This window comes from Akebia trifoliata, chromosome 3 (genome assembly GCF_017979445.1).
Source record: "Akebia trifoliata isolate Shusen 1 chromosome 3, ASM1797944v1, whole genome shotgun sequence".
NCBI classification, from domain to species: Eukaryota; Viridiplantae; Streptophyta; class Magnoliopsida; order Ranunculales; family Lardizabalaceae; genus Akebia; species Akebia trifoliata.
The window spans coordinates 56,415,516-56,529,409 of NC_141377.1; the positions used below are offsets into that span (position 1 = coordinate 56,415,516).

The 113,894-nt window shown below is 34.0% G+C and overlaps 8 protein-coding genes and 1 pseudogene across 14 annotated transcripts; 5 read left to right on the forward strand and 4 right to left on the reverse strand.

Annotated features, from left to right (window-relative positions):
• Positions 1-589: 589 nt before the first annotated feature.
• On the forward strand, positions 590-5,501 carry MAMYB (Duplicated homeodomain-like superfamily protein). 2 transcript variants are annotated; one of them, XM_086437115.1, is made up of 2 exons: positions 590-1,650; positions 5,267-5,501. In XM_086437115.1, the coding sequence occupies exon 1, from the start codon at positions 642-644 to the stop codon at positions 1,599-1,601; it is 960 nt and encodes a 319-aa protein (XP_086293241.1). In that variant the 5' UTR covers positions 590-641; the 3' UTR covers positions 1,602-1,650; positions 5,267-5,501. The 2 variants fall into 2 exon arrangements, with proteins under 2 accessions (XP_086293241.1, XP_086293242.1); XM_086437116.1 differs by lacking the exon at positions 5,267-5,501 and adding an exon at positions 4,098-4,418.
• A 1,078-nt stretch (positions 5,502-6,579) lies between these two features.
• On the reverse strand, positions 6,580-14,615 carry DRT101 (phosphoglucosamine mutase-like protein). The gene is given in 11 exon segments (XM_086437114.1): positions 6,580-7,105; positions 7,307-7,403; positions 9,491-9,660; positions 9,769-10,187; positions 10,988-11,239; positions 11,339-11,378; positions 11,381-11,480; positions 11,568-11,687; positions 12,106-12,368; positions 12,453-12,560; positions 14,422-14,615. Coding segments are annotated over 10 exon segments (1,677 nt in total). The 5' UTR covers positions 12,514-12,560; positions 14,422-14,615; the 3' UTR covers positions 6,580-6,950.
• Positions 14,616-16,746: 2,131 nt separating this feature from the next.
• On the forward strand, positions 16,747-26,685 carry LOC147408216 (putative methyltransferase PMT14). Of its 2 annotated transcripts, none has more exons than XM_086437118.1 (7): positions 16,747-17,009; positions 19,850-20,536; positions 21,528-21,738; positions 23,267-23,549; positions 24,584-24,973; positions 25,567-25,644; positions 26,137-26,685. In XM_086437118.1, exons 2-7 carry the CDS (start codon positions 19,892-19,894, stop codon positions 26,366-26,368), a joined length of 1,839 nt encoding a protein of 612 aa, XP_086293244.1. In that variant the 5' UTR covers positions 16,747-17,009; positions 19,850-19,891; the 3' UTR covers positions 26,369-26,685. The 2 variants fall into 2 exon arrangements, with proteins under 2 accessions (XP_086293244.1, XP_086293245.1); XM_086437119.1 differs by lacking the exon at positions 16,747-17,009 and adding an exon at positions 17,315-17,445.
• A 4,949-nt stretch (positions 26,686-31,634) lies between these two features.
• LOC147408217 (tobamovirus multiplication protein 2A-like) lies at positions 31,635-41,169 on the forward strand. Of its 2 annotated transcripts, XM_086437120.1 has the most exons (7): positions 31,635-31,784; positions 32,055-32,367; positions 36,893-36,992; positions 37,858-37,938; positions 38,021-38,125; positions 40,344-40,538; positions 40,735-41,169. In XM_086437120.1, the coding sequence occupies exons 2-7, from the start codon at positions 32,132-32,134 to the stop codon at positions 40,846-40,848; spliced, it is 831 nt and encodes a 276-aa protein (XP_086293246.1). In that variant the 5' UTR covers positions 31,635-31,784; positions 32,055-32,131; the 3' UTR covers positions 40,849-41,169. The 2 variants fall into 2 exon arrangements, with proteins under 2 accessions (XP_086293246.1, XP_086293247.1); XM_086437121.1 differs by lacking the exon at positions 31,635-31,784 and having other exon boundaries at positions 31,844-32,367.
• A 1,702-nt stretch (positions 41,170-42,871) lies between these two features.
• Positions 42,872-44,659, forward strand: LOC147408218 (pentatricopeptide repeat-containing protein At5g66520 pseudogene; annotated as a pseudogene).
• Positions 44,660-45,311: 652 nt separating this feature from the next.
• ENA (DnaJ/Hsp40 cysteine-rich domain superfamily protein) lies at positions 45,312-68,689 on the forward strand. Of its 3 annotated transcripts, none has more exons than XM_086437124.1 (4): positions 45,334-45,906; positions 47,831-47,927; positions 50,001-50,055; positions 68,158-68,689. In XM_086437124.1, the coding sequence occupies exons 1-4, from the start codon at positions 45,775-45,777 to the stop codon at positions 68,300-68,302; spliced, it is 429 nt and encodes a 142-aa protein (XP_086293250.1). In that variant the 5' UTR covers positions 45,334-45,774; the 3' UTR covers positions 68,303-68,689. The 3 variants fall into 3 exon arrangements, with proteins under 3 accessions (XP_086293251.1, XP_086293250.1, XP_086293249.1); XM_086437123.1 differs by lacking the exon at positions 68,158-68,689 and adding an exon at positions 50,584-51,000 and having other exon boundaries at positions 45,478-45,906; XM_086437125.1 differs by lacking the exons at positions 47,831-47,927; positions 50,001-50,055; positions 68,158-68,689 and adding exons at positions 64,893-64,989; positions 67,243-67,713 and having other exon boundaries at positions 45,312-45,906.
• On the reverse strand, positions 53,210-57,065 carry LOC147408220 (protein neprosin-like). The gene is made up of 7 exons (XM_086432888.1): positions 56,875-57,065; positions 55,575-55,661; positions 54,889-55,107; positions 54,589-54,756; positions 54,447-54,500; positions 54,195-54,335; positions 53,210-53,724 (listed from the first exon to the last, which is right to left on the reverse strand). Exons 1-7 carry the CDS (start codon positions 57,025-57,027, stop codon positions 53,353-53,355), a joined length of 1,194 nt encoding a protein of 397 aa, XP_086289014.1. The 5' UTR covers positions 57,028-57,065; the 3' UTR covers positions 53,210-53,352.
• A 2,208-nt stretch (positions 68,690-70,897) lies between the features above and the next one.
• On the reverse strand, positions 70,898-74,707 carry LOC147408221 (protein neprosin-like). 2 transcript variants are annotated; one of them, XM_086437126.1, is made up of 7 exons: positions 74,526-74,707; positions 73,255-73,341; positions 72,569-72,787; positions 72,275-72,442; positions 72,133-72,186; positions 71,883-72,023; positions 70,898-71,412 (listed from the first exon to the last, which is right to left on the reverse strand). In XM_086437126.1, exons 1-7 carry the CDS (start codon positions 74,685-74,687, stop codon positions 71,041-71,043), a joined length of 1,203 nt encoding a protein of 400 aa, XP_086293252.1. In that variant the 5' UTR covers positions 74,688-74,707; the 3' UTR covers positions 70,898-71,040. The 2 variants fall into 2 exon arrangements, with proteins under 2 accessions (XP_086293252.1, XP_086293253.1); XM_086437127.1 differs by lacking the exon at positions 73,255-73,341.
• A 7,112-nt stretch (positions 74,708-81,819) lies between these two features.
• LOC147408222 (Phosphoribosyltransferase family protein) lies at positions 81,820-95,764 on the reverse strand. The gene is made up of 9 exons (XM_086437128.1): positions 95,477-95,764; positions 95,121-95,294; positions 91,075-91,323; positions 89,651-89,794; positions 89,328-89,495; positions 85,634-85,703; positions 84,336-84,417; positions 82,731-82,890; positions 81,820-82,261 (listed from the first exon to the last, which is right to left on the reverse strand). The coding sequence occupies exons 1-9, from the start codon at positions 95,609-95,611 to the stop codon at positions 82,223-82,225; spliced, it is 1,221 nt and encodes a 406-aa protein (XP_086293254.1). The 5' UTR covers positions 95,612-95,764; the 3' UTR covers positions 81,820-82,222.
• Positions 95,765-113,894: the final 18,130 nt, after the last annotated feature.

Here is a 113,894-nt window from a genome sequence, read left to right on the forward strand (position 1 = left end):
GGATTACCACGTTGGCAATCCAACACTACATTCTTCTAGATTCCATGGAAAAATTCATATTATAAATAAAACTGTTTTGAACTTTATTTAAGGTGTTGAAATTTAACAACCACCAAACACTCTTAATTTTATTTTTGAGCCTCTCTTTTCAAAGATCTTAAAATTTTGTCTATTACAACTGCATGGCTTCAGATTTTTTATTTTATTTTATACCACAATGTGAGAACAAGACCCTTAGATAATTTTACTAAGTTAATCAAGCTAGTTTAATTCAAACGACAATGATTGAAGGAGGGAGAAGAAAAGGTAAAGAGGGGTGCCCTTACAAGCAAGTAAAGTCAAGTTAAAAATAAAATTTTGGGGTGCCATTGAAAGTTGGGGGGGGGGGGGGGGCCTATAACACTAGTGGCAAAAGTCTTCAAGCACGTTCTTACAATGTCTATGAATCCATTTCATCAACCTAAAAATAATTAATGTTTTAGTTTATTTAAAACAATATTACGAGATGACTCATTCGAGTCAACTCAGTTAACATGGCTGGGTCAAGACAAAACGAGTTTGAAAACCATGGTTTATTAGGCGAGAGCAAGACCGTGTGGTGGCTTTCCTTCTCTCTGCATTTCCTTGGACAACGCAGAGAAATGGAATTCTTGGAAGAAGAAAGCAGGCCAAGATTTCTCTTCCAATCCAGGGTTTCTTCATCTCCAATCTCTGAACCCGAATCCCCAAAAATCAACAAACCCCTTGCCTTCATCTGCATCTCTATCTCTTCTCTCCTCGCTTTCCTCTCCATCTTCTTCTTCCAATCCGAAACCCTAAAATTTTTCCTTCAATGGATCTCAATCTCTCTCCTCGTAGGCCCATTTGCTCCAATCTCCATCACTGGAGGTGACATTCGTGTCGGCCATGGCGAGCTCTTACAACCAATAGATCTCGATCAAACAATCCAGATCGATGAACCAAAGAAACGAACAACCAATCGAAGACAGAAAACTCGAAGATCTGAAGATCATCCACCATTGGATTCAAATTCAGGGGTGATGAATATGATGGTTGGAACAGTTCAAAATTCGGAGAAATCCGAGAAAAAAACATTGAATTCGAACTGTAACGGAAACGGATTGGCGAATTTGGAAGAGAAGGAGTGGACTGATGAGGATTTTGATTTGCTCAAGAAGCAAATATCAAAGCATCCTGTCGGAGAGCCGAGTCGATGGGATTTGATTGCAGAAGCTTTTCGAGGGCGGCATGGATTGGAGAGTGTGATCAAGACGGCAAAATCATTGTCAGAAAGGAAACCGGGTGGAGGCGATTCGTTTTCGCAGTTTTTGAAGCAGCGAAAAACGGTGGACAAGCGAGTCGAGGATGAATTGGCTGGTAATAATGAGATCAAGAAAGAGATTATTGGTGATGAGAGTTTGAATTGGAGCTCTGGAGAAGATATCGCTCTCCTTAACGCATTGAAGGCCTTTCCGAAGGATGCTCCGATGAGGTGGGAGAAGATTGCAGTTGCAGTTCCGGGTAAATCGAAGGCGTGTTGTATGAAAAGAGTTGCTGAATTAAAGAGGGATTTTCGAAGCTCGAAATCTTCTGCTGAGTAGTATCTAGGGTTTGGGTTTTATTACAATTTTCTTCAGAGGCATTCATGAGGTAAGAACATAAAATTTGTTGTTTTTTAAGTTAGTTATAGAGTGAATGATTATGGGTGAATCTACACCTACCCTTAGTTAATGATAACAAATAGATCCACTATAATTTCTTGATCGATGACTACAAATAAATGCGACTGTGCGCAGAAATGTAATTTTTTTTCTTTACTTAATTTGATTCTACATTTGTGCTAATGTTGAAGAATTTTTTAGACTCCTTATGATGGAACTATGATAGCTTGTCTACAATGAACCCTAGATATTTTGTTTTTCTGTGTTCAATCACTGGATTTGTTGTTCTGGTCGGGGATTATTGTGTTACGCAATATATGAAATCAATTGAGGCATGAAGATCTTAAGATCTCGGTCTTGAGATAACAAAATGTTTGTTCTTCAAAAGCAATAGGACATAAAAGGAATTATTTTTATGTGAACAATAAGAACTAGAAGTTTATTGATAATGGAACTCGAAGGGAGGAAATGGGTTTGTGGATGGAAGCAAATATGCAATATTTACAGTCAGTAGAAGTAGAACACAAAGTAAGCATGATATCCCAAGAGTTCACATTGATGGGATGGTTTGGCATCTTGATTTTTGCTCTTGGCCACTGGGGCTGTAGTACATTCTGAGGGTTGGGTTGTTCACCATTCTTGACAATATTTAGATAGGAATCGTTCATGGGGAATGGGGACCTACTATAAGCTTGGAAGGCCATGTACTGAGCGGGGTTTTTTTTAGTTAAATTTTGGTTTCAACATCAATTTACTGATTGAAATTGAAATGAAACACCAAAATTTGAAATTTGACATCTTTGTAAGGGTTGCTGAAATTAGTCAATATTTTGAAATGCCAGAACCTGAAATTTCAGCAGCACTTCCTTTAAAAATTGAACTTGTGAAAAATTTTACCTGATGGAAGAAGAGTTGCATAATTCAAATCATATATCCAATTCATCCATTCATACATCCAATCGTTCATATCCCATCATACATACTCCACTACTACTTACTAAATAATTTGACAAATCCACTCTTTTAACTCACCTACCTTACACAATCAGAAACCTGGCTATAAAGCCAATTTCATGCTACCTTGTGCTAACTGATTGATCCAATATCCATGACATACAGTGTGCTTATTGCAATCACTCTGCAATAGTAACGGTAGGGGTGTGGGGGTGGGTGAGCTTGGAAGCCCAGTAAGTAATCGATCTCATCTTAATAGGTTGAAAAAGCTGTTAAATACTAAATATTTAAGCATAAAGTATATGTCATTATCCTAGAATATCTATACTTTTATACTCATAATTTTAAACTACAATTACCAAAACAAAAGAAACTGAAACAGTTAAATCAAGGGTCTGAAATCAAATTTTATTATTTCAAACCGAAATCACATTTCAGATTCGGATTAAGAATTAAAACACATAAAAATATCTCAACTCATATAAAACTGAAATTTGAATCTTCACCAAAATATTATCAAATGTAGAAATCCATGACAATACAGTCGGTTGAACTTATATAGCTACTTTATAATAATATTTAGAACTGATCAAATATAGCTACTTTATAATAATAACTAGTCAAAGCTACCTATCAAAAAATAATAATAACGAAACAAAGCTGACACTGAGGACAGACCTTGGATCAATCATATATATATATATATATATATATATATATATATATATATATATATATATATATATATATATATATATATATCTTTATTGATGTTTTTCATTGTTCTTCAGTATTTATGATGGTGCTTTCCTCACTCACTATTATCACTGGGGCATGATTAGCTCAGCCTTCTTTTGATTTGGCTTCACCTATTGTAGCTCTGTTGTGGTTAAATCACGAAAATTGGTTCAACCACATTGACACAGTGAAATTCCTAGTAACTTGTTTTTTCAGTCTTGTTTCCAACCACAACTTGTTTTGCCCTTTCGGCTACTGTTGGTTAGAGGCCCTCAAATTACCTCTATTTTGATTGTGTCTAAAGCAATCATCTCTGATTTACATTGTTGTGAACTAAAATTGACATAAAAATGTAATTTATAAGGACAGTACCATTTTCACTGGCCCATATTTTCTTCAATTTCTCAGGTATTGATGACACACTTTGAGTTTGTCATCGTCACATAGGCCCACTTTTCCCGCCTTCATCATATAGGAGTCGAGAGTTCCATCTTGGGTGGTATTTAAAAAATAAATAAAATTGGATCACTGTTTAAACAAGGTATATAAATCATCTAATCTCAACGGGAAAATCGATTGATCATGTTCTTCTTCAGTACGGTTATACTAGAGCCATTTGGTTGGTTATCAAAAAAAATTACTAGAGTCATTTGGTCAAACTTCAGTCTTCTTATGTGCATTGAGTGGATCTTTCCTAAATCAGTTTTCCTAAGTTTTTTCAAAAATGGTGTGCACATCCTTCAGATTGTGGACGAGAACCTTGTGGAGTTTCTTTCCTTGCAATTTGTTAAGGGAATTTGGAAGGAAATGGACAGGCGGGCCTTCAGGTAAAGGAAAAGAGGCTCATGAAGTCATTATCAGTATTTTGGGATTGTTGTTTTATTGGTGCAAGTTGTACAAGGAATTCAAGGTTTTCTTCTTTTTTGAGGATTAAATGCTTAAGTGGGATTCCTGTTTGTAATGACTAGTGAGGTGTAGAGGATGGGGATTAATTATGTTTTGTTATGGTAAGACAACTGCTGTACAACTGTGGAGTCAATAATGAGGAGTTTTGTTTTATCAAAATGTTGCTTGACCATTTGGTGAATAATAAGAAAAGATTAGGAAAGTAAGCATTTTTTTTATTATTGGTGAGCAGAAAATAACTAGGTTGTCGTAACTCATTTTTATCTTCTTTATGAAGCAAGTGAGTGAGTGGTTAATAATTAGTAGGTCAAGGCGGGTTTTGAACCCAGGTCACGGTGTCAACACTCGAGAGACTTTAACCAACTTAGCGAGCTGGCACCAACAAGCTTATTTTAATTTTGTTTTGAGGCACTGAGATGCATCTTTTATTTATCAGTTTACCTATCAAATTGATTCTAACATAACCCTTGGAGCTCTGGTATTGTAGGGATCTCTTCAAGGGTGGTTCATGATGGAACATTTATCATAATTTGTTATTGCAATAATGCGTTCAGTGCTCCAATTAGTTTTTCTTTGTTATCTGTCTTAGGATTCCAGTTCATCTTGAATTTGATTCCTTTCATATCCATCATTGAACATGACTAAGCATCTCAATAAAAGTTATCTGGAGCTGTTGTCTTTCACTTTTTTAATCCATGATATTCCTTCAAAATTGCTTCAGATTGAAAAAACAGAACCCTTGTCAGATCTCTAAGAGAACCTGCTTTAGAATTGAAATGTGAAATAAATTTACATAATTCACCTTGTACCTCCTTTTTTTTTTTTTGAGATTTTATTTTATTAAATTCAAAATTCAAACAATGAGTAACAGAGCTTCCGTATTTTAGGTGGTATTGATGCCAATGAAAGTCTATTATGCCATTGTTCTCATTTTTGGCGGTTGTAATTGTAATTCTAACCTTGTTATTGAACTTCTGATTATCGGTATTGTTGTTATTTTTCAATAGATGAACATGGGATGTCAGATTGAATACGCTCTTCGAGATGAAGTTTTAAACCCAGTCTGCCTGGTTCATTGATCCTCATAAGGCTCGAGACATTATCTTCCACTGCACCTTACTTGCACATCATGGGCACATACATGATCAACAATGTGCACTTCATGCTCTATGATTCTGTATTGTCAAAACGTCAACTATATTTTTTCCAGATTCAATACCTATATCATGCAAAATTTCTGAATTGTGGTTCATGGGCACAATCAAATGCTTAGGATGGGATTCATGGCCTTCTGTCCCATGCACCAAGGGATGACTTTAGGAGCAGAGAAACCAGAAACTAAGAGGCATAGAAAAACAGGATTTTCTAAAACTTTTAGATTCTGAATTTCTATCTTCATAGTGGTCAATTCTTTCTGGGGAAATCCATCATTTTTCAGGGTTAAGTAAGAAAATGATTATCACCAATCATGTAAAAATCATGAATTTCCACAAAATGAATTTATGAATGACAAATCAAACATGGACAAAATAGCTTTTCTTGGGAAATTAAATCTTGCGTGAAAATTTCCAGCAATCAAACACACTCAAAATGAGCAATGAGCAAATCACTAAATGATCCCCACAAACTAAAAAATCTGCTTTGGTGCAAAGCCATTTTCATCAACCCCTTCACAGTTTTGGCGAATATTTGGCCTACCCTGTTTTCAAACTGATGTCATGCCCCCCAAGTCCACATCTTCAACATTTGGCCTAATCCCCTTGATTTTCTTCTCAAAACTGATCATATTTAACTAAGCGGGTAAAATGTTTTTTACCTCCATCTTCAACCTCAAGATTGTACTAATCTCAAGAACAAGATTGGATAATCAAGTTTCAGATAGAAAAATAAATGATTTTCTAGGAGAGGGGAGGGGACTGAAAACGATAGATTGAAGATGAGATTGAATAATTAAAAATAATTTCTCGCATATGTCGAATAGCTTGAAGAAGACAGATTTTGGCTAGAGGTTAGCTTATATTAGAATGCAAAGGGGGCATGTCTTCAGTTTTGAAAAGAAAAAAAACCGGATGGGGGTATCTCAATTACTCACAAAAACGAGCATGATAAATCATCAATGGTTTGAGATTGGGTCCTTATTGGATCCCAAAACCTCAATCCAGCCCACAAATTATCAGATTGGATCTTAGGTTGGATCAGATTCATTGACTGCGACTCCATGATTTGGTTAGAAGTCCACCACGCATGCCCCTAAGCACTTGACCCCACAATCAGCTCATGCCAGTACAAACGCAGGAAAAAAAAAAATTGGAATTCAATGTGAAAGAAATCAGGACAAAAGATAATATTAAAGTAGGAAAATCAGGAATTATCAATTACCAGTAAGTCTTAACTATACCAAGCTAACACACTCCTTCCCTATTGAAATTACTGATATTTTTTTTCGAAAAAAATAAATTATAGTTCCAAAAGGGATTGATAATTGAGGCCATATCCTATAAGGTGTCCCATTTCTATAGATATGACTGATGTCTACGAGGCACAATTTGATTAGGAAATAAACACATTGGGCTGCGTGAACGGCTTGATTAGGAGCCCAGTATGTCTTAAACACCAACTAATGCATGCCACGTAGACATCTAACCTATTTTATAGAAACAAGACACCGTATTGGATCCCGAGTCTTGATAATTAGGAGCTGCCAGACCCAAGGAAGCAATCCACATGTTGCGCCACTGACTTGGCTAGGCTATCTGCTGCTTCTTGTGTGGATGCCTCAGCATATACACGTATTACATCCTCTGTACCTGATGGCCGTATAAAAGATCGGCCCTGAGGATACTTTGCTGCATACAAAAATAAAAAGTGCCAAAAATTAAAACGTGTCTACAAGCAGAGGAAAATATTCGTAAAAATAGCAGTCCCAAAAAACTTTGGACAGACCAGATGATGACCATCAACATCTTAGAATATCCCACATATTAGAAGTAAACTAAACCTGGACAGTTGGTTTAAGAAAAGTGGGCATAAATTAAATTTGTGGTTACCAGTTTCAGAATTGATTGAGTCCTGAAGACCAGGGGGCTTCACCACCACAGTTTCTGCATTTGTTGTAATAACAGCATTTCTGTCTCCAACTTTTACCTGAAACGAAAAAAAAAAAAGGGGGAAAAGGAGGTGAAACTTCGTTCTCCACTCTATTTTACTAGGTTGTTTTGAGTATAGAATTAAAAGTAGTCGGAAAATAAACCTACTTTAATTGGATAATGTGAATCAGGCCATCTATTTTGAAGTTCAGGTTTAAAGAAGTCGGTCCCTTACTGACCAGTTCAAAATTGAACCCCCTCAATCTTATGCTTCAAGCACTCTTTCCAAAACTTTAACTTAAAAACACCAAAATAGATTTATTTTTAAACTTTCCCTCCTTCACTTTTCCTCCTAGTTTCACCCAACTCTCAAATTACAGGCAAATGAGTGATGAAAAATTTAGTGTCCTTTTCAATTAATATCAATGGAGCTTGAGAAAATTTTCATCAAAATTATATTATTTCTTTACTCACAAATGCCCCACAAGATAGCATGCAGAGTTGACTTTAAAGAAACGCCACCAAATCTTCCTAGCTACCTCGCAAAACGAGTAAAGGGATGCTGACCAACCCATATGTCTCACACTTGTGTGAGAAAGACAAAGCATTGCCTTAGATAAAGCTTTGAAAAAAGAGCTGGAAGAGAAAAGACTATTAGATGAAAGGGTCCAAACCCTTGCAATGGAATGGTAGAACTACAAACTTTTTCCAACATATCATGACGCAAAAACATTCCTCTATGAAGACCTCTAAAGGCCTCCAAAGTCAAATTAATAACAGCATGCATATTGTACCACTTGCTTCTCATGATGGAGGTGTGCCGTACATTCTTCTCTCTCCAGTATGCGTTGTGTCATGCCTAGAACCACGGTGGGCTTTCTAGCCTGTATGAGATTGAGACCCTCTACCTCTAGAGGGCAGGTTATACAGTCCATTCTTCCATATATTGTATTTTGGGGCATTTGTAAAGAAGAAATGCTTTTTTTAAACAAAAAAATTACTAGGAAGGGGGAAGAGACAAAGTTAATCTTGAAGATCATTGATCAGTTCTCCAAAGTGGGAGAGAGTATAGGAGAGACCCGGGAAGCGAGATTGTTCAAGTATGTGATAGCTTCAAGGCATGATATTTTGTTGGACGTTCTTGGGTTGCCTTTTTTTTGTGTAAGCTTTGTCCTGAATTCAAAGGTGTATTTTTTGAGGACTTTGTCTTTAGATGGGACTCATTGTGTGAGGGTTAGTGGTGTTGTTTCTCCCTGTTGGTCATCTCGACCAACTTTGTATATTCTCTTTTTCTTCTTCTTGAATAAATTTATACTTGTCCAAAAAAAAAAAAAAACTTAATTATTTTTAGAAAACAGGAGCTCTTATTTTCATGATTTTGCATTTGGGTGGGAAAGCATCATATGTGGTTCCTTTATAGTTTTTTTTTTCATTTTTTAGATGTGTTGTCACTTTGGACCGTGTTGACCTTTAGGTTGTATTTCCCTTTGGTGGGGTTAATCTCATTAATACAATACTCAATTAATTACCCACCAAAAAATAAGATCTAATGTCCCCATTCCACTGAATCATGGTATGGGATATATGCATATTTTCCAGATAATACGCACAAATATCAACCAATACTATGACAACAGAAGTTTTATTTTGATTCATCTAACACCCTAAAATTTGAATATACATGCGTGTGTGTGTGTACGTGGATTGATCAGCTACGTTATGAAGATTTTGATATTCTTCGGCTCTTTTGTTTGGTATATGGTTCTCTTCTGATATTGGAAACAGTTGTACAATCAATGATGATCAAGAAAGTAAAAGAAACCAATAACAAGTTCAGGTGAAGAGTTTTTTCTATGACTAAAAAGAGTCATCATATCCGATTTCTGCTATGATATTCATTCTGGGAAGTTTGTTGTGGTCCCATTTTGACAAATGTTGCAGAAAAAGAGTCCTTGATAGAAATTAAGAAGTCAAAATTCACGAGGTTCTAGATTGAAACTATCTCAGATGCCGGCAAAAATGTCAAACTTGCTGTTTTGGGAACTTGTGTGGGCGGCTGCGCATACGTGCATGCATGTGTGAGCAATGTAGGTACATACGTACATAGCAAACAATCCATAACATGTAATCAACAAAGGGACTGACCTTGAGTTGCCTACTTGGGAGATCCTGATAAAGTTCATTCCATCTCTGGATTGACCATCCCATATGTTGCAAGATGACCTCCACCAAAAGCAACCCACTGAGTGCATCTCCCACAGCCTGATTGATCAACTTACTGACTGCTAACAATCTCAAAGCAGCCTTTTGTTGTTCTGAACATTAAAAAAATCAAGATTTAAAAAAAAAACAAAAATTCATTAATGTCTAAACCTGACAGTAAAACACTAGTAAGATAGTTGGAAACTATATCATAAGTAAACCTTTAGTTACAGAAGCAAGTTCATTATTTCTCGCCTCCAGCCAACATATGAAATTTTCTGCAAACAATATGGTTCCATGCCCATTAGCTTCAAAATAGATCCCAATATCATATTCGGCAGCTTTCTCATGCAGGTATTTCACTCCTGTAGAAGTAAACACGACTTCGAGGCCGAGCTTTTTAAGGAAATCTGTGGATGCCCCATTCGCATAGGCCGTCTGTACAACACCTAACCTTACTGAGTAATCATTTCTTGTTTCTTCGTTTTCCTTCTTGTTAAGAATATTCAATTGTTCCTTGATAAATAGAGCAAACAGAGATAATATCTTGTCTCCGTCAATGAGATCAATCTTGTCACTACAATTTGATTGCACACGAAAGTACACAAGCCGATCGGCATCCCCATCCAAACTTGCACACCTGAAACACTAGATACACCATCAAGTTAGCACCCATGGACTAGGATCCTCATTCTCAACGTCAAATGTTCATCATAGTATTCAAAAACTTCGCAAATTGATTTGAGAATTGGCACATTCAACTCTGTTTTGATCCAGAAAAAGATACCTAACGGTTGGAGAGCTAATTATCGACTCAACCAAGTGTTCAGTCAATTAGCCAAGCCAGACTTAATTTTTTTATGATAAACCTGTCTAGTGTTCAAAGAAATTGGACAAGTTTTAAAAAGGGGGGGGGGGGGGTTTCTACTACTATTTAGGGCCAATGTAAGACAGACATGTGTTGGCATCAAAGACAAATGTAAGTAGCAAAAACAACAAACCAGAAGTACTGATACAGTGACACATTCATACTACTATTCCATATATTATGGAATACGTACTTTTAAAAAAGATTAGTTCATGTAGGTACACAACAGAAACTGATGTACATGAAATTATATAAACAATAAACAAAAACAGCAAAAATAAATTGACAAATTATGATTTGCTTGAATGAGAGAATCTGATTTGATCAACACGTGACCACAACAGGGGTATCTGACTAAAACTTGTCAGATTTCAACATGTGACCACAACACAAGTATATCGGACTCAAAAAAAATAAATGAATGATTAATATCTGACTCAAAATTTCAAATCATGGAGTTTCATTGTTACATAGTTTGTAGCAATACCATGGGTGGTTTAACTCGATGGATTTGACTCAGCCACTCAAATCCATAATGTTGATATAGATAGAATGGTAAAAAGATAGCTAACCTTATTCCAACATCATTCAGACCAAACCCACATGGAAAAACTTTCTCCTTCTGTACAAAATCAGCACCAACTCCTTCATTCAGAACACCTTCTCCTTCTTTGCCTGAATTACGGACCTCAATCACCAGACCCTTCAACCATTTCTTCAACTCTTCAAGCTTTTCTCCACCGACACCATTAGCTCCATCTACTATCAAATTTTGATCCATCTCATATGTGGTGATTTCCTTGGGAATCAAATCCATTATGCACCTATATAAATAAGTGAAACATGTTAAGAATCCAATGAGGGTTTTATTAAGAAAAGTTCATGAAACACTCATATTTTCAGCATGACTCTTTCAAACTAACCTAAAGGAATTTGAGAGTTGCTCGAAGTAATCGGATTCAATGCCTTTTTACCCTTATTTCTTTGACGAACCATCCAATGGAGTTGTGGGGTTGTGAGAATCCCCATGTCAATGGAAACTGCACCAACTATGGAATTGATTCCCTGTACATCGACAGAGGATAAGTAAATTGTATTCAAAAAAAAAAAACTAAACTAAAATACAATGATGATGGATAAGAAAGTGCATACTTGTTTTGCAGCTTCAAGAAGGGATGCTCCACTAGGCCTTGTGTCTCTTCCCAACAAGATCTTTGCAGACGGCTCACCTCCAAATGGGATGTTTTCCTTCTTTGCAAACTCGATTATCAACTGTTTAAGAAACCGGAAGCAAGAACAATTTATTTGTCATTTTTCCATGACATTAGAAATGAAAGAAAAAAAAGATATTCCTGAATCTGTTGCAAAGACCAAACAAGATTAGTGCCTATAGCCAGCAGTATGTGTTATCAATTAAATGTCCATATAGTCAAGTTTTGAATTTAGTTGCATAAGTCAACTATGAAATTTTTCCATCAATTTCACAGATCAACCAAAAACAACGCATAATCTAATTAAATACAGAAATGGGTATGTCTAATATATCTATGGCATCTAGTAACCAATGAAACACAACAGAAAACACGAATTTGATCAATGAAAATAAACAACAGGAAAACTAAAATGAAAAACGACTGAAACAACAAAGATCAATGAACTGAGAATTAAACAAGAAAAAAAAAAAAAAAACCTGAACAAGATCTTTGGTATCGACAACATTCGCAAGAGTGTCAGCAAAGGGCTCCCATTCCTGGGTCAACATGCTACCACTGGGGTCAGAAATTTTGACCCCATTATCAGAAATTCGATTGTGTGAAGCTGTGATCATCAATCCAACAACGGATTGAGTTTTCAGAGATCTCAAAGCTGCCAAAATTCCAACTCTGAAAACTGTTGAAGATAATATTGAAGCATCTGCCCTGAATCCAGCAGTCCCATACGAAAGCTTCACCCCTAGAATTAAAAGTAAGTTATGGCAAAATGGGAAAAAAAAAATGAAATGAGAGAGAGAGAGAGAGAGATGAAAATTTTACAGACCTTGAGGAGGTGGAAAACGTGAGACTGATTCAAGGAGGATCGTTTGTTGTTGTTCATCCATTTGACCAATCTGAGAGGCGATTTTCTGACTTGAGTTCAGATTTTCTTCTGAAAAAGCATGGTTTTAAGTTAAAACAAACAATACAATCAACCATTAATGCAATATAGGGAATATTACTTAATAGTCCTTAACATATGGTTTTGTTTCTAAATGCCTCCCAATTTAGCAGAGAGCTTTGGGCTCCAAGAAAGAGCTAGATTGTGAAGCATCTTGAATTCTTAAAAATAATTTAAAAAAATGAAAATACCAGAATGCCCTTCTATACAAGAAAAGATACAGATCACTGAATTAAAAAAGTGCAAATCAAACATCCTTTCAAAAAAACAGATCATGTATCTTGTTTTTATACTCATAAGAAATCTCAATAGATCATATTCTTTTTTATTTAAAGATCAACCATCCTTTCCAAAATACTGAAAAGATCAATCATCCTTTCTGAACTACAGATCAAAAACCCCTCCCAAAATACATATCATACATTTTTTTAAATTCAAAAAGGTGTCTTATCTGATCAACTTCAAACCTTGGATAATATATGATAGACAATCCAATCAAGTTCAACTGAAACTTTTATGAAAAATTAAAAAAGCACAATACATCCAATTTAAACCATTCCTCTTCATTTATTTTCAATAGGTAAAAAAAACTAGAAAATAGCAGTCCACTTCAAATACCCGAAGTGGATACAACACAGAATTCCAACAACCCATTTTAGAATAACATATCAAGATTCCATCTTTTCGATTTTCTCGTCTCATTTTGAAAGAAACGCAGAAGAAGGTAATTCTGAAGTAGATACATGAGTTTTAATAGAGAAAAAAAAATTAACAAATTCGGATGAATAACAAGAGAAGAACAGAACTTCAAAAAATCAAAACGAGACATCCCTCACCAAAATTGAGCAAATAAATTTAACCCAAAAAAAAAAAAAAAAGATCAAACAGATCTGCTTATAACGTTCAAGCAGGATTCAGAAAGTTCAAATTCAGATTTAAAAACCAAATTTGGATGTTAATGTTGGACTTTTAACGCCATTCAACGGATCATCAGAAACGAATTGGATATCTGGAGAACTACTATTTACCCTTAAAAAAGGGTAACCTCTTACCGATGAGGGCGAAGGCTGTACAGCCAATGGAAGTGACGGCGGCAATGAAGGGGAAGATAGCTAGAAGTGCTCCGAAAAGCCAATCCAAATAAAAAGAAACGAGAAAATCTTACACCCTCAGTTGTTTCTCAGACTTCAATACAAAATCTTACAAAATAAGATCTCAGTTTTCTTTATAGCTTCTTTGAGACGTTACTTCAATATGGAATCTCATTCAAAGTGTAATTAACAATTCTCTCTTTTTATACAAGTAGGACAGTCATCATGTTAAGATGATTTAGAGTTGAATGTAGACGAGAACACTGCATCTACATTCTAAGTATCATAGAAGCAAGTTCAATGATCTCGCATTGAGCGAGCAATTCAACAATTTAAAACCCCATCTTCACTAAATCCTGAAATTGTCTTATAAACCTAATGTCTCTGATCTTGATCTCTAGATATCCCAACTAATAACACCCTAAAAGCTTGTTACATGGAATAAAAATCATAACTTTTTGAACTTATTATACTAAATAGATCTGCACTACTCTTCCATCAGAAATACAAATCAGTATCGAAGATGTCAATACCAAATACATGAAACCTACTAAAAAAAAAATTAAAACATGTGATTTGGGAGAAATCTTTAAATAAAATTAAATCGTAAGCAACCAGGGAGAATTGAAATTTAGGGATTGAAAAAAAAAAAAGGATTTTTCTCAACTGGTAAGAGAGTTAGGGTTTTGAGATAAGGAACAGAAGAATAGAAATGCTGTGTTGTTTTGGGTTCTCTGATGGAGAGAAAGAGAGAGACTGACCAATCTTCAATGGAGTCGATGGAGGCAAGTATTGACTGTTGGGGCGATGGCCGGATGAGACGAGAACAGAACAGATGGATCAGGGGATAGGATATGAACTTGGAATTTCACAATTTAGAAAATGGTAGTTTTGTCTTTTGAACGTTACTCTGACCATGAAATTCAGGGACCGGGTTGCAGGGTAAACCCAAGTGGCAGAATCGGATTGTCCACAACAAAATTTCACAATCTACCTTGAGATATGATTAATAAAATAACTAATAATTTTTGATTGATTTAATGAAAGAGTATGTACAGATCTTGATAGACTCATTCACAAAGAATTTTCTTTTGATTAACATTAAAATACAAAAGGATGATGGTGTGTATAGATTTTCTTCTCTCTAGATTCTGTGCTTGATCGATTAAAAATATGATTCTTGATTTATATATATTGGCTTGATGTTTGATCTTCTGCGGGATTTTTGTGTAAAATTCTTCTATTCGAGTTTCATATTTTATTGGATGAGCATGATTTCTTGAATTTTAAATAACGACTTTTAGATTAGATATTATTTTTAATCGAAGTCCAAGTGTTTTTTTTTAAGAACTTTACTTAATCTCTGATGATGGCTTCAAAGCTTCTTCTTCACTAAAGAAATATCTTATGTCTTCTACGAGAAAGTGATCTAAGGGCCATTAATCAATTTATCTTTCCAACTACGCCCTCGACTTAATGAATTTTCATTAATTAGTTTAAAGGTTAAGTTCATCCAATACAATTTTGAGGACTCTGAATTTTTTTGGTGGGTGAAACTCGTTTATTTGAGTGAAGGCCTCATATTTAATGTTGTTCACTTGAATCACGAGCTTTATCTATGGAAACCCAATTCCAAATTGTAAGAGGCTTGTTCCCAAATCAATGAGCCTCAATTTAGATGTGTAGGACCAACTTTTAGTGACTTTTCAATAATTTATAAACTTGTAGGATTCCTTTAAATTTTGATGCCTACAAATGCCCACTCAATGATATATTGTTAAAAAATAAGTAAAGATAATGTTTCTTGATTGTAATGCTTTGGGTGAGGATGAGTAATTTTTTCGACTTTTCAACCATCAACTTGTTTTTTTAGTCTTTGACTACTTCAGGATTATTTCATGAAGACCTGAATTTATGAATGTATGTCTTTCCTTGCAATCATTTCTCTATTTTATTTTTGACCAAAACCTTAATTTACATACTTTCATTGGAAACTTTGTTTATTGGAAAGTATTCTCATTGGAAACTTATCACAAATTTTTAGATTTTTTTTTTTTTGAAAAGTTGATTAATCAAACGATCAGACCATTGGTCAAAAAAAAACCAATGATGTTAAATTTAAGAACAATTTTAATCAATTGAATCGATTATCTTAAAATTTCTGGCGGATCGTCTATTTGGCTCGATTTTTGAAACATTGTATGAAACGAAGGAATTTAAATTGCAATTTCATGTGATTATTTTAAAATGGCCACGTAGCTCATTAATAACAAAAATGCAAGAGGAGATAGGATGAAGATGGAAACTAGACAAACCAACCTTTAGATTTAACATGACAGAGATATTTCCAATGTTCATATATAATATTGAAAGGCTTTTGGACAACGTAGAAGGGACGTACATGATTCATCTAATAGGCCCTAAATTTTTTGGATAAGTCTTTACTTCTCACACATGATTCATCTAATTGACTCTAAATCTTCGAGATAAGCTTTTATTAGAGTATTTTAAAAATACCCTATTGAATTGGTGATATTTGATTTACCTCCTTACAAGAAGCAAAATTAGGTTTATTGATTTACATCCTTACAATATTTGTTGTTGTTGTCGTCGTCTTCAAAAACTTGAAAGTTACTAAAATAAAATTTTGGAAAATCAAAATTTTACGGTTAAATTATCAAAAGAAAGTAACTTTGACTTACAGTCAAGGGGGTAAATGTAATCTTCATTTTGCAAGTGGTAAACCTAATATCACCAATTTAACAGGGGTGTTTCTAAAATACCATTTTTATTATTGCACGTGCAATAATGACAATTTGGTGGTAACTGTTAACGATCCTTACAATCTTTTGCCACGTTTTCTTTGAAAACTCGGTAAAAGTTTTAACTGAATCTATGTATTATCGAGTTGACTCGTCCGAGTTCCAAAAGTATGGTTAACGCCAAAACAGTTGGTTCCGACACCGACACTCACGAGAAAAGTCAATAGTATACAACATCGTTAAACAACGAATGTGAAATGAACGGATGAGATTGGACAATAAACTATACAAACCAATCTGTAGGAATTCTGTATTTCAGGACCCGATCATTGTCAGTAGTTGGACACCAAAGTGTTCACAGATAATTACTTCCCCTCGTTCTCACCAAAACGATAAAGTAAACTGTAGAGAGTAGACTATTCCACTGCTCTCAAGTCGCAACGACATCATTAAAAGCTCTCACTGTCACGCGCACTCGCACTCGCGCTGAGCCTTGAAGAGAGATGGAGAGATTAAGAAACTAAGAACCAAAACCCTAGAAATCGGAGGCTTTTCGTCTTAAAAGAGAGCTCTTTCTCTTTGCGCAGGTGAGCATTCGATCGATCTGTTTCGATCCACATAACTTTCTAATTCTATCGAAATAATTCTAGTAGACTTTTGATGATTAATGTTGTTTTATTTTGCTGAAATCTTCAGATCTTTATGAGATTTCTTTGTTTTTATCTCTATGCATGGCTGTTTGATTTGTTTTGCTTTATTTGCATCTTTGTCTGCTAGATTTGTTTGTCATTAAAGGATAAGAAGTTGAGTTTTTTCCTTCTTTCATTTTTGGCGAATTCTTAGTGTCACACTCCTCGAGATCCGTATAGAGAGCTAACTTACATCTTGTTATGGTGCCAAGCAAACTCCACCAATCAAGTTACTATGGAGTATCTACGGATTCTATCGACAGATATTCAAAATTTTAAATTCAAATTTATTTTGTACTCAAATTATTGACCTTGGATCTATGGTTCAGCCAAGGTATGAGATCTTGTTCTTTGGATTTAATTATTGATTTTGGCGACAAAATGGATGCTTATCTCTGAGTTAATGGAGTCTTAGCTCATGACCATATATGACTTTAATTGGAATTTTACATTATTATTTATGCTTATCTCGAGAAACACACGCTGGATGCTATATTGAGGCAACATGTGATGTTGGACGGTGTGTGTTGAATTTTGATACCCATAACTTTAATTGGAGTTTGACGAATAGATTTGTAGGTTTTTGAGATGTGGACCTATTTTATTATTTTGTGGTAAATAATCTTGTAGCTCATTTTGATGGTGCTCCGTGTTGGAAGTTTTATTAGGAGGGCTTGATACCTAATTAGTTACCCAATACAGAATAAAACAAAAGAAAGTATCACAACTTCTGTATTTTCGCTTAATGCTAAAGGTAGTGTTTCTGATCAATGCATAAAGAATGGGGTCTGGTGTATAGTTTTGAAACAATGAATGATGATAGGTTTGGTGGGAAAAGGGGAGACATTTTAAAATTGGAGATTTAGGAAAAATTAGAATGCCACCATAAACTTGTTAAATTGTATATTATTAGTGCTCTTAAAGATTGCACCAAGCCCGAATGTCAAAGTTGCCTTTTTTTTTTTTGCTTGCTTGTCATGGGTATCCCCATCCTTTGGTTGAGACTAATCAACGGTCACACGCACCACCCCCTCGGAAAGTCCTACATGCAACTGGTTGAGTTGAGGGTCAACCGGACCTTGGAGGGTGGCCTCAAGGAATTCATTGCTTTGTTGGGTTTCGAACACTTGACCTACCCTTCCTGAGGAGCTGATAGGCTTGGCTTGACTTGGTTTACTTTTTTATTTGTTTATCCTATTCTGTCTTCAACAAACATGGTACACAGACATGCTTATCTCAGGTTTCAGATCTTGATACATCCAAAATTGTGCTTGTTATATTTGCGGTGAAAGTCATTGCAATGAGTTCTTTTTAGTTAATCAGTTTTGATAAGGGAGTTACTCGGGAAATAATTTGGTACTCAGTTGAATATTGAGAAGATTTAGTGTCTGCGTAATAATGCTAAAAAAAAAGATGTACACATATTTTCTATTATTCAGTCATCATGCTCACATGGCCATTACTACACTTGAACAACTTTTAGAGGAATTAGTCGTTAAACTTAAACATGAATGAATCCAGGATCAATTGGATTGCTTACCATTAACAAACATATTATCTATCAAGTATCAACTAATTAGAGTGAATCATTACATACCTGGAAATGATGTCATTGCCATGAATCCAACTTGAATAAGATTATAACAACCACCTTTTGGTGAATAACCTTTACTTCTAGACTCACCTTCTCCTTCTTGTTCTTCTTTCTATGGATCGGTAATAGCCTAAGCGATGGAATTTGGATTCTCAATGAACTCCTTTTCTCTATGCCGATTTCTAGAGAAAAACCTTTGAGGCCTTTTCTTGCTTCTAAATTCTTGAGAATACCTCTTGATTTTCCAGGGAAAATATGTGCATAATTGGGGATCCGATTTTTACATTTTATATATAGGAGTAGAGGGCCTAGATCCTCTTAGAATAGAATCCAACCATCAACGATTATAATCCTTCTAAAACAGAGGTTTTCCAAAACAAATTTACTCTTATTAGAATCTTTATATTATTGACTTATAACTTCCTTTTCAAGAAAAGCCACAAGGAAAACTCTTAGAGAAGATTGGGATGGTCTCATAGGCTTAATGGGCCACCAAAATAGAAGTCTGAGAAACCTCATTATAAGTTGGATGGCTTTTATCCCTCGTGCTCTTTAAATTTTTTTGTATTTCCTCCAAAAAACACTAGTCTCTTCTCTATCTTCCTAGTATAGGCCACAGCTTGATGCACTCTGCTACAGATATCCTATTGATGTACATTCAAAAACCTTTATGTTAGAATCTATCCCCTCTATTGTGGTTGTATTTTTCTCCCCGCAGTTATAACAAGAAATTCAGTGTGGATTTCACGGTCTAGATTCTACATCACAAAGTTCTCACATGATTACAACCTGAGGATTTATTTGGGGTGAAAAATATTTTAGAAGTAAACCCGTATAAGCTTACCTCTTATCCTCAATTCTTTCATTGATGAGAAAATAAAAGTTCATTTATGTCCTTTGATTGATTTACATTGTATCCATAGCCCTTCTGTGCTTTATTTCTTTAGTCTCCATTGTTCATTAACTTATAATGTGCTTGCACCCGCTCCAACACTTTTATACCTTTCTGTTTACTAATATATGCTAATAACATTAGTCAATGCTGTCTTTTTTCCCAAGATAAGATGCATCTTTCTTTGCTTGAACCTATCTCTATTAGTGATCTGTTTTGTCTATTACCTTCTAATTTTCTTGCTAATTGCAGGATCTGAAAACTGCTCCAAGCATATATAACAAGAAGCATATCATGGGCTCAAAATTGAACTCGTCAGGCAGTAGAACTCGGAGCTCAGTGTCTATATTCGTTGTGATCGGTCTCTGCTGTTTCTTCTATGTATTGGGGGCATGGCAGAAGAGTGGTTTTGGAAAGGGAGATAGTATAGCCTTGGAGATCACCAAACAAACGGACTGCAGTATCTTGTCCAATTTGAATTTCGAGACACATCACAATGATGACAATGGGATTGTTAATCCATCGGAACCAAAAGCTAAAGTCTTCAAGCCATGTGATGATCAATACACTGATTATACTCCTTGCCAGGACCAGGACCGAGCAATGAAGTTCGAAAGAGAAAATATGATCTACAGAGAAAGACATTGTCCTGCTGATGATGAAAAGTTTTATTGTCTTATTCCAGCACCTAAAGGGTACAAGACTCCATTTTCTTGGCCGAAGAGCCGTGACTATGTACACTATGCAAATGTTCCTTATAAGAGTCTGACGGTTGAGAAGGCTGTCCAAAATTGGGTACAGTTTCAGGGTAATGTCTTCAAATTTCCAGGTGGAGGGACGATGTTTCCTCAAGGAGCAGATGCATATATTGATGAACTTGCATCAGTGATTCCAATTGCAGATGGCACTGTTAGAACTGCTCTGGATACGGGTTGCGGAGTATGTCGTCTATTGATTGCATTTTAACTTTGTTCTTCATTGAAAATCTAGAATCAAATTCTTTTGCTTCCAATGATAGCTTAAAATTCGTCTTCTTTCAATTCATTTGAACCTGCCTTCTATTTTTGACCTTGCCCTTCTTTCCATGTTTGGCCATAGTCTTTCAAGTTGATTGGAGTGTGGAGGCCTTAGAGCTAGTCCAAGGAAAGTATTTTTGAAAACTGAATTGTGAATCAAACCAACCGAGTGTCTGGGGTCTGGGCCAGGTCAACCCTTTTCTAGTGTGAAATCATGACATCATAAAATTTTAAAATAAAGATAAAATGTACTGGTATGAGGTTTTAACTTCTTGGGTTGAACATTGTTCTTGTTTAATAAGTTGGTTTGAACAGTTTTAATGATTTACCAGTTTTTTGTTTAAATTCTGGATCAATTTCTCCCAGACTGAGTCATTGATTTGAACTGGTTAGTTGGGTCCGGTCTGATTTGAGAACACAGACTTCAAAACTTGACACTAGTGAAGGCTTTGGAAAGTAAAAAAAGATGCTCCAATTGTTTCTTATTTTGAGGAAACCATACTTGTGTGTATTGGTGGTGATGTGCACACAATTGTTAGTTGTAAATATGGTGCAAAGGCAGGTTCAAGATCCACTATTTAATGGGTCCTACCTAGAGACCCCCTGTCATTAGAGAACCAGAAGATGGTCTTAACCATCCAATCTAATCCTTTCTTTACATAATTTGCCGTTTTACTTTTGACCATCTACTTTCATGGTTATGTTTTTGACTTTCTGATTCAGGGTATCATTTAGGACCCATCTAATAGTGGGACGTACCGATGTTCATGTCATCATATTTATGCAGTAACAACAAAACTCATGTGCATCTTTTTATTTTATTTTGGATTGGTAATTCATGGGCAACTTTTTGGTTTGGATTGCGTCAGTGCATTTGCATGGTTTTTGGACTGACAACTATAATCCTGATGTAGGTTGCAAGTTGGGGTGCCTACCTGTTGAAGAGAAATGTATTGGCTATGTCGTTTGCACCACGGGATAATCACGAAGCACAGGTACAATTTGCTTTGGAGCGAGGAGTGCCTGCTGTTATTGGTGTGCTTGGATCTATTCATCTTCCATATCCATCAAGAGCCTTCGATATGGCTCAGTGCTCCCGGTGTTTAATACCATGGACATCAAATGGTATGTACCACTTGTGGACCATATGAAAATTGAAAGGGCATGTAATGCCTTTTTCACCAGTAAAAATAGTGAATGCAATGTATAAGATCTTAGCAGTGTTACCTTGACACTTGGCACGGGAGCTAAGTGCCAAAGTGTTCAAAGGGTCTATTATGAAAACATCCATAAAATCCAATATGGTGGTATGACTGTACAAATTGGTGCCCCAGATCTCATAGATATTACTCTAATAACTTATGCCACATGGAGGGAACTTTTGGAGGTGTGTAATTACCCAACTTTCTGGAGTACAATATTTATACTCTTGACATTAATTCATTTTAGAAAAATAAAGTGGGCAAGGTTAGTTCCACCATATTTATAGTAGTATACGGTCCTTACATGCATAGTTGTACTGATCTGAGCAATTGGATCAATAAGACCGCATGGAAAAGAAGACATTGACCAAAAATTAGCTTGATCAGGTGACCCTAAACATCCTACAAGTATGCCTTCCTTTGAGATTCTTTTCAATTTATTTCAGGCCGTCCAAAATGAATTAAATTGCTTGGTCATTTATGATCATGACTTGGCTTTGGACTAAGTGGAATGGAGGAACAAGTTTTGTTTAGCAGACCCCAAATCTTTAGGATTATGGTCATCTATATAGCTGAATTATGGTTTGAATAGTCATCCAGATAGGGTCTTTATTGGAACAATTAGGATCCGAATAATCATCCAAATGGGGTCTTTATTGGAGCAATTAGGAGGATCTACAAAGATGTTTCCCTCATGAATGGAAATATGGCTATCAAAATGCAATATGGCACCACTATATTGAACCCAAAGACTCTGAATAAGAACCCGGTGGTTTGATACACCAAAAATGTGTCTAGAAATCATGAATCAGTCTATTTTAGGTGTGAAGGTCCAACGAGGGATGGTTCAAAATCCATAAGCCTAATTGGCCGAAAATATGTTTATCTAGAAAGCATGTTCCACCAATGTGGCATCTGATTGTTGTGTTGATGTTACTGATTTGGATTTTCAATGGCATGTTTACTATGAAAAAAAATATATTTCTTGTTCTATAAAAATATGCAAATCTTTCTTGTTCTATGTGTCATGGCACTATGATGGCATGTTCCTAGGCATGCCAACATGACAAAAACTTGGAAATTGGAAGTGCCAATGTAGCACTGGATTTTAGTGATGAGTCTGTTTAATTTATTGTATGGATATAAACTGGTGTGTTTAGGATAAAGCAAATTCTGTCATAATATCTTTAATATTTTTGAGATAATTATTTTTTAGCATTTAATTATTGTTTTTTTTCTTTTTTTTGATAAGTATGTAAAATATTATTTGTGCAAGATATTTGATATTTTTTTCTATATCACAGAAAATGTTAAAAAAAAAAAAAAAAAACAGTTCTGCACGAAAACATTGCAAGAACATTACAAGATTTTTCTGATTTTATTAGTACAACTTCTTTAGTACCTGGGGGAAGTAGATCTAGTTTTCTTACTTGAACCTCTTCTGTTTGCAGATGGGATGTATATGATGGAAGTAGACAGAGTTCTCAGACCTGGTGGGTACTGGATCCTGTCTGGACCTCCCATTAATTGGAAGACTTATTACAAGACCTGGAAGCGATCTAAAGAGGAACTCCAGAAGGAGCAAAATGAGATCGAACAGTTGGCAGAGCGTCTCTGCTGGGAGAAGAAGTATGAAAAGGGGGATATGGCCATTTGGAGAAAAAAAGTGAACCCCGAATCCTGCAGCAAGAGATCTGCTAATTTTTGTGAGCGCAAAGACTTTGATGATGTCTGGTAAGTTTTATACACATTTCCATTATTTATGAAGAATCTGTTGCTTTTGCTCTCCATATAATTGGTGCATTGTTCACTTTCACCACAAATATGGGAAAGGTCTTTGTTGCGCGGAAGTGTAACGAGTGTAAAGATAAAATAATAAAACGAACACATAAAATTTACGTGGTTCGGCAAATTGCCTACGTTCACGGAGGAGAGGGAGGAAAATCCACTATCTACGATAAAGATTACAGACTCTCTGTCCACAGCCGCAAGGGACCTCATAGAGCAAAAACATCAAGAAATTCTACTCGAAAATACAATATATACCCAAAAAAATTCACCTCGGGGGCACTGACCCCAAACCCCGCGTGGGCCCAGTCAAGTAACCTGACCTTTTGGGCCGAGTCTCGGAGCGAGAGGGAAAGGTCCCTTTTGATACTGCCTTGCCTCTCTCGGCCTCTTTGTTTCTTGTCTTTCCTCTCTGATCAATATATTATACTTTTCAAAAAAAAAAAAATACTAGACGTCTCACAACAGTCTTGTACATGATCACTAAACACATGTTTTGGTATTTTGCTTTAAAATTAATCCGGTGTATTGATTTGATGCTGAAGAGAAGTTGTAGATTTGATGAATATGCTGAATGGTGTCATACAAGTTGCACTGATATGCTAAATACATTAATTTACATGTTCAGCAAATTAACAAATTCGTTGATGAAAGCTATGAGTCCCACCAAGTTACTTTGAACTGGCCATGGATTTCATTGGGAACATTGTTATCTAGTAATCATAGTGGTTTGAAAAAGTGTTAGACAGATGACTGGAATATTCAGAAAGGCCCAAACTTTTGGTTTTCGCTGCTGGCTAAATGGTTGTGAGATTCCTGAGTTAGCAAGGTTTATGGTTAGATTCTTTCTTTATATGGGCAGCAGTTTGGGGAAAAATCCTAACATCTCATTTTTTCGTTTTCTTTATTTGTTTCTACTTTTTCTTCCTTCTCTTTCTTCTATTTTGCTCTCCTAATTTTTTTCTTCTTCTTATTTTTAGGTACAAGAAAATGGATACATGTGTAACCCCTTACCCGAAGGTTGGCAATCCTAATGAAGTTGCTGGAGGAGAGTTGAAGAAGTTTCCAGCTAGGCTTTTGGCAGTCCCACCCAGAATAGCCAAGGGATTTGTTCCAGGGGTCACAGTGGAATCTTATCAAGAGGACAATAAACTCTGGAAAAAGCATGTAAATTCTTATAAAAGGATCAATAAATTAATTGGCTCGGGGAGGTATCGAAACATGATGGATATGAATGCAGGCCTTGGAGGTTTTGCAGCAGCGCTTGAATCACCAAAATCATGGGTGATGAATGTTGTGCCCACTATTGCTGAGAAAAGCAAGTTGGGTGTTATTTATGAGAGAGGTTTGATAGGCATATATCATGACTGGTATGTTCCTCTAGCCAAATTAAAGTCATTTTGTAGCACGTATTTCAATCTGACTATTGATATTGCATTCTGATGAGGTTCTTTTAGCATCCTTTAAATTGGAGAGCTGTTATTGGCACCCTGACCTTTTCTTATTACACCCCCAATTTCTTAAATTATTTATCACACCCCAATTAAAGATTAAAACACACTCTTCAAACGTTACAAAGGTTTGGCTTGGCTCAAATTGTAGTCTCAACATTACAAAACATTATAACACTTGTTCAAATAATTTCATTTGTTGTTTACAATTATGATTGCCTCATATCAAATTTGAAGCCCCAAAACTAGAAATCCTAACCAAAAAAAAAATGAGAGAAATTCTCTTAAATTATTGTGTGGAGAATTGGGGATTACTTTGAAATATTTAGTTAAGGTGTTAGAAATGATAGTCAACTCCTAGTTATGTTACTGCTTCCAATCCAAGATGCTCGAGGATCAATCAAAAGAGCCTCATTCGACTATATGGGGTTGGCACTAGGCATTGCTTGATGGATCAATGAAAATATTTCCATTTTTCGGATTCTCATTAAAATCTGTTAATCTTGTTTCAGGTGTGAAGCCTTCTCAACCTACCCAAGAACATACGACCTCATTCATGCTAGTGGTGTTTTTAGCTTGTACAAGGACAAGTAAGCCTTTTCTTTCTCTTGTTGAATGTGGAAAAGAAATCATGAATTACTTATTATGGGCTTATTTAGCTTTGTAAAGATTATGATTCTATTGATAAATGGATTGCATTACATTGAACCTTAATAGGATTTATATAGAGAATAAAGAAAAACAAATTATACCTAAAGACACCTAATTTAATCAGCTCATATTCTATCTTAATTTTCATCCTAACCTTCAGAGAAGATGATTTGATGTATCTTAATACACATTAGTTCAATGTATCTCATAATACTCTTACAAGCTCCAAGACAATGTTACTCAGATACTCCAAGTGTACAACGGTGACATGGGCATGGATATGTCAGTTGCACTTTAAATTGAAGTATTGAGAAGGGCAATATCTGGGATAGACCATAAGCCTAGAAAATGCATTTGGAGCAATCCAATCCTTCTGTTTGGTTCTTCTCTGTTTGTTGGCTATATTTGTTTCTAATCAAATAAATGAACAGGTGTAAGGTGGAAGATATTCTCCTGGAGATGGACAGAATCTTGCGTCCCGAAGGGGCAGTAATATTCCGAGATGGTGTTGATGTCCTGAACAAGGTGAGGAAGATTGTCAACGGCATGAGATGGGAAACGAAAATGCAGGACCATGAAGATGGACCACTAGTGCCAGAAAAGATACTGGTTGCTGTCAAACAGTATTGGGTTGGTGGAAGCAACAGCACGTCTGCATCATGAATGAGATAATCTTATTATTTCGGGTGAAAGAGGAAACTGGGATACAACATTTAGCGGTGAAGGTTCAATTGCTCTTGAGGATCGGCTTAAGCATTATGTTCATCACCAGCTCTCTTGCTTGGTAAGTCGTAAATTAATTTTATTGTTGTTGTTGGTGTAATATGATCTATATATCTATATGAATGATAATCTAATTTAAAATTGTTTTAGAAACAGTGCAACTAAAATGTGAATTTGAATTACGACAGAAGCCTAATAATTTGATTGCCTTCTAGTTTGGGGATTCGGGTTTTATAAAGTTGGAACTTTTGCATGCATCCTGTGAAATACCCAAAAAAATGTGCCATTTTGGAAGAACACTGGAACCATGCCTCAATAATCTGTCTGGACAACCGAACAAGTGAATTGCTGTTATGGTTCCTAAAGTTATTAAAAGAAAATGCTAAACTAACTTCCCACAGCACTGCGTACAAAAATGCGCTGATGTGGTAGGGTACACGAATCATATATGCTTTCCTTGAGATACGAGTTAAGCATATATGGTTCTGTGCACACCACCACATCAGCGCAGTGTTGCAGGAAATCCGTGTAGAATGGCTTTGATCAAAATTAGGTAATTGTCATTTGTCACAACTGCATGAGTAATAATTGTTTAGGTTATCTATGAATCCAAAGAATGAAGTTTTATTTTTTAGAAGACAAAATAAATAAAAGAATTAAAGCTAAAATTCTTATAGGGTGTTGATTTCAATGGAGTGTAACAAGTCTAGTTTTTGTTAGATAATAAAAACTAAAATCTCTTAACAATTTACTGACAAATGGCTGCCTAAAAAATTAATATTTTTTTCCACAATAGCAATTTCAAACTGATAAGCGGTGAAAGTCCATAGGTTGTGAGTTCATACCCAATATGAGCAATAATTCCAAGGGGCCACCCTTGAGGGCACACCATCACTTATCCGATGCGTGTGATTTGTGGGCATTGCATGGGCCCAGGGGGATGGGACCCAAGCGACTTTTGCTTGGGAGCACTTTTGAAATGAAACGACCAAATCAACAACACTCTTAGTTTGTTCCAAGGCCCTCCCATCGAAACCATGTGGGACAAAAGCAGAAGGCAACAGCTTCCACTAAATAGCCAATCTATCTAAATCCTTAAAACCCAATAATAGGAATTTTGATATCCTCAATTGTACCAAACGCTTGATATCACTCCCTTCCCCTTGAAAATGCCAATCACATGCTTTTTAGGTATCCCGTCGATGGCTTGATGGATGCACCTTTTAGTCATTAGATTTGAACATGTTTCATGCCTGTTTCGAACTGTGATATATGATCAGATGGGGAACTCAAATCTAATGGCTATAAATTTTCAATGTTTTTAAAATTTTTGTGAGTAGGTTCCACAAACAATGGGCCCAAGAAATATGATACAAGACATCAAAAGAGTGGCATTAAGCTTCGTTTTTTTTTTTTTTTTCCGTAAATCACCATTTAAAATATGCTTTTAATGGTATAAAGTCGACAGAATGAAGAAGGTGAGCAAAAAGATTTGCATAGGATAGAAAAAAGAAACAGCTATTGGTCACCTAATAACAGATTATAACCGTTGCAAGTAACCTTAAAGATCTACGGTTTAGGATGAATGGTTTAGAAATTCTTGTGTTCTTGGGGAGATATAATTTGACCCACCTTGTTTGAAACAAGAGCTAAAGTTTTGCGCGATGTTTCATGTTGCTTTGCATTAGCGAGCGGAAGCATCTAATAATTGCGTGTGTAGAGGATTCGAGTGCTATCGTCTTCACTTTCTTTAAGGGAAAAGTGATTCGACCAGGCACTTTATTTATTTATTTATTTATTTTCATTTTTAATATTATGGATCCTATGCATCTGGAGTTTGATTAACTACCTTACTCCCAATCTACTTTGTACAGGGAGAAGTTTTACTGATTGCCAAGATGGGTGGATTTACAGTGGAGGCACTTGCCCCCACAATAATTTTCAAAGTCTATAAATTAGTGATAATTGCGATAGATTTTAGTGGTGGATAAAAAAAATCTGTCGACTATCCCCCCCACAATTTTTGTTTTCACTCTCAATCATTCTCACAAATTTTTTTCTACTCTTGGTTGCTCCCACATGGGAAAAATCTTGGCTCCTCCCCTAGCGATAGAAAGTAGAAGTGGGATGAGCAAAAAGAGGTAATGGAAGAAGAATAATGATTTTCTAACATAAGCCCCTATCACAGAATCGTAGATCATTTGCCTCGTGATAAGCAAAATCATAATTATTTTTCTTGTGTATCTTGAGGCCAATGATCTACCTGTTTTGTGATGGGGTGTATGGCAAAGGGGGGTGTCAGATTATCATGACTCAATGGAAGAAATGTGTTTGAACTTCCATTTATAGGGTATTGGTGCTTATTGGGATACCTCGAATGACTAGAACATCATTTAAAAAAAAAATATTAACTTGAGATGTTCATATTGATAAATTATTTGGAGATGCAAGTATTATAACATACAATGCATTTATAATAAACTAGATAATACATCTTGTTTGAAAGTATCCATTGGAAAAATTTGCAGAATTTTGTGATCAAGTGGGTCTCTTTGAGATATGATTTAAGTGGGTACCCCACTTTGAGGCGGGACCATTTGGAAACTTATTATTCTCTTTGAGAAAATAGTTTCATTTATTAAGTTGTCGAAAATCCCTTTTGGGTAAATAGGAAATTAGTTATAAACAACCCTATAAACCATGATTAGTTAATATGTGGTTTGAAGAACTATTGAGTTTATTAGTGAAACTCTTTAGCTCTACATCGGATAGGAATAAAAAATTTGTTTAGTTCTTATATAGAATTTCTTATATCACTTAAATGAATATGAGAGAAAGACTTGGGTAAGCCTACACACGCGTAAGGGGCTCATAGGCTCAAAGAAGAATTTAAATCATTGGTCCAAAAAATACGTCTCATGGGTTCGTCCAGAAAGGTTATCTAGAAACCTTTTATATTTTAAGAAACAACATGTCTCTTCCTTTTCTTTAAATAGGTCATTTCAACTTTAGTTTTATTATTCATTTTTTTTTCTCTTATCTCTTGTTTTGTTTGCATTCTGAATTTCTTATCTGTATTCCTTGAGAGTACAAACTTAACGTTCGGTTCGCTAGACGTGTAGATTGAAGTGTTACTTTTGCACATGTGATCGTTGTATCCTGAGAGATAATTGTTCATAGATCCGTGGGCACCAAATTACGGGAACAAAATTGTCTTAAGGACATCGTGTTCAACACAAATCTCGATCAATTATCAATTTCTTCGATTCTTGGGTATCTACCATATAACAATATCACGTGTTGATGACATACTACAGAGTGCGAGAAAGCGGCGTACAAAGTCTCATGAAAACTTGAGATATATTGCCTCTCCTCTTCTCTACTTTTTCAATAATACTTGGTTTACTTTATTGTCTTTCCTCATCTCCCCTCTTTTTTTTACTCATTTTTTCTTTCTTCTTCTAACCCTTTAAATCCACTTAAATCCAAAGAGAATGCTATACGGCATAAGCAAACTCAATTTAGTTTATAAGAGGGAACCTTAAGTCAAATATTTACCAAATTAAGGAAGGATAAGTGGAAAGAGAAGATCTACTTCAATAATTCATTAGGTTAGTCAAGTTTTCTACCCAATTAGTCGAGTTGGATGGATCAAATTTTTTATTTTTTTTCAAAAATGAATTTTTAGAACCTTACAATAACCAAGCTCTAACATGAAACAAGTCAGTTTTGTCAAAAAGGACCTTTGATGGACTTAGGGAGCTTAGGTAGTAAAGAGAATTCCTTATTGTCTTTGATCAGTTGATTGGTTCAAGTTTTAAAACAATGGATAAAAATGTTATCTTATTACGAAGGCACCGTTAACTTGTGCCCAAGTGCCGTAAGGGCACAAGTTATGCTGCATGAAATACGCTTCCTATTTTTTTTTTTACCATGTAAAATGCCTTAAAAATTATTTTTTCTACCAAAATATCTTCAAATGCTTATTTTGGAGATGCTTTAAATGCATTTTAACATGTACCCTTACCCACACACGGGTGAATTTATAGTGGGAGCATTTGCCCCTATAAGAATTTTCAAAGTCTATGGATTAATGAGCTGTTACGACAGATTTTAGTGGATGATAAAAAAATCTGTTGCTATTACCTTCACAATTTTTTTTCCACTCTCAATTACCCCTCAACTATTTTTTTCCACTCTTAGTTTTCCCCATATATATATATATATATATTTATACTATTGGTTGCCCTCACATGGGCAAAATCCTGACTTTGCCCTTAGTACACGTTAACAAAAATAAGTCGTGATAATATGTCTTGTCAAATGGCATACTCAACTAACTCCATGATGTGAACACATTTGAAAATTATAGATCTCTACACCTCGGGATGCATAGTTCCCTTAGATGTACTAATCTACGACTCCCAAACTTGTCCACATCATGGAATCGGTTGAGAATTCTATTTGACGAGTCATATTATCACGACTTTTTCTGTTAATGTGTAACTAGGGGGTGGAGTCGGGATCTTGCCCATGTGGGGGTAATCATACATTTCTCTATGGGAAAGTGCAATCATGTATCTCGAGACATACAAATCTACTATTCTCGAAGTTGTCACCTCACAGAGTCGATTGAGTATGCCACTTGGCGAGTCGTAGTATCATGACTCTTACCAAAAATCCTATTATGAGAAAATTTTCCCCCATATTTTACACTCCAAAGGCACTTGGATTTCGTTGGTTATACATAATTAGATGGTTTTATCACCTTTAAATTGACCTTACACTTACACTTGACGGGTAGCTGTTGTCCCCAACGACAGCCGGTTCCATCAAATCATCTTTCCAGCGAAGAGAAATTCCCGCCTATTTAATGTGGGACCCACTTTCCTAATATCTAATTTCAAGCTATGAGTTCAGATAAAAACTAGTTATTTTGTGCATCGCGACCCACCAAATTAAATGACCCTTCTATTTCTGACAAAATCATCCCACGTGTCACGGAACATGCAAGAGAGGGTAGTTTCGTAAATACGAACTTTCAGACCGACATAAATATTTCTATATAACCAAAATAACCCTCCAAAGATAACCATATTACCCTAAGACGCTCGATATTTTAAAAGAGTAGTTAGGGTATTTTGGTAGACTTTGCAATGAGAAGATATTTCTCCTTCCACGTGTCAAAACAAAACTGTCTGTCTGCCGTCTTGCAATTATTATTAATTATTAAAGAAAAAAAATGAAATCTTTTTCCCTCTCTTCTTATTAGGTTTCAAGATTATAACTTTCGTTGTAGCAGTTCTCTTGATTTCGGTTTTAGCTCACAATCCCACGAATTTCGATAATTTCTACTGTAAGTTTCTCGATATTGTAATTTCTGAGCAAACCTAATCGAAAACTCCTTTTTTTAACGATAGTTAATCGAGATCAGGTCATCGAGATTGTTAAACTTTTTTCCCCAAAAGTTCCTCGAAAGTAAAAACTCTAGAATAATCATGCATGAAACCCTAGAAAAACTTCAAAAAGTTCCAATTTTTTTGATGCGTTTTGGTTCATAATCCGACGATCAGAAGAAAGATTTTGATTTTTTATTAAGTTTCGTTGGATTTTGGGATAAATGCAGGTTTTTTTATTTTAATTCGACGAGGTTATGTATTAGAGAAGAAATTTAGATCGGATAGATTTGTGGAATTCGAAGAGATGACTTGCAGAGGGTGCCTCGAATGCTTATTGAAACTTCTTAACTTCTTGTTGACTTTGGTTGGATTGGCTATGGTGGGTTACGGGATCTACCTGTTCGTTGAATGGAAAAGAGTTTCTGATGTACCAGATATCTCTCCAGCGAGCGATAATCATGAATTCGTAGAGCTCGGTCGGCCTCTGTTGATGGTTGTCTCTCTATCGGCCAACATTTTCGAGAAATTGCCGAAAGCTTGGTAACCCTATTTCTTATTTTTTGGAGTTTCGGAGAGATCATTTATTGTGTTTTGGATATTTCTTTAGAAGCAGAGCAATCTGAAGAAATCCTTGGGCACCGATGGAGTTTTATTTTTTTATTTTTATATTTTATATTTTGATAAGTGAAGAATTTATTAAATTAATAAAGGGAGGACGAATGGCCTACAAGAAGAACAAAACACGACTTACTAGAACCTTTACAAATCAAAACCCATCTAAAGCGGACACTTCTATTGGTATTTTGTTAAGCTCAGTCATTATTTGTTTTGTGCAACATGTGGTTTCAAATTTTCCCATCATTTAGCATTACTAAGTGAAATTTTTGATGTATTATAATCTCAACTACAAGAAATTTATCAATCTGTAGCGCTTAGTTGTTATTCCTAATATAATTTTAGTTTCAAAACTTGTTCAAATGGGAAAAACGAATATAGTGATGCAAGCGGCATGTGATTGTGATGCCAATGGTGTGATGAAAATGCACAGAATCCTTGATATTGTTAATGCCTTGTTATAATGAAGTTTTGAGTAATGTGATTTGTGAGAGGAAGAGAAAGAGAAAGAATATGGGAGAAGAAAACTCTCAATTGAAAAACAATGGTCGTCCCTTAGGTATGCTTCATCATATGTTACTATCTTACACTATAATGATATTACATAACTATCCTTCAAGTTTAGGGTCATACGTGTAGAACATAAAATTTTGTAACATCTAACAACAATTACCCTAGTTCTTTACTCCTCAACATTTTCTATTCTTTTATTTATTTTTGTTATCTATTTTTTGGTATTTTTCCTACTAAGTGTGCAAGAGTTTTCCTGGTATGTGCCAAAGTGGTCTAAGGGAAAGTTCCGGGTGGATTCTTGTTGAAGAGGTTAACAATGCTTCATTGTGAAGGGCATTCACACCCCACAAAATTGTTTCCAGAACCCTTATTTTCAGCAAAAAGTCACTTTTTTTCCATTGGAAAATGCCCTAATATGTTGTCTTTGTCATTGAATTGTTGTTAGTTAGCCATCAAAAAATAGCCGATCATACTCTCCATGTATGGATTTGTTAGCTATTATGCCACCATTGCAAAAACTTCAATTAGTTACGATTTTTAGAAGTTTTGCCGCATTATTACATTTGCTAGACCTAATAGCTTTGTTGGCATTATTGCTGCTTTCTGGCAACCCCTTGCCACCAAGTAATGGTGTCACTGTGTCAGCATTAATGTTAGTTGTTTTTTTGATAGGTTAAAGGATTTGTTAATGCCAAAAAGCCTAAAAATAAAACGAAGGTATGAGGAGATAAAAGCAACCTACTAGAGGAGCAACACCTCAAAAGAAAACATAGCACAAACCATACCCAACCCAATTTTGCACCACTAGCCGCCCAATTACACGATCAAAGCATCCAACCTAAAAACAAAATAAACAAAAAAGACCTATTTGAACGCCTGAAACATTTTAGACAACATGAACACAATAGCCTTTTTTCCTGATCGATAAGCCTGTTTTTAATGAGTTTAGTAACTCGGTGCTGGTAGGATTTGAACCCAGGTATCTGGTGTCATCACCTAAAGATTTTACCAACTAAGCTAGTTGGCACCTGCATGAAACACAGTAGCCTTAATATCACTAATGATGTCATTTACATTCTTTTCCTTACTCGCTAGGGGCTTGGTCTTCCTCTCCTTCCAAATACCCTTTAGCGTTGAAAGCGTATGAGAACCAACTTCCATAGAAGGTATAAGTAGACCATATTAAAAGATGTGAAGAATTGTGTAGAACGCCTACTGGTTGGGTTGGATAATCAAGTTAAGGCTCCACCCTTTGGTACCCCCATGTGGTTCAATGATTTTAGACCACAATAATGGAGAGTCCAAATGGGACTCTACCACCTTAAACCTCAAAAACGTTTGAACAAGGTCCAACTTTGGTCTTGGTATAGCTATTTGCTTAATTGGTGAAAAGTGATCTTTACCGGCTGCTAGAAATCAAGAATCTATCTAACTTGCTTAACATCAAATTATCTTGATTATTAGATCCAATAAACAAACTTCCTTCAAGGGGATCTATCAACTGTTGTACGTTGGGAAACTTCTGTGGGGTTGAGATGTGCAACTGTGGGAGGCTAGTCACATCCCAAAAGGGATGTGGGATACCTTGTGTTATCAACAAAAAAAATAAAAAAAAGAAGAAGATTCATGAAGGAATTTCACTTGATGAATTCACCAAATTCTTTTATACTTTTGACTTTGCTCTCCCCTTTCTTTTCATGCAACCTGATGACATTAAATCCCCAACCAAGCACTGGGGAGCCATTCCAAATACCTATAATATCCTCAAGCTCATTCCAGAATGCCTCTTGTGAGATTTTTTTGAAGGACTATAACCCCTAACAACACCTAATGGAAATTCTCGTTATAATGCTTACACAAACTAAATACAGAGAGAGCTTTAAATGGGGAGTCAATCACCTTAATCTTTTTTTTCCTCCCATGCACAATGCCTTTGTTAATCCCATAATGGGAAGAAAGCACCACACAAGATCTCATGCCCCATAATTCTTTGATTGTGTTCTACTTCAATATCTATACTATCCAATTTAGTAGTGGACTGTGAGTTTGTTCAAATCTATTGCCTCCAAGAATGCAATTATCGAGATGAAGAGTCGCTTACAACCAAGTGCTTGTTTATGAAGAAGTTAGCCATCAAAGTCTAGTTGAATAATTTGCCAAATGCTTGTTAATGAAGAAGTTTTCCATCAAAATCCACTTTAATTTGCCAAATGGAGAGTGTCTGCCCAAGAACAAAGATGCATCCAAATGTGTAGTAGAGAATGAGGAACAAATAGCTCAACTCTAATGGGCCTTGATCGATCCACAATCGGTTTGACCGAAACCTGTCGGATTATAATCTGAAAATGTGAATGGGCCTCGATGGGCCAAGATGAGCTTGATCAAGAAGGATTCAGAGGCTCAAAAATTGGTAAAATGAACTTGATCGATGAAAGATTCAAAGGTTCAAAATAGATGTGTAGCTTGGTCACTATGGATTCAGGGGCTCTTTGGGATAAAAAGGAACTTGATTACCTTGGATTCAAGGGATTTGTTGGTCAATGATGTTTGGGCTACATAAAATCCACAAGCATTTATATATTTCTTTACAAAGCATAGAACTAATCAGGGTTTTGGAAAAGAATGGGATCTAAACATATTGGCAAGTAGACAAGGTCAATAGAAATGGATAGGTTTATAGGGGCATTGAGTGGGTTGGCTTCGAGCATATAGGTATCTTGGATGGTTGAAGAAGTTGATCGAAACTCTGTAAAAATGAAGCTCAAAGTAGTCTTTTTTTTGGCTCAATAGGCAACTTTAAAACGTTTCCCACAAAATATTTGTGGTTGTCTTTAACCTCACAACCGAAACAGAGGGTTGGGGTTTTGACACAAGGAAAAAAAATTGATATTCAAGAAAAGCATACTAAGAGGCAGCAATCGTGGATTCCTACAATTAAATAGCATCGAGCAAAGTGGTTTCTTTTTTTATTGATGTACTCCACCAATGGCAGAAGGACTGAAACAACAAAGAGGGCTAGGTGATGAACTCGAACGCTGATGCAGCTTTTTTTTTCGATTTCAAATCTCCCGATGTAAGATAAGCATTCTAACATCTACTGGACAGGAGATGCTTGAAGAAAAACCTGAATGAGAATCAGTAGTGGAAAATACAATGATGAAAATAACGTAGAATGGAAGGCTGATGATAACATGATGTGATGTAGAGATGGCATCATAGAGGGATAGAGATGGATGTGAACACTTCTGATCTTGAGGATGACTCTTGTTCTTGCATGCAGGGTGTTTAGTGAAGGATGGATTTTAAGGTGTAGAATTGACGGTAGCAAAAAGAAGATGGAGGTTTACGATGGTTGAAATTGATGCTTGGTGAGTGGCAGGGCGCCGACCACTAAATATAACAGGACCTTGAGCTCGATCAGAAGATCAAGTCTTTGATACCATGTGAAATAATGAGATCTAATTTATTCTGGATGATTAATTACATAACCTGAAAGGGGTTTATATAGAAATAAATGAAATCCTAACTAAACAAGGAACATAATCAAATAGGATCTTATCTAAATCTCTAACTAACTAATCCTATCTAAATTCCTATCAATATGATTCGGTGTAGCGCAGTACACCTTATTACACTACTTCAGATCAATACTCTCAACACTAATTTCATAGTGACGCCTGATTTTTGCATATATACTTTACACATATTTGTGGATCGGGTCTGATAATTACTTGAAATTTGAAGTCTTTCTCAAAAACAAAAACATATATTTTGCTGGGGTGATCAAATTTTGAATTTCTGTATTTGTTCATAACATTTTTTAATCAGATTTTCTAAGGGCAAAAGGATCTACAATTTGAGTGGATTTTATAAACTCCTTCCACCTTGTCCAGTGCAGCAGCTAACATTACCACAATACAATTATGTGTGGTTGCAGGTTCATATACTTGTTCATTGCCATTGGAGTAATACTCTTCATCATATCTTGTTTTGGTTGTATTGGAGTGGTAACCAGGACTGGATGCTGCCTGATTTGTGTATCCTGTTTTCTAACATGTCTATTAAATTATTAATTTTAGTTTTATATTGTTCTCTGTGTGTGTGTGTGTGTTTCTTTTTTCATGACAAATTGACTCCAGTTTTGTGTCTTCGGAAGTTGAGTTTATTTTGTTCTGTTGGTTTCCCTATTATTTTGTTGGTTAAGAAACCTCTCTCTTTTTCATGATCTATTTGCAACTTAAACTGTGCAAGCATCAAATGTGTGCCATGCAGTGTTGTCAAATGCAGTTGCATATGCGAATATGCGATCGCATATGCCATTTCCAAACTGAATTTCGCATATGCTAGCATTGCATATATAAAATTATGCTATCTGCACAATATGCGATGTCATACTGTCCAACGGTCATATTTGGACACAGATTTTCTTTTCTTCTTTAGCTTAAATTCATTTCTCTCTTATAAATATGCTACTTCTTCCCCTCATACACCTTCTAATCTCTGTCTTACTCTCATAAAGCCACCAACTATTAAATCTCATTACATTTTCTAATACATTCTCACATAATTATAAATTTTCTCTGATCTCTACTCTACACTATTACTCACAAAGTTCAAGTCTGAACTTAAGTCACTCTCAACTCTCAACTTTCAACTCTCAACTCTCAACTCTCAACTCTCAAGACTTAAAAGAAAAATAAAACTACTCAAGAATTGAGATTTAAACATTTTCTACATTTTTTCCTGTCCTTTTTTTCCCCCTTGCAGCATATGCGATGTGTGAAATGGCGTATGCGAACGGCATGTGCTAGTCGCATATGGTCGCATATGCTATTTAGCAACATTGGTGCCATGTGATATTCTTTAGTTTGATGCTTGAATGGTTTCCTTAAACCAACCCAGTATTCAGTATTGGTGATTCTGTTGATCTTAGCCGAACTGGGATGTGCAGCTTTCATATTCTTTGACAAGAGCTGGAGGGATGTAAGTTTTACATTATCAGATGACCTCCTTTCTTAGCTGGGTTACATACTTAACTAATTATTGGTATAAATGGCCTTTACAGGCACTACCAACTGACAGAACTGGAGAGTTTGACTCGATCTATAGTTTCTTAAAGGACAACTGGAAAATTGCAAAGTGGGTTGCCCTAGGAGCTGTTATTTTTGAGGTAAACATAATCATGACACTGTTTCCTATTTTTAGGATTTTTTTATAATTTCCTTTTTGGAATACTTGGAAGATGTATTAGTAGAGCACTACATGATTAGATACTTTAAAACACATATTATTCTTCTCATTTTTTATGCAATTTTTCTGAACCATGATTTATTGCCTACTGGATTGTGTTGTTTATGTCAAAAGAAGAAAAGGGAAAAGTTTCGCGAGTTTATGCATAGGAAATGTTGAAGCTAGTTTCAATTATTTAGTTTATCTTCATTACAATCTATGATGTTGAGCAGAACATTCTATGATATTATAAAGCTTTTCTATCCCAGTTCTTGATTGGTTCTCCCTGATGGAAACAATGCTCGTCTCCATTAGGGTCTGTTTGGTTAGAACCATGGTTCATTAATACTGTTTTAGAATGTTTTGGTCAAGACATCTTGATACTTGGAGACACCAGAATAAAATTATATCTTTTGAGTTGTATTGCTGTCTTAGGATATGCTTTTCAGAAAAAGCCAACAGAATCTGCTCATACTTTCCCATGTCATGCCTTATCTATGGTTAAAAAAAGTAAATTTTTGAAAAGAATCATTCACAGTGTTTCAAAACATTCCTAATGTTTCTGTATTAATTAATAATTAAGTGCTACATTATTTTTTACTAATTTATAAATTTCCATAAATTATAAGCAGGCATTATTATTATTTTTAAATACAATAGAGAAGTTAGAAAATAGTTTGTAGAAGATGTTCCAATAATGTTTCCTTCAGTTCTACCTGGAAATGAAAATATCTTGGTACATTTCATGAAATTGCATTGAATTTAATATAGTTGACTCCATTTCCTCCTCACTCCTCTCTTGTTTTATGTGCCACACAATTAAAGTTCCAAGTGATTCTTTTTCCTGGTTTGGGAGCTACTTCTAAATATTTCTGGTGGGACTTTACCAATGAACACAGATTAGCATTTATAAATTTATAAGCTTTTCATCTGTACATTGTATGATGGTTGGGAGATGAATGAAGGGGAATGATGGGTGGTGTATTTCTTTTTTTTGCTTGTACTGTAAAATCCCACACATTTGACACTTACAAGCATAGAAGGGGGATTATAACCATCCAACCAATGGTTTGCGTCTAGATTTCTAAATATTGTTCCGATAAGATGATCCAAATCTCCTAATGATACCTTTTTATTAGGCTATTGCAATATATTCATCAGAATTGTTAAAAACAGTGCAGTTGGATGGATGAGTTGGGATTAATCATCTTGATTTTTGTTCTGCATAGGTCCCTTGAGTTAGTTCCTTTGATTTATTGTCATGTCAGGTAGAAGTGAACATGCACCTAATTTGAAACCTTTTCCTCCCTTTCTTATCTTTTTAAGTTTAGGGTACTAGTACTGGAGATTACGTAGGGAATTACAGCTGAGTACCTTCACCAAAGCATGACCGAATTATAGAGATTTAGACCCATGATCTTCCATAAAGGTTGATACTCCTTGCCTCCTGCACTAGGCTGGTGTGTTAACTAGAATCTATTGTAAGTGATGTTTACACACTAGACCACAGATTGAATATGGTAAAGGGGATCTCCAGTGTTTTCAAAGTTAAACTTAAACCATCATCATCATACCCTTATACCAAGGGGTCAGCTAGAATGAATGTTGTTCATTCAATTCTTTAAATTTCATTTTTTTGTCAATTCAAATATGTTTGTATTCCCACTCTTATTGCCTCGATTCACGTTCTTCTTGATTTTATTCTCTTTGAATCCTCATCTTGCATGTTCCTCATGGGGTCTCTATCGATCTTCATTGCACATGACCAAAATTTCTTACTTGACTTTTCCTTAGCTTATCACCTATTGCGCTTTGAATGCTTTCTTTTCTAATTTTATCTGTCTTTGTCTTTCCACTCAAATATCTCTGCAATTCAGCCCCTTAGTGTAAAGTCGGTCTTACTGCCATTTAATATATCTACTCCCAAAATATTTTGGAATTTCTTCACGCAGATCAAGAGTGTGTAAATGAATTATATTGTTTGAACAGTTAAAAGCACTGGACAGTCCGATTCTTTATTTCTCAAAGATTGACTTTGGGTTATGTTTGTCTGCCGGTCAAAAATCAATCATGCATGATATGTTTGAATAGAATAGAGAGAATGCTGATGTCGTTGAATCCTATTATTGGTATTATCATTATTATTGGTGTAAGTGCAGGCACTGTTGTTCTTCTTAGCACTGATAGTCCGGGCAGTAAACAGCCCTCCAGATTATGACAGCGATGAAGAGTACTTGGCCCAAAGGTCTGCAATCCGGCAGCAATTGATTCCTTCAGCAGGGGCGCCTGTAGCTGGCACCCTTGATCAGCGCCCAATCAGGAATGATTCTTGGAGCACACGGATGAGGGAAAAGGTGCGATCCATTTTAGTAGAATCTCCATATTTTATTCTAAAACTTGAGGGATTATGTGGTAGGTCCATCTGCTAGATCATCTTTCCCTGGTCTTCTTGAGGGTTTTTTACATTTTCCCGAGTCATCAAATTATTGCATACTATTGATCTCTAATACTTCCATTTCTACTCTCTGTGTCTTTGTTCCCTGTAATCAGTATGGGCTTGATACAGCCGAGTTCCCATACAATCCCTCTCAATCAAACAGATTCCAACCAACGGCAGCCCAGCCAGAAGAAGAGCGAGGACGGCGCTGTTGCACCATCCTGTGATACTGAAATAATTAATCATCTGGGTTTTTGCTCAGATTCAAGGAGCATGGATTTCGGATTTTAGATTATGCTGGACACTCGTGTGCTAACTTCGGATTTTAGACTCATGTGCAAACTTCGGATTTCATGAGAGGTGATCTTTGTGTGTTTGTGTTGTGCTGTGTAGAGTACAAATCCAGGAGCTTTATTTATCCCCTTTTATTTTCTTTTAGAAATCAGTGGCAGGAGAGTAGTCCCCTGACAGACAATTACATAATAATATGTATAACTAAGGTTCTAAATTTGAACTTTGCATGAAAATGATTAAACTTCAAGGTTCAATTCGATGTGTTTAAGTTATGTAAAAATTGAAAACATGGCGAAGACTAAAAAAAATATTTGCAAAATGTTCGAAAACTTCATTGATGTTTTAGGAAGTAATAGGTAAAGTATAATAGTAACACGTTTTTAAAGTTACATAAGACAGATGAATTTAGAGGGAATTTGATTGGATGTTAATAATTATCCATTAGGGATAAAATCATTTAAGCAAATGAAATGCTTCTTTGATTCTTGAGTTAAATTGATGTGCCACACCAGCAAAAGTTGGGGACTTGGGGCTTTCCCCTTAAATTGTGGTATTTTCATCTAAAAATAAAAATTTAAAATAATGTAACAAATAAGTATTGTATGCATGTTTGGATAATGCATTTGGTTTTCCTAGAAATTAGTCAGTCAATTTCTGTTTGATGGCAAAAAGGAAAATCTGTGTAGGATAATATCATCTCAGCTATGGATTTTTCTTTTTCTTTGGTGTAACCTCTTGGAGCTTTCGATGATTTCTACGGTAGATGGGCCTGGGTGTGCTGTATTTCTGGTATGTAATGGGATTTTTTTAAAAGGTTTTTGTATTCTTGACTGCCCATTTGATTAGTCTTTTTTCTATTATAATATATTTTTATTTTATTTTTTGAACCCTTCTAATTTGTTTGAAAGTTCTGATCCATTGTAATACTTTTTATCAAAAGGCGATAGGTGGATTTCACTTCTTCAGACAGTAAATCCATGGAATTTGATAAAATTCACCACGATGGGGACCTATATCCACTCTTCTTCAAAAAAATAAAAATTAAAAGAAACAGATGGTTAGGATTTCAAAGTAAAAAATGTATCCCTAGGAAAAAAGCTCTACTCATCCCTATAAAAGTGATTTTGATCTCAAGGAAATCTGTCTTTCCGTTCATCCTAATCGTCAATTGATGGTGCATTCAACCCAAAAAGTCCCTTGTTTTCCCATAATACCTGTCTTCAAATGTAAACAGGGGAACAGGCAAAAGCATTTGCTTTGCATCTTTCGCCCTTGAAGCCTATGATGTAAGAGTCATGATGTAGAACAGTGTCCGTTCTTATAACAACGTTAGGTGGTTTATGTGACTTAATTTTGTTGGAATTCAAAGACATTGGACTGCGTGCACAGCTTGGTTAAGAGCCTAAGGTGTTATGAACTCAAATAAAAGCATGCCATGTAAACACCTTATCTTTATTATAAGAACCTAGAACTTTCATGACTAAATCTTCTTATCAGTTACCATTACACTATCATGCTATGACCCCTATTTGGTAGAATAATATATATATTTTTCTCATAGGAGTATCAATCTGGGAATTCATAGAATCCCGAATAACCAATAGCACGAAATGTAGGGTAGTTTTGTAATTGCCTTTAATACATGTCGGTTTGGGTTCGAGCTCTTGTGATCGGTGAATCTGAGATTATGTGAATTTTCATATTATTTTTTGTGAGAAAGTTTTTTTTTGAGATATATTCTCAAATGACTCGCACAAATCATTCCTCAACAAAAATCTTGTAGGCCATCACTTGATTCAAACGTAATTTATTAACTAACGGCCTTAAAAAGAGTATTACGTACCATCACCTCTTACTTATGCACGGGAATTCTCCACAGGGGCAAAACAGTCTTTTGGCTCCACTTATATTATCTATCTTCACTTGTCAATCTCCTTTCCAACGTTGGGAATAGGGATGCTTCAACGGTTACTTGCCTTTAAGTGCCGTTGGTATTTAAATTCAAATATTTCCCCATCACCTAACAAAAATTTCTCTTCTTCTTCCAACATAAAACATCTTAAGCAAATCCACGCGAATTTGATCAGAAGCGGCAGCATTGAAGACATTCTAACTGTTGGCAAGTTAGTTGCCGACATCGCCTTATCGAATCCTTTGAACCTCGATTATGCCAGATCAGTTTTCGTCGGACTCAGTTACCCTCCCAATGTATTCATGTGGAATTCCATGATAAGGGGTTATGCACATAGCTCTAAACCTGAAGAGGCGATCGTCTTGTATTGTAAGATGCTAAAGGAAGGCTTTTCGCCTAATAATTACACATTCCCCTTCATTTTCAAGGCATGTTCTCAACTCATGGACCTCAATCTAGGTTAGGGTTACATGGGTCCCTAATCAAACTTGGCTTCGAAGATTGCGACACTTTCATACAAACTTCGCTAGTTAATTTTTATGCTTTGTGTGGGTCAATAGAGGATCGCTCGTCAATTGTTTGATAGATGTCCTCAAAGAGATGTTACTTCATGGAATTCTCTTATAAAGGGATATGTCAGAAGCAGTCGATACATGGATGTGATTCGAGTCTTTAGAGTGATGCAAAACAGGGAAGACGTTAGAGCCGATGAGATTACTCTACTTGGTGTAGTTTTGGCTTGCTCGCAATTAGGAGCATTGGATATGGGTAGATGGGTTCATGCTTATATCGACAAGAATCAAATTAGGTTAAGTACCAACCTTGCGACTGCACTTGTCAATATGTATGCGAGGTGTGGGACTATTGATGTTGCGTTTGCTTTATTTAAGGGAATGCCTGAGAGGGATGTGAGAACATGGAGTGTGATGATTGGTGGACTTGCCATTCATGGGTTTGCAAAAGAGGCGCTTGCTCTCTTCTTGGAGATGCAGACAGTTGGGATCCGCCCGGATTCCGTGACCTTTACTAGTGTTTTGTGCGCGTGTAGTCATGTGGGGATGGTGATGGAGGGTTTACAAATTCTAGATAGGATGAGTGAAGTGTACAATGTGGAGCCAACGATCGAGCATTATGGTTGTATAGTGGATCTTTTGGGTCGGGCTGGGCGGTTGGAAGAAGCATTGGATTTGATTCGGAGGATTCCATTGAAACTAGACATAGTTTTATGGGGTGCTCTCCTTGTTGCTTGTAGGGCTCATAAAAATGTTGATATGGGAGAAATGGTTGCAAAGGAGATGCTCAAGTTGGATCCCCGACATTGCGGGGCTCTTGTATTCTTGTCCAATGTATATGCCTCCACCGGTCAGTGGTCCCAAGTCGACAAAGTGAGGACCTCGATGAAAGAACAAAGAATTCAGAAGCCACCTGGGTCTAGTTTGATCGAGGTTGAGGGAGATGTTCATGAATTTATAGCTGGAGATCGTTCACACCATCAAACAAGTCAAATAAATATGATGTTGGACGAGATTGGGAGACTTTTGACACTTGAAGGACATGTACCGACTACTAGGGGAATTCCCTATGACATAGATGAGGAAGAAAAAGAGCAATCTTTATCTCAGCATAGTGAGAAGTTAGCAGTTGCTTTTGGATTAATTAACACAAGGCAAGGGGCTCCACTTCGTATAGTGAAGAATCTTAGAGTTTGTGAAGATTGTCACTCTGCAATGAAGTTGATATCGAAGGTTTTTAATCGACTTATAGTAATTAGGGATCGTAGTCGTTTTCATCACTTCAAGGATGGTTCATGTTCTTGTAAGGACTACTGGTGAATACATGAAGCGATAACAAGATCCATTTGTTTATTTTTTCATCTATGAAAAAAGCTTATTAAAAATGTGGATTAAGATGGTGAAAGTGGATATGACGACACTTTCAATAATAGAATACATGGCTTTGAACAAAATGACATGGCAGAACAAGATTGATTTAACTCAACCCCAAATATTTGGGATAAGGCTATGATGAAGATGATTAATATTTGATAAATGTAGTAGGAAGTTAGAACACACTCTTTGTTTTATTCTCACAATTTCGAGCTCATTCTATTCTTAAAGGCATTGATAGATTGGAGGAAAATCATCATCAATGGATGAATTTAGTTTGGTTCAATAATCAAATGGTCTTTTGTGAGTTTCAATTGCCTCATTGTAAGAAATGATCTAAGCCATCTAGTTCAAGAATGTATTAACGATTTACATCCTCTTGTGAATGATGATGTTACATCCTCCATATCTTTTGTTTGCTTGCAGGGAAAACTCATGGGAAAATCAAAATTTAAAACAAATGTGATACACCGAGAATTGGTTTGCAAGGAAATATGATTTACTCGCAATTGTGGGAAAGTCAATTTTTTTTCTCTTTAGGAAAATGATTTTCTGAAGGGGATAAAATTTGAGATGGTGCCCAATTCTGATTTCAGAGTTTATAGTAATAATCTCATCAATTTGACTTTCTTTATACAATTGTGATAATAATGAATATTACACTAACTAGTGCACAAAGACCTCTCTAGTACCCAAAGAATACAAAAAATAGATTTAAGAACTTTCGATTCTAGAATAAGAATATAAGCAAGAAGTGAATTTTAGTATAAGAGCAAACACGCCCTTAAAAAAACATTATTCAGTAATTCTGTGGGCGTTTTGGTCATTTCAAATACAGTTCGCACGTACTATAGATTCTTGAAGGGTTGTAATGCTCCCTACAGTGAATCCAATGAGAAGACCAATATCTACTCTAAATCAAAGCAGCGTCTACGGCTCCACCCACCAGACTCATCTGGCGGAGAGTGGACGAGGTTACTCCGGAATTCAAGGGCCCACACTCAATTTCCTTGGGAAATCAACGGTATAGATTCTCGGAAAGCAGAATAAAACCTTGATTGATGGCAGTGAGTACTGCAAGTCTGATAACGGCCGTTAAATTGGAAGCAGTTTCATGTGACGCTTTTCCCAGAAAACCAAACCCTTTGCCTCCTTTCTCCGTCTCCAAACCGTCTTGGGTCGTTAGAACTGAGGTAAGCCCTCCTCCCGCCCGTGCTCAAGTTAGCGGATTTACTTTCTTAGTAACACGGCGAGATTTCACATTGACTCGTCAGATGTCTAAGATGACTCATGATATTTTGAAAATATCGGTAGTGTTCATGAAAACTCTGCCCAGACAAAAATTGGGTTTTGTGAATTTTATATGAAACAATCAATTCTTAATAATTTAAATGTTTGTGTTTTTATATAAAATTTTGATTATGTAACTAAATAGCTATTATTTAATCTTATCATAGAAAAACAATTAAAAAAAACCGATTTTAATGAGGTGACTCATCCGAGATGAGTTGACTCGTCTGTTTTTGTGGGGGATTAGATGAGACAAGATAGTTTGTGGAGTGGTTAAGCTTTTTAGGAGAGTCCAAACAACAAAGCCTAACTGTATAATACAAACTTTTGATATGTGATTATCATGTATATGTGGATGTGGGTGTTGAAGAAAGCTATTTTGATTATAAAAAAAATAAAAATGAAAACTATCTTAATTTCATCAAATAATGAAATTCTGGATGTTATTTGAATTTCTTTAGTTATTGTGAATTTAATAGCTGAAAGTAATAATCCTAGTGAACCCTCCTCGGCTGTTTCTTTGGTGACTTGGACTATACTGCTTGTAATATGTGGAGAATGAAGATGTAACGCCCAGGCCCACAACAATACATTTTGTCCGCTTTGGGCTGAATCACGTAACTCTTTAAAACACGAAGTACCATATAGGGTCTGATTTGTCTTTATAGCCCAAGTTCTAAACGTTCCTTTATTCAATGTGGGACTAATCACACACTTCCTTGTTATTCTATCCCGCAACGTGACGACTCCAGCCCTTTCCATGTCTAGCCAGTGGAGCATCGACGAGGCTGTGAGAACCTCCCTACCAAAAAGGAAGTGCCGTCCTTGATTTTGATACCATTTGTAACGCCCCAAGCCCACAACAATGCGATATTTGTCTGCTTTGAATCGAAGTCTACACGAACTTTAAACTGCGTTATATCATATAGGGTCTGGTTTGTCCTTATGACTTAGGCTTTGAATGTTCTCCTATCTTGAATAATTAAAGTGGAGGTGCGGCTTAGAATAGGGATTGCAATGGGTAGATTGTGTCATGTTCGTGTTTGTGTTGAGGTAAGGGTATCCGTATTATGAAAATTTACCCAACTTGAACCCAACCTGTTCATTCAAGTAGCCCGTTCAATAAACACATTGGGTCGTGTTATATTTAGGTTTTACATGCATAACTTGTGGACACGACTTGATTATGACCTGAACACAAACATAAACACAATTATAACCTATACCTACCAACCTACCATTAACATAATTACGTATTTCAAAACATAAATCAAGTTCCACCCCCCAAAAAATATACCAAAACCATTAAATGGGTTATATACAGGTCAGGTTATACGCAAGTCAATACGATGCGTTGGTGACATGATAATTAAACGTGTCAAACGAGTTAGATTGGTTGATGTCCCTAACCCGAGCATGACCCATTTAAGAAGTATCTTTAAGGCTCTCTCACTTATGTGAAAAAATAACACATGTTAAAAAACACTGTTCTTGTTCTCTTATAGGCCTTGACACATCCCAATCAACTTAAAGAAATATATAATAATAATATCGGTTATGTCTTATGGAACTGAACTGTTGGACGATCAAGAAGGAACACATTAATAGATTTAACGTAGCGAAGATGAGGAGACTAAGATGGATAAGTTGAAAAAAAAAACAAAGATAAAATTAGAAATGACTGCATTCGTGAAATTAAGGGATAGCCCAAATCCTTGATGACGATGGCACTTATAATAGGCAAAATTTATTGTGTTATATTGGTCATCCTTGAAAACCTTCATAGTTCCTACTAATGTTTTGTTTATGGTTTTTTTATTGTTTCAGTCAAATGTTTGGAAAGAAGAAAAAAGGACACCGCATCCTCCTTGTGTGGTCTGTGGTGGAAGCGGGAGAGTGGATTGCCTCTACTGTCAAGGAAGAGGTCTCTCTGTCTAGCTATTTATCTTTTACACAAACGCATACCTCTGGCGCATTGTTATGGTTATGCATGTGAAAATCTTACATAGTTATAGTATTTGATTCAAGAATAAAAAAGCATAGGTTTTGTGGGCTACTTAAATGTTAACTAACATTTTTATATTAATGTTCAACATTCATAATCATAACCGTTGGAAAGGACTATGTTCTCCAATGTTGAAAATTTATTTGTGGACAGAAGGCCAACACATTGGCCAATGTCTAGATATATAATTAATTCAATAAGATATCATAGGTGTAAAATCGAGTGCCAAAATGTAATGTTGCCAAACTCTTACATTTTATTTAACATATTTATAACACACCACAGTTACGTACCCATCCTAGATGGGCTATCTTTTGATAGGTTGTCCATGATCAAATCTCTTTACTGTAGAGGCCTTTCGATGAGGATCTGTAAAGTGTTCAATGAGCTTTTTGGTGAGGTGATGGAGACAGAATCCCTGGTCCTAGCTAATGGTTTTCTTGTTGCCTTCCCTAAAAAATATTGGAACTTGATAAGGATAGGTTTCATGAAGGGGATGGATGAGTTTTATTAAGAGGTCTTTTTGGTTTGTAGAAATAATAATACTTCTTCTAATTATCCCTAAGATAGAAGGGGTTGAATCTTTAGGCCGATTATCTTGGCAGGGAAAATTTATTAGATCACCTTCAAGGCCTCGTCTTTGAGAATTAATGAGGTGTTGGAGTTGGGGATTTTTCCCTCCCAAGGGGCTTATTATTACAAGTAGAAAAATTATGGATGGAGTTCTTATTGCAAATTAAGCATCGATTCTAGATCTCTGAGTGGCTACCTTGGAATCCCTGTAAGATCAATGAAAAAGCCTATAACCACGTCAATTTGAAATTTCCCAAACTATCTTTTGAAGAGAATGTGTTTCGGCCTAGTGGTGGAAATGGACTAATGTGTGTTTCAATTGCCATTTTCTCATTGTGTTGTTAACTGATTATCCCATTGGTTTCTTCATTAATGGGTTTAAGATGAGGTGATCTATTCCTTTTCATAGTGGCGGTGAAAGCATTAGATAAAATGATTTGTTGGGTTATGAATGAGGTTTGGGGAGGGGAGGTTGTGTGGTTTCAAGTTAAGAGCAAATTGACCAATCTCATTAATGCTTTCTTGACTACCGATATATGAGATAAAGAAAGAAAGAGTTACACAGCAATAGATAAGGGAAGCCACGGGTTTTTAAGAGTTTCAATACCCATGTTTCTCGAAGCGACACTTCGTTCCACTCCTTTCGGCGAGCAGTTCTCATCTGGCGTTTTATGGCCAAGGTTCACAAAATTTGCGTATGATGCAGCGCATTTGGGGATCTGCCTTCTTCTTTCCTTGGGTTGCCTTTGGGGCTTCATGCAGGTCAAAATCGATTTGAGGGACCCTATTAGCAAGATATGGTTAAAGAAAAGTTGGCCTCAGAGAAAAAAAAAAAGTTCCTCCATTAAACACGGGGAGAAGAAGTTTAAATGTCGATACATTTCCATGAAATTTACTGAATATTCCCATTTCCATAGGAACTGGAAGGAAACGCCACTGACATATTTTCATTTCCATGAGGTATGTTTTTTGATTTTAAAATTATGTATAGTGATCACAGGTGGCTTGCAAACTCTCGCATGTCTTACGAGATTGGTTTATGGAAATGGATTTACAATTAGTATTGAGGGGGTATACATTTCAGGCCTTAGGTTGGTTCTTCTATGGTTCTATTGAGATCTTGGAGGACTTGTGGTGTGGTGATAGTCTCTTATCCTTGTATTTCCATTTCATATATGTTTCATCCACCCATGTAAGAAAGCTATTAAGATTCAGATTTTCGACCTTGGGCACAATTAGTTCCTTACTTCCACTGAGACATGCCTATAAAAAGCTAATAAATACATTATCATTATTTAATACTAGAAAAATATATCTTGGTAGGTTAACTCTTAGATTGTGGGATTGTTTGAGTTTCATGAAAGAGATAATAAGTTTCCAACCTTCAATACATCTCATTCTTGTTTGTTACTATTTCAGGCAGGACAAACTGTGTACATCTAGCTATGCTTCCAAAAGGGGAATGGCCTAAATGGTGAGATATTTCATTCTGATGTGTTTTCGTGTATAATACGCCCACATTATGTTTTTTAGTGAAATGCTGGTTCTATGCACCAATTAACAACCTCAGCTCTCCTATTGATTCTGCACATTCTTAGGGTTTGTATGATGACATGGGAAAATGATTTTCATTGGGAAATGTGATTGTAGGTGTATGGTTGTGCATTTTCATGGGAAATTATTTTCTTTGAGAGAATGATTTTTCTATTTTGGTGGGAAAATATTCTCTTGCTTGACCCCCACAGGAAAATGACATTTTCCTAGATGATCTCAAACATCAGCTACCGTTTCCTTACCAATGTATTTTCTCGGGACCATTTTTACGAGAAATTGATTTTCATAGAATTCTTTTTCTCTGTACTCATATAAATACTTAAATGTTGACAGCCATGGGATTACATGGGAACATGAGCATGAGTGTGTGATATTGCAACTGGGGCTCACTCTTTCTTTCACCCTTTTAATACGTTCGTTGGATAAAGTTCCCCAACCTCTTTGGCAGGTGCAAGACTTGTGGTGGAAGCGGGCTCGACTATTGCTCCCGTTGTAATGGTACGGGAGAATACAGGGATAGAATGGGCTTCCATTTTATGAAGTTGGATTCTCATCAAGAGAAGGTGGCGAAAAGTGACAACAATCACTCTGTTCCAATTGAGTGAGGATTTTTATTTTTCAATTTTTTTATTTTTAAATCATCATCAATGTGATTGATATCCAAATACTTCTTCTTACACATTGTTTTGACCCCTTAAGTTGGACCAGCACCCAATGGCATGATGATGCCAAAAGTAGAATCCAATATTAGTTATCAAAAAGAAAAAAAGAATCCAATATTTCTTATAGAGAATCACCTAACTATGATCGTTATGTTTATTTATTATTTATTATTAAGTGGGGAAGATGTGGTGTTGCAAATGCATTCAAGATTCTATACATTTGTGTTTTTCTAATTTTCTAATTTTCAGGTTTCACGCACACACCGCAAAATCGTAGATCATTTGCCTCAGGATATGCATTACCATAAATCTTTTTCTTGTGTATCCTGAGGCAAATGATATACAATTCTGTGATGGGGGTGTGTGCCAGAGGGGGGCATCATATTATCACAACTCTTATTATTAATGGGAACAATGTATTTTTGATTTTTTTTTCTTCGTCTGGTTTTCTTGAACCTTAGTCTTTCTGTTTTATTTCACTTGATATTCATGATTTGAAAATCGTCCAAGACCAAGATGACTTGTCGAAGTCATCTCAGTATTGTTAGTGAACAATACGCAACAATTGAGATTGGATTTTCATCTTTTTGGTTCAAAGATTTGAAGAAAAGATTTCGACTCATTTGAGTTATCTTGGTATATCGAAGCGATGATTTATTTTTTGATTTAAATGGATCAAGATCATAATCTACCAATGCAACAAAAGCATCTAGTCGATACTGGTGTGGAAAATTAAGTATGAACTTTTGTGTGGCCTTCTTTGAAAGTTTCTCCTTCACCTATAATGTTTGGGAGTATATATATTTGGAGGGATCTTTGTAGCATTCGTTTCTTGTAGTTCTCGGTAGCACTTTCGACAAGATTGAGAGATGTCACGTCAGTACAATAGTAAAATCTCTTTGTTTAAACTTGAAAGTTTAGTGACAGTCTATTTTCAAAGCTTTTGATCAAGTTCAAAATATTAATGTTATTATTATTATAAACCTGAGGTCCGAGGTGTATTTTTTTTACTATGTGACAACCCTTCAATTATGGAAAAAGTGGAACAAGGTGCTAAACAAAGGATCCTTGCCCATATTTGAATGGATTTGACTAATCAGTCTTTATGGTTGTCAAGGTGAGATGTAAAATCAAATTTAAATATCAGGCATCCTTTTGAAATGTTCGAGCCCAAGCAAATTGTATTTTATAAAATACGTATATATTAGAGTTTGCCTGTGTATACGGGCACATGCATACTCTTTTAAGTCAAGGCAATAGTTGAGGAAAGGCAATTAAGTTGGATGGTATTATTGAAAAAATGGGGATAAGAGGAAAGAAAATAAAATTAGATTGTAAAAGAAGAAAGGAAATAAAGTTGGAGAGGTATTCTTGAAAAAGAGAAGATGAAAGGGAATAATTGAAGTGAAAAATTATCCTTAAGATTCGTGGGAAGATTAAATCCCAACTCTACGTAAGGGGGTGGGGTAAACATTGGGATGTGAACTGTTGTGTTTTACTATATAATAGAGTTTACTTGTGTATGGCAAAGTCATTCTCTTTCGTGGTCAAGAGGGTAAAATAGGGAAGATAAAGTTGTAGGGGTATTGTTAGAAAACGGGTAAAAGGTTAAAGACAATACAATTAAAGGGTATTCTTAGAAAGGAAGGAGAGAAAAGAGAGTAAGGTTGAAACTATTCATTGAGTTGCATGTGAGATCAAATCTAAATTGTTGTTTATGAGGAATAAACATTGGGGGAAGATGCCCGTCATGTTTTATAATGTATTACAGTTTACCTGTGTTTGACATAGTCATCATCTTTGGAGTTAAGGGGTAAAAGAAGAAAAACAATAAAATTGAAGATGTATTATTGAAAAAGAGGGAGAAGAGGAAAGAGAGTAAGTTGATGAGGGGTATTCTTCAAAATAGATAAAAGAGAAAAGACAATAAAGTGGAAGGGACATTCTTGAAAAAGGGGGAGAGAAGGGATAAGGCTATGTCTACATACACCAACTGCTTATCTTTCTCAAATAGGGACATTAAGATGGGATAAGTCATAATATTATGATGATTAACATAATGTTGATCTGCAAAAGAGGAGCGTAATGTTTTAAAGGTGAAAACTAACTCAGGGTATTTTAGTAATTTAAATTATTAGTTTGAGTTAAATCATCTTTTACCCTATTCTCTTTTTCTAGGGTTTTAATCACTTTGGTCATTTAATTTTGAACCGAGATAGTTCGAGATACTAAGCCACCAATACATCAAAAGAATCTAAAATAAACATAAACTTCCATGTTGTCTAATCTAGCTTTCACTTTGAAGCATAGTTTTAAATCAAACTCTCCCATCTCATATATGTCAGGCAATTTTCAACCTTAAACGACTTTTCAAGAAAATAAAATAACATATCAATCATAATTTGGAACAAATGGAGGAAGAAGTCAAGATTAAATATCAAAATAAAGAAGATAAACCCAACAATCTCTTCCAAGGCCACCAAACATAAAGAAATACTTTATTATTTTGCTACCTTATTATGTTTCTTGAAAATTATTAGCTCTGCCTTACACACTCAACAATCTCCCCCACGGCCACCAAAAAAGAAAGCATGTCCCAATGCTTTCGATAGATACCCATCATATGTCAAGTCATAGCAATCACGGTTGTCTAGAATTTTTTCCAAACGCTTCTCTTCAGGATTTACCAAATAATTAGATGTATTAACGACTTGAATTTTTTTAAACCAACATGAATGATGGAAGTTATTATCAGGGAAGTGCCCACTACCCATTGGGGGCATGTGTCCATAAGAAGAGCCCCTCGCAAGTCCTCCCCAAGCAACAAGAGAAGCACCTCTCATTAAATTTGGGAGTAATTCCTTGGGCCAATAACCCACATTTATTGTTTCTTCAAATGTAAGCCACCAATGTCCAGTACCTACATCCTTCCATTACAAAATTATACAAGTTAATGATATAATTACTATCATTACATGCAAATGAGGACTCCAAAAATAGACTGATTGGAAGAATGAAAATGGTGATGATGGAGATATTATTAACGAAAACGTGAGCAACTTTTGACAAAATTACGATTCTGGCTCACTGTTCATTTTACTTACCAAAACGTGAACAATAACACTATGAGAGGTTTTAAAGTGACAGTTTCACAAGTTTAAAGTGACAATCTCGCTACTTTTAGCGAGATTGTCGCTTTGGGGTAAAAAACAGCGAGTTTGTTACTACAAACCTTGTATCTTTTCACTTGAAAAATGTGGGATTTCACACGTTCATGTTTTGGGAATTAAAATGATCACTTAGCCGAAATTGTAAAATCATCAAATTTGGCTCACGAAATGGGGTGATTGGATTCAATTCTAGATGATGATGAAAGTAAAGAATATTATTATTTTACTTGAAATATCGTCATTCGAATATTATATTGCTTTCCATTATATTCCGAGATTGGCCCCATGATGTCTCCAATGAGATGGTCTTTGGCAACTTGAACAAAGCCACTGCAAAGAAAATTGAAGCAGCCCGTCCCCCCATTTGCCTATTGAAATACGAAAAATAATAATAATAAGTAAATCATTTAGTCAATAAATTGAAAAAATAAATAAAAAACTTTGATAAAAATTGTAAAACTTTTACAATTCAAACTTACAGTCCAAAATATAAATGATCGAGTTTTGTCGTCACCAAACAATGGTGGTGCCACCTGTTAAATTACTTCATGTTAGTTTATGAAACAAATAATAATAATTTGACTGAGTTCATATTACAAGTTTAATTAGAACATGACTTGCCATCCATCCAGCCTGCAAACCGTTGAGTTGAGTAGAAGCACCATTTTCAACCCACATTTGAGCTGAACTACCTTGATCTTCTCCCACTTTTGGATTTTGTAGATTGATGTGGCCAGAAACTCCCGAATAGGTTTTATTTGTATCCTTGATCGTTCGAAGAATTGCTAACTGAGTGACAACAAATAAATAACTAAAAGAGATCAAAACAATGAGATCAAAAAAGAAAATTTGAAAATTTTGTACAACTTTCAAGGAGAACTTGGAATAATATTCACATTCGAATGAACAATGATGACATACTTGTTGAGCTGAGAAATATGTTGAATGTGGATGAATATTAGTTGCATATGTATTTGAGAAAGATTTAGCTCTTATTAGATCTTCCTGTCGAGTCCTTCGAATTGGGACTGTTCCTTGTGGGCAATCTATACTTCTTCTGGTAAATTTGGAATGTTTATCACCTGATGATGAAGTTCCACTTCCATTAATCAAGCCTTGCACACGGCTAATAGGCTTCATCTATGTAACAAACTCAAACAAAAAGATGATTAAAATTAATATCCAATAAAAAAAACAAGGATCTTATTTTTCATAAATTGTAAATATTTAGAAAAGTTTAATTAGGTTACATCAAAGACACAAAAATTAGGTGACCTTGTTGAGTTTTCACATCGGACATCTTCAAAATATTGGACAAGTCATATAATATCTCAGAGAGTCCATTATGTGAAGCATGATTCATATAGATAATTTGGGTTGTTCATGAATCATACCATGATTCATAAATAATACTTTTTTTTTTTTTTTAAGTTGCTAAAATAATGACAAGAATGTGCCAACTTAACTAAGTTGGTAAGGTTTGGTATACCACAACTTAGGTTCAAAACTGGCCTAAACCACTTATTATTTACCATTAACTCACTTGCCGAGAAAGAAAAAAAAAAAAAGGAGAGATGAAATAATGAGAAAGTGAGGAGATAGGATACCTGAATTTTGTGATTCTTGAGCAAAGGATGGTCAAATGCCGGTTGTTTGTGGATATCTATACAATCGACTGTGTCACCTACTTCCGTCTGTTAAAGCATCAAATATTGATTATTTACAACCGTGGGAACTTAGACTCAACAAGCGATTTGCATTAGGTCCAAATCGATTCAAAATCAGCTTCATGACAATATTATAAAATAAACATGTAGGGATTGGACCCACTGCTCTATTGGTTGACAATTTGACATGTTTCAATGGAACTTTCTAAAGTAGGATTCAAATCCTGCTAACCAATCTAGAAAAAAATATATCTATATAATAAAATACAATAATAGGAGCCACCGTTTACCATAGTTATGAGGGACAAACGTCTCATCAACCCTTTTGTGTGGGTCAAACTCTATTGCCTTCCCTCTTCACCCCTTCAACTTTATGTGTTTATTTTCTTTTCTTTTCCCTTCCTCTCTTTTTCAATAGTACCCATTTACCTATTATTTTCTTTGTTTACTTTTTTTAACCCTTTTAATTTTATTACTTTTCCATCTTTTTTTTATCCCCTTAACCCACAAATTGGATGCCCTGTCATAAGCACTGGCGAAATCTAACATATATATATATATATATATATATATATATATATATATATATATAATAAAATACAATTGTAAGGCCCACTTTATTATAATTATAAGGCTAAACATCCCATTGGAGTGGGCTTCATATTATCCATTTGTATATGGAAAGAGTTGCATTGTGCGAAGGACCATGTAGAGATTGGACCATTCCTGTCATTTGGGCCAGGTGGACTGTCACATGTCCAAATAACACCTCAGCCCTATAGATTTCACGGTCCATTGTATTCCTTAAATAAAATAAAAAAAATCCCCAAAAACAAAACATATACACGTTGGCTACATATATATAATAAATTTGTGTACTTTTATATATTATCAGATGGGATTAGAGACATAGCTGATCCAGAACCAATTTTTGATTGGATCTCATATCCTCGATCCAAATTTAAAATTACAAGACTGGAACTGTTATAGTCCAACTTTAGGGATGTTAAGCATCGGATTTGGCTCTGGAATGTCGACCCCTGAAAAATGGTCGAGGACACTAATCCTTCCTGTCACAGGGGTCAACTTCATAATCCTTCGATTAGGATCAACCTTTAGCGCTTCGACTCAGAAAGCCTAGGCCCCTTTATCATTTGCATTAAGTTGAGTCTTGTTTAAGAAATTAAATAAAAGAAAAAAAGGAACAAATCTAGAAATATATAAGCCCAACGTAAAATACCTGAATAGTCTTCTTGATGGGGTGCTTATTGAGACTCTTGAGTTGTCTCTCAAACTCCAAACCTTCTCCTTCTGATATTCCTCCTATCACTTCATATTGGCTCAGACATAAGTACAATGCTACTGCTACCACCACCAACTTTATGGGATCCATCAACGCCTTGGATTGAACTTCTTTTTCTTTTTTTTTTTCAATCTAGACCTAGACCTAGACCTAGACCAAGCATGGGTCTTCGTTTATATAAGGGTAAATAACACTTTGGCCACCTGTAGCTTGGTGTGATACCATGTTGACCCCCTAATGTTTTGATAATTGTACTTATCTCCTTTATAGTTATCTAATGGGTTCATTTACCCCTTTATGTCAAATTGTTGTTATTAGGTTCTTTTTATAAAGACCATTTTACCTTTCTTTAAAATGTTATTCTTTTTATAAATAAAAATATGCCTAAAAAAGAATGGGTTCAATGAATGCTTAAAAAGGGATATTTTTATTTTTATTTTAAAATTTATTTTTTAATTAAAAAAATAAGGTAAAATAATATTAGAATTTTAGGCCCATCAGTGAAAGGGGAAGTAAGTGCAATTACCAAAACATCAAGGGGTTAAAATGGAATTATGTCAAATTACAGGGGTCAAAATGTAATTTACCCTTTAATGATTTCCTAATTAGAAAGTCTACACTCGGTCAATACGTGGATGACCTGGCATGGACACGGAACCATAGATTCTTTCCTCTGGATACAGAATTGCAAAGATTTCATGGAGATGTGCAAATCTGTATCCCAAGAAAAAGAATCTATGATTCTATACCCATGACACGTCATCCGAGAAGTGAAGAATTTCTGGTTCGAATATCAGGACTCAGCACAGAATAAATGATGCCAAAGTTTTCCAATAATAGGCGTGCTAATCGGACTCGTAAAAAGCACTGAAGTCTCAGTAGGTTAGCGTTTTGAATGTCCCTTTTTTATAGTCAGGTTAGCGTTTTCTCCTTCAATAAAGGGTTATCCTCAGGGCACAAATTAAGATGCATTGAATACACCTTCGAAACAAACAATCTGAGGCTAAAGTGCAATAAATACACTTTGGAAATTAGAAACGGAGGGCATTTTGGTAAAAATCAAAAAAATTGAAGGGTATTTTCGGTACAAAATATATTTTCCAAAGTGTATTAATTGCACTTTACCAAAATATCCCCACATTCCCAGGTGTATTTATTGCTCTTTATCACATTTTACCAAATCATATGATTTTAAAGGGACTCTGAAATGTATTAAATATATAAAGGGCATACGTTAAAGTGCAATAAATACACTTTTGGAAATTGAATTTTGTATTGAAAATGCCCTTTTAAAAACTTGTTCTTTATCATAATACCCTCATATTCCAATTTCCAAAGTATATTTTATGGCACTTTAATGTTAACAAGACACAAATAATAATAAAAATGTTGAGGATAATTTTACTATGAAAAATCAATTCTCAAGGTGCATTTAATGCACTTTAATGTGCCTTAAGAAAATTTGATTCGGATTCTTATTTAGTGGAACTGACCTATGTTGGTTCAGTTTGAATTTGATCTCAAATCGAATTAAGTGGCACCTCTAAACCCTAAACCCTAAATCTTAAATCAAACCAATCCAAACTGAATTAAAGTCGGTTTGGTTTAGTTTGATTATTCGAGTTGTCAATATTCTATAAATTGTAAGTAATAATTTTTTAATGTAAAAAAACAAACATAAAATTTCATACAATAAATCATTAATCTATCTATAAAAAGTCATTAGTTTATCCATAAAAGATCACTAATATATGTCCTAACTCCTAAAATTATTTAAAATTATTATTATATACATATATATATATTTATTTATTGCACAGGGAGTCGATTCTCGGTTTGATTCTATTCTATACAAGTTTGATCCAAGAATCAAACCAAATTTGACCAGTTCTCCATTTTCATAACTCGGAACCAAATCACAATTTGTTCCAAAACAAACCAAACCACCTCAAAGTTATTGGTTTGATTTGGTTCTCGGTTTGAACTAGATCAAGATGCACCCCTAGCATACATTCCCAAATTAGATAAAATTAATATAAATCAGCTAGATTGTTTTAAGGTTTTGGATAACCCCTTTCATATAATTGACATGTATCCTTTCACATTTTGGTTAATATTTGAGATAATGTAGGCATCCCATTTTTGCACTTGCTTGATTGGTTAATATGTCAATTTGATTGTGGCGGTTCCTGATGATGATTATTGTTCTTAGAGATTTTGTTTCTTTTGATATTTTATAAAACTTGGATGAAAAGTTCATGTCCCAAATTAATATTGTTGTAATTCCTTAGTTTTTTAGTTCAGATCATGGCGAAGGGACTTTTTAATTCAAAAAATTAGTCGAACCCAACTCGAGTCAAGGGACATCAACCCATATCCGACCCATTTTTTTTAATTTGGATTTATTGAAGAAATTGAATACACTAAATTTGGATTTGGATATCAGATCAAATCCAACCCATTTTAAACCCTATATACAAAATGCACATCCAGTACGTGACTTGCACATGCAAAAGGGGATTTTAATTAAGGGTGTCAATGGGTCAGGTTTGGGTTGGTTCCATGTATACCCAGAATCGAACCCGAACTTAAACATCGGTTTCAGTTCGGGGTATGAGACCTTTCAAACTAAGAGTCGTTTTGCTCAAATGGATTACCATATCATTAAATCCAATATCTCAACCCTCTAAAAAAATAAAAAATAAAAAAATTGGAGGGTTTAATCCAAGGTTTGAGAATCAATGGCTATCGAAATTCCACCCAACTTTTTAAAAGTTTAACGGTGAAAAATAACTTTTGAATGTTTATTTTTTCAAAGTTCATCGAATTTTGCCCTCAGCAACCTTGAATCATCATATCATGTTTTTTGATATCACAAGGTGAGTTGAAGGACCCTTAGTAAGGGGAAATCCTTACTAACTTAGTAAGGCCAGTGAGACTCTTCTATTTGTTTGTAACATTTGAGCTTTAAGAAGATATTGAATATTGAAATATATCTATATAATTAGTAATTATTATTAATTAATTATACTACAAGATAATAAATATAAACATCCTTTTAAATATTTTAAAAACTACTATTTACCCGTTTACCCATTGGATATCTGATGGGTATCCGGTACAGACCTGACTTTTAATGGGTCCTTAAAATAATTATCCATAACCAATCCGAAAATTAATTAAGTCTCTCATAGTGGATCGAAAATCAATTAATTGGTTCCATGTAACCATTGACATCCCTAATTTTAATACAATCCACCATCACTCTCAAAGCATAGAAGAATCGAACGTATAAACGAGGGAATCCACCAAATTGCAGGATGAGATTCTTCAAGAGGAATTGTTGAAATAATTTGTGATAATCATTTGAAATCTGTATATTTTATGTGAAAAATGGAAAGTCTCTTTTATCTTCGTTTATATGATTGGAAAAAAAACATAATTGCCCTTTGTGCCACTTTGGGATGCCAACCTATATCAAAAGGAGTTAGGTTGCACATGATTTTAGGGTTTTTATTTTATTTTTATGCATGTTTAATTTTTTTTGGGAACACTTGATGAGTCCATGGCTAATTTTTCTAACATCCAAGGGGATTCCCCTCCTAATTTATTAACTTTCTTCTTCCCTCCTCCCCCTTTAATCCGTAAAATCTAGTTCATTAATCTTGAGAAGATTGGAACTGATCTCCAAGGAATCCGTGTGTCGTCAAATCCTGCTGGTCGTGTTGATGGAGGCTAGAAAAATCCTTCATTTAATGGTTTGTGGCATATCTTTCAAAATGATGAATTAAGGATGGCTAGGGGGCTGGGTCAGGCCGTGTTGTGTAGGTTGAGGTAGGTTAAGGTATTTTGAAAATTTAATCAATTTATTTAAGAGGTAACACATTAAGACGACATGATGTGTATGACACATTTAATAAACAGATTGGGTTAGCTGAACACACCATAATCTGTGAAATGCGGCATGATAATATACCCGTATCCACTGACATAAATTCAGTATCACAAACACACAAACTAACTTCCACACCAAAAAAAAAAAAAAATTTATCACAAACCATCAAATGAATTATCCCAGGTTGGATGGTGCCGGGGTGAACACATGTTAAATGACGCGATAATTAAATAAGTACAAACAGGCTGATGGTCCTAACTCGGACACGACCTGTTTATTAAGCAGATTAGACGGGTTGACACAATTACGACAGAACAAGATTATGCTCCCCTCAACCAAAATTATGGAAAGAATCGACAATCTATTGGGATTAATGGCTGGTTAACAATATGGAACATATGTCTACATGTTTCACTACTTCCTACATATTTGATAATTATTTAGGCCCTACAATCCCAGATATGGCCTTGTTAATAGACAAAATTGTGGCATCAGGCATCCTATATGAATAGAGAAAATCTTTCCTAATTTTGGATTAGTTCCATGACTACCCATCCCTGTGTGGCATCCAAAAACATAATTGGAATATATCTAAGTTAACAAGTTATTGGAAGTGCAATATAATGAGTTGAAGTGTTTTAATGATCCAATGGAACCACACTTTTAGTAGTGTACGTAACCCTCCATGGTGATATCCCTCACCTACACTGAAAATGATTCCACACCGAGCAAAGACAGTAGGAACTCTTGTGCTAAGTTTCAACATTTCAAGGTCAAATCAGTAACTCAGCCAAATCCAACTTTTTAGGTTAATTCAACAGGTATGTGACTTGATGAGATCGGCAATTCATGAACTAGGACTATTATCATCACCCACAAACTTTACCAACTAAGCAAATTGTCACTTTCATGATCTATATTTCAAGATTTTTGTTTATATAGTTGGAGCAAAAGCTACGTGGCCTTTGTGCCACTTTGAGATGCCAACTTAAATCACCTTAAAGGAATCGCATCATTTTAGTTGTTCTTGATGCTATTAAAAAAAAGAAATGTTTTTTTCTTTTTTCTATCACCAAAGAACACTTGGATGAATCCTGTTCCTCCGTTACAATCTGTCCATGGCAAGGCCTTCTATCTTTTAAAGTGATTTCCTACTTGCATTCACCATTTTCATCCACATTTTTTTTTTTTTTGCTAAACAAGAGAGTATTCTGCATTAATTTGTGGTAAAACATACATACACCCTTCAATTAAAGAGAATTACAAATTTGAAAGTCTCATAACACCACCCCATAAACAGGGCTGCTAGAAATGATGATGAATTAAAGATCATCAGAGTGTGGATCAGGATAGGGGTGTCAATGGGGTCAATTAAGGTTTGGGTCATATATAACTAGAGCCTTGGTACCTATCCAATTTGATTCTCAAATTGGTGGAACCAGAACCCGAGTCATCAAATAATTTATTTTAATAGTGTTGGTTCTCGGTGTTTTGGTTCTCAATCAATTAGATTTGAAGAGATCCGATTCAAATTGGATCCAATAAAAAGGTAGGTCTTGATCCATCTTTATCAGTTTGAGTTAAATGGGTACCCCAGTCGGAGCCCTTTCTGTGTTGCGTCCCTAGATGATGAGGCATACTTAAAACACCTCCCTATGATTGAATATAAAATAAAATAATTGCTCACAGATCCAGGATCACCCAATCACATTAGCATGCGTGTATCGAGGAGGGCATCCCCAAATTTACAAAACTACAATGGAGAGCCAATGAGGTGTTGGAAGCAATTGAAAATAAGTCGGGTGGGACTCACTCAAAAGTTCCTGAGATGAAAGTTGACACTATTGCACCAAGGAATATTGGGCTAAATTATACTATAAAAAATACTTTTATGAATTTCATTAACTTAATATATTTTAATTTGTCTAATCAAGTCGGCTCTTTAACATGCAGAGTCTAACGTAGCGGAAGCATGTGAATCAATGAATTTGATAGGTTGTGTTCAATGGAACATTCAAAATCAATTTGAATCAATTAGATTCAATGGATAAGCAAATAATAATTTGAAAAAAAATAAAACATAAAGTCAAAAAGTAATTAAAAGATAAAAGATAATTGAATGGATTATTGATTTTCGGATTTGAATTCCTTATATAGATAACTCCATTGTAACAAAATTTGTAATCCTACAAAAATACTAAAAATTAATATTTCTAACCTATCTATAACATAATACTAACTTTCTAATTCTATTAAAACTCAAATTTGAAACTTTTAAACACTTTTAATTATAGTTTAAATAATAAAAATGAATTTTAAGTATCTAAATAACTAGAAAATATAAACTTAATAAAACTATAAAATAGAAACAAACCTTAAAAAATTAGGAAACTACTTAGAATTGCAGATGTCCTACGTCAGAGTGAATGGTGATATTTATATTACAAACTTGAGTTATTTATTGGAAGGATACATAAACAAGTGAACTAAATATTATTTTTTGTGCACATCCAGCTAGTTTGACAATAAATGTAATTTTATAAACACATTTGTTTAAAATATATATATATAGAAATATGTCAAAATAATAAATTAGTTTTCTATATAAGAACTTAATGGCTTAAATGCAATGGCCACTAATACACCTAATAGTCGCATGCAAACACATACAACTTGATTTTTCCTTGCGATTCGCAAGTTTTAATATGTGGAGAATGAAGATGTAACGCGCCCCACAACAATACATTTTGTCCGCTTTGGGCTGAATCATGTAACTCTTTAAAACATAAAGTACCATACAGGGTCTAATTTGTCTTTATAGCCAAAGTTCTAAACGTTCCTTTATTCAATGTGGGACTAATCACACACTTCCTTGTTATTCCATCCCGCAACGTGACGACTCCAGTCCTTTCCATGTCTAGCCAATGGAGCATCGACGAGGCTGTGAGAACCTCCCTACCAAAAAGGAAGTGTCGTCCTTGATTTTGATACCATTTGTAACGCCCCAAACCCACAACAATGCAATATTTGTCTGCTTTGAATCGAAGTCTACACGAACTTTAAACTGCGTTATATCATATAGGGTCTGGTTTGTCCTTATGACTTAGGCTTTGAATGTTCTCCTATCTTGAATAATTAAAGTGGAGGTGCGGCTTAGAATAGGGATTGCAATGGGTAGATTGTGTCATGTTCGTGTTTGTGTTGAGGTAAGGGTATCCGTATTATGAAAATTTACCCAACTTGAACCCAACCTGTTCATTCAAGTAGCCCGTTCAATAAACACATTGGGTCGTGTTATATTTAGGTTTTACATGCATAACTTGTGGACACGACTTGATTATGACTTGAACACAAACATAAACACAATTATAACCTATACCTACCAACCTACCATTAACATAATTACTTATTTCAAAGCATAAATCAAGTTCCACCACCCAAAAAATATACCAAAACCATTAAATGGGTTATATACAAGTCAGGTTATACGCAAGTCAATACGATGTGTTGGTGACATGATAATTAAACGTGTCAAACGAGTTAGATTGGTTGATGTCCCTAACCAGAACACGACCCATTTAAGAAATATCTTTAAGGCTATCTCACTTATGTGAAAAAACAATACATGTTAAAAAACACTGTTCTTGTTCTCCTATAGGCCTTGACACATCCCAATCAACTTAAGAGAAATATATAATAATAATATCGGTTATGTCTTATGGAACTGAACTGTTGGACGATCAAGAAGGAACACATTAATAGATTTAATGTAGCGAAGATGAGGAGACTGAGATGGATGAGTTGAAAAAAAAAAAACAAAGATAAAATTAGAAATGACTGCATTCGTGAAATTATGGGATAGACCAAATAAGTGACGCAAAATATATGGATCTAGACAAGATCGAATGGAGGAATGGGATTCATTCAGCCGACACCATGTTTAAGGCCTTGATGACGATGGCACTTATAATAGGCAAAATTTATTGTGTTATATTGGTCATCCTTGAAAACCTTCATAGTTCCTACTAATGTTTTGTTTATGGTTTTTTTATTGTTTCAGTCAAATGTTTGGAAAGAAGAAAAAAGGAAACCGCATCCTCCTTGTGTGGTCTGTGGTGGAAGCGGGAGAGTGGATTGCCTCTACTGTCAAGGAAGAGGTCTCTCTGTCTAGCTATTTATCTTTCACACAAACGCATACCTCTGGCGCATTGTTATGGTTATGCATGTCAAAATCTTACATAGTTATAGTATTTGATTCAAGAATAAAAAAAGCATAGGTTTTGTGGGCTACTTAAATGTTAACTAACATTTTTATATTAATGTTCAACATTCATAATCATAACCGTTGGAAAGGACTATGTTCTCCAATGTTGAAAATTTATTTGTGGACAGAAGGCCAACACATTGGCCAATGTCTAGATATATAATTAATTCAATAAGATATCATAGGTGTAAAATCGAGTGCCAAAATGTAATGTTGCCAAACTCTTACATTTTATTTAACATATTTATAACACACCACAGTTACGTACCCATCCTAGATGGGCTATCTTTTGATAGGTTGTCCATGATCAAATCTCTTTACTGTAGAGGCCTTTCGATGAGGATCTGTAAAGTGTTCAATGAGCTTTTTGGTGAGGTGATGGAGACAGAATCCCTGGTCCTAGCTAATGGTTTTCTTGTTGCCTTCCCTAAAAAATATTGGAACTTGATAAGGATAGGTTTCATGAAGGGGATGGATGAGTTTTATTAAGAGGTCTTTTTGGTTTGTAGAAATAATAATACTTCTTCTAATTATCCCTAAGATAGAAGGGGTTGAATCTTTAGGCCGATTATCTTGGCAGGGAAAATTTATTAGATCACCTTCAAGGCCTCGTCTTTGAGAATTAATGAGGTGTTGGAGTTGGGGATTTTTCCCTCCCAAGGGGCTTATTATTACAAGTTGAAAAATTATGGATGGAGTTCTTATTGCAAATTAAGCATCGATTCTAGATCTCTGAGTGGCTACCTTGGAATCCCTGTAAGATCAATGAAAAAGCCTATAACCACGTCAATTTGAAATTTCCCAAACTATCTTTTGAAGAGAATGTGTTTCGGCCTAGTGGTGGAAATGGACTAATGTGTGTTTCAATTGCCATTTTCTCATTGTGTTGTTAACTGATTATCCCATTGGTTTCTTCATTAATGGGTTTAAGATGAGGTGATCTATTCCTTTTCATAGTGGCGGTGAAAGCATTAGATAAAATGATTTGTTGGGTTATGAATGAGGTTTGGGGAGGGGAGGTTGTGTGGTTTCAAGTTAAGAGCAAATTGACCAATCTCATTAATGCTTTCTTGACTACCGATATATGAGATAAAGAAAGAAAGAGTTACACAGCAATAGATAAGGGAAGCCACGGGTTTTTAAGAGTTTCAATACCCATGTTTCTCGAAGCGACACTTCGTTCCACTCCTTTCGGCGAGCAGTTCTCATCTGGCGTTTTATGGCCAAGGTTCACAAAATTTGCGTATGATGCAGCGCATTTGGGGATCTGCCTTCTTCTTTCCTTGGGTTGCCTTTGGGGCTTCATGCAGGTCAAAATCGATTTGAGGGACCCTATTAGCAAGATATGGTTAAAGAAAAGTTGGCCTCAGAGAAAAAAAAAAGTCCCTCCATTAAACACGGGGAGATGAAATTTAAATTTCGATACATTTCCATGAAATTTACTGAACATTCCCATTTCCATAGGAACTGGAAGGAAATGCCACTAACATATTTTCATTTCCATGAGGTATGTTTTTTTATTTTAAAATTATGTATAGTGATTAGTAGCCAACTCCTAGTATTTGAGATTGGATTTAGTGATAATGAAGAGAAAATAGGTTATAGTTGTTTATAGGTCCATGCGATTATGATCTCTCTCTTTGTTTTATGTACTTCATAAACATGATTACAATAAGTCTAACTAATATTTTTGATTTTCTTACTCCAAATGATTTTTAGTTCTATTATACGAATGTTCTTTTACGCACTAATAAAAACAGTTCTTATACATTTTTTTTAATCATTTACTGAAAAAACGAAGCATATTTCATATGTTTTCTATAAAGACCTATATTTTCTAAAGTTTACAAAATTCTACATTATTTCAACACTGATAGAAATATTTCAATTTCCAAGTGGACAAAAATATAAATCAAAATTTAAAACCTGTACCTTTAGTTTGCCCATTTATTTATTTCTTGATTTTGTCCCTATGTGTGTTGCCGAGAGGTTAGAGATGAACATTATCTATTTTCTATGGGACGATAAATAGCATTCTCATGGATCCCATCTTTTTTATTAGTGAAAGGTCTGCATGCCCTATGAGGAAGATAGTCTGGACTTTAGGTATTTCAAAACGATTAATACGAGTTTTTTGCGGATACAGCTTTGGTGGAATGGCCGAGAGGGGCTAACTTTTGGGGGATGAGCATCAATGAGAAGTTAGGAAGTTGTGATCACAGGTGGCTTGCAAACTCTCGCATGTCTTACGAGATTGGTTTATGGAAATGGATTTACAATTAGTATAAGGTGGTATACATTTCAGGCCTAAGGTTGGTTCTTCTATGGTTCTATTGAGATCTTGGAGGACTTGTGGTGTGGTGATAGTCTCTTATCCTTGTATTTCCATTTCATATATGTTTCATCCACCCATGTAAGAAAGCTATTAAGATTCAGATTTTAGACCTTGGGCACAATTAGTTCATTACTTCCACTGAGACATGCCTATAAAAAGCTAATAAATACATTATCATTATTTAATGCTAGAAAAATATATCTTGGTAGGTTAACTCTTAGATTGTGGGATTGTTTGAGTTTCATGAAAGAGATAATAAGTTTCCAACCTTCAATAAATCTCATTTTTGTTTGTTACTATTTCAGGCAGGACAAACTGTGCACATCTAGCTATGTTTTTGTGTATAATACGCCCACGTTATGTTTTTGTAGTGAAATGCTGGTTCTATGCACCAACTAACAACCTCAGCTCTCCTATTGATTCTGCACATTCTTAGGGTTTGTATGATTACACGGGAAAATGATTTTCATTGGGAAATGTGATTGTAGGTGTATGGTTGTGCATTTTCATGGGAAATTATTGTCTTTGAGAGAATGATTTTTCTATTTTGGTGGGAAAATATTCTCTTGCTTGACCCCCACTGGAAAATGACATTTTCCTAGATGATCTCAAACATCAGCTACCGTTTCCTTACCAATGTATTTTCTCGGGACCATTTTTACGAGAAATTGATTTTCATGAGAATTCTTTTTCTCTGTAATCATATAAATACTTAAATGTTGACAGCCATGGGATTACATGGGAACATGAGCATGAGTGTGTGATATTGCAACCGGGGCTCACTCTTTCTTTCACCCTTTTTATACGTTCGTTGGATAAAGTTCCCCAACCTCTTTGGCAGGTGCAAGACTTGTGGTGGAAGCGGGCTTGACTATTGCTCCCGTTGTAATGGTACAGGAGAATACAGGGATAGAATGGGCTTCCATTTTATGAAGTTGGATTCTCATCAAGAGATGGTGGCGAAAAGAGACAACAATCACTCTGTTCCAATTGAGTGAGGATTTTTATTTTTCAATTTTTTTATTTTTAAATCATCATCAATGTGATTGATATCCAAATATTTCTTCTTACACATTGTTTTGACCCCTTAAGTTGGACCAGCACCCAATGGCATGATGATGCCAAAAGTAGAATCCAATATTAGTTATCAAAAAGAAAAAAAAAATCCAATATTTCTTATAGAGAATCACCTAGCTATGATCGTTATGTTTATTTATTATTTATTATTAAGTGGGGAAGATGTGGTGTTGCAAATGCATTCAAGATTCTATACATTTGTGTTTTTCTAATTTTCAGGTTTCACGCACAAACCGCAAAACCGTAGATCATTTGCCTCAGGATACACATTACCATAAATCTTTTTCTTGTGTATCCTTAGGCAAATGATATACAATTCTGTGATGGGGGTGTGTGCCAGAGGGGGGCATCATATTATCACAACTCTTATTATTAATGGGAACAATGTATTTTTGATTTTTTTTCTTCGTCTGGTTTTCTTGAACCTTAGTCTTTCTGTTTCATTTCACTTGATATTCATGATTTGAAAATCGTCCAAGACCAAGATGACTTGTCGAAGTCATCTCAGTATTGTTAGTGAACAATACGCAACAATTGAGATCTGGATTTTCATCTTTTTGGTTCAAAGATTTGAAGAAAAGATTTCTACTCATTTGAGTTATCTTGGTATATTGAAGCGATGATTTATTTTTTGATTTAAATGGATTAAGATCATAATCTACCAATGCAACAAAAGCATCTAGTCGATAATGGTGTGGAAAATTAAGCCCTCTTTTGAGGTAAAAATATGAACTTTTGTGTGGCCTTCTTTGAAAGTTTCTCCTTCATCCATAATGTTTGGGAGTATATATATTTGGAGGGATCTTTGTAGCATTCGTTTCTTGTAGTTCTCGGTAGCACTTTCGAAAAGATTGAGAGATATCACGTAAGTACAATAGTAAAATCTCTTCGTTTAAACTTGAAAGTTTAGTGACAGTCTATTTTCAAAGCATTTGATCAAGTTCAAAATATTAATATTATTATTATTATAAACCTGAGGTCCGAGGTGTATTTTTTTTACTATGTGACAACCCTTCAATTATTGAACAAGGTGCTAAACAAAGGATCCTTGCCCATATTTGAATGGATTTGACTAATCAGTCTTAATGGTTTTGAAGGTGAGATGTAAAATCAAATTTAAATATCAGGCATCCTTTTGAAATGTTCGAGCCCAAGCAAATTGTATTTTAATAAAAACGTATATACTAGAGTTTGCCTGTGTATACGGGCACATGTATACTCTTTTAAGTCAAGGCAATAGTTGAGGAAAGGCAATTAAGTTGGATGGTATTATTGAAAAAATGGGGATAAGAGGAAACAAAATAAAATTAGAATGTAAAAAAAGAAAGGAAATAAAGTTAGAGAGATATTCTTAAAAAGGAGAAGATGAAAGGGAATAATTAAAGTGAAAAATTATCCTTGAGATTCGTGGGAAGATTAAATCCCAACTCTACTTCTGGGGGTGGGGTAAACATTGGGATGTGAACTGTTGTGTTTTACTATATAATAGAGTTTACTCGTGTATGGCAAGGTCATTCTCTTTCGTGGTCAAGGGGGTAAAATAGGGAAGATAAAGTTGTAGGGGTATTGTTAGAAAACGGGTAAAAGGTTAAAGACAATACAATTGAAGCGTATTCTGGGAAATGAATGAGAGAAAAGAGAGTAAGGTTGAAACTATTCATTGAGTTGCATGTGAGATCAAATCTAAATTGTTGTTTATGCGGGATAAACATTGGGGGAAGATACCCGTCATGTTTTATAATGAATTAGAGTTTACCTGTGTTTAACATAGTCATCATCTTTGGAATTAAGGGGTAAAAGAAGAAAAACAATAAAATTGAAGAGGTATTATTGAAAAAGCGGGAGAAGAGGAAAGAGAGTAAGTTGATGAGGGGTATTCTTCAAAATAGATAAAAGAGAAAAGACAATAAAGTGAAAGGGACATTCTTGAAAAAGGGGGAGAGAAGGAATGAGGCTATGTCTACATACACCAGCTGCTTATCTTTCTCAAATAGGGACATTAAGATGGGATAAGTCATAATATTATGATGATTAACATAATGTTGATCTGCAAAAGAGTAGCGTAATCTTTTAAAGGTGAAAACTAACTTAGGGTATTTTAGTAATTTAAATTATTAGTTTGAGTTAAATCATCTTTTACCCTATTCTCTTTTTCTAGTTTTAATCACTTTGGTCATTTAATTTGAACCGAGATAGTTTGAGATACTAAGCCACCAATACATCAAAAGAATCTAAAATAAACATAAACTTCCATGTTGTCTAATCTAGCTTTCACTTTGAAGCATAGTTTTAAATCAAACTCTCCCATCTCATATATGTCAGGCAATTTTCAACCTTAAACGACTTTTCAAGGAAATAAAATAACATATCAATCATAATTTGGAACAAATGGAGGAAGAAATCAAGATTAAATATCAAAATAACGAAGATAAACCCAACAATCTCTTCCAAGGCCACCAAACATAAAGAAATACTTTATTATTTTGCTACCTTATTATGTTTTTTGAAAATTATTAGCTCTGTCTTACACACTCAACAATCTCCCCCAAGGCCACCAAAAAAGAAAGCATGTCCCAATGTTTTGGATAGATACCCATCATATGTCAAGTCATAGCAATCACGTTTGTCTAGAATTGTTTCCAAACGCTTCTCTTCAGGATTTTCCAAATAATTAGATGTATTAACGACTTGAATTTTTTTAAACCAACATGAATGTTGGAAGTTATTATCAGGGAAGTGCCCACTACCCATTGGGGGCATGTGTCCATAAGAAGAGCCCCTCGCAAGTCCTCCCCAAGCAACAAGAGAAGCACCTCTCATTAAATTTGGGAGTAATTCCTTGGGCCAATAACCCACATGTATTGTTTCTTCAAATGTAAGCCACCAATGTCCAGTACCTACATCCTTCCATTACAAAATTATACAAGTTAATGATATAATTACTATCATCACATGCAAATAAGGACTCTAAAAATAGACTAATTGGAAGAATGAAAATGGTGATGATGGAGATAGTATTTACGAAAACGTGATCAACTTTTGACAAAATTACGATTCTGGCTCACTGTTCATTTTACTTACCAAAACGTGAACAATAACACTATGAGAGGTTTTAAAGTGACAGTTTCACAAGTTTAAAGTGACAATCTCGCTACTTTTAGCGAGATTGTCGCTTTGGGGAAAAAAACAGCGAGTTTGTTACTACAAACCTGTGATCTTTTCACTTGAAAAATGTGGGATTTCACACGTTCATGTTTTGGGAATTATAATGATCACTTAGCCGAAATTGTAAAATCATCAAATTTGGCTCACGAAATGGGGTGATTGGGTTCAATTCTAGATGATGATGAAAGTAAAGAATATTATTATTTTACTTGAAATATCGTCATTTCAATATCATATTGCTTTCCATTATATTCCGAGATTGGCCCCATGATGTCTCCAATGAGATGGTCTTTGTCAACTTGAACAAAGCCACTGCAAAGAAAATTATAGCAGCCGGTCCCCCCATTTGCCTATTGAAATACGAAAAATAATAATAAGTAAATCATTTAGTCAATAAATTGAAAAAAAATTTAAAAAAACTTTGATAAAAATTGTAAAACTTTTACAATTCAAACTTACAGTCCAAAATATAAATGATCGAGTTTTGTCGTCACCAAACAATGGTGGTGCCACCTGTTAAATTACTTCATGTTAGTTTATGAAACAAATAATAATAATTTGACTGAGTTCATATTACAAGTTTAATTAGAACATGACTTGCCATCCATCCAGCCTGCAAACCGTTGAGTTGAGTAGAAGCACCATTTTCAACCCACATTTGAGCTGAACTACCTTGATCTTCTCCCACTTTTGGATTTTGTAGATTGATGTAGCCAGAAACTCCCGAATAGGTTTTATTTGTATCCTTGATCGTTCGAAGAATTGCTAACTGAGTGACAACAAATAAATAACTAAAAGAGATCAAAACATATTAAAAGAAAATTTGAAATTTTTGTACAACTTTCAAGGAGAACTTGGAATAATATTCACATTCGAATGAACAATGATGACATACTTGTTGAGCCGAGAAATATGTTGAATGTGGATGAATATTGGTTGCATATGTATTTGAGAAAGATTTAGCTCTTATTAAATCTTCCTGTCGAGTCCTTCGAATTGGGACTGTTCCTTGTGGGCAATCTATACTTCTTCTGGTAAATTTTGAATGTTTATCACCTGATGATGAAGTTCCACTTCCATCAATCAAGCCTTGCACACGGCTAATAGGCTTCATCTATGTAACAAACTCAAACAAAAAGATGATTAAAATTAATATCCAATAAAAAAAACAAGGATCTTATTTTTCATAAATTGTAAATATTTAGAAAAGTTTAATTAGGTTACATCAAAGACACAAAAATTAGGTGACCTTGTTGAGTTTTCACATCGGACATCTTCAAAATATTGGACAAGTCATATAATATCTCAGAGAGTCCATTATGTGAAGCATGATTCATATAGATAATTTGGGTTGTTCATGAACCATACCATGATTCATAAATAATACTTTTTTTTTTTTTTAAGTTGCTAAAATAATGACAAGAATGTGCCAACTTAACTAAGTTGGTAAGGTTTGGTATACCACAACTTAGGTTCAAAACTGGCCTAAACCACTTATTATTTACCATTAACTCACTTGCCGAGAAAGAAAAAAAAAAAAAAGGAGAGATGAAATAATGAGAAAGTGAGGAGATAGGATACCTGAATTTTGTGATTCTTGAGCAAAGGATGGTCAAATGCCGGTTGTTTGTGGATATCTATACAATCGACTGTGTCACCTACTTCCGTCTGTTAAAGCATCAAATATTGATTATTTACAACCGTGGGAACTTAGACTCGACAAGCGATTTGCATTAGGTCCAAATCGATTCAAAATCAGCTTCATGACAATATTATAAAATAAACATGTAGGGATTGGACCCACTGCTCTATTGGTTGACAATTTGACATGTTTCAATGGAACTTTCTAAAGTAGGATTCAAATCCTGCTAACCAATCTAGAAAAAAATATATCTATATAATAAAATACAACAATAGGAGCCACCGTTTACCATAGTTATGAGGGACAAATGTCTCATCAACCCTTTTGTGTGGGTCAAATTCTATTGCCTTTCCTCTTCACCCCTTCAACTTTATGTGTTTCTTTTCTTTTTTTTTCCCTTCCTCTCTTTTTCAATAGTACCCATTTACCTATTATTTTTCTTTGTTTACTTTTTTAACCCTTTTAATTTTATTACTTTTCCTTCTTTTTTTATCCCCTTAACCCACAAATTGGATGCCCTGTCATAGGCACTGACGAAATCTAACATATATATATATATATAATAAGATACAACTCAAAAGCCCATTTTATTATAATTATAAGACTAAACATCCCAATGGAGTGGGCTTCATATTATCTAAATGGAAAGAGTTGCATTGTGCGAAGGACCATGTAGAGCTTGGACCATTCCTGTCATTTGGGCCAGGTGGACTGTCACATGTCCAAATAACACCTCAGCCCTATAAATTTCATGGTCCATTGTATTCCTTAAATAAAATAAAATAAAATCCCCAAAAAAAAAAACATATACACGTTGGCTACATATATATATATAATAAATTCGTGTACTTTTATATATTATCAGATGGGATTAGAGACGTAGCTGATCCAGAACCAATTTTTGATTGGATCTCATATCCTCGATCCAAATTTAAAATTACAAGACTGGAACTGTTATAGTCCAACTTTAGGGATGTTAAGCATCGGATTTGGCTCTGGAATGTCGACCCCTGAAAAATGGTCGAGGACACTAATCCTTCCTGTCACAGGGGTCAACTTCATAATCCTTCGATTAGGATCAACCTTTAGCGCTTCGACTCAGAAAGCCTAGGCCCCTTTATCATTTGCATTAAGTTGAGTCTTGTTTAAGAAATTAAATAAAATAAAAAAAAGAACAAATCTAGAAATATATAAGCCCAACGTACAATACCTGAATAGTCTTCTTGATGGGGTGCTTATTGAGACTCTTGAGTTGTCTCTCAAACTCCAAACCTTCTCCTTCTGATATTCCTCCTATCACTTCATATTGGCTCAGACATAAGTACAATGCTACTGCTACCACCAACAACTTTATGGGATCCATCAACGCCATGGATTGAACTTCTTCTTTTTCTATCTAGATCAAGCGTGGGTCTTCATTTATATAAGGGTAAATAACACTTTGACAACCTGTAGTTTGGTGTAATTCCATTTTAACCCTCTAATATTTTGATAATTACACTTACCTCCTTTACAATTATCTAAAAGATTCATTTACCCCTTTCTATCAAATTACCGTTAAGGTAACTGCTAGGTTCCTTTTATAAAAAACCATTTTACTTTTTTTTTTTTAAATGTTATTCCTTTTTATTAATAAAAATATGCCTGTGAAAAAAATGGGTTCAATTAATGCTTAAAAAGGGATATTTTTATTTTTATTTTTTAATTAAAAAAATATAAAATAAGAGGGTAAAATAATATTAGGATTTAAGCCCCGTCAGTAAAAGGGGAGGAAAGCGCAATTACCAAAACATCAAAGGGTTAAAATGGAATTATGTTAAATTACAGGGGTCAAAATGTAATTTACCCTTTATATAATAAGGGTAATAATTTCTTAATTAGAAAGTCTTCACTCATTCAATACTTGGATGACGTAGTATGGACACGTCGCCATAGATTCTTTTCTTCGGATAAGAATTGCAAAGATTTCATGGAGATGTGCAATTCTGTATCCCAAGGACAAGAATATATGATTCTGTGCTCATGACACGTCATCCGAGTATTGACCAAGTGAAGACCTTCTGATTCGAATATCAGGACTCAGCACAGAATAAATGATGCCAGAGTGTTCCAATAAGGAACAATCAATGGTTTCTGTGTACATTGTCACTTCAGTAAATGCCTTTTGAATGACCCTTCTTTTAGTCAGGTTAGCGTTTTCTCCTACAATAAAGGGTCTTGTTATCCTCGGGGCACAAATTAAGAATCATTGAATACACCTTCGAAACAAACAATCTGAGGCTAAAGTGCAATAAATACACTTTGGAAATTAGAAACGGAGGGTATTTTGGTAAAAATAAAAAAATTTGAAAGGTATTACGGTACAAAATACATTTTCCAAAGTGCATTAATTGCACTTTACCAAAATATCCTCACATTCCCAGGTGTATTTATTGCTCTTTATCACATTTTACCGAATCATATGATTTTAACGGGACTCCGAAAATGTATTAAATATATTAAGGGCATACGTTAAAGTGCAATAAATACACTTTTGAAAATTGATTTTTGTACTAAAAAAAACTCTTTTAAGAAAATGTTCTTTTATCATAATACCCTCATATTCCAATTTCCAAAGTGTATTTTATGGCACTTTATTGTTAACAAGACTTAAATAATAATAAAAATGTCGACGACAATTTTAATATGAAAAATCAATTCTCAAGGTGTATTTAATGCACTTTAATATGCCCCAAGATAATTTGGTTGGGATTCTTATTTAGTGGAATCGACTTCTATTGATTCGGTTCGAATTTGACCTCAAATCGAATCAAGTGGCACCTCTAAACCCTAAATCCTAAATTCTAAATCAAACCAACCCAAACCGAATTAAAGTCGGTTTGGTTTGGTTTGATTCTACGAGTTGTCAATATTCTATAAATTGTAAGTAATATTTTTTTAATGTAAAAAACCAAACATAAAATTTCATATAATAAATCATTAATCTATTTATAAAAAGTCATTAGTACATCCATAAAAGATCACTAATTTGTGTCTTAACTCCTAAAATTATTTAAAATAATTATTATATACATATATATTTATTTATTGCATAGGGAGTCAATTCTCGGTTTGGTTCTATTCTATACAAGTTTGATCCAAGAATCAAATCAAATTGACCAGCTCTCCATTTTCGTAACTCGGAACCGAATCACAATTTGTTCCAAAACGAACCAAACCACCCCAAAGCTATCGGTTTGATTTGGTTCTCGGTTTGAACTAGACCAAGATGCACCCCTAGTATACATTCCCAAATTAGAAGAAATTAATATAAATCAGCTAGATTGTTTCAAGGTTTTGAATAAACCCTACCCAATAGTTGACATGTATCCTTTCACATTTTTGTGAATATTTGAGATAATATAGGCATCCTATTTTTGCACTTGCTTGATTGGTCAATATGTCAACTTGATTGTGGCGGTTTCTGATGATGATTATTGTTCTTAGAGAATTTGTTTCTTTGGATATTTTTTAAAACTTGAATGAAAAGTTCATGTCCCAAATTAATATTGTTGTAATTCCTTAGTTTTTTAGTTGGGATCATGGCGAAGGGACTTTTTAATTGAGAAAATTACTTGGACCCAACTCGGGTCAAGGGACATCAACCCATATCCGAACCATTTTTTAATTTGGATTTATTGAAAAAATTGAACCCACTAAATTTAGATTCGGATTTCAGATAAAATCCAACCCATTTTAAGTTCTATATACAAAATGCACATCTAGTACGTGACTTGCGCAGGCGAAAGGGGATTTTAATTAAGGGTGTCAATGGGTCAGGTTTGGGTTGGTTCCATGTATACCCAGAATCGGACCCGAACTTAAACATCTGTTTTGGTTCTGGGTACGAGACTTTTCAAACTAGAACCGACTCAACAAATACCCGATATCCATTGGGTACTGATCGAGTACCCGTTAAGATTAAAAAAAAATATTAATTCGACTTAATTACTAAGGGTCGTTTTGCTCAAATGGATTACCCTCTAATAAGTATAAAAAAAAAAATTTGGAGGGTTTAATCCAAGGTTTGAGAATCGACAGCTATCGAAATTCCACCCAACTTTTTAAAAATTCAACAGTGAAAAATAACTTTTGAATGTTTATTTTTTCAAAGTTCATAGAATTTTGCCCTCGACAACCTTGAATCATCATATCATGTTTTTTGATATCACAAGGTGAGTCGAAGGACCCTTAGTAAGGGTGAAATCCTTACTAACTTAGTAAGGCAAGTGAGACCCTTCTATTTGTTTGTACCATTTGAACTTTAAGAAGATATTGAATATTGAAATATATCTATATAATTAGTAATTATTATTAATTAATTATACTACAAGATAATAAATATAAACATCCTTTTAAATATTTTTAAAAAATACCATTTACCTGTTTACCCATTGGATACCTGATGGGTACTCGGTACAGACCTGACTTTTAATGGGTCCTTAAAATAATTATCCATAACCAATCCGAAAATTAATCAGGTCTCTCATAAGGGATCGAAAATCAATTAATTGGTTTCGTGTAACCATTGACATCCCTAATTTTAATACAATCCGCCATCACTCTCAAGGCATAGAAGAATCAAACATATATACGAGGGAATCCACCAAATTGCAGGATGAGATTGTTCAGGAGGAATTGTTGTAATAATTTGTGATAATCATTTGAAATATGTATATTTTATGTGAAAAATGGAAAGTCTCTTTTATCTTCGTTTATATGATTGGAAAAAAAAACATAATTGCCCTTTGTGCCACTTTGGGATGCCAACCTATATCACAAGGAATTAGGTTGCACATGATTTTAGGATTTTTATTTTATTTTTATGCATGTTTAATTTTTTTGCTAAAACAAAAGCTTTGGGAACACTTGATAAGTCCTTGGCCAATTTTTCTTACATGCAAGGGGATTCCCCTCCTATTTTATTGTCTTTCTTCTTCCCTCCTCCCCTGTAATTCAGAAAATCCAGTTCATTAATCTTGAGAAGATTGGAACTAATCTCCAAGGAATACGTGTGCCTCAAATCCTGCTGGTCGTGTTGATGGAGGCTAGAAAAATCCTTCATTTAAAGGTTTGTGGCATATCTTTCAAAAGGGTCAGACAAGGGACAAATGAAAAAACATATGTAAAAACAATGTAACATTAATAAATTTTCAACATATGGGTTAAAAGTTTTGGATTAAGCTGATTTTTTGTGAGGATGATCTCTATGATGGGAAGATTATTCGGAAAAAAAAAAAAAAACCAGTCCAATCTAAAACTTCTAACCCCATTAAAAGTGATTTAGAAAGTGGACCGTCAATTTTTTGTCAATTTATGTCAATAATTTGTAAATCAGTTTTGATGGATTTAGAAGTTTCAGATTGAGCTGATTTTTTGTGAAGATGATCTTCTCATCATAGTGATCATCTTTACAAAAAATCAGCTCAATCCAAAACCTCTAACCCCTATTTTGAAAAACCATTATTTTTACATATGTCCCTTGAACCGCCCCCTTTCAAAATGATGACTTAAGGATGGCAAGGGGGCTGGGTCAAGCCGTGTTGTTTGGGTTGAGGTAAAGGTATTTTGAAAATTTAATCAATTTTTTTGAGGTAACACACTAAGACGACATGATGTGTATGACACGTTTAATAAACAGATTGGGTTGCCTGAACACACCATAATCTGTGAAACACGGCCATCGATTACATCCCAATCATGATTATATACCCGTATCCACCAACATAAATTCAGTATCACAAACACACAAACTAACTTCCACACCAAAAACATACATCACAAACCATTAAATGAATTATTCCAGGTCGGATGGCGCGGGGGTGAACACATGTTAGTGACGCGATAATTAAAAAAGTAAAAACAGGTTGCTGCTCCTAACCCGGACACGACCTGTTTATTAAACAGATTAGACGAGTTGACACAATTACAACAGAACAAGATTATTCTCCCCTCAACCAAAATTTTGGAAAGAATCGACAATCTTTTGGGATTAATGGCTGGTTAACAACATGGAACATATGTCTACATGTTTCACTACTTCCTACATATTTGATGATTATTTAGGCCCTACAATCCCAAATATGGCCTTGTTAATAGACAAAATTGTGGCATCAGGCATCCTATATGAATAGCGAAAATATTTCCTAATTTGGATTAGTTCCATGACTACCCATCCCTGTGGCATCCAAAAACATAATTGGAATATATCTAAGTTAACAAGTTATTGGAAGTGCAATATAATGAGTTGAAGTGTTTTAATGATCCAATGGAACCACACTTTTAGTGGTGTACGTAACCCTCCATAGTGATATCCCTCACCTACATTGAAAATGGTTCCATATCGAGCAAAGAGTAGGATCTCTTGTGCTAAGTTTCAACATTTCAAGGTCAAATCAATAACTCAGCCAAATCCAACTTTTTAGATTAACTCAACAGATATGTGACTTGACAAGATCAGCGAATCATGAACCGGAGTATTATCATCACCCACAAACTTTACCAGCTAAGCTAATTGTAACTTTCTTGATCTATATTTCAAGATATTTGTTTATATGGTTGGAGCAAAAGCATACGTGGTCTTTGTGCCACTTTGAGATGCCAAATTAAATCACCTTAAAGGAATCGCATCATTTTAGTTGTTCTTGATGCCATTAAAAACAGAAATGTTCTCTCTTTTTTCTAGCACCAAAGAACACTGGGATGAATCCTGCTCCTCCGTTACAAGCTGTCCATGGCAAAGCCTTCTATCTTTTAAAATGACTTCCTACTTGCATTTCACCCTTTTCATCCACATTTTTTTCTACTAAACAAGTGAGTATTCTGCATTAATTTGTGGTAAAACATACATACACCATTCAATTAAAGAGAATTACAAATTTGAAAATCTCATAACACCACCCCGTAAACAGGGCTGCAAGAAATGATGATGAATTAAAGATCATCGGAGCATGGATCAGGATAGGGGCGTCGATGGGTGAATTCCAGTTTGGTTCATATATAACTAGAGCCTTGGTACCAATCCAATTTGATTCTCAAATCGGTGGAACCAGAACCCGAGTCATCAAATAATTTATTTAAATAGTGTTGGTTCTTGGTTCTCAAACAGTTAGATTTGAAGAGATCCGATTCAAATTGGATCCAGTAAAAAGGTACCTTGATCCATCTTTATCGGTTTAAGTTAAATGGGTACCCCGGTTGGAGCCCTTTCTGTGCTGCGTCCCTAGATAATGAGGCATACTTAAAATACCTCCCTATGATTGAATATAAAATAAAATAATTGCTCACAGATCCAGGATCACCAAATCACATTAGCATGCGTGTATCAAGGAGGGCATCCCCAAATTTACAAAACTACAGTGGAGAGCCTGTGAGGAGGTGTTAGAAGCAAAAAATTTCTCATGATTGAAAATAATTCCGGTTCATGAGATGAAAGTTGACACTATTGCACCAAGGAATATTGGGCTAGATTATACTATTAAAAATACTTTTATGAATTTCATAAACTTAATATATTTTAATTTGTCTAACCAAGTCGGCTCTTTAACATGCCACGTGCATCAGAGTCTGATGTTGCGGAAGCATGTGAATCAATGGATTTGATAGATTGTGTTCAATTTGAATCAATTAGATTCAATTGATAAACTAACAATAACTTGAAAGAAAATAAAAAAATAAAATAAAAAAATAATTAAAAGAGAAGATAATTAAATTGATTATTGATTTTCGGATTTGAAACTCCTTATATAGATAACTCCATCGTAACAAAACTTATAATCATACTAAAATACTAAAAATTAACATTCCTAACCTATCTATAACATAATACTAACTTTCTAATCCTATTAGAACTCAAATTGAAGACTTCTAAACACTTTTAATTATAGTTTAAATAATAAAAACGAATTTATGTATTAAAGTAACTAGAAAATAAAAACTTAATAATACTATAAAATAGAAACAAATTCTAATAGAATTAGGAAACTATTTAGAATTGTAGATGTCTTACATCAGAGTCAATGACAGTACTTATATTTATATTACAAATTTGAGTTATTTATTGGAAAGATACATAAACAAGTGAACTAAATATTATTTTTTGTGCACATCCAGCGGGTTTGAAAATAGACACATTTGTTTAACAAAATATATATATAGAAATATGTCAATAATAAATTAGTTTTCTATATAAGAACTTAATGGCTAAAGTGCAATGGCCACTAATACACCTAATAGTCGCATGTAAACACATACAACCTGATTTTTCCTTGCAATTTGCAAGTTGTCACCCTAACTTCCTTGTCTATTCTAAGCTTTGCTGGGCCGAAAAACCCTTGCAGCACAGTATAAAAATGCACATCTAGTTTGTGACTTGCACAGGCAGGGGATTTTGAATACAACCCATCATCTCCAAGGCATAGAATCAAACATACAGATTAGTGCATCTAAGGAATCACAGAATGAGATTGTTCAATTCAGAAGGAACCGTTCTAATAATTTAGGGATAAATGTTCCATAAACTTCCGCATCAATATCAAAAATCAATTCAAGCAGACAGCAACCCTATTATTCAAGTTTGGTATTACACATGCATAATCACTACAAGGATACATGTATCTCACCACACCATAGCTTACTAAAATATGGGGAAATGAGAATTTTGAAGACAAGAAAAGGTGGAAACCTAATAGACTAACTAAGAAACCTCCCCACTAAACCCCAAAACTTTACAGACTACAGGAAAGAAACTGATGTTCCCTCTCTGGGTAGAAAGTTCAAACTAGTACAAGTTGACAATACTTGGTCCAATAAGTCTTGTAGATGGTAAAGGGAGCTGGGAAGGAGAATACACCACCAAAGAGAGTTGAGTCAATCAATGCCCAAGCTTGAATAGGGTTCAAATCCACCCTGACAATCAGTCAAACAAAACCCAACATGAACGGACTCCAGTGCGACCATTTTCCGAAACGTTTCATTTAAAAAAAAAATTATAAAGAAGATCTAAACCCCGTTCGGACAAAGATCTAAACCCCTTCTTACTGAAGAAGTCAATATAACTGAGAATAGGATGGGAGATGGGTATGGACAGGTTCAGATTTTCATACGTTGATACAGGAGCACAACCAGGTCTGGTGATTAGAGTTTTCTAACTATGAAAGAGACTGGCCTAAATCAGGGCATGCAGCATTATTTAAGACGGGAGAAATAATCTGACTGTAATGGAACTAAAGGGGCTATTAAAGAAAGGTGTTGGGAAAATGAGGAGAAAAAGGAGCTATAAATTTTTTACATCACCCATGTTTCGATTTAAGGGGGAAAAAATGTTAATTCCATTTATTATGTTAAGAATCCAATTTTACTGGAAAATGCTACTCACAGAGCAGTCATCATGAACACGCCAAATGGTCTCGCCCAAGAGGTTCGCTACTGACAGAACCGTCAGCTGGGGAAAGTAGTTCTGCTCCATCACTGGAATGGTATTCGTGATGATTACCTCTTGAAACAGACCACTTGATAACCTCTCGATTGCAGGAGGGCTGCCAAGAAATAATAATATAGAGAATAATTAGAATAAAGTAAACTGCATAGGTGCCAGGTATCAAACACCCCACCCACGAATGTATGCACAAGCACGCAAAGTGATGGATATGAAAAAGCAATCTGAAAGGGAAAAAACACTACCGTTCTTATAAGTATAAGAACATCTATATAAAAAGTACATAAACATACAAGATATATGTACATGCAGAGGAGTGATGATCATTTGGGGTGAATCTTGATAGATATCTCCCGGGCTGGACTCCTCAAAAGGTGGGTAGGCTTACTAGATTGATGAAAGACACATGGACACTCTTCCCAGCCACAATGGAACTAGGAATTTAAACAAATTGATTTCTGAGACCAGTTCTTAAAGTTGCATGAAATTTGTGGCGGTCTGATTTCTCACCAAACAAAATGAGGTGTCGCAAAAATTCACAGCTTCATATTGATTTATATATATATATATGGGAAATGTTCAGCACCAAACATTTTGGCAAAACATTTTTCAAAACATGGGTTAGAAGTTTTGGAATGGGCTGATTTTTGGTGAGGATGATCTCTACGGTGAGGAGATCATCATCACCAAAAATCAGCCCATTCCAAAACTTCTAACCCCGTCAAAAATGGTTTACAAAAGTGGACGGTCCACGATTTTTCAACTTGTAAACATGGGGCTAGAAGTTTTGGAAGGGGCTGATTTTTGGTGAGGATGATCTCCTCACCGTAGAGATCATCCTCACCAAAAATCAGCCCATTCCAAAACTTCTAATACATGTAGGACAAAAATGGTTGGCTAAAATGTTGGCCAAAATGTTTGGTGCTGAACGGGACCCTATATACATATAGGGTGGTGTTGAGAAGCCCTAAAGAGAGCCAAACATTTTTCAAAACATGGGTTAGAAAGTTTCGGAATTGGCTGATTTTTGGTGAGGATGATCTCTATGATGAGGAGATCATCCTCACCAAAAATCAGCCCATTCCGAAACTTCTAACTCTATCAAAAGTGGTTTACAAAAATCGGATGGTCCACGATTCTTCAACTTGTAAATTAGGGTTAAAAGTTTCAGAATGAGCTGATTTTTGGTGAGGATGATCTTCTCATCATAGAGATCATCCTCACAAAAAATTAGCCCATGCAAAAACTTCTAACCCGTGTTTTGAAAAATGTTTGGCACAATGTTTGACTCTCTTTAGGGCCTCCGAATGCTCCCCATATATATATAGATAGATGGATAGATGGATAGATAGATAGATATTGGCAAAAATGATGTTCATTTATTTTTTTATTTTTTTAAACTGGAAAGAACTGTCACTGGAGTCCAGTTGCTTCCAAAATCTCCAGGCACAAAACAGGGTTTTGACCATCGTTGAGAAAACAGAATGCTTCATGCACCAAAAATGTCGAAAAGAAAGAAAGGGATGACTAGGAAGATGATCGTACCTAAAAACAGCATGTGTGCTGCAAGCATAGACTTCCCTGGCCCCTTCTTGATGTAACAGAGCTGCACCTTTCGCAATAGTCCCTGGAATCCCCCAGTAAATAATCAATAAAAATTTAAACTTCCATTGAAAAAAAGAGTTGACAGTCCTACCACTGTCCTAAAATGGCCAGGTCTACATGAGACTTTACGCTTCCTTGTGGCAAGGCGTGAACCTCAAATTTCTAATTGTATAAAAATTTAAAAAGACTAACATAATAAAAGAAAGAATTAACTAAGAAAAGAAGTTAAGAGCACCCCTTTTATGACTAAAAAGAGTAACAATCCTGAAGCAGGAATTTTGGAAAGATAGCTAATTATTATGTGAGTTTCATCATCATCATCTAAGTCTTATCACTGCAAATGAAGTAAACTCTCAATTGTCCAACCAACAAGTGAAAAGAATTCAGCAAGTTATTAATATTAATGGTAAATAACGGGTTCACTTTTTTCTATTTATTTTTCTTTCTTTTTTTTTTTTTTTTTTTCCTTTTTGAAGGGTGTTCCAGGGCTTTTAGTTTCTCAACCACCATAGAAATTTAGCAGTTGGAAACACTTCAAGCTAATTCTGCTTGGTCCAAGTAGATTTACTAGTGTAGATGAGAAGAAGAAGAAATTCTTAATCGTGCAAATGAGAGAAGAAGAAGAAGACATTCTAAATAATTTTAATTAAGGTTGTTTTTGGAATAGAAGTTAAATAGTAAGGGAATTTTGTAGGGAAAAGAAAACTGAAAAATTATTCGACAGGTTTAACACATGCACAAGGCTAAACTTATTGGGTAAGTTGAAGTCCCTTATAAACCAATCTGAGGCTTAATAGGTCAGAACCCAGTCCCTTGCCTCGAGGCTTAAGCCTCACATGTCTCGATAACGACAAGGGAAATTTCCAAACAATGTCTCTACAGGCACTAGATTATTAGCATAACTACCAATGGATTTCCCATGATATATTCACATCATCTCCAAGTTCTAGAATGTATTAAATGAACAGATTGGTATTTGCAAGAGATCGCTAACCGGTATATTTAGACATTTCCCCACACACAAAGCTTCATAATGGAAAAGGATTCCAGAAAGAAATAACAAACTTCCCAGAGGAGAATCAGATCATTAACGGGTGTATCTAAAGATGGTGAGCAAAGATTATCTATTCAAGACGATTGAGCACAAACATATGGGTCCAATAAATCATGATGTAAAACCACCATGGTCGCTGCTGCAGAAAGCAACGTTGGCGATGACTTGTTAAGAATTGACTCACCAGCAGTGTCAATCATATCATCCACCATGACTGCTACTTTTCCTTTAACATCACCAATCAAATTCATCACCTGCAAGTAACGTTCACAAAGTTTTGAGGGACTAGAGGACATACTTTAAAGAAATAACAATAGCTTTCCGCAGATATACATATTTAAAACTAAAGATTTGCTAAAATAGACACGTGACTGCTGCAAACATAATGGGTATATGATGCAAGACGATGAGGGAGATAAGAAAATGGAATTTGATCTAGGAAAAATAGGAGATTTAAGAAACTCTGGTTGAGGATTGGGTTAAGGATTTGGACGACAATTGCAAAATGTTTCCAGTTGAGTGTATTTAGATTAGAGGTGGGGGATTTAGGGTATTTGGGCGAATTTGATTTTTGGATCTTGCCCAAATATGACCAAAAATGAAATTTGATTTTGATATGAAAAATGGGGATTTAGGGTATTTGGGTACAAGGTAAATTTGGTTTTGGAGATTAATGAAGTAAAGGTAGATTAAAGAAAGTGGGGAAGGATTAAAGGGTAAAACAAAATGGGGATTGTAAGTTTCAAGAGTCAAGAACCAAGAATCAAGAAAGAGATTTCAAGAATTAAGAATTCAAGAAAATCAAGAAAAATAAATAAAAAAATAAAAAAGATTAGAAGAAGAAAGAGCTATTGAACTCACTCCAAAACGGCCTCACACCACACCATTAATGGGAATTATCAAAAACTTCAATCTCAATTTTATTCATCATTGAAGAAAATTACAACAAGAAGCAAGTACCTATAATGTTCTCTACACCCTAAATCTAATCTCAACCATCCAACTAAAAGAAGGAGATCCAATGGTTGAAAATAAACTTTAAAAAAAAAAAAAATTTAGGGTAAGAGAGGGTTAGGCTGACCCCCAAACCAATATTATTTTAGATTCTTACTAAATGCTTGATCAATTTTGTCGTTTTGATTATGAGCATTAATCCCATTTCCATACACCACTTTCAAGTTCTAACTTAAATAAAACAAAAGCAAAAAATATCATCTGTCCCAATCCCGTAACTTTATTTTCCTTGAATTTTCAGCCTATGAAAACTCATTAAAAAATCAATATAAAGTTATCAAATTAGCCCTAAACACTCATAATAACACCATATGCTAATAAAACATGAAAATAACCTCAAATACTTATCCTAAACATTAAAATAAAACCCTAAAACAGAAATCTAAATAAAAAACTAAAATCTACTCTTTAAGATTTGATGTCTCCATCAATTCTCCTTGACTGGGAAGATTTCGCCATTGGGGAATGTAGAAATTCTCATCATCGGTTGTTTTCCACATTACTATTACAGTTCAATAGTTTGTTCTAGTTTTTCCCGTATGGTTATCTTTGTAACAGTGAGCCATGCAATGGTCAGAACAGATTCAGATCAGAGATTAACATGGTGTGAATGCCATATATTGGCATTATAGGTGAATAGAAATCAAATTTCAGAAATAGATATCAGTTATGGTGTGAATGTAATTATTTAGATTGCTTCTTGTTTAGGTCCAGGTTTTTTTTTTTTTTTTTCACTTTTTTTTTTTTTTGTTAGGTCTTAAATTAGTTAGAACTATTACATTCTAGTTTTGAGTTTTTGTTTTATTTTAGGAGTCTGATTTGAGTCTAAATGTTATTTACGTCGCTTTTTTTAAACCTTATTTCAGGGTCAAAACTTGTCATGTTGGGTTGATTTTTGTGTTAATTGAAAGGTTATTCAGCAACCTATTCAATGAATCCAAGATTTTGCAAATACAATTTGTTTTGAGAAAATTATGGTCAAAATGCTGGTAAGGTATCAATTTGTCAGGAGATTTGCGTTTAAAATATTAAAAAAGGTCAAAGTTGAAGTCATGTTCTGATTGGGTTAAGAGTCTAAAATGATTTGAGAAAGTAACTCCTTTAAGAGCACGCTTGGATGGGGCGACTTCCAATTCTTGGGTTAGTAGGACTGGGGGAATTTCAATATTTGGAGGAATTATGCGTATTTTCAGGAAAATGCCATCTTCTTCCTCAACTTTGTTCATGTTTTCTTGTCCTTCATCGTGTTCTTTTCTTTTCTTTTTTCTACCTTACTTTTTTGTGATATCTGTAAGTCCCAAACCAAAAACAGGACGGCAGAGGACAGCCTTATCAAAGATCTAGGAGACCTACCAAAGAGCACAACCACCAAATAAAAAACTTCATAGAGTGGTCGAAACAGAGGCCTCACCCTCACACAATCAATGAATTCCACCAAAATATAAACTCCTCAAAGAAAATCACCATGAACTAAACCTATAGCTCTGTTGGTTGACATATTGTAATGCAACTTTGAGGTCATGAGTTCATGCCCAACTTACCACTCCAAGGGGGGGTTGAACTTTTCCCTAACCTTTGACCAAAGATAAAGGGTTGCTTTGATGTCCAAGATTATCATGTTCACCTTCTTCTCTTTGAGTCAAAAACCCATGCAGTTCTCGAGTTTCAATTTTCCATAGACCCCAACAGATTGCAAAAGGTTATTGGCTCCATACAATACCGCCCCTAACATTAAAATCATAAGACCAACTTGCAAAGAGAGATGACACAAAACATGGCAAGATGCAACATGTGGAATTACGAAAAGAAATGAAACCAAATGAGAAAAACACAAAAACAATGAAGCGGCGATTTACATTCTCATCATTTACTTTATACATAACACAAAAGTTCACAAGGATTTTCTCAGGCAAGATTAACTTATCAGTGGTCAAGATTTTAACTTAGGCAACCAACCACACAAAAAAAAAAGTATGCTCTTGACAAGACTTTGATCTCCAAATAATAGTGATAGGGAAGATTGATGGACAAAACTTAAGAGAGCACCGAATAGAAAGATTTGAAAAAATACTTACCATCTCAATTCTTTGTCTACATTCCATTATCTACTGCCCTAGGAATATATTAAAGTTCAAAATGCATTCCATAAAGATAGCTATCAAGTTCATCTCCCATTCATTTAAGGTCCCTTCTTACCTGCAACCCTACTTCTTTACCCGGCTTTCAAACTTTACACAATGGCCAATGTTTATATGGTGCTCCTTTCTCTCTTCTTCACGCTTTATCTATCATCTATGTTTTTCCCCATATAGGTTCTATCCTATTGCTGATTTATTCACCTACTTTTGATCATTCTCACTTTGACGGATCAATATCAGGGTTTTTTTTATTGGTTCAATATCAGGTTCTCTGCTTTTTACACATCAAAAAATGGTTTCTGAAATTGGGTTTTGGGCAAAAGTCTCTTGACCTTGAAGCCGACCTTTATCATTCTTCAATGCCAGAGCTTCCATCTTGTGGTAGGTTCATTCTAGGACTAAAAGTGTTGAGAGTGGAGGGGAACCTAACTTGACAATACAAACCAACGATTGCATTTTTATTTTATTTTTTTGCTTAAGTAGTTTACTAGGTGGGACCCAACAAAAGGTGGCTCAACTCCCAGCTCATATACCATATGGATACTGAATGGCATTGGTAACATCATCATTACAGATGGAAATCCCTGAAAAATGTTTTTTTTTCTTTTTTCGAAACAGTTCAATATACTCATACTAATGGCAATATGAAGCAGAACATACAAACACATGAAATATGCGAATTAAGATTTTAGTAGCAATCACCACAATCAGCTGAGTAGATCTTACCTCAGCAACATTGTGTCCATGACGCCTTTTATCCACAATGGCTAAAGGCGCATCAGATAACTTTTTGGCAAAAGCACGTGCTCTAGCAACACCTCCAACATCAGGTGAAACCACTACCAAATCATCTGAACAAATAGTCTTGCTTGCTAGGTAATCAAGAATAACAGGCTACAAAGGAACAAAAAATATCGTAATTTACAAAACAGTCAAAATCAGAACTTAAAATAAATACTAAAGAATTAAATAAACAAATTAAATTGAATATGGAAACAATGTAAGAAATCACTTAATATGTAAGGATTCCAAAAGTGTGCACAAGTTACCTGACCATATACATGATCCACAGGAATATCAAAATAACCCATGGACTGCCCAGAATGAAGATCACAAGCAAGGACACGGTTTGCACCTGCTTCTGTAATCAGATTTGCTACAAGTTTGGCTGCAATTGACTCACGCCCTTGGGTCTGAAACAAAATTTCAAATGGAACTGACGGATACTATTCACAAATTTTATTGCAAACTTATAGATCATCAAACGAGCATAAAAAGTAGATAAGCATATAACATGGTGTAACTCATATCCACTGCCTTAGCTGCATAAGTACGTCAATCAGTACAATAATTATTTGCATCAATCAACAATGAGAATGGGACATTCCAACCTGATATTTGTAGCACCGTAAGTTATATTACACTCAGAAATTATAAAATAGGACCATGTTATTAATCAAACCATAAACATGATGGGATCTACAAGGCAAAAAAACACCATGACAGAATAACTGTAACATCCCCAATATATTGCAATTCTAAACAGAAAAAAGAAGATGATGTTCCCAATAAATTATTCAGATTGAATGGTTGCTCATCCCATTCATTGATTTTCTGCCCTAGTATCCTAGATGGCTACCCAATCAAATGGTGGGTCCCAACTTATATAACAAGAGACACCCATTTTCTAAACATTTGCTATGTTAGACACATTCTTGAACAAGCTTAATTTTTTCAGATATTTTGTATTCAACTATTAATTATATACATTTATATGATTTTAATATCAGCTTAATTTATTCACAATATGTGTATGGCATTGGTTTCTTCTTCAAGGCCGCCTTAGTCTAACTCTCAACTTTAAGGTTGTTCTTTAAAAAACCACCACCTATTAAAAAGGGAAAACTAATTGAAAAGTGCCATCTTGGTAAGTTGGTAAAGTCTGTGAATGTTGAGCAAAGTTCAAAGCTACCTTCACTCACTAATCACTAAACTCTAACCTAAATAAAATAAAAAATCAAGGGGTGGGGGGGAACACATTTACTCTAGACCAAATTCATCTTATTCCACTCAAGGGGTTCAAAACTACCTTCACCAATTAATTACTAACCTCTAACCTGCCTGCTTATAAAAATCAAATAAAACAAAATAAAATAAAAAAATCAAAGAGGGAAGAAAAAAACGCATTTATAATATTAGTTGATAATTTTGTGAAAGATTACTATGAAAGGTTTCATTAACGCCTAATCCATGTCAAGTAGACCTTGTCGTTGTGAGACTTATTAATTCATGAGTTGTGAGGAGGGACTATGTCACCACAAACGGAGACTAAAGCAAGAGTTGGATTCAAAGCTGGTGTTAAAGATTACAAATTGACTTATTATACTCCTGACTATCACCAAAGATACTAATATCTTGGCAGCATTCCAAGTAAACCAAACTCATCATGATCCACTCAAGGAACAAGGGATACCTTTCTGTCAGCTCTAGCATATCCAAAATATGGAATCACTGCAGTAATATTTTTAGCCGATGCTCTTCGACAAGCATCTATCATTATTAAAAGCTCCATGAGATTCTCATTTGCTGGAGGGCATGTTGGTTGCACTAGATATACATCACATCCTCTAACACTTTCTTGCAATTGAACGTAAATCTCTCCATCGGCAAACCGCTTTATCTTGATCTTCCCAAGTTCCAAACCCATGTAACAAGCAATTTCCTGATGGAAAAAATAATAGACTGATCAGATATAATAAACTCACAAGGTTATGAAAGCCATGAGAATTTTACAGATCTTAAAAAAAATTATTTTAAAAGGAATGAAGGATATGAAAGTACAATTTACAAAACATTACCAAATAGATAAAACCACTTGTTTTTTACTAACAGCTTCTAATCATAGGGCATTTGATCCATATTTGCAAGCATGTGTAGAACACCTATGAGAGCCAATAAAATTTCCTATATAGGGAAAAAAGAAATCTAATAGATTAAATTCCAAGGTTCCAGATTCTCCTTGGAGGCCCAAGAGGTTGTGTTTGAAGAGTCTTCTACCAATACTGCACTTGCAAAGAAAGAAAGAAAATTGTTTAAAGCATTCAAGTGGGCCCTCTTCTTTTGGTTAATAGGCCTTTCTCTTTTGTCTTAATTGTACTTAAACATGAAGAAACTCATGAGGACTTCTTTTTTGATCTGCCAGCACTCCCAATATTTTCACATCCAATAGGGGCCAGATCACCAATTCTGAACAAGCAGGGCTCAAACTTAAGCTTCAGAACACCACATTCTGATTTTCCACCAAGGGGGTGGGGATTTGTTAGTGTTCCCACTTCCTGCCACCACCTTCCAATCCCTAAGGTCATCCTCAAGTAGGTCAAATCTTCATCATGCGCGTAAGTAAAGCTCAACAATTTTGTTGTCCTGTTAAGTAATCAACAATTTTACCATCCACGAAATGAAATATTATAAGCTTCAGCTGTTAGATAGTCCTAGTTGAAGGAGCATCCTTGGTGCATGCCCATAAGTTATGCAGATTCGTTTTTACAACTTATCACATTGTTGTGTGTTCGTGTAAGCCAACCAAAATAAACGAATCTTTTGGCTAAGAATTCCACAAGAATATGATACTTAGCAAATAAGGCCACTTTCAAAATAATAGATTAAATGGTCCATTTGCCACAATAAAGGCATCTTACAGACCAAAATGTCCTTATGCTCTCTTTACAACCCAAAACTTGATCCAAAACTCTATATTTTTCTACCAAAAAATAGCTAACTTGATCTTCCCTTACCTATCATCTTCTACTTCTTCTGCAAATTAACCATTCTCTTGTTCAAACTCTCTCTCTCACAAAAAAACAACTCGAGATCTCAGCTCTTTTAACAAAATTCCCTTTTATCAAGAGATTAAGAGGGAAAGTTGAGTTAGAAAGAGAGAACTAGTATCCATTTCAGAATTATGATATAAATGCATTTTGGTTATGTTGGGAATATCTATCCAATGTCAAGCAAGATAAATCAAACAATTGGAATCATCGAGTTTGACATTTGAAGTGTTGAGATCAATGCAACAAGTGTCGAGATCAAGAGCATAAACATCAAAATCAATGTTTCAAACATCGATCTCACACTTCAATTTTTTTTTTTTTACCTCAATAATGGATAGATCTCCCTGAAACCAAATAAGCATATATATAATAGCAAAACTAGGGGTGTCAATGGATAGTCAAAAACTCAAATCCGATTCGAATTCGAATTCGAAAAATTGGATATTAACCGAAAATTTTGAATATTGGATTCGAATTCAGATAGTTTTATATATTCGAGTCCTTATCGGATACGGATTCGCATATTAACATTTCGAATCCAATAATATCCGATTCGAAATATTATATAATATATATTATTTTATTTTATTTATTTTTTATATAAATAATATAATATACATTATTTGATTTGATTTATTTATTATATACATAATATAATATATAATAGGTTTTTTTTAATAATGAAAATCAATTGGATAAGGAAAAATTGTATTTTTTTTAATATACAAATTATTTGAATTCTCATCGGATATTATCCGATATCCGATAGGATAATTGGATTCAAATTCAGATAGAATTTTAGAACATCCGTCAGATTTCAAATTCGAATTCGGATATCAGATAAAAATTTTGGATTCGGATTTGGATATTACTATATCCGAACCGATAAGCATCCGTTGACAGCCATTAGTGAAACAGATAATCAGATCCAACTTTACAACATCTTCAAAATTATGAATATGGTTTTCTCCTTTTTGGTATTCACTATCAGAAATCCTCAAAATAGAAAAAAAAGTTACATCTGAATCTTCGAAATTATAATAGGAGAGCATCATCCTCCATTCGTCATTCACATTCACACATCATAGGAATGGATCACAATCTGCATGTAAATACGTTTATCTGAGTGAGGGCTAACAGCTAAGTATTAAGAGTGAGGAGCAATTTCTACCAAGATTTCCGATTACTGCAAATGAACTGATTTGTTGTGTTAGTTTTGAAGTGGCCTATTTTCTAATTAACAAACTGTTGTGAATTTTTAGCCAAAAAATACAAAAAATGAAATGTGCCAAATACTTGAATATTGAAGGTAGTATTGCATTTTCTTGCATGAAGCATGCACAAGGTTAATGATGGAGCATGCCGCTTTTAGCAATCAGTACCACTCACAAAGTAAAGTAGGTCACAATAATATATATAAGTAGATCAATTGTATTAAAATGAAGGACCAGTTGAGATAACCAGTCAAGATACAACATTAGCAAACATTATAAAATAAAAACACTTAAAGATAAAAAAAAACAACAACTAACTATCACACATCTCATCCCATCTAAATACGAAATCATCAAAAAATGCCCCTTAAAATTCGCCTCCAATTTGCTCCAAAAAAAAAAAAAAACATGAGGCCCAACACCTCCATGATAATATCTTAAAATACCGTCAACTTCCCATTGAAAACTCTTTTGTTCCTTTCTTGCCAAACCACCCAGCACACAACAAATAAACCTTCGAAACTATCATTTGATTAAATTGACTAGCCGTACTGAACTTATAATATTATTGTTTTATGGTCTACAATAGTAAAGCTAGTCAATTTAACCAAATGATAGTTCAGAAGGTTTATTTTCCAAAAAATTTCATAGCATATATGGATATTTCATTGTGGCTTTTTTCTGACAGATCAACTTTTGCTATCTGAGTTAGGCCTAATTAAGATACGTCACAACGCAACAAAAAAAAAAATGTAGAAAAAATAAAAGGATATTTTTTTTTCTTTGTAGTAGCTCACTCTAATTAAGATCTCAATTCCTAAAAACATGTTTCAAACATGGATATTCATCTCAGGGCTAAGATCAGACTGGAAAAAAATAAAGAATTTATAGCATAATTCAAAAAAATATAATCTCCTAGCTCCTAGAAGAGTAATTATATGTAAGAATGCAACAATTAGTTTGGTCACAAAGATGACCTGAGCACCAATCAACCACAATAATTAGATTGAATATTAGATCAACTTTATAATTTAAAAACAGCTCATTATATAATCCAATTTTTTCAAGTTTTCGAGTATTAAATTGAAATATGAGAACACATGCCTAAATTTTGATATGCGAATTACGTTTGTCCCAAACAGTTGATCAATTTTTGTTTGGTTGTCCCAAATCGATGAGGTTTTCTAGCACAAAATCATTTTGTCCGTAAAATAAATTTAAAAAATAGATAGACATAATAAGTCTCACTCATCAAATTAAGGGTATGTTCATCATATTTTCACCAAAATACGATATATTCACAATCAAAGGCAAACAAACAAACACCACCAAAAAAAAACTACAACAACGTGGCAATCTAAAGAGATCCCCAAAAGCATAAGTAATCCTCCACTTTAGCTAATTCAATTACTATAATTTTACTTCAAGAGATTTTGGTATCAAAATCAAATTAGAATTCAAGATTTTTTTTTTACCTGAGAAAGTGCAGGATTTGCTGTACCAGAGAAAATCCGCAACCTTGTATCGCTTTTATTAATCGTATTTTCCAGGTGACTCGAAGCCAAGAAATTGGGCAAACTGTGTTCGCTAAGGATCGGAATGCACGGCTTTCCATTTTCATATTTCAAAGGCTCCACTAAATTACACCTCTTAACAACAACAAAAACTTAAATCAATAAATAAAGCGAAATAGCCATGAAAACCATCCAGCTCCGAAATCATTTTACAGTCTAAAATTTAAATTACACAAGAAATTAATAACAGAAGGGCTAAGAAATCTGAGGTCAAAATGAAATCAAGAAACCCTAATCAGAAGATAAGATCTACTAACCATGCCATTTCGAGCAGAGATTCGAGAACGAGATTCTTTCCAAACGAAACCTCCACAACTCAGAGAGGATCGAGAAACCAGAGATGATGATGACGACGACGAAGAAGTGGACAAAGAGAGTCCAAGAGACGCCATTATCGTCTAAGCGATAGAAGGAACAAAGATAATTAGGGTTAGGATTTCATGTTTGTTCTCTAATAATCTTTTGAGAAGAATTTATCAAAGCAATCGTTGTGGCTCTTTGCAGACATCCACAGGACCACATCTATCGAGAAGGGGTTTTAAATGCTTACACGACTGTTATTTATAGATGGCTCAATCTGATTTTAAAATGACCGAAAACCACATTTCTTTTGCAAAAATTGACAAAAGAGAAAGAAGTTTGCCATCCTATTCTTACTCCACGTGGCTATATATTCTCCAAGCAAGCAAGGACTAGTAAGGGATCACACAGCCTGGATTTTTGTGAACTTTCTATTTTATGTTACATAATACAAGGATAATATCAGTGGTCCAGTTTAATCTTGATGTAAGGTAAGTTGGCAAGTGTAGATCATGGAAAAGAACTCATGTTTACACACAATCCCAATAGTATAAATGCGAAATCGAATGATCATAGAAACAAATCTTGCGAATGCATTATCTATCTATATAAATAGGGGATTCTTGGTACCACTTTTTTGTTTGACAAAAATACTCTTCTTAAATCTACTATTTCCTTCATATCTCAAAAATATTTCTTCTCAATGACTTTCTCTACCTCTCCACCTTCTCCCTACACGCAATTCCTAATAATTGCAAAACCATTGTGTTAAATTGTTTGCAATGTCCTTCATTTTCTCCATCCCTTTCAAAGTCTATTTTTTGTCTTCCTCGCTTTTTTGTTGAATCTCTCATAAGTTGCAATCGATTCGTCGTGGTTGTAATCAATTTTTCAACCTCTGAGATGGTTCTTCAAGAAACTATGGAAGATTACAGGTTCACCTCTAACCCTCAAATTGTCTACGACATCAAATACTACACTTGTAAATAATGTTGCAATTGCCCACCCATCTATCAAATGATCCTCAAGAATGATGACATCATCAAGATGATGAATTAGATTTTTATTTGACTACGCTCGTTGAGGGGGATTATAATGCTAGGGGCAAAGGGTCTTATTGAGACATTATTGAACAAGACAACTCGAATAAATTAGAAAATCGTTTGAGACGACTCGGTCTCATTCATGGATGAGACGAGATGTGAAAATGATTTTTTTTTTAACCGTTAAGTTACATAGGGATTTGAATTTTGAATTATGCGTTTGGATTATTGAAGTTATAATCTTGGGTGGACTTTCTTATTTTGGAAGGAAGGTGTTAGGTGTCTTATCCCTCCCATCCAAAAATAGTTACCAATATGACCATAAATGAAAATTTTAAAACTATTTTTTGGATTTTTTAAAGATAGAGGAGACTATAGAGAAAATTAGGGAAAATTTAGTTTTAATTTTATTTTGGAAAATAAGCAAATTAAGATGATGAGCAAACCCCTATTAAAAGTAGATGTTTGCTGTATTTTTTTTGTGAGCCAAAGACTTTGGTTTTGAATCTACTTGGATTTCAAAACAAGATTATGTATTCAATTGGGAGTAATTTTTTATTGATTTAGTCTTTTGGAGGTGTCCATGAGTTGGATACCACAATTGGAAATACTAAGAATCTTCATGCATTATTTGTATCCCTTTTGAAACTATTTTTTATTAGTATAAAGAATTATATGATGATCTAAAGAGATCATCACCTTTGACTCTTAACCCATTTGTAAAGTAAAATGTGATGTGTGTGGAGATGTATATGCATGAGATGGACTTAACAAGAGAATATTACCTCTTAAGAGGGTTTACTCTCTAACTCTATTACCATAAAAAATATGTATAAATATATATATATATATATATATATATATATATATTATTCTAAGAATTAGAATGCAAGAAAATAAAACATCTACAATATGAATTTAAATTGCATTAATAAAAAAATTAAAGACAACCTATTCTAGTGCTCTCAATGAGTTTATTGAGGATTAATGAATTTAAAGATAACCTATATGCCTCGGGATACACTTTTTTAAATGGAGAAGTGCAATCATATATCCTAAGGCACATAGATCTACGGTTCTCAAACTTGTCAAGTGAGAGAGTTGATTGAGTATGCCACCTTGCGAGTCATATTATCGGGACTCATAAAAAAAATGTAGAATTAGTTATTTTTTGGTAAAATCAACAGAATTAAGCCCCAACTAGTTACAACCTCAGGGAAAGAAAATCTCTACAATCCTAAGGTTACAAGGAAGAGAGTCACCATCTAACTCAAAACATCCCATAGAGACTTGGGTGGCGACAAGAAAATTTGCAACTCTGTTAGTTTCCATCTTCATGCTCTTGCACTCCTACATATGATTAAATTCAAGCAATTCTTATACATACTCTGTTTAATGTACAAACCATCGATAAATGGGTTAATTTTATACTCTAAGTAATCAAAGTCAATTTGATTACTTATAGTTACAGATTAAAGGGCATATGTAAACTGAATTAAATCGGGGCTGTAGATGACTGTCTATTTTTGTTTAGAAAACAAAGCAATACATACAAAAATCAAGAATTTGATTATTCTAAGCGAAAGAGATAGCCAGATTGAGAGGCACGTCATCATATCTGCCAAGCAACATCGAGGAAAGTGAAAAATACCACTCAACTCCCTACAAATCGGGAAATTTTTTTATATTTAATTTTCTTTCACCTACTTATCTTTGAATTAGGTTTTCATGATAATTTTGGCTTTCCTTGTGGAACTCTTGTCAGATTTTTTTAGAAACCCAACTAAATGTCAACCATTCAATAGGATACTATTAGTTGATTTGTTTTCCTTCATTATGACTAGAATATCTTTCTATGAGTCCTGCTGGATTGACCTCAAACTTTCACTGAACCTGCAAACAAACTGACATCTTGACTCCATATGTGATATTTTAGTGATTAAATTTGGGCATTTTCCATGGTAAATTTATACCTATTGGTTTATTTCTTTTCTTTTTTTTTTTACCTATACTTAATGAATTTCTACACTAACCACACCAAGATTTGGGCAAATTACCATTTCGTGAGTTAAATTTGACGAATTTACGATTTCAGCTAATTGTTCATTTTAATTATCAAAACGTAAACGAGCAAAATCGCAAGTTTTTCGAGTGACGAGATTGCAAGTTTAAAGTGACAAACTTGCTGGTTTGCATAGTGACGATCTCACTAAAAGTAGCGAAACTTGCAAGATAAATTACTTAATACATGCGAGATTGTCACTTTAAACCTGTTGAATTGTCACTTTAAAATCTCAGATATCGTTACCAATCACGTTTTGATAATTAAAATGAAAAATGGGCCGAAATTGTAATTTTGTCAAAAGTTTGTCAAGTTTTTGTAAATATCTCTAAAGATTTTCATGCCAATGGAAACAACAAAACTTTGCCTTGAGTTTTGTTGAACTTATACATTTGATTTAGGTTTTTAATAGAAAATTTGAGGAAAAATTCAATCTCAAAATTGATTTGAAAGAGACCATCTTTCGATCTCAAATCATTGAGATCGAAAGATATTTGGCATGAAATTCAAATATTATAATTGGAAACTGCTGAATTGATTTCATTTGACATCGTGTTCAACACTACTTTAATGTGGCAGTGCACAAAAAATTATAGATTTCTTTCCTGATTACATCTCGAGGAAATAAAAAATGTTCACACAAAATAGAGTAGATCCAGAGTTCAGTACCCCGTGAAGCAATGAATTCCTTGGGGCCACCCTCCAAGGTCAGGTTGACTATCGATTCAACCAATTGCACATAGGACTTTTTGAGGTGGCGGTGTGTATGACCATAGGACAAGTCTCACCTGAAGGGTGGGGACACCCACAATTAAAAAAGAAAAAAATAGAAATATACGCAATTGTAGGAACTTAGGGACTTATATATCTTAGATGGGTTTTGTTAACATGTGTTAAAAATACACTTAGCGTATTGAATTTCCTACAAAAAATATCCTCAATTTGTTTTTTTTACCTGAAATACCCTTAAATACTTACTTCTAAGGTGTGTTTAATGAACCTAAACATATGCCCTAAGGGCACACATCAACAAGACCCATCTTAGAGATACATAATGCATTCTCAACATTTGTTTTTTATTATAATCATTCTATTTCACATTTATACTATTGGGATTGGGATTGTGTAAACATGATTTGTTTTTTTATTATAATCATTCGATTTCTGTGAGCAAATGTTTTTCCATTGGGATTGTGTGTGTAAATACAAGTTCATTTCCATGATTCTACGTATCCCAACTCACCTTACATCAAAATCAAACTGGGCCACTAACATGGAAAACTTTTCTGCTCAAGAGCTCACAGAAATCTGAGATTTACCAATTACATGTACTCATGTGTATTGAATGACATTCCTCATTTACAATAATACCTTATTAGTTACAAAATTTACTCGTATATTTGATGTGACAAACATTAAAGAGTTTGTGAGAGGAAAAAAAAAACGACTCACTAATATGATCCTTGTATTATGCACCATCAATGGAAAGTTCACAAAAATCCAGGCTGTATGATCCTTGCTGGCTTGGAGAATACATAGCCACGTGGCGTAAGAATGGGATTGGAGACTTCTTTCTCTTTTGTCAATTTTTGCAAAAGAAATGCGGTTTTCGGTCCTTTTAACATCAGATGGAGCTATCAATATATAACAGTCGTGTAAGCATTTAAAACCCCTTCTCGATAAATGTGGATGTCTACAAAGAATCACATCGATGATGCAAGCCAACAAATAAACCAATATCCCAATCCCGATCCCAATATTATAAATGCGAAATAGAATAGCCTACCAACTCGCTCAAAAGTAGGAAGGACCAAGAGATGATGCAAGCCAACATATAAACCAATATCGATGAGTTGGGCATTTAATATCTATTTGCAACGCTATTTTCGGCTCTTGAATTCTCTTTCAATTTTTCTGATTAGTATTAATTAATACTTTTGGATTTTTCTTGTATTTCATATAGTAAAAATCCAATGAAATAAAAGAAATAAAATCACTCTTGCTCATAAATTTGGTATTACTCTTCTTTGAATTTGTTGAAAGGAATAAAACTTGAAATAGAAGTTTATGTTAGCAATAGAGAGAAAGTCGTGTTTATGGAAAACATATAAAGTCATGATCCAAAGCAGTGTTCTATTTCTATAACAATGGATGATGTTTATTAGGAGTGCAACTTGGTCTGGTTCAAACCGAGAACTAAACCAAACCAGCAGCTTTGGGGTGGTTTGGAACAAGTTGTGATTTGATTTTGAATTATAAAAATGAAAAACCGATCAAATTAATTTGATTCTTAGATCAAACTTGTATAGAACCAAACCAAACCGAGAATTGAACTCTTATGGAATAAATATATGTATATATTAATTATTATGAATTATTTTAAGAGTTAGGAAATATATGAATGATCTTTTATGGATAAATTAATGACTTTTTATAGATAAATTAACAATTTATTATATAAAATTTTATATTTATTTTTTCATTAAAAAATATTACTTACAATTTATAGAATATTGGCAACCCGTAAAACTAAACCGACTTAATTCGATTTGAGTTGGTTTGATTCCAAGGAAATTTAGTTTTTATTTAGTGGAATTTACCTATGTCAGTTTGGTTGAAACTTGACCTCAAACTGAACCAAGTTGCATCCTTAATGTCTATATGGTATGTTTTGGTTGGAGATTAAACCATCAGGCTGCGTGCAAAGTAGAAAATGGTTTGGTTAGGAACTCTATTATAGACACTTTATTATTGGCAACTGCTTAATTCAATCGATTCATCAAGGTAGTCATTCAAGAATTCTGAAATGAGTTGTAAACTATTTTAAAGACTTCGAGATGAGCCTTAAACTATAATACACTATAAGAAGAGTATAAAATGTTAAATGCTCCGAAATGAATCATAAAGTATATGTAATCCAAGAAGAGAGAGAGGAGAGAAAATGATAATTGGGAGAGACTCCTTGCCAAATGACCAACTTTTTTGATGAAACTCGACACACTAACCTTGCTACCATGGGTCATAGAAACCAAAAGTCTAGGCCACATACTGAAAACAATGAATTCAATAAAATTACATAAATACCCTCGATGGGACCTATATCTTCATTTTGTTCCTAAAAAAAAAAAAATTCCAAAATGTTTCGAAAACATGATCCTTATTCTTGAAATAGATTTAGTGTCAAACGAGATCAAAATCGTTAAAATCAGATAAATTTATGAAAAATCCTCAAAATTCACAAAAATATGAAAATACCCATCAATACATTTAAGCATGACCTCAATGTACCACTTTTTGACAAAAATAATCTAAAAAACCAAATTCAGAACAATGAAAAACCCAAAGAACAACTATATTCGCACTTCCAAACTCAAAACAGAATTTTCTCCAAAATACCCTTAACACTTGCAAATTTACCAAAACACCATTAGTGGGACCCATTTTGCCTTTCGACCCAAAAAAATACACAAACACTTCGAAATCTTCAAATTATGAAAAATAAAAAAAATTCAAAAAAATATAATAAATAAATCTACACTTATGTATGTATGTACGTGTGTGCGAAGAAAAGTTTTAAAAAAAAAAAAAATGAATAATACAAAATTTTCTACACATGACATAGGTCACCAACAAGCCCAAAACATCCAAATCCAATTCACCAAAACCCAAAACCCAAAACCCAAACACTCCCCACCTCAACTACAACCCAACTCATCCCGTACAACTCCCCCATTAACTAAACAAACCTGGGGCGGGCGAAGGTATATGGAGCCCGTGGGGCCATAGCCCCCACTGAAATTTTTGTGAAAAATGAAAAGATAAGTGTTTAGCCCCTTATATTTTGATTAATATTTAGAAATACCCATTTTTTTTTGTCAGTTAGCCCCAACTAACTTTTTGGAAAAATTTGAAATTATTATTTAATCTCTTATATTTTGATTAATATTTAAAAATTCCCGTCCTTTTTCAAATTAACGATAGGCAGGCTCATTGAAGTTTAAAAAAGAAAAATACTTTATTCACTTAGTAAAATTTCAAACTTTACTAAGGGTTATAGAGCTCAAATGGATCGGAAAAGTGGCAAATCCAACACCACAGCCTATTATATTCATGGAAAAATTGAAATAAAAAAAAATTCAACAAAATTTTTTGTTTGGAACTTGATTCAATGTTTTGAAAATGGACGGTTACCAAGCTCCCAAACTTAAAATTAAATTTTAAAAGTGAAAAATAAGATTTTTTCAAAATATATTTGTTCAGAGTTTATAGAAATTTGTCCTCTACATCACTATGACATTAGATCGTGTTTTTGTATGCCTCGAGGTGAGCTCAACAACTCTTTATTAAGATTGAAATTTACTAAGTTAATAAGGCTAGTCTTACTTGCAGGTGCTAACTAGCTTATTTGATAAAGTTTTTAGGTGATGATGCTAGAGACCTGGGTTCAAATCCCGTAAAAAAAGGTTAGTCTTATTCTTTATAAAATAAAGATATCTCCCACAATGCAGATTGCATTTTTATTAAAGTTCTAATAACTCAAAATGAATCTTACATTTTCAAGTTTGTTACCCAACAAGTCTTAGTTGGGATCCACATCGTTTTAAAAAATTAAATATCCTTAATACCTATTGTATCATCTCTTACCACCCTCAACATCTATATATTATATTCTAAACTTAAGAATCAAACTTTATTTTAAATATTTGAGCTTAATCATGAAATGTATAAGGTTTTAACTTTGGACTGCCAATGTGGTCATATGCACCGATTGATGCATTTGGGAGAGAGAATTATGTTAAGAGAAGAGAAGATATATATAATAAATACTTGATTTAAAGAATGAAGGTATTATAGATATTTAAATTTTTTAAAATAATGTAAGTCCTATTCCAAAGTTTGTTGTTGGGTAACAAACTTGATAAAGTAAGGTTCTCTTAGAGTTATCAAAACTCTAAGGAAGTTTTTGTAATAAAAATGCAATAGTGAGGTCTACTCGATAAACTTGTTTTAAAAAAATATTGATTTAACAAACTTGATAAAGTAAGGTTCTCTTAGAGTTATCAAAACTCAAGGGAGTTTTTGTAATAAAAATGCAATAGTGAGGTTTTCTCAACTTCACCCTTAAAAAAAATAAAATAAAAACAACCCATGATCCACCCACGCCTCCAGTCCCCTTTGGCCACCTCACCACGTAACTCCATCCCTTAATTACCCATCCGTTTCATCAGACTAACTCCATTCCTTAAATATCCATCTGTTCTATCAGACTAACCCACTTCCACAAACCACGCCGCTTCCACAAAGCCATTGTGTTATCTCCATTCATCTTCCAATCTCAACAACTCATATATGACTTCTTCACCTTCACCATGAAGTCACGAGGGGAGAGTCAGAAAATCATTCTTCTTTTATAAAAGATGATAGAGATATTTGTTACCTCAAAATGTGGATTCCTCCAAAATTTTAAAGCATGATTGATAAGGTCCCAATTATTCAATTTTGGGACATTAATCTCATCAAGATTATCAAAGTTTGAATACTAATTCCTTAAAAATAATAATAAATTATATTAAATTTCAAAATAATGTGGCTAACAATAATGTGTTATCAATTTCAGGTGAAAATGACACATTTAGAAACTAACAAAAGAAATAATAATTACTGTTACAACATGCGAGCAAAGAGGAAGCAACCAGCCAAAAGCCAGCTGATTTGGGTGCCATGTCACCGCGGTCATCTCGAGGAATTTGTCATCGAGATTCGCACAGAAGATTTCAATTGCTTCGGTGGTTATAACTGATTGGGTCATTCGAATCAAATCATCCGTCAAATCAACCCGATTACCCGAATACGAACATTATAAATTGGAAGGTTGATTTCAAAGAAAGGGGCTCCCTTCTTCTGTAATTTTTGATTTTTCTTTCTTTAATTCTCTGTAATTTTCTTTTGTGAGAGTTCTTGAGTGAAGTGAGAACATCAAGAGTGATCCATTAATACTTTCTATAGTTCTTTTGGGAGTTATTAAAGAAGGATTAAAATGTTTCTTCTTCTTCACCTATCTCCTCCTTTATTTTGTTATTTTTCTACAATTATAATGCTTGCAATGATTGGCTAAATTCTCATTAGAGAAGTTAAGAAAGCTAGAGTAAATTCATCCCTCTAATATAGTTTTAGATTCTTACTTTGTTTACATGTTTATTATTCTGAAAATTCTCTTCTGATTAAGATAATTTAGCTTATAGTTCTGATCCAACTTAGATAGCCATTACTTAGATAAGTTTAAGAATTGCTATGTTCTGTGAAAAATCAGAAGAGAAGTTAAGCAATCTGAATCATATTAGTATGTTCATGGATAGCTTTTGATTATTTTCAATGATTCAATTGTTCCACCTTCGATCCATGAGCAATGACTTGCTCTATGGATTGAGTTATATCTTAGAATTAATCTATATTATAGATGATTTGCAAATGTTTGATTGACTTCTCTAAGCCTTTTTTCTCAGATTTTCATTCTCTATTTTCTGTTTTAAATTTTAATTGCAAGTTAATTTTCATTTCATTTGTGCAACAAATCAGTTCTATTTTAAAATCAATCTGTTTCTAATTCTGTTTTAGATTTTAACCGATTGAACATTTGAATCCAAACTGTCCCTGTGGAATGAATTCGACTTGTCCAAAGTCTCATTCTAATTTCTATATCTCTGCATTTTCACAAGAAGTTTTACAAACGATCAATGATACAGGTTACACTTATTGTAAGGATCTTATTTGATTGCAACATATAACAAGTTACAACACCTTCTTTTATTTTTTCGATCGAGTTTTATCAAAATCTGTAAAAGACGTAAAATTCATAGAAAAAAACGTGTTTTATTCCTTTTTGAACTTAAAATACTTAATTATTCAAAATAATTCAATATTCAAAAAAATAATAGTTTCATTGAAAAAAAACCTAAAAAATTACGAATGCTTCGCTAGATTCCTAAAAAGAGTCACGACCAAATAAAGAAAAGGACAACCCACAAATTTTCATGGTTTCCAGAGCAGCCCTCTATCTCATACTTCTTTCTTAATTTCTTCACAACTGTGTCTCTCTCTCTCTCTCTCATTTTGCGTGTTCATTGTGCATTGGGGTCTACGGTAGTGGATTTCAGTTTCTAAAAAAAGAATTGCTTTGGGAATCTCTCTCTCAATTTGCCTTATTCCTATTCTGTAGTATTGGTTTACTTCAATGTAATGTGAGCTAAAAAATCCTCTTTCACAGTCCATCGTCCTCACAATCCGACTTTTCTCCAGCTCTCTCATTTGTCTTGGTTAAAGGAAAAGGAAGTTTGGAAGATCAACATCGCGATTCATATTGTTGTTACTGTGTTACACAGCGCTCGGAAATCTTAGGTTAGTGGTGCATTCTCGGCCTTTCTAATTTAGTCTTCTCTTTTAATTTTTTTTAAACTTTTAGTTAGTTCTTTGTGATACTAATCAAATTCTTTAAATGGTTCGCCAAATGGATGCTAATCACAATCATCAAATGTTTTTTTATTATTTTTTTTTTAAATCATTTTTATTGGTTTAGTTAGTTCTTTGTGATACACCTTTTTTTACATTTTCTATTTATAAAAAAATAATTAAAAATTAAATTATTAACAAATATTTTTAAATATTTAATTAAAAAATATTATTCTAACAATTATTATATTTAAGAATAATTTTCTTACTATTTTTTTTAAATAATTAATTAAAATTATATTTTTAACAATTATTATATTTACACCTTTTTTAAATTTTCTATTTATAAAAAAATAATTAAAAATTAAATTATTAACCATTAAATATTAACAAATATTTTTAAATTATAATGTTGCTAAAAATAAAAAAAATTGAAGATATGAACATAATTTTCCTTTAAAACATTAATTTAATATTAAATTTTAAAAATTATTATTGTAACAAATAATTTTAAATTTAATTAAAAAATATTTTTCTAACAATTATTATATTAAAAAATCTTTTTTATTAAATTTTAAAAATTATTATAGTAACAAATAATTTTAAATTTAATTAAAAAATATTTTTCTAATAATTATTATATTAAAAAATCTTTTTTAAAATTTTAAAAATTATTATAGTAACAAATAATTTTAAATTTAATTAAAAAATATTTTTTTGTTGCTGAATTTAAGTAGACATGTATCTTCAAAACGGTGTAAATAATTTTCTTATTATTTCTGTTTAAATAATTAATTATAAATATTATTTTTTACAATTATTATATTTACACTTTTTTTTAAATATTTGTTAAAATATAATTTGTAGTAACAATTAATTTTAAATTTAATTAAAAATTATTTTTCTAACATTTAATATATTAAATTTTTTTTTTTGATGTTGACTTTAACTAGACACGTCTCTTCAAAATAGTATAAGTAATTTTCTTACCATTTCTTTTTAAATAAATAATTATAAATTATATTTGTAACAATTATTATATTTACATCTTTTTACATTTTCTATTTTTTTTAAATAATTAAATTTTAAAAAATATTTTTAAATATTTGTTAAAATATATTTTATAGTAACAATTAATTTCAAATTTAAATAAAAAATATTTTTATAAAAATTATTATATTAAATAATAAATTTCTTACTATTTATTTTTTAAATAATTAATATAAAATACATTTTTAACAATTATTATATTTACACCTTCTTTACGTTTTCTATTTATAAAAAAATAATTAAAATTTTAATTATTAACAAATAAATATTAAAAAATATTTTTAAATTTTAATGTTACTAAAAATAATTTGAAAATATAGACGAGGTTTTCCTTTGAAAAATTAATTAAATATTAAATTTTAATAATTATTATATTAATAAATATTTTTATATATTAATGTTCTTAAAAGTAAGAAAAATTAAGATATGAAGATGATTTTTAAAAAAAAATTTATTAAAAATTAAATTTTAATAATTATTATACTAATAAATATTTTTAAATATTAATGTTGCTAAAAATAAGAAAATTAAAGATATGGACGGATTTTCCTTTAAAATTTTAATTAAATGTTAAGTATTAACAAGTATTATATTAAAAAAAACTAAAATATTAATGTTGTTAAAAATAAGAAAAATAAAGATATGGACGTGATTTTCTTTTAAAAAATTAATTAAAAATTAAAATTTTAGTAATGATTATGTTAACAAATATTTTTAAATATTAATATTACTAAAAATAAGAAAATGGAAGATATCTAAATGATTTTATTTTAAAATATTAATTATAAATTGAATCATTCTTGTAAAGACTCTCGTGCACACATGGACTCTCTAGCTGCCTAACTAAATTGGATGTACCTTAAGTACGTCCAGAAGGAATTATGTTTGACCTAATTTGAGGTAAGCACATCACAAACGTAAGGTTAGTACAAAAAATGGCTTAGTCATATGATCTGTACGACCAATCAAAGCTATGTTTGGCTGTACAGGCCATATGGCCAAACAAAATTTAATTTTTTAATAATCAAAATTGATCATCTTTGATAGTCCAAGTGGGTTATATTTTTTTATCGAAATTCTTTTAATTTGATCCTCGATGCATGAATTCGAATGAGCTCTCAAGTTTGTATGATCAAATTGGAGTGCCTACAAAGTGTATATTGGGTCAATTTTTTATTGGAGCTTAGTTAATGAATAACCATGGTGAAAATAAATTCACATCAATTTAAACATCCAATTGATGCATATTGTGAGTAGTAACACTTTTAACTGATACGAATTAATTAGGGCTTCCTCAATCATCGCAACTTAGTTACAATTCAAGACCTAAATATACGCTTCCTTTGCTTGGCATGATTTGTGAATTTTCCTAGGCTTTCTTTAGAAAACTAAAATTTAATTTAGAGCTCAAATTGAACATCAAGTTTATACTTTTTTCACAGTCCTCTGTTTCACACTCAAATTTAGCCTTCAAAAAGGTTCCCTTTTAATGGCCAATAATCCATAAAAAAATAAAAATAAAAACCAATTGAGAATACATTACTAAATAAAGGTAAATTTAAACAAAAAATGGGCTAATGCAAATGACAAAAATTTACATTAATGGATGCCATTTAAAAAAAATATCATACTTGTTTGCAAGGACTTCCAATATTTAGGGTAACATTGGTACATTTACTTGAAAAATGTTTCTTGTACTATAAGGTTATTGGGTACGTTAATAACAAAATTCGAAAAAAAAAAAAAAAAAAACAACCTCCTTTAAAAAGTAAGTTATAAAAAAAAATATTTATATACTCAATCGATTCCTTGACATGGATAAGTTCAAGAACCCTAGATCTATATGCCTCGGGATACACTTTTTTAAATGGAGAAGTGCAATCATATATCTTGAGGCATATAGATCTATGGTTCTCAAACTTGTCAAATGAGAGGGTTGATTGAGTATGCCACCTTGCGAGTCATAGTATCGGGACTCATAAAAACAAATGTAGAAGTAGGTTTTTTTTTTTTTGGAAAAATCAACAGGATTAAGGCAAACCCCAACTAGTTACAACCTCAAGAAGAGAAAATCTCTACAATCCTGAGCAATGATAGAAATAAACTTACAAGGAAGAGAGTCACCATCTAACATCCCATAGAGACTTGGGTGGCGACAAGAAAATCTGCAACCCTGTTAGTTTCCATCTTCATATTCTTGCACTCCTACATATGATTAAATTCAAGCAATTCTTATACATACTCCGTTTAATGTACAAACCATCGATAAATGAGTTAATTTTATACTTTATGTAACCAAAGTCAATTTGATTACTTATAGTTACAGATCAAAGGGGATATGTAAACGGGGCTGTAGATGACTGTCTATTTTTGTTTAGAAAACAAATTAAACAATACATACGAAAATCAAGAATTTGATTATTCTAAGCGAAAAATATAGCCAGATTGAGAGGCACGTCTTTAAGAAATCATATCTGCCAAGCAACACCGAGGAAAGTGAAAAATACCATTCAACTCCCTACAAATCGAGTAATTTTTTTTATATTTAATTTTATTTCACCTACTTATCTTAGAGTATTAGGTTTTCATGATAATTTTGGCTTTCCTTGTGGAACTCTTGTCCGATATTTTTAGAAACCCAACTAAATGTCAACCATTTAATAGGATACTATAGTTGATTTGTTTTCCTTCATTATGAATAGAATATCTTTCTATGAGTCGTGCTGGATTGCCCTCAAGCTTTCTCTGAACCAACAAACAAACAGACATCTTGACTCCATATGTAATATCTTAGTGATTAAATTTGGGCATTTTCCATGGTAAATTTATACCTATTGGTTTACTTTGTTATTATTATTATTATTATTATTTTTTTACCTATGCTTAATGAATTTCTACACTAACCACATCAAGATTTTGGCAAATTCCCATTTCGTAAGTTAAATTTGACGAATTTACGATTCCAGCTAATTGTTCATTTTAATTACCAAAATGTAAATGAGCGAAATCGCAAGTTTTTTGAGTGACAAGATCGCAGGTTTAAAGTGACAAACTTGTTGGTTTGAATAGTGACGATCTTACTAAAATTAGTGAAACTTGCAAGATAAGTTATTTAATACATGCGAGATTGTCACTTTAAACCTGTGAAATTGTCACTTTAAAATCTCAGATATAGTTACCAATCATGTTTTGATAATTAAAATGAACAATGGGCCGAACTTGTAATTTCATCAAAAGTTTGTCATGTTTTTGTAAATATCTCTAAAGATTTTCATGCCAATGGAAACAATAAAAATTTGTTTTGAGTTTTGTTGAACTTATACATTTGATTTAGGTTCTTAATAGAAAATTTGAGGGAAAAATCAATCTCAAACTTGATTTGAAAGAGACCATCTTCGATCATTGAGATCGAAATATATTTGGCATGAAATTCAAATATTATATTTGAAAACTATTAAACTGACTTCATTTGACATTGTGTTCAACACTACGCTGATGTGGTAGTGCATAGAGAACTATAGATTTCTTTCCTGATTGTATCTCAAGGAAACAAAAAATGTTCACACAAAATAGAGTAGATCAAGAGTTTAGAACCCCACAAAGCAATGAATTCCTTGGGGCCCAAGGTTCAGTTGACTCTCGATTCAATCAGTTGCATATAGGACTTTTCGAGGTGGTGGTGTGTGTGATCATGAGACTAGTCTCACCTGAAGGGTGGGGACACCCACGATAAAAAAAGAAAAAAGAAAAAATAGAAATATACTCCATTGTAGGAACTTTGGGATTTATATATCTTAGATGGGTTTTGTAAATATGTGTTAAAAATACACCTAGAGAATTTCCTACTAAAAATACCCTCAATTTGTTCTTTACTTGAAATACCCTTATATATTTACTTCTAAGGTGTGTTTAATTAACCTAAACATATGCCCTAAGGGCACACATTAACAAGACCCATCTTAGAGATACATAAATCATTCTCAACATTTGTTTTTTATTATAATCATTCTATTTCACATTTATACTATTGGGATTGGGATTCTGTAAACATGATTTGTTTTTTTATTATAATCATTTGATTTTTGTGAGCAATTTTTTTTTCCGTTGGGATTGTGTGTGTAAATACGAGTTCATTTCCATGATTCTACGTATCCCAACTTACCTTACATCAAAATCAAACTGGACCACTAACATGGAAAAAATTTCTGTTCAAGAGCTCACAGAAATCTGGGATCTACCAATTACATGTACCCACATGTACTGAATGACATTTCTAATTTACAATCATACCTTATTAGTTACAAAATTACTCGTATATTTGACGTGGCAAGCATTAAAGAGTTTGTGAGAGGAAATAAAACCGACTCACTAATATGATCCTTGTATTATGCACCATCAATGGAAAGTTCACAAAAATCCAGGCTGTATGATCCTTGCTGGATTGGAGAATACATAGCCACGTGGTGTAAGAATAGGATTCTCTTTTGTCAATTTTTGCAAAAGAAATGTGGTTATCGGTCATTTTAACATCAGATGGAGCTATCTATATACAACAGTCGTGTAAGCATTTAAAACCCCTTCTCGATAAGTGTGGATGTCTACAAAGACCCACATCGATGATGCAAACCAACAAATATCCCAATCCCAATCCCAATGGTATAAATGCGAAATAGAATAGCCTACCAACTCACTCAAAAGTAGGAAGGACCGAGAGATGATGCAAGCCAACATATAAACCACTATCGATGAGTTGGGCATTTAATATCTATTTGCAATGCTATTTTTGGCTCTTGATAGAAGAATTACTAATTAATTCTCTTTCAATTTTTCTGACTAGTATTAATTAATACTTTTGGATTTTTCTTGTATTTCAAATAGTAAAAATACCAATCAAATAAATGAAATAAAATAACTTTTGCTCATAAATTTGGTATTACTCTTCTTTGAATTTGTTTAAAGGAATAAAACTTGAAATAGAAGTTTATGTTACCAATAGAGAGAAAGTCCTGTTTGTGGAAAACATATAAAGTCCTGATCCAAATAGTGTGCTGTTTCTATAATAATGGATGATGTCTATTAGGAGTGCAACTTGGTCTGGTTCTAACCGATAACTAAACCAAACTAATAGCTTTGGGGCAGTTTGGAATTAGTTGTGATTCGATTTTGAATTATAAAAATGAAAAACCGATCAAATTAATTTGATTCTTAGATCAAACTTGTATAGAACTAAACCAAACCGAGAATTGAACTCCTATGCAATAAATACATAAATAAATATATGTATATATTAATTATTATGAATTATTTTAAGAATTAATAAATATATGAGTGATCTTTTATGGATAAACTAATGACATTTTATAGATAAATTAACAATTTATTATATAAAATTTTATGTTTTTTTTTTTTTTCATTAAAAAATATTACTTACAATTTATAGAATATTGGCCCGTAGAATTAAATCGACTTTAGTTCAATTTGGGTTAGTTTGGTTCCAAGGAAATTTAGTTTTTATTTAGTGGAATTGACCTATGTCAGTTTGATTGAATCTTGACATCAAACTGAACCAAGTTGCACCCTTAATATCTATATGGTATGTTTTGGTTGGAGATTAAACCATCAGGTTGCGTGCAAAGTAGAAAACGGTTTGGTTAGGAACTCGATTGTACATTTTATTATTGGCATCTGCCTGATTCAATCGACTCATCAAGGTGTTCACTCAAGAATTCTGAAATGAGTTGTAAACTATTTTAAAGACTCCAAGACGAGCCTTAAACTATAATACACTATAAGAAGAGTATAAAATGTTAAATGCTTTGAAATGAATTGTAAAGTATATGTAATCCAAGAAGAGAGAGAGAGGAGAGAAAATGATAATTGGGAGAGACTCCTTGCCAAACGACCGACTTTTTGATGAAACTCGACACACTAACCTTGCTACCATGGGTCATAGAAACCAAAAGTATAGGCCACATACCTAAAAACAATGAATTCAAGAAAATTACATAAATACCCTCAATGGGACCTATATTTTCGTTTTGTTCCTTAAAAAAAAAAATTCCAAAACATTTCGAAAACGTGATCCTTACTCTTGAAATAGATTTTGAGTCAAACGAGATCAAAATTGTTAAAATCAGATAAATTTATGAAAAATCTTCACAATTCACAAAAATATGAAAATACCCATTAATGCATTTAAGCATGACCTCAATGTATCACTTTTTGATAAAAATAATCTAAAAAACAAGTTCAGAACAATGAAAAAGCCAAGGAATGACTATATACGCACTTCCAAGCTCAAAACAAAATTTTCTCCAAAATACCCTTAACACTTGCAAATTTACCAAAACACCATTAGTGGGACCCATTTTGCCTTTCGACCCAAACAATACACAAACACTTTGAAAACTGCAAATTATGAAAAAAAAAAAATATATATATATATATATATATATATATATATATATATATAATAAATAAATCTACACTTATGTATGTATGTACATGTGTGCGAAGAAAAGTAAAAAAAAAAAAATGAATAATACAAAATTTTCTACACATGACACATGTCACATGTCACATGTCACATGCCACCAACAAGCCCAAAACATCCAATCCAATTCACCAAAACCCAAACTCTCCCCACCTCAACTACAACCTAACTCATCCCGTACAACTCCCCCGTTGACTAAACTAACCAGGGGCGAGCGAAGCTACATGGAGCCCGTGGGGCTATAGTCCCACTGAAATTTTTGTGTAAAATTAAAAGATAAG

What these genes read in the sequence shown, in the direction of transcription:
- MAMYB (XM_086437115.1), top strand. Translation starts at nt 642, where the DNA reads ATGGAATTCTTGGAAGAAGAAAGCAGGCCAAGATTTCTCTTCCAATCC.
- LOC147408216 (XM_086437118.1), top strand. Translation starts at nt 19,892, where the DNA reads ATGGGCTCAAAATTGAACTCGTCAGGCAGTAGAACTCGGAGCTCAGTG. An exon ending in AATACCATGGACATCAAATG is followed by an intron (nt 21,739 to 23,266) that starts GTATGTACCACT and finishes TTCTGTTTGCAG; the next exon opens with ATGGGATGTATATGATGGAA. An exon ending in AAAGACTTTGATGATGTCTG is followed by an intron (nt 23,550 to 24,583) that starts GTAAGTTTTATA and finishes TCTTATTTTTAG; the next exon opens with GTACAAGAAAATGGATACAT.
- LOC147408217 (XM_086437120.1), top strand. Translation starts at nt 32,132, where the DNA reads ATGACTTGCAGAGGGTGCCTCGAATGCTTATTGAAACTTCTTAACTTC. An exon ending in CTGGATGCTGCCTGATTTGT is followed by an intron (nt 36,993 to 37,857) that starts GTATCCTGTTTT and finishes AAACCAACCCAG; the next exon opens with TATTCAGTATTGGTGATTCT. An exon ending in TAGGAGCTGTTATTTTTGAG is followed by an intron (nt 38,126 to 40,343) that starts GTAAACATAATC and finishes GTGTAAGTGCAG; the next exon opens with GCACTGTTGTTCTTCTTAGC.
- ENA (XM_086437123.1), top strand. Translation starts at nt 45,775, where the DNA reads ATGGCAGTGAGTACTGCAAGTCTGATAACGGCCGTTAAATTGGAAGCA. An exon ending in CTTGGGTCGTTAGAACTGAG is followed by an intron (nt 45,907 to 47,830) that starts GTAAGCCCTCCT and finishes TTATTGTTTCAG; the next exon opens with TCAAATGTTTGGAAAGAAGA. An exon ending in AAAGGGGAATGGCCTAAATG is followed by an intron (nt 50,056 to 50,583) that starts GTGAGATATTTC and finishes CCTCTTTGGCAG; the next exon opens with GTGCAAGACTTGTGGTGGAA.
- LOC147408220 (XM_086432888.1), bottom strand. Translation starts at nt 57,027, where the DNA reads ATGGATCCCATAAAGTTGGTGGTGGTAGCAGTAGCATTGTACTTATGT. An exon ending in CATATTTCTCAGCTCAACAA is followed by an intron (nt 54,757 to 54,888) that starts GTATGTCATCAT and finishes GTTGTCACTCAG; the next exon opens with TTAGCAATTCTTCGAACGAT. An exon ending in GTTTGCAGGCTGGATGGATG is followed by an intron (nt 54,501 to 54,588) that starts GCAAGTCATGTT and finishes GTAATTTAACAG; the next exon opens with GTGGCACCACCATTGTTTGG.
- LOC147408221 (XM_086437126.1), bottom strand. Translation starts at nt 74,687, where the DNA reads ATGGCGTTGATGGATCCCATAAAGTTGTTGGTGGTAGCAGTAGCATTG. An exon ending in CCATCAAGAAGACTATTCAG is followed by an intron (nt 73,342 to 74,525) that starts GTATTGTACGTT and finishes ATGCTTTAACAG; the next exon opens with ACGGAAGTAGGTGACACAGT. An exon ending in GATCATTTATATTTTGGACT is followed by an intron (nt 72,024 to 72,132) that starts GTAAGTTTGAAT and finishes GTATTTCAATAG; the next exon opens with GCAAATGGGGGGACCGGCTG.
- LOC147408222 (XM_086437128.1), bottom strand. Translation starts at nt 95,611, where the DNA reads ATGGCGTCTCTTGGACTCTCTTTGTCCACTTCTTCGTCGTCGTCATCA. An exon ending in TGATATGATTGACACTGCTG is followed by an intron (nt 84,418 to 85,633) that starts GTGAGTCAATTC and finishes GGGGGATTCCAG; the next exon opens with GGACTATTGCGAAAGGTGCA. An exon ending in GTGTTCATGATGACTGCTCT is followed by an intron (nt 82,262 to 82,730) that starts GTGAGTAGCATT and finishes ACTGATTGTCAG; the next exon opens with GGTGGATTTGAACCCTATTC.